This window comes from Bidens hawaiensis, unplaced genomic scaffold, assembly GCF_021521415.1.
Source record: "Bidens hawaiensis isolate Kalapana, Puna unplaced genomic scaffold, B.hawaiensis_p1.1 tig00008077_1, whole genome shotgun sequence".
Taxonomy (NCBI): domain Eukaryota; kingdom Viridiplantae; phylum Streptophyta; class Magnoliopsida; order Asterales; family Asteraceae; genus Bidens; species Bidens hawaiensis.
This window is the reverse complement of record NW_027491570.1, coordinates 99,566-243,744: the sequence shown is the minus strand read 5'-3', so window position 1 is coordinate 243,744 and position 144,179 is coordinate 99,566. Positions and strand designations below refer to the sequence as shown.

General features: G+C 36.8%; 5 protein-coding genes, 1 long non-coding RNA gene and 2 pseudogenes across 7 annotated transcripts; 4 read left to right on the top strand and 4 right to left on the bottom strand.

Annotated features, from left to right (window-relative positions):
• The first annotated feature begins 51,609 nt into the window (after nt 1-51,609).
• On the top strand, nt 51,610-56,160 carry LOC143636875 (transcriptional corepressor SEUSS-like). Its single transcript, XM_077104361.1, has 9 exons — nt 51,610-52,648; nt 52,722-52,841; nt 53,023-53,071; nt 53,860-54,074; nt 54,151-54,219; nt 54,308-54,405; nt 54,521-54,614; nt 55,472-55,541; nt 55,629-56,160. Exons 1-9 carry the CDS (start codon nt 51,734-51,736, stop codon nt 56,129-56,131), a joined length of 2,133 nt encoding a protein of 710 aa, XP_076960476.1. The 5' UTR covers nt 51,610-51,733; the 3' UTR covers nt 56,132-56,160.
• A 5,208-nt stretch (nt 56,161-61,368) lies between these two features.
• LOC143636874 (uncharacterized) lies at nt 61,369-69,834 on the bottom strand (annotated as a pseudogene). The gene is made up of 4 exons (XR_013154329.1): nt 69,715-69,834; nt 63,901-64,238; nt 61,677-63,132; nt 61,369-61,568 (listed from the first exon to the last, which is right to left on the bottom strand). The product of XR_013154329.1 is annotated as an uncharacterized LOC143636874 (transcript).
• Nucleotides 69,835-84,691: 14,857 nt separating this feature from the next.
• On the top strand, nt 84,692-96,253 carry LOC143636873 (serine carboxypeptidase-like 13). The gene is made up of 14 exons (XM_077104359.1): nt 84,692-85,031; nt 85,129-85,274; nt 85,378-85,454; nt 93,131-93,253; nt 93,321-93,423; nt 93,512-93,549; nt 93,650-93,748; nt 93,825-93,917; nt 93,998-94,123; nt 94,249-94,320; nt 95,545-95,663; nt 95,753-95,866; nt 95,937-95,982; nt 96,057-96,253. The coding sequence occupies exons 1-14, from the start codon at nt 84,895-84,897 to the stop codon at nt 96,138-96,140; spliced, it is 1,377 nt and encodes a 458-aa protein (XP_076960474.1). The 5' UTR covers nt 84,692-84,894; the 3' UTR covers nt 96,141-96,253.
• An 806-nt stretch (nt 96,254-97,059) lies between these two features.
• LOC143636860 (GDSL esterase/lipase At4g10955-like) lies at nt 97,060-98,608 on the bottom strand. Its single transcript, XM_077104344.1, has 2 exons — nt 98,472-98,608; nt 97,060-98,029 (listed from the first exon to the last, which is right to left on the bottom strand). The coding sequence occupies exons 1-2, from the start codon at nt 98,606-98,608 to the stop codon at nt 97,060-97,062; spliced, it is 1,107 nt and encodes a 368-aa protein (XP_076960459.1).
• Nucleotides 98,609-108,373: 9,765 nt separating this feature from the next.
• On the top strand, nt 108,374-109,230 carry LOC143636865 (uncharacterized). Its single transcript, XR_013154327.1, has 3 exons — nt 108,374-108,596; nt 108,781-109,049; nt 109,135-109,230. It is a non-coding gene; the product is annotated as an uncharacterized LOC143636865 (long non-coding RNA).
• A 2,010-nt stretch (nt 109,231-111,240) lies between these two features.
• LOC143636872 (uncharacterized) lies at nt 111,241-113,322 on the bottom strand. Its single transcript, XM_077104358.1, has 2 exons — nt 112,605-113,322; nt 111,241-111,594 (listed from the first exon to the last, which is right to left on the bottom strand). Exons 1-2 carry the CDS (start codon nt 113,217-113,219, stop codon nt 111,463-111,465), a joined length of 747 nt encoding a protein of 248 aa, XP_076960473.1. The 5' UTR covers nt 113,220-113,322; the 3' UTR covers nt 111,241-111,462.
• Nucleotides 113,323-119,064: 5,742 nt separating this feature from the next.
• LOC143636859 (serine/threonine-protein kinase AGC1-7 pseudogene) lies at nt 119,065-119,910 on the bottom strand (annotated as a pseudogene).
• An 18,293-nt stretch (nt 119,911-138,203) lies between these two features.
• On the top strand, nt 138,204-139,339 carry LOC143636858 (protein FAR1-RELATED SEQUENCE 5-like). Its single transcript, XM_077104342.1, has 3 exons — nt 138,204-138,721; nt 138,818-139,013; nt 139,166-139,339. Exons 1-3 carry the CDS (start codon nt 138,204-138,206, stop codon nt 139,337-139,339), a joined length of 888 nt encoding a protein of 295 aa, XP_076960457.1.
• Nucleotides 139,340-144,179: the final 4,840 nt, after the last annotated feature.

Sequence of the window (144,179 nt, the reverse complement as noted above, 5' to 3'; positions counted from 1 at the left end):
GATACTGAACTACTGACATCATGTACCAACAGACTCCCCCTTGGCAGTAGCTTCATATCTCTATCTTCAATCACGTGTCTTGTAATCTCAAAAATCTTGTATCTTCCATCTTCAAGCATGAACGCCTTCTCGCACACAAACTGAAACTACTCTTTGATATTTCTTTGCTTCTTCTTTCCAAGCAGGAATGTAAAATATCCTTTTCTCGTTCAGCACCTGCAGATCAGCTTGAGACAAATTCACTAAGTGCATTGGATCATACACTCTTATCAGCTCTTGTTCATCTTCATCCTCCATCACTGCTTCAGCTGTTTCACTATCAACGTACCACCATTTCAGATCTTTGAGCACATCCTTGGGCATTTGTTTCATCGGCACTTCTTTTAGACACCAGATTGGCTTATACTTCATTATCATCCAAGGCTTGCCATCAGCTCTCATACCTCTGTCTTTATCTTCAACTAGCTTTCCCTTCTGCGGCTTTAATAACTCGAACTTTTTCTCTTTTATGCTTTCTTTCCAAACTATCTTCCCAATAATCCTAGCCATATTATCGTCACTCCTGTTTATCAACCCCAACCTGGCTAAGTCCTTCACTTCACATTCAGGCAACGTATTCAACGATCTCAACAACTTCTTGAAATACTGAACCCCATCATACCGTTTAATCACAAAAAGCCTCAACTGCTCATCATATAACCAGCATATAATCCCCTTTTTCGATTCAGCATAACCCTTGATGTTGTAACTTTTCTTGAACATAGTAGGGACCGCCGGTTTCTTAGTCTTTACGAACCACTGAGCGTAGCCTTCTTTCCATCTTGGCTGCTCCTCCCATTCTGTCTCATCACATCCCGTATCTTGACCCAGATCTGACTTTTCAACTGCCGGAATTTCATGTTCAACATTCTCCTCCACAATCTCTCCTTCTTCAGCTTCATCGTCAATCACGATCTCAGCCCCTATCTTCTCAATCTCTTCCATTGGTAACACATCATCATCACACATAACGTCATCATCTAACACCTCCTCAGCATCCACAACCACCACATCATCACCCCCTGAACCGCCAGCTGCACTCGTTGCTCCCCCTGAGATGTGGAAGTCCCAAGAGCTTGTTCAGTTCTTGGCAACTCACCACCTGCACCTTTCGATGCATTGGGATCATCGTCTCGATCGTTGCTCTTTTTTGTCCTCAGCTCGTCTCCCCCTGAAATGCCAAGAACTGTTTCAAGGCATCAAATATTTTACCATGCTCGATCAGGAGGGACGACTGAATTTGATTCTCCGCAACGAGGCGCTGAATAGCATGATTCTGAATAAGATTTACTCTTGATTGTTCTGCCACGACCCTTTCAAGCGCTGCTATTCTTTCCGAGTCGGATAAGGTTGCATCGAAATCAAACCTCATATGTGATATGTCTTGAGCATACGGAGGAGGGATTCCCAATGTAACCGGCACCTCAGAAACAGGTGGAAACGTAACCGCAGGTGGTATCGTAACTGACAACCCTGCAGTGGCGACAACCGTCGACTCAACAAACCTTGCTACGACCTCCGATGGAGTAAGAGATGGAGGTGGCAAGGACACAATCTCCGGAGCCGAGAGCTGGAATGTAGTGGGTGGTATGCCAAACGAAGATGAGGTAGTCACCACGGGAACATCCGTGGCGCTTGGCCCTGTAACTGGCAATGATGTAGGGACTATAGTCATACCAGACAGTGCGGATGGAGAGAAACGAACCACCCTTGAGCTCTCACCAGCTCCCGAACCTGCACCTGCCCTTTCCCTTCTCGCTCTACGGACCAACCGATGTAAATCTTCCTCAAAATCTGAATCATTGTCATCAGTGTCTCTCTTTCTCTTCCCATGAATCCTTTCTTGTGTAACTAAAATCCGTCTAGCTTCAGCCATATCATCATCTGAGGAATCAGAATCAGCCTCCGTCGTAGTTGTCATAGCCACATCCACACTAGTAACCCGTGCAATCGAGACTTGTACATCTTCCTCGGGATCAACACGCTCCATATCAAAAAATCCTTGACCGCCAAACGCAGCTTCAAGGTCTACATTTTCCTCCGGTGCCACAACAGGAGCAGCAGGTAAAGTTTATTGTACCTCAGGTGGTGGTTGAGGTGCTCCAGCCTGTTGTGGTGCCGAATCCCGAAACTCATCCCCACGAGCTGCAACATACGCGGGATTGATCAAGTACCCAAACAATGGAGTATGTCGAGGACGGAGCTCAGGCTTACTTCTTGCACTTGATGATCTACACTGAGCGAAGATTCTCTTGCTTACACTCTCCACATATCTAATCGGGCGGCGCTGAGGTAACGTGGGAGCAACATGATTCAAGATCATTTGAAGGAATCTTGGATACATCAAGAACCTCTCACGCGCCACCGCTCGTCTTTGACGGTCTATCTCGTAGAACACCATCTGACTAAAGCTATAACGCTTATTGTAAGTCAGTGCTGTCATCGCCGACTGCATCGTTGCACCCATTCCATCTGTACCAGCCTTTCTCCCCGACATACACACGATCATCACGTGCATGAGAAAGCGCCATTGGTCCAGCAAGAACCCCTTGCGTCTCTGAGTATCCCCCAAAGGACCAGAATAGCCCATTCTCAGAAAAGCACCATCTCTGAATAGAGCCACAAAGTCGGTAGGGTCATTTCTCGTTTCATCCCCAAACTGCAAAGCCACCCTGATCTGCTCAGACGAGAACTGCACTACCTGATTGTTAACCGTTGCACGCATAACTGGGGGCTCGACTCGACAATCATATTCAACTGTCTGCCAGAAATCTTCGATGTTTGGCAAAGAGATAGGCAGTGTTGTAGTAATAGCGTGGAAGATACGCGAGTGGATAAGAAACGTGATGATTTCGCGGAAATCATCAACACCACTCGCATCTGGGTCCAAAGCTATGTACATGTTATGCCCCGGGAAAAACTGCCGATTGTTATCTCCTCCTTCGTCACCACCAGCACCACCGGCTCCCGCTACAGCCGCCATATCTGCAACATAAATGGTCTAAGTTAGAAAAACGTCGAAGCAAATCACAACTTTGCCTATTACCATGAGCGAAGTTATGATTTATACTTAGGGGTGGGGCGAAGTTGGAAACAACTTCGCCTTAACTTTAACTTTGCCTGATAACAGTTAATTAGAAATAAGTTAAGGGCTAGGCGAAGTTGATGATAACTTCGCCTCTTATTCTGTTAAACAATTAAATCAACAGGCGAAGTTAAGCGTTAGGCGAAGTTAAGGATAACTTCGCCTAAGCTGCAACTTCGCCTGAATCTGAAGCAGCAACAGTTTAGAGACAAATCGAGGTGAGATTTGGAGAATTTGATGATTGTGGACTCATAAACACATGATTTTATGGATATCAAAACAATCAAGATGATTACGACCACGTAAAAACTAGTTTGAAAATCGGGTGTTGCGGGTTTGAATGAACGGGGTCCTAAGACGGACCAAAACGACCTCTAAATAAATGATCAACGCGAATTATACGTTACCCCGACTCTACACACCTTTAACGTGGATTGAAATTGAGAGAAAATAACAAAAATTGATTCACAGTTAACTTCGCTTGATGGTTAAAAAGCTAACTTCGCTGGTTTATGAAAATAATGAAGAGTTTGACCAAAAATATATTTATATAGGGTCAAAGTTATACAGGCGAAGTTAGGGTTAACTTCGCCTATCCCATAACTTCGCCTGTTTAAACAACTTCCCCTATCCTATAAGTTCGCCTGTTTAAACAACTTCGCCTATATTAAACTTTACAAAACAAACCCTCATACTTTGAACATTTTGCAATTAACTTTTAAAACTTCCTTTAAAGAGTAAAATGTTACGATCAACTACCAAGTAACCAGGTATAAAATCATAAAACGACATAAGTAGAATAAATTTTAGAAATAAAGTACATGGGATCAAATTTCAGTCTTGACGGGGGACCAACATGTTTTAGAAAAGATCCGAACAGGAATCATACTAATTAAGTGACTGTCACATAGATCCATGTTCAGCTGTATTATGACATAAAGAGACAGGTTGTAAGTAGGTAAATAACTTAGTATGGTTTTCATCGCTTCTGTGATACGGGTTAGGTTCAATTAAGCTCAAAACATAAATGGGCAGCACATCAGAGATTGTGATGCCTCCTATCTATTCTCAAAGCTTATTTGGCTTTCCCCAAGTCACCCCGAGTTGACCTCGACCCGTAGTGTCTGATTAAATAGTAAGTACTCTTCGATATTTAGACTCTTCTTCCCGTTCTCTTTCTTGCCTCATGATTGATAAGTATTACATTATAAGCTTTAGAAGGCTTAAATAATTTTTTTTTTAAATAATAAGATTTACACAGCTTCAAGTAAACTACTGCAAGTCCCGAATCTGGATCACTGCAGTTTCTTGACACACCATCTTCTCGGGAATCAGAACACTCACGGGCTCGTGTATGACTGGGCAATCGCTTTTCTGCCTATCATTCGGAAAGATATATATGGAGACATGCACAACTCTTAAGGAGTTTCCACGTAAGATCGAGGAGATTTAGTTAGTATCACTTCTACTTTTACGCACCATAAAAAGCTACCATGACATACAATGACTGTTATAAAGTCTTTTAGGCCTAATAACTTCACTAGTTAAGCACACAGAATCAGTTTGTCCATCACTTTCCAAGGTTGGATCAATTTTCTTTTAAACATTGTATATTCACTTCTTACGAAGTAGTAGACTTGAAAAATTATTTCATCTCCCCAATTAAAAAAATTTAACTTCTATCGCCCCGATCAAGTCGAAGTCTTCAGGTAAACGGCTATCCTGAAGATCCAATGGATCAGCTGGACCGACCACATACGAGTATGTGTCCTTCTAACTAAGTATGAACGACTAATTTTCAGCGAAAGAATAAAAACACATCATAAACCGCCCCGGTCACTTTCAGTCATCTGGTTAATGGCTATCCTCATACTCTACAGGTAGAAATGAGGACCAAACATATCCGAAGATATGTCCTTCAAACTGAAGCAACCGACATAATTCTAAGCGATAGTGACGTTTTTTTTTTTTTTTGTAAGTAAAAACGAAAAACACGGTTACTCGGGATTGATCATCCCATTTAGCTCAACAAGGTTTTGAAAACGAGTTTTGTCAAACGTTTTAGTAAACAAATCAGCGAAATTAGCTAACGAATCAACCTTTTCGAGCACTATCAATTTCTTCTCAGCACAATCCCGTATAAAATGATGACGGATGTCAATGTGTTTAGTTTTGCTATGCTTTACGGGATTGTTAGTTACTGAGATAGCAGCAGTGTTATCTCTGCAAATAGGATTATGAGTGAAATTCAGACCGTAATCGCGCAATTGCTGTTGTATCCAAAGAACCTGGGAGCAGCAGTTCGATGCTGCCATGTATTCTGCTTCACAGGTAGAAATGGCGACTGAGGTCTGCTTCTTGCACTGCCATGACACTAATCTGTCTCCAAGAAACTGACATCCACCTGTTGTCGACTTCCAATTCTGATTGCATCCTCCATAATCAGAGTCCGTGTAGGCGACTAACTCCCAGTCTCCCCCTTTCGTGTACCACAACCCTAGCTTAGGCTTGCCTTTGAGATAACGCAATATCCTCTTCACACCTTTCATGTGAGATTCCTTTGGGTTTGCCTGAAAACGAGCACAAAGACAAACTGCAAACATAATATCAGGTCTAGATGCAGTTAAATACATTAAAGAACCTATTATTGCCCGATATTGGGTGGGGTCCACGTCTGCATCACTGTCTGAATCAGCACCCAATTTATGGTTGACGCAAACTGGAGTATCAAATGGAGTGTTGTCCTCCATCTTGAAGCGTTTGAGAACGTCTTGGACATATTTAGTCTGATGAATGAACATCCCATCTTTCTTCTGGTCAACCTGCAATCCTAAAAAGAAAGTTAGTTCACCCATAGCACTCATTTCAAACCTATTTTTCATGACGGCTTCAAACTCCTAACACATGGCGACTTTTGACGCAGCAAAGATGATGTCGTCCACGTAGACTTGAACCAGAAGAAGGTCTCTTCCTTTTCTCTTCATGAACAGTGTGCTATCGATCTTTCCCCTTTCAAACTCATTCTCAAGCAAGTAATCGGATAGAGTTGCATACCAGGCACGAGGGGCCTGATGTAGCCCATATAGCGCTTTACTTAGCTTGTACACGTGATCAGGAAAGTCTGGGTCAGGAAAACCCGGAGGCTGCTCAACGTACACAACCTCATCGACTTTACCGTTAAGAAATGCACTTTTCACGTCTAATTGGAACACCTTCATTTCCTTGTTTGCAGCAAATGCCAAAAACAGTCGAATCGCTTCCAATCTTGCCACGGGCGCAAACACTTCATTGTAGTCGATCCCCTCTTGCTGATTAAAACCTTTTACAACCAGCCTTGCCTTATTCCTTATGATTATTCCTTTCTCATCTCTCTTACATTTGAAAACCCATTTGGTGCTAATCGCATGCACATTCTTCGGTTTTGCAACCAAATTCCATACCTCCATCTTCTTGAACTGGGCTAACTCTTCTTGCATGGCTTCGACCCACGAGCTGTCCTTGAGAGCCATTTGATAGTTCTTTGGTTCAATCTGGCTGATGAAGCAGGTGTACAAGCATTCGTTAATGATGCCTATATCTTTAATGCTTGTGTAAACACAAGTGTGCTCATTCAAGCTTCGTCTTGTTTGTACACCGTCGGACAGATCACCTATCACGTTCTCCAAAGGGTGATTTTTGTGAACACTCGTAGTCGGAACCGAACTGACTAGCAGATTGTCTTCCAGGTTCGAAGATAGTTCATCAATGGGTGATTGTTGTTGAGAGTGAAAATGATTGAAGAATTCCTCTTCTGTAGAGGCAGCAGGGGTATCAACAGCATTTGACGAGGAAGGTTGACATTCATCGTACTGCGGCCGTTGCACAACACTTTCTTCCTCATCATAAAGAATCTTCGTAGCTATTCTCTCATCAACTTCTGCACAATCCAAGTAAGGCAAATTAAAAGATTTAAAAATCTTATCATAGTCGAAAGCCCCAGCGGGTCCCGTGCTTGGTTTTGGTGATTTGTAACTTGTGATGTCAGTGTTACACACCACCTCAACCTTGCTGGTCGATATATTAAAGACTCGTCTGTTGGGTGTCCCAACAACATATCCGACTAAAATACCTTCGTCGGCTATCTCACCAAATTTTGAGTTTGTCTTTAATATCGAACACGGGGACCCGAATGGTTCGAGACCATTCAAGTTAGGCTTTCTACCATGCATAAGTTCATAACATGTTTTATTCAATCTTTTAACAGTTAAAACTCGATTAAGGATATAACAGGCTGTTGCAACAGCTTCAGCCCAGAACACCACAGGAAGTTTAGAATCAGTCAGCATGGTTCTAGCTCCTTCAATTAGCGTTCTGTTCTTCCTCTCAGCCACCCCATTTTGTTGCGGAGTATACGGAGCGCTGTACTGTTGGTCTATCCTTTTCTGTAAGCAGAATATCTCCATCTGATAGTTTTTGAACTCTGTCCCATTGTCACTCCTGATGTATTTAACCTTTCTCCCCATTATATTCTCAACCTTGGTAATCAAGTTAATTACCAACTGAACCGTTTCATCCTTTGTCTTCAGGAAATATACCCAAGAATATCGAGAGAAATCATCAGTTATCACCAAGCAGTATGATGTTCCACCTAGGCTTTTTACATTCACGGGACCGAAGAGATCCATGTGAAGTAGGTCTAGGGTACTGACTATTGAATTAACCTTCTTGGTGTGATGAGATTTCTTGTGTTGCTTTCCCTTCTTGCACGATAGACATTGGTCTTCAAAGTTGAAATTTTTCAAGGGAACACCTAGCACCAGCCCATTCTTGACAATGTAGTTCATTTTTCGAAGATGTATATGCCCCATTCTTTGATGCCATAACTTGGACTCCGATTCAGTTGCTTTTGACAGAAGACATGATTCTTCTGTTTCCATCTCAGTCGACCTCATGTCCATAACATATGTATTCTTTTCCCTTGGAGCCTTCATTACTATCCATGCCTCTGGTATCTTGAAACCAGGATACAGTACAATCGCTTCATTTTTGGTTAAGTGCACTGTGTAATCTTTGTCACAGATCTGAGACACACTCAGCAAATTATGCTTCAGCTCTTCAACGAAATTCACCTTTTCTAGCTTCATTTTACCATTTGTTACCGTCCCATTCCAGTAATTCTACCACCACTCTCTCCAGCAAAACTTACTCTACCTCCCTGAACAGGTTTCCATTCGTGTAACAAATTCTTGTTACCCGTCATGTGCCGGGAACAGCCGCTATCCACAACCCATAGATTGTTTGCAGCCCTGTTCAACTGTTCCTGCACGATTAAAGTAAAGGATTAAAATCTGGGGACCCAAGACCTATTGGTCTTGGGTCGATTAAATCTGTTAAAAGGCATCCCGTACTTTGGCTGTCCAAAGTTAGTATTAGAATGATTTCTGTAAGTCCTAAAAGGATACCTTCTTGTAGATTGACTATGAGGTCATCCAAACCTTCGTGAATTAAATGAATTATAACTAATGATTTGGTTGTTAACAGGGAAAAACTGAGATCGATTTCTTTGAAAACCTGGATTAGTCCAATATCTGAACTTTGATGAGTTTGCATTCTTACCATTATAGTAATTACTGTTAGCTCTATTCTCAGTTTTCGAAGGCCTCATACCTCTGAATCTCTGATTCAGAGGGCAATCAGCAATCAGGTGTACTATTTGATTGCATCTGAAACAACTCTTGTGTTCAACTTTCGTCTTAACAGTTGTTTTAGATGTTGAGGTTGCATTACTGCCCGTTTGTCTAACATATGGTGGGACATACGGTTTAGTGGAGAATTCTTTTCAGTTGGTTTATGTTCCTCTCCACTTTTTAGTAACACTGCCTCTTCTTTTGTCTCACTAGACTCGGATGTCTTGTCCGAATTTGATGAGACAGAACTAGGAACAGAAATCTTAACATTCGAAACAGGCTTACTCGTTTCGCTTTTACTAACTTCTGGATCTTTAATCATAACTTTAACAGAAACTGTGTGACCAATTTCAACATCAACAGATTTCTGATTACTAGGATCATAAGTATGGTTATGATTATAAGGTGGTGGAACTTCAGAATATCCAATTCCTCCCCTTTTAATTGGGGAACGTTGATCACTTACGAGGTGATCAAGTATTGCGGAGGAATTTCTAAATTGCTCAAGCTTTCTGTTTAGTTCCACCACTTTCACCTGGTAATCAGCTATTTGTTTATCCCTTTCAGCAATTAGTTTGGTTTTCTCTTCTAACACTTCATAGCTAAGATCAATTACTTGTATTTTTTCAGCTAGATTGGCTTTAAGACTTCTAATATCTTTCTCACTAGCTTTTATTTTTACCGTGTAACTGTTTTCTCTAGTTTTAGTGTAATAATTTCTTTTACTGTTTTAAATTGAGCATCCAAACTAACAAACTGATCAGTTATTGTTTTCAATTGTTCAGACAGATTTTCACATTTCATACAAGGGAGTTTAGAACTTACCTCAGAGAGCTGATCATTCACCTCTGCCATATAAGCTTGATCTTCTCTTGCCTCTCTGTTTTTTCCTTCAGTTTCGATGTTAACCAAGTTGGCCTGTTCGAACACTTCCTCAACTTGCAGATTCCAATTGTATTCCCCGTTCTGTCTGGATATCATCGCCCTATTCTCGTTACTTCCCCCATTCGGTTGTGTTGGCCTGTTCTGACTACGTTCTACTCATTCATTTGTGCATTCTTTAGCAAAGTGTCCATGCTGTTGACAGTTATAACACCGAACCTTTGACTTATCAAACCCTGGTCTTTCGCCAACAAACTTTCTACCAGTTTTCTTCATAAACCTTTTGACTCTTCTTACTATCATCGCCATCTGCCACTGCATATCCATCTCCTCCAGATCATCAGCATCGATCTGATCATAGTCTTTGTCTAAAGTTGCAGGGTCAACGATTTTACCTTTAATGTAATTTTCGTAAGAAGCAATGAAAGATGCATAGAGAGCAAACTGTTGTTCAGCAGATTTAACACTCATGGGCATCTGAGAGTAGTTGTTGTTCGGAACACTTGAGGAAAAACTACCCTTTGTTGCTTGAGGTTTAGAAGCATTTGTTCCACCAGCTACGAAACACACATCACCATCCATGTTGAGAGTTACATGACCATCATGAGTTGAGTTAGAGCTCGAGTCTCCATTTGAGTAGTAAGCAGATGATTCTGACTTTGGACTTGAACTTGAATTAACTTTCGCACCATACATTCCCGGATCCTGAACCTGATCAGTTGGTGTCTCTTTTCGAACCATGTTAAGTTCAAAAGTTCGTAGTTTATTGACTGCTGTTTCCGAGTCAATGTTGGCAAACTCTTTATCTTCTCTCATCAAGACAGTGTACATTTCCCATTTCGGTGGGAGAGCATCAAGAAGTTTTTCTACGATCTCCTCTTCTTTGTAAACAATGGAATAATTGCTGAGTTCGGTCATCAGGTGATAATATCTTGTGATGATATCATCAAGTGACTCATTCTTCAAATGTTTGAACACCGAGAATTGGGTTTTGAGTAGCTTATTCTTGGATGCACGTATCCCCACATTACCTTCATATCGGTTTTCAAGCGCTTCCCATAGCTCTCTGGCGGTTTTATATTTCCTGAAGGTGTGAAGAATCTCTTGTGGAAGAGCCATTGTTATCGCAGCATGAGCTTTGCTTTCAGCCTCATACATCTTCTTTTCTTCCTCTTCCATCTTATTGTATTTCTTAATTTGTTCACGACCCTCATACAAAGCCGTTGGTGGAATGTATCCATCTTGAATGCACACCCACATCTTAGCATCTTGATATTTAACATATTGTTCAAACCGATCCTTCCAAGCCACGAAATCGGTACCCTTTAGCATTTTTGGGGCCTTAGTTGCAGAGCCGGCCTCAACTTCCATTTTCACCAGTTCCGTAATGTTTATCGAAGTCATCGTTGAAAAAAATACGAACAAACACTCAAAGAAACCCAAAATTAATTAATTTTTTTATTCTGAACAATACTGTAGGCGAAGTTAATGATAACTTCGCTTAAGTCTTAACTTCGCTGGATTACACAACTTCGCTGAAATTCTTAACTTCGCTTCTTCTCAACTTCGCCTGATTAGGCGAAGTTGTAGATAACTTCGCTTAAGTTAAACGAACTTGTGAGGTAGGCGAAGTTGTTAATAACTTCGCTTAAACTTATATCTTCGCCTAAACCCTACAAACAGTGGCGGCAACTTTGCCTGATGAACACAACGATTTTGCAGGTTTGATTTAGACGTATTGCGAGGTATGTGAAGGTGTAATGGGATGTTTTTGATGGTGGGAGAAGGGTAGGACACGAAAACTCGGTATATTAACGTAAACTCGTCCCGCGAATAGTCGAACGGAACGATTTCTACACCCGTGTGATAATCCCGAACCACACAATCACGAGCAAATGCTCTGATACCAATTGTAGGTTCCCAGCCGAATCTACACGGAAATATCTCGATCTACGTAGGTGCGGAATCCCTACGTAAGACGATATGAGCGTAGAATCGATATACGTTAAACACAAGCAAACACACGTTACAATACTCAAAAAACACGTTGTATTGCAACTAATAACACGTGATATACAATCACCGATTACACGTACTCAAAACTTGATTTTCAAATAACCCGTAGGCTAACCTATATATCATACGACAACTTCGCCTAACATGTTTAGGCGAAGTTGTCACTAACTTCGCTTGTTCCACGAGTTCGCCTATATCAGGCGAACTTGTGAGACAAGTTCGCTTAAACGTCAATACAAATCCAAATAAAATGATTACAGACACTAGATACTGAACTACTGACATCATGTACCAACACAACCGACACCTTAAGTGGTCAAACGCAACCACATTAACCGTTGCAATCCTTTTTTAGACTGAATTAACGGTGGTTCGTGGCAAAAATCGGAAATTTCTGATTATTGTGTTATGTTCTTTTAAATGGTTAATTGGGTGAAAAATCCATGGAACCTCCTACTATCCATTTCTCAACTTGTTTTAAATTAATGTTTTGTTGGAGCTTAATCATACGTGGTGGTTCACAAGATGCTCCAACTACTCATACTTTTATCTCTTTAATTCGTTATTTAGTTGGTACAGTTAAAATCCCGTGTGACACTCATGGGCCGTCCAACTCTTTTTCTTTGATAATTCGTTATTTAGTTGATACAGTTAAAATGCCATGACGCTCATGGACCGTCCAACTCTTTTGTTTTGATAACTCGTTATTTAGTTGGTACAGCTAAAATGCCATGGAACGCTCATGGGTCTTCCAACTCAATAACTTTTATTCGTTAATTCGTTGTGCCATTTAAACTGCCATGGAAAGCTCATGGGAAGCCAACACACAAAATATGTTTTGTTAGTTTATTGTAAAGTTAACTTAATCAAATAAATTTTAACTTTTAAACAAATCTCATCTCTTCATCTAGTTATCTCACATTGATCGCATTATTTACTTCACCTCATAAATATTTACATAACTCACCTTTTGCCTTACTATCATTTACCTTTGCTCCTCATAGAATTTTTTCACTAAGAAACCATCGTCGTCGTCAACGTCATTCTAGTTCTCATGACCATCGTTTGGCTGCTAGGATCACCAAAGAATTTGATGCTGCTATGCCTACTATCATGACTCAGATCCAAAGCCTCAACTCGAATGGTTCTGTTATATCTGCTGCTCCAAGAAACATTTACTTTAAGAACTTTTTGAGTACTAAACCTACCTGGTTTCATGGTGAGGAAAATGCCACTAAACTCCTTCAATGGGTCAAGAAAATGGAGAGCGTATTCATCCATTGCGAATGTACGGACGCCAAACGGTCTAAGTTCGCCTCGAGCGTTTTTGAAGATCGAGTTATCACTTGGTGGAATGCTTTCAAAGCTAACCGATGAACTGAGTTGGTTGTGGTCGTGACTTGGGAAGAACTCAAGGAGGCCATGAAGAAAGAATGTTTTCCTAAACACGAACTGCAAAGGCTTGAGGCTGAGTTTTGGGAGCTCAAGCAAATTGGTGGAGGTAACTCTACCTATTCCAACCGTTTTCGTGAACTTAGCCGCATTGTACCTCATATTGTAACCCCCGAGACTCGTGGCATCCGAAAATACATTCATGGTTTACCGATGATTTTCCATGATGCGGTGGTGAGTCGTGACCCTTTAACCATTGGTGAGGCTATGGACCTAATTGCTTCCCTCACCGACGATCATGTTAGGGATAAAACCTTGTCCTGAAAGGATTCCAAGCCAACCCCCAACAAGACCAAACCCAACTCATCCACTGATGCTAAAGCTGAACCCAGACTTGCTTTCAACAACAACAATCACCGCTACAACAACAACAACAACAACAAGCGTAAAGTGAATCACCAAAACTATATCGTTAACCAACCCAATCACCAACCTCCACCTAAGCAAAATGCCCCGAACAAAAAAGCCTACACCGGACCTCACCCGCTATGTGCTAAACATAACCATCATCACCCTGCTCAATCCCCATGCCGACTGTGCACCAAATGCAATCGTTACGGTCGCCTTGCGAACGTTTGTCGTGCACCGCCTGGTTTGCAAGCCATTCAACAACGGTCTGCGCCACCTGCCACTACCCCACATGCTCAACCCGGTATTCCTACTACTTGTTCTTGCTATCATTGTGGAGACCCTAACCATCTCTGCAACGTATGCCCATTACTTTCACATGCTCATCAACCCCATGTGATGTGCGAAAATATATATATATATATAAAACACAAGTCGCAACTAAGCTTTAAAAACCAAACAATCTATCCTAGTTCACACAAACGGCAAGTGTACCGATCACGTATAGCACAGATAAGGAAAGTCCGGATATCGAACTCGAAGACACGTGAAAACGTTTTTAATTACTAAACTCTAACTAAGACTCACCAAAATAATATTTAATTGATTTATTTTAGAATGTAATTTTAACTACTTAACTTACTGAATGAAAACTTTTAACAAAACTTTAAAAACTTTGACTGCAGTGATAAAAACGTCTACCTAGGAATGAATCATGTTGATAGAAATAACAAGACAACGGATTGAAAATATTCACGACACTGGTTATAAAAGATGACACAACTAAAACTTGTTTAAGAAAGTCAAATTACCTCTCAGTCTCTCTAACAAACTTTAACTTATTTTAGTTGATTTTAAAGAATAAACCGGAAAAACAATTATTAACGTGTTCAAATGTCGACTCACCTCTCGGTCTCACCGACACGCTATCCTAATGGAAACGAATACTACGCAACCAAGGATAGAGGAACAATTTAACTTAACCCAAATTAAACCAACTAATTGCACATAAACACTCAAACTTGACAAGACAAAAACCCGCTCTCGCGCGATCTTAATTCTAACAAGTAAAAGCAACGAGACAATATTACTTCTTATCACCTCTCGGTCTCAAAGAAGGTGTATTTTAACTGATTTTTTAGATGATTATATTACCCACTTATCCCTACGGTTGTACATCCCGCAAATAAACCCAAAACACCAAGTAAAGAGTTTAACAAGCAATCAATTAATCAAAACCAATTCAATTAACTAATGCGAGAGGATTATAAGTAATAACAAATAAAACACAGCCATCACACACAATCTAATTTATGGTTTAGTTAAACTTTACATCAATAATTTAAGTCTTGAACAATAACAATCCATTAAACAAGTCAAAATCACTCAACAATCATCTATCCTAGGTAGAACAAGAAAGATTAGCTACTCATTACTTTTGGACAGCCATTAACATTCAAGTAAAACATCATAAACATCATCATAAAGATAATCAAACTCATTCAAGATCCAAACAATATAAATAACAAGACAAACATTCAATCAATTGCGAAACAATTCAAAACAAAAGATCAAATCAATAAAGTTAGGGTTCTTGAAAGATAAATAAAGTTTATGAATGTTTTACTAAGTATTATGGCAGAGATTTATGATTGTTTGAAGCCCCTAGCTACTGCCCAAGATCACCTCTTCCTTCTCCAGCCGCCACAGCACCTCAGCCGCCTTGCTTCTTCCCTTTTTTCCTTCTTCTTTGGCTAGCGGCTGCAGTTCCGATCGGACTTAGGGTTTAGGTTAGGGTTCTTTTAATTTTCGGGATTATTAGCTGATTAATGGCTGGAAACTCCTTCAATTAACTTAATATAACATTATATAAGGCTTTTAAGATGTGGGCTTGGGTCGGGCCTTGACTTATAAGTTTGAAAGTTGCACAATTAAGCCCCTAAACTCTTCCAATTTAACTCTTTTTTCACCAAACTTCATAACCTACAAGAAAACAATCATCTTTGTAATATCAAGCATAAACAAACCATAAAACTTAATAATTAAACTAAAAAGTAATTAAAACATGATAAAAATGATACGGAAAGTTAGTGTGTTTCACTACACATCAAACATCCCCACACTTAAACCTTTTTCGTCCCTGAAAAAGTCTAATGCAGTTGGATCAGAATCGGAAAATCAAAGTTAAATCAAACATATAGGTTATATTTTAAAGCTCAGAAAAACTCAAAAACCGCGATCATCGATATTGTTGCCCACCTAAACCCATGCCTTAATCTTTACCGGGACAAATAAGATCCGACAATAATATTACTTTGTGGTTTACACAATTAAGACCCGCTTATTTTCTGCTTTTACCGGACCAGACCACCCCAACTTGACTTAAACCTCAAAGTTAGCAGAATTAAAACTTTGTTGCTCAATATTTATGAATAGCTAAGACGATCAAGGGTATTGTTTATCCACCTAAGCTTAAGCATCAAAGTCTACCAAGCAGCCATTAGATACGATTAAGGTTCAATTATTTATAGCTAGTGCTCCCCACAACATGACATACCCCCGTTATCAAGCAATACCCCAAATCCATAACCATAGGTGAGTATGCAAAATTTTATCTGTAGAGCTTACATGTAGCGTGTCCCTTGTGGTCCGTTTCTTAATGGTAATGAGACGCGAGCAAGGGGACCCCACATGACTAACAGCGTGGATGATCAAGTCTGTTGTGTATTTGTACTTTCCTACTTTTTGTGATCATGTTTATAGACTTATACGGATTTGCTCTTTGGCTTTATTTTAAATATACACAACCCCACTTAGGAATTGTGAATACCCAGATGAATAGATTGCATACAGACCCATGGTCTCCGGACCCGAAGCATCCCATCAATACAGGATTTAAGGTTATAAAACCATACGCCGATGAGGTGTAAAACACTAAACTAGCATTTTAAGATTTATATCACAGGCTACACGGCATACTCTAACGTTAAACCTACCCAAGCATCATATGATAACGTATTCAAAAATTTTTTTTAAAAAAAACTCATGATATTTCCAATTTTTCATACCAAAATTTGAGGCTTGAGTATGGCCCGACCTTTCATTGCTTATTTTCCACGGACAAAACGCTTTACCCACAAAAGATTTCCGTTTAACCGTTTTATCAAATTTGCTCTTTCATTTTCAAGGCTGAGCCTACCGACACATCCCAAGTTAAGTGCGTTTTCTTTATTTATCTCATATTATTAGTAGTTTGAAAAACCGATTTCCGATAAATATCATCATCTCCCACTTTAATGCAAAAGAAACTAAAAACAAGAGACATTTTTATTTTTTTTTTTAATTTTTTTTTTATTTTTTTTTTATTTTTTTTTTAACAAGTCAACGTACGAAAACGAAAAACAAGTGAAAACTTTTTATTTTTTAATTTTTTTTTTATTTTTTTATTTTTTTTTCTACAACTAAGTAAAATAAATTTCCATCCCCACACTTAGAACGAAATCGTCCTCGATGAGAACAAGGAAAAGAAAATAAAATACAAATAAAACGTAAAGCATAAAATTAAAACTTTAAAGAACAGAAATTAAAATAGAGAACGGGTTACTCCCCTGGTTTAGATGCAAATTCTTCATCATCTGTGTATGACTCAAACGAACGACCGTATAGCATTTCATTCGCGGCCGCAACCTCGGGTGAACCAGTTTCAAAACGCCATCAGAGCTACCATGCGCATAATAATACCTGTAACAACTCAAACTCGCTCGCATGTAGCAGCTTACAAAACAGAAAACAAAAATATAAGAAATAAACATATTTTTGTGTTTTTGAATTTTTTAATTTTTTTGACTTTTTATTAAATATTTATTTTTTTGTATTTTTATGTTTTTATAATTTTTAAATAACAAAAATAAAAAAAAAAACAAAACTCTAAATCTCGGGCTGCCTCCAGAGAGCGCTTAGTTTAACGGGTCCTCAGCCTGACCCCAAATCTCAATTTCAATCAGGTGGCTTCTCCTTTATCCGTTTCCCACTCGACCCGTTTCATTTCATTTGTCTACTAGTAGTCAAGAAAAACTTACCAGAAAAATTTAAAGAGATTTTGAAAAACTGAAACGGGTCGGACCACCAAGACTTATACTTGCCCGGACCAAACTTTATACGAGTCGTGTAATGAAGGAGGATGTCATCTTTGCTGTGTGTCAACTTTTTATTTTGTTTCGTATGTCGTATCCTCACTTTCAAGTTCGTTTGATCTAAGTATACATGTTCCCTTTCTGTGATGTCTCCCTGAAAATTAATCTTCCTATTCCTTCAATGTCACCTCCCGGGTCAAATTGCGTATCATCTACTTCCATAGAGGTATCCTCCACAAGCTCTTCATGACAACCCTCGATATCCAAGATAACTACATTCACCTTCTTGACCTCCGTCAAAGTAGATGCAATGATAGCCGACAGCTTCCTCTCTTCATCTGAAAACGCATACTCAAGGCGGGCGGGCGAATCCTTAATCTCAAAGGAAGAATGAGGAATCTCGACTGAAGGTCGGTCCATCGAATCGTCTCGTACGATCTTAGCAGACACGCCAGATTCAGGGGTATGCGACTCGGTGTCATCATTTAAGGACTGATTGGTTACGGCAACCACCTCAATCTCTGGAATCTCCCTATCGAGAATCTGGGTGTCGGAGGCAGATCCCCACAGATTTCGCTGAGAAACTCCCCAACATGCTCCATGATGGTATCAATGAAGTATAAGGAGTCATCAGCAGACTTGGGGTGTTTCAATGACTGTCGAACGTCAAAGGTGACGTTCTCATCCCCAACTCTTAAGATTAATTTACCCTGGCAGACATCGATCAATGCCTGTGCAATGGCAAGGAATGGTCGGCCTAAGATGAGTGGGACACTATCGTCATCGTTCATGTCCAGGATGACAAAGTCCACCGGGAAGATGAACTTGTCGACACGAACAAGCATGTTCTCGACCACCCCTCGGGGGTATTTCACAGAACGATCAGCAAGCTGGATACTCATACGGGTAGGCCTCGGTTCGCCTAGACCCAACATGCGATATACGGAATAAGGCATGAGATTAATACTGGCACCAAGATCTGCCAGCGCATGGACGGCCGTATTATCACTCAAGATGCAGGGAATTGTGAAACTCCCAGGATCGGACATCTTTTCTGGTAACTTTCTCTGCAAGACTGCAGAGCAACCAGCACTCAGGGGAATGGAGGAGACTTCGGCTAGCTTCTCTTTGTTCGAAAGAATATCCTTAAGGAACTTTGCATATTTGGGCATTTGCGTGAGTGCCTCAAGGAATGGGACATTAAGATGAAGTTGCTTCAGAAGATCAAGAAATTTGGAGTTCTGCTCCTCGTCTCTATCCCTACAGACTCTCCCGGGATACGGGAGTCTAGGTTTGTAGACTCTCGGTGGTGTGCTGGGTAGTGGCTGGTTCTCGGCCTGTGCTGTACTTCCTGGGCTGTGCTTCTGATGCACCCTGGCCGGTGGAGACTCCAACTGAATCTCCTCGTCTACCTGCTCCTCTACATCTACCGTAGGTTCGTTAACGACTCCTCTCGTCGCCTCTTGAATCACGGGCTCGCTACGTGCCCCCGCACCGCTCCTTGTCGTCACAGCCTTCGCAAACGCCTTCGGATTTTGTTCAGTGTTACTTGGAAGTGTACCTGGCGACCTCTCATTTAGACGACTTGCTATCTCTCCCATCTGGCGCTCAAGATTTTGAATTGACGCTCCTTGATTTCTCATGAATGACTCGTGCTCCCGGAATTTCTCTTGAGTTTCTTTGTGACGGGAGTCCTCTCGAGTCATATACTGCGACAACATCTGTGTCTGCTGTGCCATCATCTCCTCTAACGTGGGCTTCTTCTCCCCACTACTCGTTCCCTCACTGGAATCCTGGAATAGGCTTTGACGTTGCTGGAAGCCGGACTGATTTCCGTTCCTCCAGTTGGAATTTTGGTTACCTCTCCACCCCGAATTATAAGAATTGAAAGAATGTTGATTTCGGTTTGGATTATTAACGAAGTCGACTGCCTCCTCCTGGAAACCTACGAGGCACTGAACAGTATCATGTCCCCCTATACAGATCTCGCATAACTTACTTTTCACCTACAAGTCCTTCACGATCTTTGCTAACGCTTCAATTTGTGCCGCAAGTGCGGTGCTCATGTCGACCGAATGCATGCCGCGTGATAGGGAATCAACGGTTTTGGTACTCTTAACTGGTGGTCGCTGGTATCCACTCATGGCTAAACCGTTAAACAAGGCAATGCACTCATCCGTATCTTTCGTTGTCAGTAGATTACCTCCTGCAGCTGTGTCGAGCATACTCTGAGTCGCGTACGTCACTCCGTTGTAGAACTTCTCAACAACCGCCCAGTCTTGTAGGCCGTGGTTCGGACATAAAGCAAGTAGATTTTTGAACCTTTCCCACGCCTCGTAGAAGCTCTCGGTGTCCTCCATCTGGAAAGAATGAATTTGGTTACGCAAACGAGCGGCCTTAGCCGGAGGATCGTATTTTTCAAGAAATTGGGTCTGCATGGCAGCCCAAGTCGCAATGGATCCCTGTGGAAGGGACTCAAGCCACAGACTCGTATGATCAACGAGTGAGAACGGAAAAATTCGGAGTTTTATGGCGTCTTCGGATACGCCGGCAAGATGAAACGTGTCGCAGATACGTGCAATACGAGTGAGATGAGAATGCGGGTTCTCATGGAGTAACCCGTGAAATTGAGAAGAATGAGCAATCGTGTTCAAAACATTAGATGGAATCTGCCAAGTCGTTTGAACTCCTATAGCTGGTGGAGCAATGTTGGATCTCGTGCCAGCATCGACCGGACGGGCCCGGTCTGCAACTGTCCTCCTCGGTGGTGGATTCGCGTCGCCTATAATCCTATCCCTAATGACGGGTTCAGAAAAAGTAGGAGAAGAGAACGTATTACCGACGGATGTAGATGAACTAGAAACTATAATTAGCTAAACTATTTTAAACTAACAAACAAAACAAGTATTAAACAAGGCGAGTCCTAAATCGAGTCGTTCTTAATACGCCTCAAACCGTGTCCCTGGCAACGGCGCCAAAAACTTGATGTGCGAAAATATATATATATATATATATATATATATAACACAAGTCGCAACTAAGCTTTAAAAACCAAACAATCTATCCTAGTTCACACAAACGGCAAGTGTACCGATCGCGTATAGCACAGATAAGGAAAGTCCGGATATCGAATTCGAAGACACGTGAAAACGTTTTTAATTACTAAACTCTAACTAAGACTCACCAAAATAATATTTAATTGATTTATTTTAGAATGTAATTTTAACTACTTAACTTACTGAATGAAAACTTTTAACAAAACTTTAAAAACTTTGACTGCAGTGATAAAAACGTCTACCTAGGAATGAATCATGTTGATAGAAATAACAAGACAACGGATTGAAAATATTCACAACACCGGTTATAAAAGATGACACAACTAAAACTTGTTTAAGAAAGTCAAATTACCTCTCAGTCTCTCTAACAAACTTTAACTTATTTTAGTTGATTTTAAAGAATAAACCGGAAAAACAATTATTAACGTGTTCAAATGTCGACTCACCTCTCGATCTCACCGACACACTATCCTAATGGAAACGAATACTACGCAACCAGGATAGAGGAACAATTTAACTTAACCCAAATTAAACCAACTAATTGCACATAAACACTCAAACTTGACAAGACAAAAACCCGCTCTCGCGCGATCTTAATTCTAACAAGTAAAAGCAACGAGACAATATTACTTCTTATCACCTCTCGGTCTCAAAGAAGGTGTATTTTAACTGATTTTAGATGATTATATTACCCCCTTATCCCTACGGTTGTACACCCCGCAAATAAACCCAAAACACCAAGTAAAGAGTTTAACAAGCAATCAATTAATCAAAACCAATTCAATTAACTAATGCAAGAGGATTATAAGTAATAACAAATAAAACACAGCCATCACACACAATCTAATTTATGGTTTAGTTAAACTTTACATCAATAATTTAAGTCTTGAACAATAACAATCCATTAAACAAGTCAAAATCACTCAACAATCATCTATCCTAGGTAGAACAAGAAAGATTAGCTACTCATTACTTTTGGACAGCCATTAACATTCAAGTAAAACATCATAAACATCATCATAAACATAATCAAACTCATTCAAGATCCAAACCATATCAATAACAAGACAAACAATCAATCAATTGCAAAACAATTCAAAACAAAAGATCAAATCAATAAAGTTAGGGTTCTTGAAAGATAAATAAAGTTTATGAATGTTTTACTAAGTATTATGGCTAAGATTTGTGATTGTTTGAAGCCCCTAGCTACTGCCCAAGATCACCTCTTCCTTCTCCAGCCGCCACAGCACCTCAGCCGCCTTGCTTCTTCCCTTTTTTCCTTCTTCTTTGGCCGGCGGCTGCAGTTCCGATCGGACTTAGGGTTTAGGTTAGGGTTCTTTTAATTTTCGGGATTATTAGCTGATTAATGGCTGGAAACTCCTTCAATTAACTTAATATAACATTATATAAGGCTTTTAAGATGTGGGCTTGGGTCGGGCTTTGACTTATAAGTTTGAAAGTTGCACAATTAAGCCCCTAAACTCTTCCAATTTAACTCTTTTTTCACCAAACTTCATAACCTACAAGAAAACAATCATCTTTGTAATATCAAGCATAAACAAACCATAAAACTTAATAATTAAACTAAAAAGTAATTAAAACATGATAAAAATGATACGGAAAGTAAGTGTGTTTCACTACACATCACCATGTGATGTCTACACCATACTATGTCCCCCATGCACCCCAAGCCCAAGTATACCCTGCACCTTACTATAATTCTCAAGCCTATCAAGTGCAAACCTATCAACCCCAAGTTCCCCTAGGTTATGCACCGCAAGACTATACTCCCTAAGTGCCTCAACTCATGGCTCCTTCATCTGCATCAACCCTAGCCCCTGCTATTAAAGCCCCTCCATGGAATCAAGTTGCTCAAACCCCTCAAGCTTCTAATCCCAGTGTTTTTATGATGAATGTGAATTAAGCTCAAAGCTCTAGCGATGTGGTGAATGGTACGTTTCTCATTGATAATCATTTTGCATTGGTGTTATTTTATACGGGTGCCGATAAGAGTTTTATTTCTTTGGATTTTACGTATATTATGGATAAGCCTCGAGATAAGTTATCTAATCTTTTTTTCGTAGATGTAGCTGATGGGAATTCTATTATTATTAATTCGGTAATTAAGGATTGTGTCATAACTCTTAATAAAGTCAAGTTCCGTATCGATCTCATTCCTCTGCAAATGGGTAGTTTTGACGTTATTGTTGGCATGGATTGGCTCACTCTAAATCGTGCTGAAGTTGTATGCTTCGAGAAATTTCTTCTTATACCTTCAAAAATGGTCGCGTCCTTAATGTTTTCGGTGATACGCCTATATCTAAGCTTAACCTCATGTCGTGTTTTCAAGCTCAACGTTATATGCGTAACAAGTATGTTGCGTTCGTAGCTCTAGTGATGGAGAAAGAGCATAAAGAAGAGAAAATATTTTATATCCCAATTGTGCATAATTTTCCTGACGTTTTTCCCGATGACGTCTATGGACTTCCTCCTATTCGCCAAGTTGAATTCCATAAGTATCTTGTACTTGGAGCTAACCCCATTGCTAAAGCACCCTACCGTCTTGCACCATCCGAAATGCAAGAACTTTCGAGCCAACTACAAGAACTCTCTGACAAGGGTTTTATTTGCTCGAGTTCTTCCCCATGGGGCGCACCTGTTTTGTTTTCAATAAGAAATATGATTCGTTCCGCATGTGCATCGATTACCGTGAACTCAAAAAACTTACCATCAAGAACCTTTATCCGCTTCCTCGAATCGATGATCTTTTTGATCAAATTCAAGGATCCACATGCTTCTCGAAGATCGATCTCCGATTGGGTTATCATCAACTTCGCATTAATGAAGATGACATCCCCTAGACCGCTTTCTGTACTCGATATGGGCATTACGAATTTCGTGTTATACCTTTTGGGCTAACCAATGCACCCACATTTTTCATGAATCTGTGTGTGTAAACCCTACTTGGATAAGTTTGTAATTGTTTTCATCGATGATATCTTGATTTATTAGAAATCCGAGAACGCTCACAAAGAGCACCTTCATGCCATTTTTGACCTCCTTCAGAAGGAACAATTGTACGCCAAGTTTTCTAAGTGCGAGTTTTGGCTTAAAGAAGTTCAGTTCTTGGGCCATATTGTCAACGAAAAAGGTATCCATGTCGATCCTGCAAAGATTGGAGCCATCAAGAATTGGAAACCACCGACTTCTCCCACCGAAGTCCGATCTTTTTCTTGGTTTGGCGGGATATTACCGTCGTTTCATTCGAAAGTTTTCAAAGATTGCATTGCCCCTCACTGCTTTGACACATAAGGGCAAATCCTATGTGTGGGGATCAACGAAAGAAGAAGCCTTTCAAACCCTTAAGGACATGCTTTGCAACGCTCCTGTTCTTGCTCTTCCCGAAGGCAATGAAGATTTCATCGTTTTCTGTTACGCTTCTAACCAAGGTCTCGGTTGTGTCCTCATGCAACGAGGCAAAGTTATTGCATACGATTCGAGACAACTCAAGGTACACGAGAAAAATCATACGATGCATGATCTCTAGCTTGTTGCTGTCGTATTTTCCTTGTAAATTTGGAGACACTATCTCTATGGTACGAAATGTGTGGTGTTTACCGATCATAAGAGTCTCCAACATATCTTCGATCAAAAGGAACTCAATATGAGACAACGTCAATGGGACAAGTTGCTTAGCAATTACGAATGCGAGATTCGTTATCATCTCGGAAAAGCGAACGTCGTGGTTGACGCTATCAGTCATAAGAAGCAAGTAAAATCTGTTCTTCTTACTTGCGTTCTCATCCAAAATGATCTTGAAAAGCATATTCTCGATGCCCAACACGAGTCTGTCAAAGTCACGATATTCCATACATTCCGATGTGGATAAGAAGTACGATGATCTTCGCTCCATCTATAGGTGGCCCGAAATGAAGAAAGACATTGCTCTTTATGTCTCCAAATGTCTCATGTGCTCTAAAGTAAAAGACGAACATCATCGACCCTTTGGTTTACTCGAGCAACCTCCCGTTCCCGAGTGGAAATGGGAAGGTATTGCTATGTACTTTATTACAAAGCTCCCTTCGACCCGTAAACAACATGATAGTATTTGGGTGATCATCGATCGTTTGAATAAATCTGCTCATTTCATTTCCATCAAAGAAACGTATTGTAACATTTGTCATTTTTCATTTTAACTTGCATTTGTATTTGTATCAAAAACCTGACCCGTTTTGATCTTTCGGATTCATCGTTATTAATAAAATGTTGGATTTTATGTTCATTTATGTTTCACAAATGTCAGGTCAATAAAACATCCTTTTCTATACGTTAAAACACCACTTTACGATGAAAAATGACTTAAAACAAACTTAAAGGACTAATTGTGTCAAACACCTCTTGTTAGTTTGACCATTTTTAACCAACGAAATGCAAGTTACCTCTAATGTCTAAACCATACTTTTCCCACTATAAAAACAAGTCTCATTCATCCATTTTAGTTGCTCCTTCTTCTCCAAATTCTCTCAATCTAAGATCCAAGTATTCTTTCTTCAAGTTCTTAATAGTTTGACTTCTCAAGGTCAAGCTAATACTAATATTTATTTCTAACTAATTCTTGTTACTTAAAGCTTTAGGTTGCAACATATATATAATATACACCCCTTGTTTCCTTCGGCTTTCACTTCTCCGGTCACGGTCGGTTGAAGTGTTGTGCTACAAGGCAAGGCTACATGGAGGACAATTATAGTCCTTGATATATACTTAACTTTTGCTTTAGTTTATGCTTTAATTTTGTTTATGCCCATAAATATTGTTTAGTCCTTAATTTTAGTTTCTAAATCATTTTTAATAAGTTATATGGTATTGGGTATGTGGCAACCATCCTCGGTTTTATTCCGACTCAAGGACCGAAACAAGATCGAACTAAATCGAGTTCACTCGCTTAAGACACACTAGTGTGTTTTGAGCCACCGAATCTCATATTTTCTCTAAAACTATTTTATAAACTAATTTTAAATTGTTTTCTAAAAATACTTGGTATGTTGAATCTAACTTGATCTTATAACAAGTTTAGACCGACAAAACCAAACACTCTCTTAACGGGCATCGAGTTTCTTCTTAATAGAACTACACACTTGGCTAAACTTCTTTTGATTTCATTGAGTTATCTCAAAACATTTTGGAACCTCGGCTTCGAGCTTGACAAATTATCAAGACTCGAACTGACAAATCTGAACACTCGTAAAGTCTCGTTTAGGTCTCTATTTAACTTTGCAATATTACAATTACACTCAAATATTTACTTAACAAAGGTTAAGTAAAAACTAATAAATAGAATACCGAGACCCGATTTCGAGTAAATTTACTTTTCAAAAATAATTACTTTAATTCCTTATGTGTTTACATTTTAACCTTCAAACTTTAATTATTTATGTTACTTGTCAAGTTATTTTACTTTAGAAGCTTCCAAAACCATCTACTAACTCAAGACCCTTTTTAATCTAGGTCTTGCCCTTTGAGCCTACCATTCCCCCGTTTTATCGCAAACTATCCTTCAAGTTACTTATTTCACATGAGTACATTTCATTCCCCGTTTATACTTTGGGGGTAACATGCATACTTATCCAAAACAAGAACGATTTATAATACTCTATATTCAAACCACAAACTTTAGGGTGTATGTTACTTAGAATACTTGCTCTATTGTGTGTTATATATTTCATATGTTTTACGTGCACGGGTGTTTATTTTATTTTGTTGTGGAATGCAATTAGTATGATCATACGCACCCCTGACTGCTTAGCCTTGTGCAAGTAGCATAGCGTATCATTTTTCGAGTATGTCGGTTGTTACTAATTAGAAAGGATCCTCGTTTACATATGTTTTATATACCACGATCGATGCTTTTATTTACAGTCTCGTATACGTTTGTGGATTTCGCTCATATTATATATACTCAAAACTATGAAATTGCTCACCAACATACGTGTTTGCAAATATTATTTTATGTATTGTTACAGGTTTGATTATTACTTGACTTGGAGTTTGAAGACGCCATTCTATTTGATACCGCTAGGTTATTAGAAGAATAAACAATATTTATTTCTTGTATTTGGTGTTTAATTGTATGAACGAAATGTTCTACTTTTGTGATTGAATGAAATTAATTAGTTGATTAAATGTTGTCACATTAATAGTGTCTTGTGTTCAGGGGCAATCTGTTGCACCCCGGCATGTTCCGCCGTCTTTGGTCAGGGTGTGACAGATTTGTATCAGAGCCAAGACTATAGGATAGGCGGTTAGATGTAACGGCCTAGTATAGTTTTGCTTTAGGTTCCTTATACGTGATGCTTATACGTGTTACCCTACTTGATTGTTCATTACACTTATATATTTATTTCCTTATTTGTTTCATTTAATCTCCAAAAATATACACATGCGCACACTCTCATAGTATTCCAAGGTATCCTTACCTTAAACGCAAAAACATTAGTTTTTATATTGTGTTTTATGGATCACAAACTTAATATGGATCCCGTTATTTAAGATCCCTTAAAGGTTGCATTTATATCGGGTTTGTAGCCATCATAGTGGGCGAAACACTCTGAAACGATCATTTGACAAAAAGATTCCAAGAATCGAATGTGATTTACTTACCTGGGATGGTTGAATTGTAGTGTTCGTCTTCTAGGCCAACGAACCGTGTTATACATGTCAATACTTTAAGTTGTCGAATGCAAGAGTTCCGGTTGCCTCCTTATATTTTGGTGTTGGAAACATAAAAGCCACGGTGATACGTGGACAAGTGTTTTTAATATCCCGTTGTATCTCCGTTTTTATTTTATGTCATCGAGATTTGAGTCAACAGCATGAAAGACACGGTGATACATGCACATGTTCGACTCCATCTATTATTTGATACAAGTTTTATTGGTCAGGATGTCAAATCATGGTGGTTCATGTACCACTTTCCCGACTATTTATAAATTTCAATATCTCAAAACCTTCAAATTATCGAATGTCAAAAGTTTGAAACTTATATATATACATACATTTTATCTTTTGATTCAAGTATAAAATAGTTTTTTACTAACATTCTCAATCTCATAACTCTAGGACTCACAATCATAACAACCCCATGTTTAAATAATTTCCCTCATACTTATATCAATTACCCAAACTTATATCATTTCTCTTTTATTATTTTAGAATGCCTGTATTTCGTCGCCAAACTCGCAAGCCGAGCTCCGGTCGTCGGATGGCCACTATGGTTGCTAAAGAAATCGCCACTGTGATTCCCGGACTTATAACTCAAATTCAAGCCACCCAACCCACCATTACTCAAACCACACCTAACCTCGCACCTTTTGCCTTGAAAAATTTCACCGGTGCCATTATCTTATTACAATGGTTCGAAAAAATGGAAAGCGTCTTTACTCGTTGTGAATGCCCCGAAACCCAAGAAAACCACATACGCCTCAAGCATGTTCGAGGGAACTACCCGCACTTGGTGGAATGGTGTAATGTTCTCCAATGGGGTGGAAGTAGCTATGGCCTACTCATGGACCAAGCTCAAGGAAGTCATGATGAATAAATTTTTCCCAAAACATGAAATCCAAAAACTCGAATCCGAATTTTGGGAACTAAAGCAAGAGAGTGGTGACAAGTCCGCCTACTCCCACCGCTTTCATGAGCTTAGTCTTTTGGTTCCTCACTTGGTCACTCCCCTCGAACGGGCGATTGACAAGTATGTCGGTGGTCTGCCTATGCAATACGAGACTCGGTTATGAGTAGTAAACCGCAAACACTCCATGATGCAATTACCTTAGCCGGTGCTCTTTCTGAAAACCATGTCAAAGTCGATACCATCACCATCAAAAGCTCCAAGAAACCCAATGACAAGAGTACACCTGAACCATCAACCCTCACCAAATTTGACCTGCAACCAAAATCCATAAACTACTATAACTCATCCCACCACGCCAAAAAGAAAAGCAAACCCAACTATCGAAACTATGTCGTCACCCACCCATCACAACCTCAAACACAATCCTAAGCACCCCAAAACCGAAAACCGTATTCTGACTCTCACCCTTTGTGTAACACTTGCCAACACCATCATCCCTCTTACTCCACTTACCGTCAATGCACTAAGTGTAACCGCTATGGTCACACTAGCAACATGTGTTGAGGAGCCTCTCGTGGACAACCCGCTCCACCAAGATTTGCTCCAACTAACCAAAATCAACCTGCACCGTTTGCTTAAAACCCTCCTCCCTAACCTAGGTCTTGTTTCAATTGTGGAGACCCGAATCATTTCCGCAATGCTTGTCCTCGACTTGCCTTTGTTAACCAAGCTCAAGTCATGCCCACACCCTACTACCAAACCCAAGCCTACCAAGTTCAAACCTATCAACCTAAAATCCCGCAACTCTTGGCTCCTCCCGCTCAACCGATCCAAGTCATGCAAGCCCTTCCTCCTCCGCCACACCCGCAAGCAATGCAAGCTCTCCCTCCTCCTCCAACTCAACAAGTCAACCGCGGCAACCAAGGGCGCGCCTTTATGATGAATGCCAAACAAGCTCAAGTTGCGAATGATGTGGTGAACGGTACATTTTTAGTAAATGAGCATTTAGCTTCAATTTTATTTGATACCGGAGCTGATAGGAGTTTTTGCTTCTTTTAAATTTAAATCTATTCCTGTTGTACCTCGCACTAAACTTTCTCGCCCTTTTTCTGTCAAAGTCGCCAATGGTAGCCCCATCACCATCGATTCGGTCATTCGAAATTGTATTCTTACCCTTTGCAAGCGCGAATTCTCCATTGATCTCATCCCGATGCAAATGGGAAGCTTCAACATCATAGTAGGCATGGATTGGTTAGCTTTACACCGTGCCGAAGTTGTTTGTTATGACAAATTCATTCAAATTCCGCTCGTCAATGGAAAAACCCTCAAAGTTATTGGCAAAACGATTCCCAAGAAACTCAACCTCAGGTATTTCTCTCGATCTCGTACATACTTGAGCCAAAAGTATGTTCCATTCCTAACCCAAGCGGTGGTGAAAAATGTGGCATTCGTCAATTTCGGGTCACTTATGTATTTGTTTTATTATGTAAACCGACCCGTTTTGTAAACCGAAACCTTCGATATAATCAAAATGATGGATTTTATGTTACATTATTTTTTATACTTGTCGGGTCTCAAAAACACCCTTTTCAGTCCTTAAAATAGCCTTAAAACGCTTAAAAACAACTCCAGTGGCCAAAACTGCCAATTTTGAAAGTTCAGGTTTTTCCCTTTGTGACCTTAGCGCCACACTAAGATCAAGGGTAGAGACCTTAGCGCCTCGCTAAGGGTGGTCTGCACATAACTCGTTTTTTTGTTATTTTTATGCAAACATGTTACTTAAACCAACCCATTTTCATGCAAGACTCTTTATGTTTGACCCTTTCAACTTACCCTATATATACATGACCAATTCATTCATTTTAAACCTGCTCATGCTCCAAAATCTCTCTCAAATTCAAAGATCTCAAGGTTGTTATTTAGTGTTCTTGAAGGTTTGACTTCCAAAAGTCAAACTAAGTTAAATCTTTCATTCTAATTAGCTTATGTAGTCTTATTAATACTTGAATATGGTGGTACAACATATATATAATATACACCCCTTGTTACCTTTGGTAGTTACTTCCTCGATTCCGGTCAGTGGAGTTTCGGACCTCGTAAGGCAAGACTTCATGGAGGACTTCGTGTCCTTGATATATACATACATACATATATATATACATATATATATAGGGTTGGTATCATTTAAGAACTCTAAAAATGTTAAGAACTCTAAGGAACTCCAAACAACCAAATATTTTTTAATTTTATTTTATATATTAACATTATTTAAGAGTAGTTTTATCATATTTTATATAAAAAAATTATTACATATATTAATCACAAGTTTACATATGTGTAAAAGTTAGGTACTAAAAAATTTACATATGTGTAAAATAAAACATAGATATGTAGAAAAAAACTATAAAGTTGTAATCGTAAATATAGATATACAAAATGATCAAACTACACTCAAATAACATTAACATATAAAGAATTTAATAAAAAAAAGTTAGTTTTTAATGGTTCGTTCAAGTTCTTAAATAATTTAACAGTTCTGTAATGATACTCAATATATATATACTTATATAACTTGTTTATACATACTAACCATGCTTAACTTCTGCTCATTTTAGTTTGTTTGTCACATTTACAAGTTCCATGGTTATGGCTTCTAAGAATCTATGCTTCGGTTTAGCCGTAAATAGCTCTAGACCTTAAACCGAACTTTTGTTTAAAGACTTTGCTATTAAATTTTGGTTGTAAAACTTAAGTATTTTCATTTGTACATTATTATACAAATCCTTTGATATTTGGGCATGTGGAAACCATCTATGAACTTGTTGTGAGATGGAAATCGAACCAACCCGATTTTACTCGCTTAAGACACACAAGTGTGTTTTTAGCTATCAAGACTTGTATATTTCTTTAAAAATAGTTTACAAACTGCTTTCAATTATTTTCTTAAGTACTTGGAAATGTTGGATCCAACTTGACCTCATAACAAATTTTGGACCGACAAAACCAAATACTCGCTTAACGTGCGTTGTTAGTTCTAAAACAATAGAACTACATACTTGGTTAAGTCTTATTAAGTTTTATTGAGTTGTCTCATAACATTCATTATTTTGGAAAATTGACTTTGGGTTTGACCAATTATCAAGACCCGAACCGACAACCCGAACACTCGTTAAAAACCCGTTTTAGTATCTTTATTCCAATGGACTTGCATTCTTGCATTTTACCCACCTTATTACTTAACATAGGTTGAGTAAATATTAAGGTTAGATACTTTAACCCGGTTTCGAGCAAACTTACATTTTAAAGGGTTATTGTTTATAAATTCTTAAATAGTTACATTTTAAACCTTGAACTTTAATTGTTTACACTTCTCAATATTTACTTTATTAAAAGACTTTCAAGACAACCTTTCTAAATCCAAGACTTTCTTTTATATAAGCTTTGTACGTTAAACTCGTCGTTCCGGCAAATCTTAAAATTATCATCTTTCAAGTTTATTACTTAAACGTGAGTACTTTCATACCCCATTTTCCATCTTTCGTTTTGGGGTGACATTTCATACTTATTCAACTAAATGCTTTATACTTGAATCTTAACCCACAAATGTTATTGTATACTTTACATAAATAATTTCTCGATTTGGAGTTCTATGATTATATGCCTATGTGTTTATCGCTTTTGGTTGGTGGAACTATAAAATCCTAGTCTGTTTGGCAACTCCTTATAGCAAGGTGTCGTTAACGTAATGCAATTAATGATAACTATAAAAACATAGACTATTTGGCATCCCCTTATAGCTAGGTGTCGCTAATGTGTTAGCGATATCTATTTATCCAATTTATTGCTTTTATTTATCGTTTCGTATACAAGTTTTGTGGCTTTTTTACTATACACTTATTTACTCAAACTTATGAATTGCTCACCAACCTTTGTGTTGATAAACTTTATTTTATAAAATGTTACAGGTTTGCATCTAGGTTGACTCGAGCTTGTGAAGAAAACGTCATCAAGACCTTTAGGATATTTAGAAAAAATGAATAATAGTTGACTTGCTATATTTTGTTATATTTGACTTATGAATATTGTTATGTGACATTTGATGTTGTGAAATGAAATGAGTTTGTTAAATATTGTCGCTTTAAATAGTTTCATGCGCTTATGGGCAATCCGTCGCATCCCGGAATATTCCGCCGCCTTTGGTTGGGTATGACAAAAGATCCCAAAGAAAAGAAAATTCAAGATGTTCCCATTGTTTGTGAATTTCCCGGCGTTTTTTCCCGAATACGTCTCTGGTCTCCCACCCATTCGTCCTATTGAATTTCGAATAAACCTTGTGCCCGGCGCGACTCCCGTAGCCAAGGCTCCTTATTGCTTAGCTCCTTCGAAATTGCAAGAGTTATCGAACCAACTTCAAGAACTCTCCGATACGGGCTTTATCCGTCCAAGCTCTTCCCCTTGGGGCGCTCACGTCCTCTTCGTGAAAAAGAAAGATGGATCATTTCGAATGCGTATTGATTACCGTGAACTCAATAAACTCACCATTAAAAATCGTTACCCTTTGCCTCGAATCGACGGCCCCTTCGACCAACTCCAAGGCACAACTTGCGTTTCCAAAATCGATCTTCGATCGGGTTATCATCAATTGCGTGTTCATGAAGACGAGATTCCAAAAACCACTTTTCGTACTCGGTATGGACATTACGAGTTCTTGGTTATGCCTTTTGGATTAACCAATTCACCTGCGGTATTCATGGACCTTATGAACCGTGTTTGCAAACCATTCTTGGACAAATTCATAATTGTCTTTATCGATGACATCCTTATCTTCTCCAAGACCCAAGCCGAACATGAGCATCATTTACGTTCCATTCTCGACCTCTTAAGAAAAGAACAACTTTATGCCAAGTTCTCAAAATGTGAATTTTGGTTAAAAGAAATTCAATTTTCGGGTCACGTCGTTAACGATAAAGGTATTCATGTTGATCCCGCCAAAATCGAGGCCGTAAAAGATTGGAAAACTCCATCCACACCCATGGAAATCCGATCTTTCCTTGGTTTGGCCGGGTATTATCGGCGATTCATTCTAAACTTCTCCAAAATCAAGTTACCCCTCACCGCACTAACTCATAAAGGAAAACCTTATGAATGGGGAACGAAACAGGAAGAAGCTTTCCAAACTCTAAAGCATATGCTTTGCAATACTCCCGATTTAACCCTTCCTTATGGAAACGACGACTTTGTGGTATTTTGCGATGCATACAAACAAGGTCTCGGTTGCGTTCTCATGCAACGAGGTCAAGTTATCGCATATGCCTCAAGGCAACTTAAGGTTCACGAGAAGAATTACACGACTCACGATCTCAAACTTGGTGTCGTCGTTTTCGCTCTCAAAATCTGGAGACATTATCTTTATGGCGCCAAATGTGTTGTATTCACCAATCATAAAAGTCTTCAACACATCTTTGACCGAAAAGATCTCAACATGAGACAACGTCGATGGGCCAAATTACTTAGTGATTACGATTGCTAAATTCGCTGCCACCCCGGTAAAGCGAATGTTATAGACGATGCCCTTAGTCGTAAATTTAATGTCAAATCTGTTCTGCTTCATAGCATCACCATCCAAACCGATATCCAAGACCGCATCTATCAAGCCCAATGCACCTCCATTGATTAAGGCAATATGTATTATGAAATGTCATGTGGAGCCGAACTTCAACTCGAAACCAAACTCGATGGTTTGCTTTATTTTCTCAATCGTTTGTGGGTTCCCGATCGTAATGAACTTCGTACTTTCATTCTCAACGAAGCTCATATGTCGTGATATTCCATACATCCCGGTGTGGATAAAATGTACTTCGATCTTCGATCTATTTATTGGTGGCCGGGTATGAAAAAGGACGTAGCACTTTATGTCTCAAAATGTCTTACTTGCTCAAAGGTTAAAGCCGAATATCAAAAACCTTTTGGTTTACTTGAGCAAACTCCTATCCCCGTTTGGAAATGGGAAGACATTGCTATGGACTTTATCACCAAATTACGCACTACTCAAAAGCAAAATGATAGTATTTGGGTAATCATCGATCGATTAACCAAATCGGCTCACTTCATCCCGATCCGCGAGAAGTACTCTGTTGAACAACTCGCTCAAATCTATGTTCGTGAAATTGTATACCGCCATGGTATTCCGTTGACCATTATTTCCGATCGTGATGCTCGTTTCACCTCCCATTTTTGGAAATCGCTTCAAGAAGCTTTGGTCACTCGCCTTGATCTTAGCACCGCTTATCATCCTCAAACCGATGGCCAATCCGAGCGTACAATCCAAACCCTTGAGGATATGCTTCGATCTTGTGTTCTTAATTTTGGTGGGAATTGGGATTCTCATCTCCCGCTTATCGAATTCTCATACAACAGTAGCTATCATTCTAGCATTGATATGGATCCTTTCCAAGCTCTTTATGGTCGTAAGTGTCGTTCTCCGATTTGTTGGAACGAGATTGGTTAAACCCAAATCACCGGTCCTGATATGGTCCAAGACACTACCGAACGTATCGATCAAATCCGCAAAAATCTCCTCGCTGCTAGAAGTCTCCAAAAGAGCTATGCCGACAAACGGCAAAAGCCTCTCGAATTCAATGTTGGTGAACTTTTCCTTCTCAAAGTATCCACTTGGAAGGGGGTAGTCCATTTTGGAAATAAAGGAAAACTAGCCACTCGTTTCGTAGGCCCATTCAAAATCCTCGAAAGGATTGGAAAAGTGGCTTATAAGCTAGATTTACCGCAAGAACTTACCGACGTTCATCCAACCTTTCATGTCTCTAACCTCAAAAAGTGCTTAGCCGAAAGTTATCTCCATATACCTCTCGACGAAGTGTGTATCGATGAAACCTTAAAAATGATCGAAAAACCCATTGAAATCGTGGACCGCAATGAGAAACGAACCAAACGTAGCCGTATCCGTTTAGTTAACGTCCATTGGGAATCATGGCGTGGCGCTGAATTTACTTGGGAACGAGAAGACGAGATGAAGGAAAAGTTCCTGCATTTGTTTATTACGGATTCATCTTAATTTCGGGATGAAATTTTCTAAAGTAGGGAAAACTGTAACATTTGATTTTTTTCGGTTTAACTTGCATTTGTTTTTGTATCAAAAACCCGACCCGTTTGGTCTTTCGGATTCGTCGTTATTAATAAAATGTTGGAATTTATGTTCATTTATGTTTCACAAATGTCGGGTCAAGAAAATATCATTTTCGGTACGTTAAAACACCTCTTTATGATGAAAAATGACTTAAAACAAACTTAAAGGACTAATTGTGTCAAACACCTCTTGTTAGTTTGACCATTTTTAACCAATGAAATGAAAGTTACCTCTTATGTGTAAACCATACTTTTCCCACTATAAAACACGCCTCATGCATCCATTTTGGTTGCTCCTTCTTCTCCAAATTCTCTCAATCTAAGATCCAAGTATTCTTTCTTCAAGTTCTTAATAGTTTGACTTCTCAAGGTCAAGCTAATACTAATATTTATTTCTAACTAATTCTTGTTACTTGAAGCTTGAGGTTGCAACATATATATAATATACAACCCCTGTTTCCTTCGGCTTTCACTTCTCCGGTCATGGTCGGTTGAAGTGTTGTGCTACAAGGAAAGGCTACATGGAGGACAATTATAGTCCTTGATATATACTTAACTTATGCTTTAGTTTATGCTTTAATTTTGTTTATGCTCATAAATATTGTTTAGTCCTTACTTACTTTTAGTTTCTAAATCATTTTTAATAGTTCAATGGTATTGGGTATGTGGCCACCATTTTCGGTTTCATCCCGAGACAAGAGCCGAAACCAAAACCGAACTTTTGTTTAAATACTTTATTGTTAACATATTGTATGAAAGATTTGAGTAATATTATTTTTAAGTTTATTTTAATGAGTTCTATGGTATTGGATATCTAGCCACCATTTTCGGTTTCATTCCGAGTCAAGAGCCGAACCAAAACCGAGCTCTTGTTTAAATACTTTATATTTAAAATGATTTATTAATATGTTACAAGTATGAATTGTGTATTATAATTTCAAAGTTCATTTTAATAAGTTCTATGAGATTGGGTATGAGGCAACCATCCTTGGTTTTATTCAGAGTCAAGGACCGAACTAAGCCCGAACTAAACCGAGTTCACTCGCTTAAGACACACGAGTGTGTTTTGAGCCACCGAATCTCATATTTTCTCTACAACTATTTTATAAACTAATTTTAAATTGTTTTCTCAAAACACTTGGTATGTTGAATCTAACTTGATCTTATAACAAGTTTGGACCGACAAAACCAAACACTCGCTTAACGGACGTCGAGGTTCTTCTTAATAGAACTACACACTTGGCTAGGCTTCTTTTGATTTCATTGAGTTATCTCATAACATTTTGGAACCTCGGCTTCGAGATTGACAAATTATCAAGACTCAAACCGACAAATCCGAACACTCGTAAAGTCTCGTTTTGGTATCTATTTAACTTTTCAATATTACAATTACACCCAAATATTTACTTAACAAAGGTTAAGCAAAAACTAATAAATAGAATACCGAGACCCTACTTCGAGTAAATTTACTTTTCAAAAATCATTACTTTAATTCCTTATGTGTTTACATTTTAACCTTCAAACTTTAATTATTTATGTTACTTGTCAAGTTATTTTACTTTAGAAGCTTCCAAAACCATCTACTAACTCAAGACCCTTTTTAATCTAGGTCTTGCCCGTTGAACCTACCATTCCCCCGTTTTATTGCAAACTATCCTTCAAGTTACTTATTTCACATGAGTACATTTCATCCCCCGTTTTCACTTTTATACTTTGGGGGTAACATGCATACTTATCCAAAATAAGAACGATTTATAATACTCTATATTCAAACCACAAACTTTAGGGTGTATGATACTTAGAATACTTGCTCTATTGTGTGTTATATGTTTCATATGCTTTACGTGCACGTGTGTTTATTTTATGTTGTTGTCGAACGCAATAAGTATGAGCATACGCACCCCTAACTACTTAGCCTTGTGCAAGTAGCATAGGGCATCAGTATCCGAGTATGCCGGTTGTTATCGATTAGAAAGGATCCTCATTTACATATATTTTATATACCACGATCGATGCTTTTATTTATAGTCTCGTATTAGTTTGTGGATTTCGCCCATATTATATATACTCAAAACAATGAAATTGCTCACCAACATACGTGTTGACAAATATTATTATATGCATTGTTACTGGTTTGATTATTACTTGACTTGGGGTTTGAAGACACCATTCTATTTGATACCGCTAGGTTATTAGAAGAATGAACAATATTTATTTCTTGTATTTGGTGTTTAATTGTATGAACAAGATGTGCTACTTTTGTGATTGAATAAAATTAATGAGTTGATTAAATATTGTCACTTTAATAGTGTCTTGTGTTCATGGGCAATTCGTTGCACCCCAGCATATTCCATCGCCTTTGGTTGGGGTGTGATACGTATTAAGTTGATTAGTGGCGCGAATTTATGTGGAGAAGATTGTTTGTCATCATGGAACTCCGCTAACCATTATTTCTGATAGAGATGGTCGTTTAACTTCTCAGTTTTGGAAATCTCTTCAATCTACTTTGGGAACTCGTTTGGATCTCAGTACTGCCTATCATCCGCATCCGATGTTCGGTCCGAGAGTACGATTCAAACTCTAGAAGACATGCTCCGCTCTTATGTCCTCGACTTTGGGGGCAATTGGGATACTCATTTACCACTCATCGAGTTCTCGTATAACAACCACTACAACAAAAAGGGCTTTTTTGGACCTTTTGTGTGGGACGCTTGTAAAATAGGGTCCTAAAATCTATTTAATAGGACAAATGAACATTTGGGGTCCTTTTACAATATACGCTACAGAACCGGTATCCTAACAAGTTATTTAATAGGATGGAGGATTCTTTGGGGTCGTATTATCATATAACTTAATAAGACACTTAAAATGTAAATCCTAATAAAGTAATCTATAAGACATGTAGTTGTTGGTGTCCCATTATGTGGTAATTTAATAGGACACTTGATCACTGGAGGTCTTATTATAACATAAGTTAATATGACACTTTGTAGTTAAGTCATAAATGTTCGGTGTTATAGGAACCTTTCTAGTCGAAGTCATATAAGAACATAACTTAATAGGAAATTTTACACTATGGTCTTATAACTTTAACCTTTATAAGATGCTTAATTATTGTGGTGTTATTATAATACACCGTAATAGGACATTTGATATTTGAGTCATAAAACATCTGTTTAATAGGACGCTTATTCGCTAGAGTTTTATTATAACATAACTTAACAGGACACTTGACACTTGAGTCTTATAACTTTAACCTTTATAGGACGCTTAATCATTGTGGTGTTATTACAATACACCGTAATAGGACACTTAATATTGGAGTCATAAAACATCTGTTTTATAGGATGCTTATTCGCTAGAGTTTTAATATAACATAACTTAATGTGACACTTGACACTTGGGTCTTATAACTTTAACCTTTACATGACGTTTAACAATTTTTGTGTTATTGTAATACACCGAATTGGACACACTACTACAAAAATAAGTATTTGTTATAGATTTTTTGCTACGGACATAATCGGTAGCAAATTTTTCTACGAATTATGATTTAGCTACGAATACAATTTGCTACGCTTTAGGTATGGATATTTCGTCACAATTAAAATCCGTAGCGAAATATGTAGCAAAACCGAGAACATATATACCTAATAAAAACTTATAAGAAAATTTGTAGCAAAATATGTATCTAGGGACACATTGTTACAATTTTGCTACGAATATTCTGTTGCAAAAAGAAAAAAATCATAGCAAAATCCATAAAAAAAAAACTTAAGAAAACAAGTATCTTAAAAATAACTCCATAATGATGGTAGCAAAACTCATAGCAAATATGAGAAAATAAGTATTATATAAACGACTTCAAAAAATTGGTAGCAAAATCCATTGCAAGCTTAAGAAAATATGTATTACGAAAATAACTTTATAAAGTTAGATGTAAAATTCATAGCAGCCTTGAGAAAACACGCATCATTTAAATAATTTCAAAAAATTGGTAGCAATATCCGTAGAAAAATTAGAAAATAAATATTTTAAACCTCATAAAATAAACATTAGTGCAGATACTATTGATACCTACTGAAATCGCGTAGGTTTGCCGCCGCAATGTTCGGTGTTTTGTCCCTTTGTTTTAAATTTTATTATTTTATTTTTTGTGGCTTACTCATTTATGTTTATGATTTAATGTTGTTAATGCAAACTCTGTTATTTCAAACATTAATATATACCTTTCACTTAATTAGGATTAATTTTGTGTTGTAAGGCCCCGTTACCGGTGCCCTACTTGGATGTTGGATTTACTCATAAACACAGTTCTTACAAATCAGAGTTTATTAAAACTTTTTGCGGAAATGTTAATTTCAATAACTCGTTACAACACATTCAATCTTCTCTTTAAAACTATAACATAAAACATCACATTTAAAACATCATTTCTTCCATCTTCAGATGCCAGCCGTTCAATCCATGCCATGTGCCATCCTCATGCTAGCTCCTCAGTCTACTCACATGCGTGCATACTAAAAGTCAGCTACGCTGAGTGAGTTCTAGTTAATCAAGCAACTTACCATACACCATGCAATTATATATGTGCCCGAAGACACATAGTCCACTGTCTGACCTATTCACCTTACCTTTTAACCACTTAACTGTCCCCTACGTCTTAGCCACTTGTTTTACGGGAGTACATAGAAGCTTGCTCTCCCACGCACTCACGTTATGCCACTTAATAACGAAGGCACGTATAGGCTTACCCTACCACGCACTCATGTTATGCCACTTTAATAACGGAGGCACGTATAGGCTTACCCTATCACGTACTAACGTCATGCCACTAACACCCTTACTAGATCCTTGCCACTTCTATCACACTTTAATCTACTTGTCTACAACACACTTCCTATCAGTTTATCATTTACATAATAAGCAAGTCACATCATAACATTCACACACTTATAATCCCTTGGAGATCATTTCCTTTGCCGACACGTGCAATATCCGAAGATCGTTCACGCATCGTCAAACATTCATCTGTAACCTCTACCCGAGGACTAACTCATACATCATTTATAGCATACACTCACCACTTAAGGTAAGTGTATTCACACTTCACATCGAGTATGCACACAGCCCCGAAAACATAACAAAGAAATGGGGCTAGAAACTCACCTGAATGCGGTTACGTTCATCGTTTATGGTTATCCCCTTCTTGAGTTGTGCGCAACTAACTGTATAATAATTACACATATCAATTAACTATTACTACTCATATCATGTTTCTAGTTTAATTATTACCCTCAACGAACGGGAGGTCCGGGGGCAACGCCCCTGAAAGCGAGGTTCTAGGGGCGGCAGCCCCTGGCTTAACACATTTTCCATTAGGATTTTAAATTATTATTTTATTCTCCCACTCTTTTGCTTTAACGAATTAAGCCTGATTCGTTAACTAATTTGTTATCTTTCGTGATCTGATTCGTTAGCTGATTCATTAGTCTGGTTCGTTATCTTAACATAGTGAATGGTGAGTAACGAACTAACTGATTCGTTATCTTATCATGGTCTGGTTCGTCATCTGGTTCGTTATCTCATCATAGCGAATTGGGTAAGTAACGAATCACTTGATTCGTTGTCTTAACATAACGAACTGGGTGAGTAACGAATCACTTAACGAATTGCTTAATGAACTGCTTCTAGTTTGTTATCTCTTTATTATGAATGGGCATAACGCATTGTTTGCTAATTCATTATGTCTCCGCTAACGAACTAGGGTTAGGTCATAAACATTCCCTGACAACTTATTCCTCGTGCGTCGCCTTTCCGGCGCCGCCGTTCTGGAAAAACGGGCGGTGGCCGGGAAAGCATATTTACCCCATTTTACACTGTTTTTCATCCCGTTCGATCCAGATCCCAGCTAGGGTGACCCCTAAGCTCGTCTTTTGACCAGTTTATACCCGATTCCATCCGGATCTCGTGACTTTGACGGTTAAGGGTGTCGGATCGTCGTTTCGTGACTAAATATAGCGGGTTTGGGTCCATACAAAATCACACTATCACTAACTCGGGTCAATGCTCGGTTTCCACCTTGGTTCGGCTAAGGGAAAAGGAGAAAATGAAGAGAGAGCTTAAGTGTGTGTTTTGGGTGGTGTATGAAATATGTGAAATGAATGAATTAAGGAAGGAATATGGTTTATATATTATGGACCATGGGCATAGGCCCATGGTCTTTTCCCCTTTCCTAATTACCCAAGTCTACTACCCAATACAAGCCCATCTCATAACCTCTAGTATTATTGTTATCGATCCACTAACTCAATTGTTTCACCCGACATAATATAATATATTAAATATTATTCTAAAAATTTCGGGATGTTACATGTGTGCCGGTTATTGCACAAACATTCACATAGCGGTAATTCAGGAATTACTGAATCACGCGAATCTAACTCTGAACGTTGGTGAAATATGAAAATAATATCTCGAGCATATGTTTATAAATTTATCTATGTGAATTACATTCCAAGTGATTATGTATTTAGTTCATAGCTTGTTTCATGAAATTGCAATCCATTGTGTGTAAGTTGTACGTGTTCGGATTTTATTAAATTATTTCTAACAAAAATATCAACGAGGCTTTATTTTATTTGTTTGGGTTAGTATTTTATTCATAATGTTACGTTATGACCAGACTTGGTGTTAAAATTGCTCATTTGAGTCAAAACTCGTTTAATAAAGGATTATTCTTGTAAATGTTAATTAAAATAACATTAAAACAAAACCCCAACCCTAATTCCCCCTCCCACCATCGAGACTCCTGCCTCCATCCCTCTTTCACGATCATAAACCATCAACAAACCATAAGCATCTTTAATTCAACCTCAATTCTCATCAGTCCTAACACTAGATGGTAAGTTTTATGCATTAATTTTATATTTATGATTAGTTATTGTAAAACCCTAGATGTTAAATCTTTGTATTATTGATGATTAAAATGTTAATTGATGTATTAGAACCCTTTAAAAAAACATGTGTCAAAGCTGATGCGAGGAGTCGAGTTCTATTCTGTTTTCCCGACATCATAACTATTTTATGACAAGTTCAATGGGTTTTTTCCACTTCTGCAAGTTCTCATTTTGAGTTAAGATGTTAACCCAACTGGTCTTGCGTGATTTGGATTAGTATTGTGGCTTAATCAAATCAACACTTTTTGTTGCGCAATCTGCTGAACTGTTTGTATCTATCTGTAGTGATTGAATTATTTTTGTTTTTGTATGTAAGATAAAATTATAATAAAAATAGTTTGAGAAACCTAGTCCATTTATGTTACTGTGTTAAAATATTCATAATTTATTTCAATGATTTGATCAGGTAATAAAATACACCTTTGCATGCGAAAATCTGTCTTGTGAATTCTGAACCTGCTCATATGTTTTGTGATAAGATGTTTGTTTATTTGCCAATACATGATGTATGAAACATGTTAGAACTACTTTTCGCTTGTGACATTAATATAATCACCAACCAGTCTTCGGGTCAAACTTGTTGTATTGCGAGTCATTACATTTACTTTTTGGTTGTTTATAAACTTATTGAATTGACGGGTTTCTTTGAATATGTTGTATGCCTTTTTTGATATAACAGTTTGGATTTACCCGTTTCGCTATTACTTTCTTGACGGCTTTTAATATTGGTTCGTTATATAGGATATGACAGCTTACATAATATGTTTTTAAGTTTGTCTAGGTCACAAACATAAATATTTGATTTCTCATCATCAAGTTCAATATATCAGTAAAATGACAAACTGTTCTTTTGTTTTAATGTGCTTTTTAGGTGCACTTTCTACGAGTCGCTCCAACTTCACGAGGTTCGTTTTTTTGTTTTTCGATTTAAAGGTACTACTAATTATAAATGTTGTTGTTTAGTATTTTTTTACAGTTTTCGGATATATATATATATATATGTTGATTTTTTGGATTATTATATATAATATAATGTACTTGTTAAACTTGTGATACGAATAATTTTAATAACATGGAACTTAATGCTTATACATGGATGGTTTATTTGTAGGTAGTCCGTGAGGATTGAGGACGCATGATGAATGGGGATTTTATGGTGCTTGTTTCTTTTATTGCTTTTAATTTCTTTGTTGAATGTTATAAGAGTTTATGGTGGATGATAAACTTATTTATGTTTAGCGTTTTTTGTTATGAATAAACTTATTTAATATAATGAATTTTTATTTCTTTCAATAGTTGATGTTATACACAATAACTATTAGGATTATATATGTTGATGGTCTTTTTATTGTTTAATAAAAACTATTATTTAGATGTCCATAACCGTATCGTAAAATTGTGTGTGTGCATGTTTAAAAAGGGGTTGTATAATATGATTTGTTAGGACTTCGAATTTTTGTCCTATTAAACGTTAGAACATTGTAAAAGTGTCATAATATTTTTAGGACGCTATTTAAGTTGTTCATCGACATATTATGCGACCATAAAATTTAGTTTCATAATCTTGTTTGGGATCCCCTTTTCTTGGTAGTATAATGTTCCATCATAAGGGTCCTATAAATTAATTTTTAAGGATGCTTGTATGTGTATCAAAAGTTTACAATTAGGTAAGCACGTGTCAGAACATTGTTAAAGTGTCATAATATGTTTTTATTGAGACGTTTTTTGGGTTGTTAATGGATATATTATGCGACCATAAAAATGTTTCATAATCTTATTTGGGATATCAGGACGCTTTTTGAGTTCCGAGACATATTACGACCCATTTACATGAATCTCTTTTCTCGTTGGTCCTATTAAATGAAAGGTCCTATAAAATAGCATTTTAGGACGCTTTTGTGCGTACTAAATAGCCCTTTTTGTTGTAGTGAACATTTTTCATTCTAGCTTTGGTATGGCGCCTTTTCAAGCCCTCTATGGTCGTAAATGTCGTTCTCCGATTTGTTGGAACGGAGTCGGAGAATCTCAAATCACCGGTCTTAAATTAATGCAAGAAACGACCGATCATATTGCTCAAATTCATCAAAATCTTCTCTCTGCTCGTATCCGCCAAAAGAGTTATGCGGATAAGATAAAGAAACCCCTTGAATTCAATATTGGTGATCGAGTTCTGGTCAAATCATCCCCGTGGAAGGGAGTTTCTAGATTCGGAAACAAAGGAAAGCTAGCTCCGCGATATTTTAGTCCTTTTGAAATTCTCGATAGAGTTGGTCATGTTGCTTATAGACTCAAACTCCCTCTCTCAAATGTTCACCCGGTGTTTCATGTATCGAATTCAAGAAATGTCTTGCCGAGGGTAATTTCCACATACCTCTCAATGAAGTTCGTATTGATGAGACCATGCATTTTGTTGAAAAACCCGTTGAAATCATGGACCACAAGGACAAAGTAACCAAATGAAACCTCATACCCTTGGTTAAAGTTCATTGGAATTCTAAACAAGGCGCAAAGTTTACTTGGGAGCGTGAAGACCAGATGAAATTAGAAGTCTCCTTTCTTTAATAATAATAATTATTATAATAGTAATAAATGTTGGTTATATCTGTTTTGTTAGTTATCTCCCAATTGTGGCCTAGTAGTAGAGGAGAGACTTAGGTTCTCTAGTGGAGACTCAAGTTCTATAACAATTCGAATTTTTCCTTTATTGTTATGTTAGCCATTACCCGACCCGTTTCTATGTTCGGGTAATTTAATCAATAAAACATCGCATTTATTGAGTCATATATATTATTGTTAATTACATTTATAAAATTTCCAATATAACTTTGAATTATATACAAAATACACCCTAAAACTTAGTTTTTAACCCTATTGTATCCACACATGAAGTTCAGGGACTAATTTGTAAATTAAATTAGCTAATATATCATATTCTGGATCCAAACCCGTCCAAACCGGTATCCATGTTCCTAACCCATAACCCGTTTGTTTTCTTGTACCTTAATCAACGAAGTATAATATAAATTGATTCACCAAATCGTTTGCATTGCCTAAAACGAACTATACCGACACGTAAATTAGAGTATAGGATCAGAATTTAACTTGGTTGTTTAAAATACATCCGTGTCTTATACTATCTTGCATTATACCATCTAGAATCGATTATAATTCAATTATTCAATTAAACTGGTGGGCACCTTCTCTGTGACCTCGCGAACTAAACCCTAGAAGCAATTGAATTATAACCTGTTAGTAGTGATTCTATTTCGAGTTTAGACCGGCCATTGTTCAATCAATTAAACCATCCATTCATCATCGTTTAAGGTTATTGAATTATGATTTTGATTCGTTGTTAATCCATTTACATTAACCTTCTAACAATTCGGCCACACGTCAAACGATTTGGCCGATTGTAATTTCTAGGGCTCATATTGATTTGAGGATGATCTGGTTGTGTATTTAAGTTTTTGTTTATAGGTTCTAAACGAGTTAGACACCAGCCCAGTTGGCTGGTGCATATGGTGTTAAGTCAGGGGATGGCTGGAGGCGCGAGTCCGAGTCTCCAGTCCGTTTTTCTTTGGGAAATCATTTTTTATTTATTTTATTTATGTTTTAATTAACAAAACTTAATATAATTAATATAAAAAGGGTAATTAAACACATTTTGAGAATTTGGCACTTCTATATTGCCGTTTTTCATTCTTTTTGTTAAACATGTGTGTGTGTGTTTAAGTTGTAGAGATAAATCAAGTTATTATGAGAAATGTGAGAAGTCAATCCAGCCGATCAGAATTTTTCTTTTGTTTTTTCTTTTTAATTAAATATAGGGGTATGATGGTAAATTTCATAACAAGTTTATATGAAAACTGTTAAACTTGTTTTGGAAATTTTATATTTGGTATATATTAAAGTTTTAAATATTAAATAATATGGATTTTAAATATTAAATAAGTTTAATTCTAAGGTTTGTACATTGTCGTTTCTATTTTAAATATTAAAGTTTTAATATCTAATTATTATTAAATATTAAAGTTTTAATATCTAATTATTAAAAAGTTATGAATCATTTTTTTATGTTTGAATTATTTTTTTTATTTGATTTTAATTGTTAATTAATTTTTTATTGAAAAGCTGCAAATCAATGTTTTTTATACATTTTATTAATTTTAATCAATCTCTAATGTGTTTTTAAATACGTGTTATGTGTAGGTGTATATTAATTATGTGTAGGTGAAAATAAAATGTACTAACAATTTGTGTAGACGAATATAAATTGTGTGTAGGCCAATGTTAGTTCTGTGTTGGTAAAAATAAATGTAACTAACAATCTGTGTAGGCGAATATGAGTTGTGTGTATGTCAATGTTAGTTACGTGTTGATAAAAATAAATGTAACTAACAGTCCGTGTAGGTAAAAATAAGTTGCGTGTCGGTTAGAATAAAAACAAGTAACAAATTGTATAAGTTATGTGTAAACGACTATGTTACTTGTGTAGGTTATTTTTTATCATTAACCTACATATACGTGTTTTAAATAATAAATTTAGGAAAGAAAAATACTATGGATTTTAAATATTAAATAATATATATAATAAATTTTGAAACACTACATAAAAAAATTAATAATAATTAGATGTTCATCATTCTAAATAATGGCCATAAATTACATTGATTATGTATGTTTCAAAACTTAAAAACAAATAAATCTAACTTGACGTGTTATTCTAATTTTAGATTAACATTAAATAATTCTATAATCAATTACCAAAAGGTACCAAAATGCACTTTTCTTACTAAAATCATTTAAATAAAAGTATTATTAATTACAAGTATGTCATTTTAATTAATAACCATAGACCAAACACAATCAAAGGTCAAGATTTATTTCTCGTAATAATTTGATTTCTCTCCTGAACCATCCCCATATATATATATATAGTTATAAATATATTTATGTATATACATGTATATATATGTATATAATATGTTTATAAATAAAGGTTTTAACAAATAAAATTTATAATAAATGCATTAGATGTGTTAAAATAAATATTTAAAACAAACGCTATTATATAACTTATCAAATTATGATTTTTGTTGTATAAGTTTTATATTTATAAGTATATATTTTAAATTATATTATATATAATCTTAAATCTTAGTAACTAAAAGTAGTTTTTATAAATAATAATAAATTAAATAATAAGTGATTTTACAAACACACTCGATCATCATCAAATCCCGAATCTCCATTAAGTATAGAATCCGTCTTTAATCTATATTTATTTCCCGCTATCATTCTTAACTAGGGGTTTTCGGTGATAATTCTCGACGAGCGTGACGTTTCCTTTTCTCGTATCAAATCATTTACTTATATTGTATGTTTGATAAGTTGAGTAACTCATTCCCCTTTTTACTTATTTTCAATGCCTTTGGGGACACATGCGTATCATATCATATTTACATATTATTTAGTATTCACATTTAGGAAACTGTTAATCTTGTGTGCAGATAAATTAAATGTCTAATTTACTACATATCTAATTGTTTATTTGATCGCATTCGGAGAGGTCCGTCATAATTACATTATTAGTATGATCATACGACTGTCGTAGTAGCCAAAATCCACTTCGCAAGACAATGGTTTTACGGACACTCATTATTTGCTCAATGGCTTTATTGTTTATCTCACAAAGAACAGTTTCACATTTTTATATTATATTATATTTAAATTACTGATGTTTTACTCACTCAACCTTGTGTTGTCAAATCCTACTTTATTTTATATGCATATGCAGGTTTTCGTTTGAATTGATTGCCAAGATGAAGAACTTAGTGATTATTTAAGTTTGAAGTATCAAGACTTATTTTAAATTTTGAATTTGAAATTATTTTGCTTTTATTTTAATGATTATGTACTTTGGTTGTTTGGAATATTTGGATTATTTAATTTAAATAAATAGATATTGTCATATTTAATATTGCATGATATTACCTTGTGAACTGTGAACAATCAGTTCGCGGCCCAATATGTCCGCCTTTGGTTGGGGTGTGACAAGTTCATCACCACTTATGTCATTTTGGGTGGATATTGACAATGAAGAATTTGAACTAAGCCTTGCGAGGTTGTCAATTCGGATTCCGATCCCATTCGAGTTTTCATCCCACTGTGTGTTTCGACAGAGAGTTCTGCTCTTGTGTCGGCACAACGACTGTTAAGTGACAGCCGGCAGTATGGTTTCTCGGGGGATGCCCTAGCCAAACTCTGTAGCCAGCTTGAGCCTAGTTAAAACAACATAGTCTGGTCAGAATTAGCAACGGACTCTCCAAATTAAAAAGTGCGATGGTCTAAACACAAAAAAGAAAGTCGTCGTTTTAAATAAAAATCTAAGTGGTTACAATTCGTATAGTAATGTTAACTATATAAATTAAGTTTTTAAGTTAAGTTATTTCAATTTCTTTGTGATTTTTGATAAAAGAGTGATTCGATTTCCTTTGTAAGTTAAGTTTTATTTTTCGGTATCAATTCATCACTTAATTTACAACATTTTTATATATACATGCATATCGGAAACAAAAAAGTCAAAACTTGATTCACGTACGAGAAAGAGGGCAATTTTATATAATAGTAACCAAGTTTCAAAGGTGTTTCAATCAGATCACTCAACTTTAAAAATCGTTCCATTTAGGCCACTCAACTTTCATATTTTAATAAATTAAATAACATGTTTTTTTAGCGTTTTTATTTTTTGTTTCACAAAGGAAATCTTTTTATCTTTTTTTTTATGTTGACGTTGAGTGGCGATGTGGATTTTATTTTTTATTTTTGAATTTTAATATAATTAATGTTTTTTAATTTTTTAAAAATATAACTATATATATTGCAAATTCCGACCCCCACATCTTATCCTCCATTTCTTTCTTAACGCACAAAAAAATCGGTGAGACTCGATTGAAGATTTGGTGACCCGATTTAAAAAAAATATGCATGAGTGATCTAATTTAAATACTTTTGAAAATTGGTTACTATTTTATAAGATATTCTCCCATGTAAAATAATAACATTGTTAAGAGATTGGAAAAAAATAAATAAAATAAAAAATAATCCAATTTGTATACGACAAGTGAACACAACTACCGCTACTTAAAAGGGAGTAATTAATTAAAAAAACAAAAACTATATTTTGACGATAAACATAAAACTATCTGTTAACAAATATTTATTTGGTGTCGGTGAGTAGTGGTGGATGGTAAGAAAGAAACGTGGTGTTTTATTTAGTCTTGGCAGCACTGGATGATAGTGAGTGACTAGGCGAGTAGGTAACGCTCATTAGTCAGATTCTTGAACTGAACGAGTTTTATTTCAGTGCACTGTTGTGTTTTTAGGCGAGTGTTCACGAACGTTGTTTTTATAAATATGAGTATCATGATATGATAAATTCAACCGGCAGCAGCTCATTTGAAAAATTCGAAAAAACAAAGATATATGTTTGTTAAATAAATAAATAGTAGTAGAATGCAAGGCAATGATTTAGGGGGTGTTTGTTTTTTCTTCAAACATCTTCAAGGGAGCTAATGTCTGCAGGCGCGCAGACATTACCCTTGAAGACTGTTTGTTTTTTTTCTTAAAACAGATCTGAAGTTATCTTCTTTCATCTTAAAAGAAAAGCAAGGAAATCTTGCTTAAAACATCTTCACAAAAAAACCCTACTCTTCTCCCTTTGCAGCCACCCTCTCATCCACTGCTCCTACCACCGTCCGCCAACACCACCACCCACCGTACGCCGCCACCACCACCACCCCCGTACCCCGCCGCCACCGTCCACCACCATCCACCGCCACCACCACCGTCCACCACCCACCATCCATCACCACCACCGTCCACCACCCACCATCCATCACCACCACCGTCCGCCACCACCACCACCATCCATCACCGCCACCACCACCATCCATCACCCACCACCACCACCATCCATCACCGCCACCACCACCACCATCCATCACCGCCACCACCACCGTCCACCACCCACCATCCATCACCACCACCGTCCACCACCCACCATCCATCACCACCACCGTCCGCCACCACCACCACCATCCATCACCACCACCGTCCACCACCCACCATCCATCACCACCACCATCCATCACCACCACCACCATCCATCACCGCCACCACCACCATCCATCACCCACCACCACCACCATCCATCACCACCACCGTCCACCACCAACCAAAACCATCCATCACCACCACCCATTGTCCACCACCACCATCCACCGCCACTACCCACCGTCCGCCGCCACTACCACCATCCACCACCACCACCTTCCACCACCCACCAAAACCAAATCGGCATGGCAAGCAAAGACTAAAAACTAGATGTAACTTGAATAAATGACTTCTATCTTGTGAGATAAGTTTGACAGTTATGCAGACAGTATCAGCTTATAAAAACAAACAGTCTTATATTTTCAGCTTGCAGATCTTCAGACCACATCTTCAGTTGCAGACATGAAAACAGATGAAATCAGCTTGCAGACAGTTTATGTCTGCAAAAACAAACAGCACCTTATTGTCATTCCTTGTGATTCAATGGAACATTCCCAAAATAGAGAGGTACCAAAGAAGAAGAAAAAAAGAAACGAGTGCGACTTCATTTGACACGGGCATAAACAAAAGCAAGTAAATAAATAAATAAATAATAAAATTAAATCCTACTTTGACGTCCGGTGGCAGAGAAACACTAAAGTAACAGCAACCGACACATCAGTCTCTCTAACAAGGAACAAAACTCAAACTCATTTGATTATTAGCATCATCATCATCACTTGTTCACACTTCACACACACCGTTTGTTCGTAATACACACTCACACTCTCGCAAGCATATTTATTATTATTGAAGCTGTATGTAACTATTTGATTTCTTATTCCGGTGGTGAGTCAGCTTTCTTTCTGTTTTTATTAAACACTTGAAACCCTAGGTGTTTCTTTATTAAACACTCCTTTTACCTGTTGAATGATGGATCAATCAACTGTCTGTGTTTTCTACTTGCATTTGCCTTATTTAATATCATCAGTATACCTTTTGACTCAAATCCATAGCTAGTTTAAAGTTTTAAATCGGTTTTTGTGATCATACTGGTTTCGTTACTTGATGCCAAAGGTTTCCGTTTCTGTTGAAATGCAGCCAGGGTTCTTATCTGGATTGATCGAGTGATACATCTTATGTGACCAGTTGTTTTGGTGAATGTATGGATTCATTACTTGTAGGTTGGTTTTTAATCTAAACAAGTGATTTGACGGTTTGTTCTGTGTAAAGATGGTACCCCCCGGGCCACCGACTCCAGTTCCATCTTCATTGTTGAGGTCAAACTCAGGTTTAATGGGTGGTCAAGGCTCTCAACGTGGTCAATTTAATGGCACTAACATGATTGGAAACGTTTCTTCGCTTCTTCATCAGTCTTATAATAATGGTGGACTAACTTCAGGGATCTCTAGCCTCGGGAGCTCTCAAAGAGGTGTAATGGATGCTGAACACGAGTCTGATCCTTTATCTGTCATAAGAAATGGGATGGATTGTAACGTTTCATCCGGTTTGGTGATTTCAAATGCATCGGGTCATATGTTGGGACAGCAATTTGCATCATCATCAGGAAACAACCAAATCTTGTCAGACAATCAATCAGCACAACAGCTGGAATCTCAAAACTTCCAACAGAGTCAGCAATCCCGTCATCATCATCAGCAGCAGCAGCATCAAAATATTCAAGGTGGTGTTGGGCAGGTTAAGTTGGAATCACCAATGACGAACTATCAGCATGGTCAAAGTCAAACTAGTCAACAGTTGCAAGCTTTGAGAAATCTTGCACCTGTGAAAATGGAACTGCAACCTTCTCAGTCCATGAGTAACTTGCCATCAGTAAAGTTGGAGCCACAACACTCTGACCAGTCAATATTGATGCAGCAACAGCAGCAACAATTTCTTAATGCCTCTAGACAGTCTCCACAAGCAGCAGCTGCTGCACAAATTAACCTTTTGCATCAACAGAGATTATTACAGTTACATCAGCAACAACAGCTTATGAAAAATATACCTCAACAAAGGCCTCCAATGCAACCACAGATTCAACAGCAAAATTTGGCATTAAGATCTCCAGCAAAGCCTGTGTATGAACCAGGAACATGCGCGAGACGACTAACACATTATATGTATCAGCAACAACATAGACCTGAAGTAAGAGTTTCACAATATGTCTTGTAGTAGAATAAGATAAGTTTTTAAATTTTTATGTATTGTTCACTTGTAGAACAATAGCATTGAGTTTTGGAGGAAATTTGTGGCCGAGTACTTTGCCCCTAATGCGAAGAAGAAATGGTGCGTTTCTTTGTATGGAAGTGGACGCCATACAACAGGAGTTTTTCCTCAGGTCCGTTAGTGATAATTTGAAGTTATATACTAGAAATTTCTCTATTTTCTTTGTCATTGTGGGTTTAATATATCAACTAGAGTAGATGGTAATATATTTCTTCAAATATCAAGTTTGAAGATAAGTTCAAGTGGTTTCATGCTCTTATGAATGCCAAACATGTCTGTTTATGCTCATGCAGGACGTATGGCACTGTGAAATATGCAATAAGAAGCCAGGCCGTGGATTTGGCAAGTTTTCTGCTGTTTACATCTCATTTCTTTACTTGCTATACTTTTTAAAATTATGTTAGCCCCCCCCCTCCCCTTTTCCCCCAAGTACTTTTTTCTAGATATGGAATATAGGAGTTCATGTGAAATTATAATTGGTTATACAAAATTACAAATATTTCTTCTAGTAATAGTGATATATCTATTGGTTAAAACTGAACCTTTTCAATCGAGTTTAAATCTGATTAAAAGGTTGTTGATTTCCTATTTGGTCATTTTTCATCTCCTTTATGTTCTAGTATTTAAGGTAGCAACATGTACAATAAGGAACCAAATTAATGATCATTTTTTGTTTCAGTTAGTTTTTGATCTGAGTCAGCTGTTTAACTGCACGTATTGACCCTTGATATATCACTTAGCTGTTACTTTAAATCAAAGAGTAGATTCTTGTTAGGATTTTTCATTGAGGCCAGATTATAATCCCCGTTGTTAATATTATACTTCTATACGCTGTATACTCGATTAGTTTTAACACAACCATCTAAGGAGTAAGGTCAATTGACTCTAGAGGTAGCAGTTCAACTCAATTACATCTAATTGGGTTGATGCGGCTAATGCATAATCCCTAATGGTTAAACGGGTAAAATCAAAATGTTGAGTTAAAAAATGGAACGGGTCGAAATCACGGGGAATGTATTGTCAATGCATACAGTCTACGTCTTTATTCACCAAATTATATTACGTGTTTAGCCCATGTCTAGTTATTATGCTGCTTTTGTTATATCTAACACATGAAGATTCACTTTCAGAGGCCAATGTTGAAGTTCTACCCAGGCTTTTCAAAATAAAGTATGAAAGTGGCACTCTGGAGGAACTTCTATATGTTGATATGCCCCGAGAATATCAGAATTCAAGTGGGCAAATTGTTTTGGACTATGCAAAAGCCATACAGGAGAGTGTTTTTGAGCAACTGCGTGTTGTCCGTGATGGTCAACTAAGGATAGTTTTTACTCCAGAGTTGAAGGTTAGATGTTCACTCTTGCTTTAAGATCTACAAGCGCTCGGGTTATGTACTTATGAATGCTTTTCAACATATGCAGATTTACTCTTGGGAATTTTGTGCTCGCCACCACGAGGAGCTTATTCCTAGGAGATTATTAATACCACAGGTTTATTATAAAATATTTGCAGTGTGTAATTGTTGACCAAAAAGATTCACATTTGACCATGACTCTGACCTGTTGACCTTTTTTGCAGATTAGTCAGCTTGGTAGTGCAGCTCAAAAGTACCAAGCTTCAACCAATAACACGTCCTCCAATCAATCAGCACCAGATTTGCAGAGCAATTGCAATATGTATAACCTCAACTTAATTATCTAAACACATATTCATCCCCTCTAATATTGTTACTGTTACAAGATAGATCTTATTTCTATTGCATGGTCTACAAGTTTTGGTTCTATCTTTCAGGTTTGTTGCTTCAGCTCGTCAGCTGGCAAAAGCATTGGAAGTCTCGTTGGTTAATGATTTGGGATATACAAAAAGATATGTAAGATGTCTTCAGGTAATATTCTTTATTCTTTATTTAAGGTCAAATTTGTAAGATAAATGGTCAAACACGCACTCCATGTTCTATTTTGATGAGCCATGTATTACTTTCTGTCTATCTGGATAGTGTCTCGCATTGCCATTAAGCCTGGCTATGGCTGTATATGAATCGAATGTTCAACGAACAATTCGGCAGGAAGTTTGTTTACGTTGAACAAGGGTCTCTTTCGTTCATTTATGTTTCTGAACGTTCGGTAATGTGTTGGTTCATTTATGTCCATTAATGTTCGTTTTGCTTACATTCTTTTGTTTATTTTCATTCATTAAAGGCTTTTCATATTTTATATATCTTTCTTAATTATCCAAAGTTAAGAACCTTTTATGTTTGTTTTCTCTCATTTGTGTTTGTTTATGTTCATTGAAGTTAGTTTGTGACTTTATGTTCTCTTAAGGTCATTTAGAATGTTAAGTAATGAATGCAAGTGAACACGGACAGATTCATTTCTTTACTGAACACGAACATGAAATTTCGTTTGGTTATATGTTCATGAACCGTCTGTTTGTCCTATAAAAGCTTATTGAACGAACACGAATATGGCCTCGCTCAATTCAGTCACTGTCTAGCAAAACGGACAGGTGGGGTCAGGTCAAAGCACGTTCATGTCAGTGAGTTCGGGTCAACTTGGGGTCATTCTGCATTAACCCATTTAGGCCCATCTTAGGTTAAGAGGTTTTACAAGGACCCACTCTGACCCGTTCTGCCGTTGTCTAACTTAAGTTAACCCATATTTTGATGGATGTGTCATGATCTGATGATCACCACCTCTAATTGTCGTAAGTATCAACAGTGTACATGTTTGGCTATCTGTGCAGATATCAGAAGTGGTTAATAGTATGAAAGATCTGATTGATTACAGCCGAGAAGCCAAAATCGGACCAATGGGTAAGAAGATTATTTATGGCATCTTTTTTATATATTCTAATTTCTAAGTCCCCTAGTAAGTTGTTAAATCTATGTTTGTCTTTACAGAAAGCTTAGCCAAATTCCCACGGAGGACGTCTACAACAGCATCTGGATATCATAGTCAACCACAACATGACCAACAACATCAGCAACAAAATTCCAATGGGGGAGTGCCACCTGTAAATAACTCTAACCCGGTACCTATGACTTGTTCAAATGGAACCATTTCTGGTTTACTACACCAAAACTCCATCAACTCAAGACACCTGTCACACCAACAAAATTCCAAAAACGACCCTCAAACATCACAAAATGGTGCAAATATGCCCCAAGATCCAAGCAAGGATTCAGTTCAGAAAATACTACATGAGATGATGATGTCATCATCTTCTTCTTCCCAACTTGGTAATGGTGACACGAATAATAATAATAATAATAATAATAATTCAGGGTTTGTGAGAAATGGAATTCGAGGTAATAATTCTAACATGATGAGTCAGCAGGATAACGGGTACCAACTGGTTAACGGGTTTAATAATCCCCCATTTGACCGGAAAGCTTCCCCATAAGCTGGATATGAATATGAATGATGGATGCATATGACATCGGTTCCACTTTGAGGAAGGGTAGGGAAGGTAATAGGATAGGAAAGGCGTTTCCCTTCCCGACCTCTAGATTTTGTTTGTCGGGTTGTGGTCTGTTTATATTGCTTTTTTTCCAATGCTAATTCATATGATCAGATCAACCGTCAGTAAAAGTATGTCAAATGTTACACAATGTAGTGATTTGTCACTGGAGTTAGCACGCCCTTTAAACTGTCTATAACGATGTTGGACCAACTTTTACTGCCATAGCCACATCATAAGAGCATCATGGTAGAGATGTTCAAAACGGTTTGGGACTAGGAACCGGTACCGGTTCCTAACCGGTTCCTATATTCAAAAACCCAATTTAAACCGGTTCCAGGCTCGAACCGGTTAGGGAACCGAACCGGTTCTCCCATCCTCGGACCCCTAACCTATCTAACCGGTTCCTAAATATGTTCCTGTACTGTAACCGGTTACAGTGTAAAAAAAAAAAAAAAATTTCGTTTTTCGTTTGCGATTTGGATTCTAAACTACGATTCGTATTTGTATAACATGAAAAATAAAAAAACAATTAACATAAAATTCATTTTATTTACTTTAAGAAGTTCAAAAAAAAAAAGGTTACATGTTTTAAAATCTTCAAAAACAAACTAACAAAACATTAAACTTATAAATATAAAGTTGTGACATATTATTTCTAGAAAAGCCTTTTTGTTCGTCGTAATTATTGAGCGGCGACTTCTTCCTCGGAATTACTTGTAGAAATGTCTTCTTGTTCGTCGTGCTCTCGAACATCAAGTGGTGTTTCATCTTCGAGAGTGGTTACGTGTTGAATACGATCGATTGAGTCCAAGTGATCCTTTAAGCAAATGCACATCTCCACCGACTCCGAATTTAGTCTTGTTCTTCTCACCGATATCATCCTGCCACTAAGAGAAAAAGCGGATTCCGAAGCTACCGTAGAAGCTTGGACGGTTAGTAAATCACGGGCCATGGTGGCAAGAATCAGAAACTCGGTTTCCTTTACCTTCCACCAAGCCAAAACATCAAAAGTGTCATATTCCTCTTCGGATAAACCGGTAGAGTAATCATTTGCACTATACCTTCCTAGTTCGCTTGAAGGGGTGTTACCCCTTTGTTTTTTAGCCGTTACGTTGCGAACGGTGTTCATAAGGCTAATCATGGGATCTCGTACTCTAGTAGCACTTGAACTTGATGAAGACCCCCCCCCCCCGGCATAGGCATGTGTATGTTTGACCCATATTTATTTAAATAAAAGTCATACATAAATTTAAAATTCAAGTTAAAATAATTTTTTGCCTCTGTTGAAAAGTTTGGGTCAATTTCATGCATATCTAAGGCTGAAAAAATTTCGTCTATCACACATTTAACTCCCGTAACATTTAACATTGGGTTTAAAGCGGCGTCGCAAGTAAAAACCGGTGGCAATTCAAGAAAGTATTTTTTTAATTTAAACTTCATTGGTAATATGATGTTTGAAAACATTGGACTTTTATTTTCAAATTCTTTAAGATTGTTAACCATTAAAAATAACTCCGAAAGAACCAAGGGACTTGTCGGATAATACGTTCCCGATAGTTTCGTAGTTGATGTTTTAAAAACTTCAAGAAAAGTCGATAAGTCATTGATAATTTCCCATTTCTCATTTGAAAAGGGGATTGCCAAATCATTCTCGGCAAGACTAGAATGAAACATTTGTAAAGTTTCTCTTTGTTCCAAAGCACTTTGAAACATTATGCAAGTGGAATTCCATCGATGAGGTACATCCCAATTAGCTCCTAAAGCTTTTCTTCCCGTATCTTTACAAAATTTTCTATAATCCATTTGTCTTTTTTTACTTTTCTTAAAAACTTCATGTATCATTAGTCTAAAATCGTTTATAACCGATGTAACCTCATCCGAAGCAAGTCCGTCTTGCACGATTAAATTAATGATATGTGCAACACACCTTGAGTGAAAAAATACACCATTGCAAATCGGCGTATATTTTAATTTTAATTTATCAGCCGCCGATGTATTATTCGACGCGTTATCAAATGCCATTGAAAATATTTTATTTTCTAGTTTATAAGTTTTTATAACATAATCTAAAATTTCAAACAAATTATCTCCCGTATGAGGATACTCAAAGAGTTCGAAAGCAATGGTGCGTTTCATCATTTCCCACGATAACGGGTCTACCCAATGAGCGGTGACACAAAGATAAGATTCGGGTAGACCATGTGGAGCCGACCAAACATCACTAGTTAAGTTTATTCCCGTATTTATATTTTCAAAATATGCAATTAGTACCTCTTTGGCCTTCTTCCACAATTTTAAACAATAACGTTTAAGAGTATGACGACTTACGTGAGTGTATTGTGGTTGAAGCGTATCTCGAATCATGGCGGTTAAGCGAGGGTTGTCGAAGTGGCTAAACGGCAAAGCTTCTTGAATCACAAACTTCGCCATACGATCTTGAACTCGATCAATTTGGTATGTAAATATTCCGCCTTCACTATCCATTTGCGTTTGTTGCGAATCGACGTTCTTTTTCAACGCCTTGCAATACGGTTTTTCGATGTGTTTCTTCAAATTTGAATTCGAAAGTGGGTTTAAATAAACCCCACAAAACTTGCACCGAGCCTTCAATGAATGGTCACTCAATTCAACCAAATCCCAATTGCACCAAATCTCTTGATTACGATTATGAGGTACAATACGAACGAAACTTGGTTCGGCGTTGGAACCTTGACCAACCGATGATTGTGAGGCAGCCATAACAACAAATATGAATATAGAAGAAGAGAAAACAAGAGATTAGAGAACTCAAAACGTTGTAATAGCGTTTTTTTGTATTTTTTTGCGTTCGGGTTTGCGTTTTGAGTGTTGTGATGAACCCATGACACCAAATACCTATTTATACTAGTAGTGGGGTGCTTGGGGGAGCCAAAAAACGGCTATTTTTGACCCCAACGGTCAAAAAACGGCCAAAAAAACGATTTCCAACGGTTATACTCGATCCAACGGCTAGAACCGGTTCCTAACCGGTTCCGGATGGAACCGGTTCCGGTTCGGTTCCGGTTCCTACCCGCCCCCACTCAGAAATGCAAGAACCGGTCACGGATCATCGGGTTGAATCAGATAGGGTCCGGTTCCTACAAAAATCGGGTAGGAACCGGTTCGGGTCCGGTTCGGTTCCACCGGTTCGGTTCCAGGAACCGGTTTATTTGATCATCTCTACATCATGGGACGGTTTTTCATATTCTTGAGAAGAAACAATTTTGGAAAATCACCAAAACAGTAAGAAATCAAAATAAGCATCACAAACTCTGATATCCATGGGCTTCATGAAAAACAAGCGTGTTAAAAAGTGCGCGGATGAAGCGTCTGTGATGAAACGTCTGTGATGTCAGAGATTCTATGATGGCCAGAGCTATAAACAAACGGAAAGCGTCTAAAAAAATATGGAAGCGTTTAAAATTTTACTGAAATGTCTTGTGTTGAAACGTCTGATTATGTACGGAAACGTCTACAAAAAAAGTTTAAAAATAATAAGGAAACATCTAAATACCTATGAGAAACACGCTCAAACGTTTTCTATGATCCCTAGACTTTTCAGGGAAAACTATTTAGGACTAGACGTTTTCCCGAAGACGCTTATGTAAGCTTTTCCTTTGAAGCCATGTGTTAGCAAATAGGTGGTTAGTTTGTGGGTTAGGCTACCAAAGAAATCCCCTACATCGACGTTTCACCAATGTGTCATCTTCAGAAGCCCTTGTTTTTCGTAAAGCCACTAGGTATTTGATGCTTCCCATGTTTATTTTTGTTTTTGTTGACGGGTCAATGATTATTTTAGCTATTTACCCTACCTTTTTCTTATAATGACAAATCAAATTTGACTCTACTACTAAATTATTACACCTATTTTACAACAGTACTTAAACGATCATCCAATTGAAAGACAAATCCTTATCCAAAACCATTTTTGTTCAATAAGATACAAACGTGGATAATTTGACTCATTCCATACTATAAATAATCACAGGAAATATCCTTTGATAACGCAGATTCTTATTTCTCAATGACATTCGACGATCAATACAATTGGTTGAATCGTGTGAAATCATTCTATAGTTCACTGTGATCTTTTTATAAAGGAAATAAACATCGATTCTTAAATAATCCACAAAATTTCTGTTTCTGTTGTAACAAAAGATTCTCTTTTTATGTGAAAAATGCTTGTACCAATAATTACAATTTTACGCATGGACAGTTTCTCAATATCTTGTTCTTGGTACCACTAAGCTAAAGACCCTTTAATTCTTGAGACACCTGCATGACACTCTTGCTTAAGAAACTACTCTATTTGCATATCTCACACATTCTCTATCATCTAAAAACCTCCTCCTCCCTCTCTCTAAAATACCCGGTTTACGTCCTCAAATCCTTCATAATGCATAATATGTGGTTAACTAGGGTAGATTATGAACCGTTCTAAAAAATACTTGGTTTTATCCATTATTTAAAAAAAAAAACTCCACCTTTTATGTTTTCCATCTTGTCACCTATTTCCCCTGCCTCATTTTCTGTCGACTTTCATCTAAAAACCTCCCATTCTCGAAGCTCTTATAGGTAACTAATTTGAGCTTAAACTAGGTTTTGAAATTTGACCTTTGACACGAGATCTCTTCATCTTTGTTTTTCTATCAAGAGCAAAGGTGAGCACAAGGTCGCCGACCGGAAAACTATAGTCTATAGAAACATATGATGCTATTTATCTTCAATCTTTTCTTTCACTCTAGCCAATCTATATAGGTAATTTGAAGGGTCAAACTTTGAAAACGCTTCTTCAACGAGTATTCAGATTAAGGGAAGCTACATCCGGTTGGAGGGTCAATGGACCTGTAGTTCCGCTGTGCATTCTGACAAAGCAGACTTCCAAACATCAAATCAAAACTGAACTACAAGTTCCTGACCCAATCTAAGAGAGACCAACAAAAACTGGTTTGCAACCACGAGAGCATCATTCTTAATAAAACTTCACCAAAAGTTTTCTAGCAAAATTGCTAGCTACGACGACAAAAAGACGTTGGTATGCAAGCTACGACGACAATAACACATTGGTATGCCCTTCAAACTATATTCTTTTCAAGACCAATATGAAGAGCATATGTATGGGTTAGAAACCATCAAAACAAAAATTGTACTAAAAACAAAAACATGGCATAATCTGCAAGCATCACATCACAGACCCTAATTCAAGTTAACTTATTTAACAAGTCAAAAGCAATTCACAACACAATGCAAATCAAGCTATAGCCATAGCTACAAAAACATCCAAAGTCTAAAAGTGAAAACAAACTACAACCTTCTTCAACACCTGCAACTAAGACTTTACATGTCTTTCCACATATGCCTGCACAAAACACACACACACACACACACACACAAAAAAAAGATGCTAAAAAATTATAACACATGAAAATGTAATAACAAAATAAATAATACAAAAACGAATACCTACCTCCACAAGTTTAGTAATTTTGGGTTTAGAATTTGCGAGATACTGGTCAATTTTCGGTTGTGTGTTAGGGATTTGACTTCCAGGAATGGAGCTTGTAACCTTTTCAACCACTTTCTTGACAACTGTTTTATGATCATCTCTACTCATTTTACCTTCCTTCCATTTAGGCTTCAAAATGTCCTTAACAAACTCAGCAAGACCAACTTTAAAATGTCGTGTCGCCTTTTCATCATTTCCAGAATCACCCTCATCTATTTTATCATGTGTAGCAGCATCATCAGCATTTGTAATATTATTTTCTTCTTTCTTGTTATTATTAGCAACCATTTTGTCAAATGGTTCCACCGCTTCCTTATTCATAGCATCAATGGGTTAACTAATTTTGACCTCCAAATTTTGTTCCTCTTTTGCCCTAGTAACATCTTCTTGATTATATGCAGTATTTGGAAGAGATTTAAGGTAATCTATGGCACTGGTGAGGTTTGACTCGGAATACATCTGTGAAACTTGTCCTTTGTGAGACGTTTCAGGAACCACGTTTGGTTGAGGAGCCGGTTGACTAGTCAAACTAGCTTCTTTGTTCTGATTTTCCACACGCACATAACCCTGCTCGTTTAACGGGTTTGATGAAAGCATGTGACTTTGTTGGTTGACATCTTCTGAGATCATATTGTTTAAATCATACTCGTTGACCGGATTTTCAGTCAACCCTTGACCGTCCCACTTCCTAACCTTTTTATCATCAGTCTTAACCGCATCAAACTCGTCCCATGTTGGGCCAGCCCATTTCTTGTCATCCCTCGAATCCCATGTATCATTATTTTTATTATCAAAACGATTATTGTTATTATTATTATTGGTATCGTCATATGTTCCATTAAAACCGCCTGATTCCACATCATCCCAAACAGAACTATTCCATGGTTTCTTCTTCTCCATCTCACCACAATTTGACGCCGCATTTAGCTCATCATGCGGGCCACGTGCCCTATGTGGGCTATGTTGACTACGTGGGCCTTGTGGACTATGGGGGCCGCGATCATTATAAGATGTACGGTTTCTGTTACCTGAATTATGATTATCATCATAACTGCGTACCGAATCAGAAACATCATGTGAGAACCTACAGTCATTGCGGTTGCAATTACCGGCAGCAAAATACTTGCACGAAATTCGAGTGTTTCGGTTATCATTGTATCTTGAATCACCTTTGTGATCTGGTCTACGGGTACTTTCGGTTATATTATTATTCCCTCCACCTCGTGAATCAAAGTCTTTAGAATCGTTTCTCATGCTGGGATATGCAGCATTTTTTTCATGTCTCGGGCCGCGGGCATTTTCCCTGCTGCTTCGGCTCATACGGTCACGACTCCTGCTCCTACTTCTATTTGGGCTCCGGGTTCGGTCCCGCTCACGGGTCATTCGCATGTCACCGCCTACTCCTTTATCGGGGGATCTACATCAGCAGCAAAGATGAGAACTTGATGGCATACAATGCATAATAATTGGATTATCAAAAAAATCAATGCAGGTGGCAAAATGGAGAACTTTTAGTTTTAGGTGGTTTAGGAGACTGAAAACCGTTAATAAGTGGCTTCTGAAACATGTTTACTAAAAAAAGTTCAAGTTTGTTATTTCAACCAGCCGGACTTCGAAAAATATTCATTTTATTTAACATATAATTTGTTTTTTCTTTAATAATTCATGCTCGTTAATTTAAAAATAAAACTAAATTCACACTATTGATAAGTTTGTTTTTTGGCTGACATTCTAATATACATTTTATAGAAAACCAAGTTACACTCAAGATGAAGTATGAGGTATTTTTTAAGATTTACGAGAGTAAAAAAGTACAAAATTGGTTGGTGACCTTTCCGTCCTTTTTTTACGTGCATAGACTTTTATGACAAAGTTATACCAAAACCGAAATTTTTTTCATGAAAAATGAGAAAATATGGTGGTTTTTTATGATACTAACTTTTCTCTAGATTAGTATTATAATAATTAATGTATTAAACCTAGTTATAAAAAAATGAATATTACAATGACAAAAGTCACAAAATACATTTTGTATGCATTGACTTTAGGCGACTTTCACCCCATTTGAGATAAAACACAATTCAAATTGAGCCAATAATAAATAAACAGGTCGACATTGCTACCTCTACGCACAACAATAAAACAATTAACACGTGTAATAATAACTGACGTGAAAAACACAAACCTGCATGGTGCGTCATAGCTGACATCTGATGAGCGGGTGCTATATTGTTTTTCCCAACCATCATGAGTCGGATGTGAATACATCCGACTTCGGTCTCTGCTGATGTCATCATACTTGGGGCCGTCTCTAGACGGGCTTCTAGAGTAGTTACCACGCATCATGTCATCATGGGCTTCTGATTTTGACCAATTTTGTGATCTTCCAGGAGATATATTTGACGCCCTTTTTTCTTCCTTATCATTCCAATAAGTTTCGGGCCTTCTACGTCTACCACTCATTGTGTCGCCTTTGATGAAGATTATATTGTTTTTTACTTCTCAACCAAAATGAAGTATCAGCTGAAAAACAAAAGATATCAATAAACTTAAAAAAAATAGGACACTTTACACATGAAAGTCATAGTCTATATATAGATAAATAATTGAAAATTGGACCGGTAGACCCGATTATAAAGGCGGTTCAGAATACAATGATCATCAAAATACTAGAATACCAACGGTGAACAAACATGGGTCAAGTTGAGTTGTTTTGTATATACATGACATCATCATAATTCATATTTAGCATTCTCAACCCATTGGCAACTTTTTGTTGACCCATTATTACCCACAAACAGTGAACAAACATGGGTCAAATGTGTTGGTTTTGATTGTGAATATGCCAATTTTATCAGGCACAGCTAATAACATACATCAAAAGATAAGTATCAGGTAGTTCTGTTTCTGTTTGTTATGCTTTATGCATTCCCTAAAAGATAACATGCAGTGCTCAATAAAAACTGATTTGACTGCACCTTCAACTACGGGTAGCCATTTAACTTAAATATTTCAGAACGTTTCGTTCCAATTAGCTTGTTGACTGCATTAACCTTATATTGCAATCACCGAGTAGCACATACAGAATTCATGTCCAAAAAGATAAATAGACTCAAGACTGACATTGTTACTCGCATTTTATATGGAGTTCTTGATCGCCTCTCCATAATTAACTTTATAACCAAGTGTTAATCAAGAAATCATAAAACTAAGAGCTACTCCATCACACAAGCATCTATGTTCGATGTCCAAGAGCACTCCTAGAGTAAGAATGCCTAAATCAATGGTTTACTTATGTTTAACCCCATAGACATAATCATCCGTATAACTTGTAAGGCAACATCACAGCTAATCCAAACAAACTTTCTGGTCTACTAATAAACAGAAGTTGGTGCCCCTGATCAGACCTAATGCAGCTGACTAGCAGCTGATCTCGGCCGCTGCCTCTTGAAATACCTCCTGATATTTGTCAACAAGGGGTTGCAACAGGTTTGGGATACAAGGAACAGCTTCCGATTCAACAGCCAAATTTTAAAAACTGACTATTTTTGAGGACCAGATGATCCCATGCAATTTATACTTTTGCCCATTTAACTTAAATATTTCATAACGTTTCGTTCCAATTAGCTTGAACGATATTTAGTGAAGCTAAGCATTAAATTCACAATACCAAATCAGTTTCACCAATGAAAAACAGGTAAAAGTCTTGGTTAATTTCGAGTTCATGGATGTGTATCGTGGTATCCTAAGTATCCTTACACATCTGATTACATCAAATAATATCCCCGTTCCCAAATTGTTCACCGAAGGGTGTCACGAATTGAATTATCAATTGCATTTCTCGGACCAGTAACCAGTGTATCCGACATGAAAATATGAGTAGGCGTGCAAACTTATCCCAGCAAAGTCGTTAAGGTGCCCACTTTACATCGATGACCGGGCCCATACTTAACAGACTAAATTCCAAGACGACTCATTACCAGATCGTGTGTTGCTGAACTTCGATCTTAACATTAGCTTTGAGTTCCTCTTTAAGGCCATTTAAGAAGTCCCATAAGAGGCAACGCTCCAACCAATTAGAAACCCGAGAAGAATGTTTGGCCAATTCTTGACGTATTCCTGTACCGCGCTCGTCCTCTGGTACGTTATAACAATACTTCCGCTTTAAGAATCCACCCTCTTGGATCTCCATAACTGGGATTCCAAGAGGTTTCCCCTTCGTCGTGCTTGCTTGATCCCGCACTCGACTTATCCTTTGACACGGCATGCAATTTAAGAGCTGCAATGTCATCCTTACGAGATTCCATAGATTTAGGGCTGGCAGCGATTGAACAACCACAGGATCGGTACTCGATCCACTCCCGTCGGTATTATTCCAGATCGATGATGACATCGTTTCCCAGCAATGGAACCAGAGATAGATTCTAGGCATCAAAGGAAATTGAAACTAACTAAAAATCCCGATTCAAGATGGGTTAAAACTCCAATTAAAATTGTCTGATAATAAAAGAGAACTGGAATAAAGTGCAGTTATAAAAGAGAAAAACTGCTTCTCTTCCACTATCTTTAACCTCCCAGCAGTGAACCGCCTTGAGCTAAAGGGTTTAGGCTGGAGCCGAATAACATTTGAATCTGCTCAAGAGATGCAACCGGGTCGACCCTCTTTCATTTACAAATATAGACTTTGAGCGAGTATGTATCAATGTATTTGTAGGCTAAAGAATTAAGGCTACCCTAATATCAAAACTTGGGGTAAAAGAAAGACGCCTAAAATAGGCATGCTGAAACTTTCGCAGGTTGCCAAAAAACAAACGATCTGGCTTGGAAAATATTAGGGATGGCTGCCCTTTCTTTAATCAGCCGCCATACTTAATACAACACTAAATAGGCATATCCTAAGATCTCCATGTGAAATAAAGCCTACTTCAAGTAACAACAAAGATAATTTGCATTTCATAGCAACTTCTTTTGAATCATTCAGCGTTAACTTCAGAACACTTAATTTAGTTTGACCAAACGCGAACTAAGATACAAAGCTACACATATTTTCAAAGAATGATGCAATCTTCTTGATAACAGTTCTATGTTGAATTGATGACTTGTGGTGTATTAAGGTGCGATGTTGATGACTGATGTGTAGTTTCATTATTACATTTGGATTAAACACCAATATTTGGACAGGTGAACGAAAGAACATTGGCTTTTGGTTGCCCACTAGTTTGGTACATGACCGCAAAAGATGATGGCATGCCTTTGAAGACAATATCATGTGGCCCACGAAACATGCAGCCATCTACACATGTAAAAGGTAATGTATCAAAACATATCCTATGAAGAGGGTCTCAAATCATCCATTATCCTATAAAGTATCTAATGTCTAAGGGGAGTGTTTTTCTTATTTCCTTCTAATACAACATATGAGCTGTTTTAAAAGTGTTTGGGATTGCTTGTCCAAACTGATTATACATTTATTAGTGAGCAAATTATAGTGGTTTTGAATAAGCAACTCTCATTTTCTTATTCCAACCCGTGTATTTCAAAAGCAATGAGCAGATTAAAATAAAGCAAAGTGAATGCGACGAGCTACTTCACCGACTTTCCAAAGTGAATGCGTTTTTTTTATAACCCAAGTCCAGAATTTTGATTTCTTTTACTTATTTTGATTTATCACTTAACAAATTTTTAATAAAATTTCCTAAAGAATTGGATTTACTTAATAAATTCCAATCTCTGTATAATCATAGATAATTCTTTGGTTTCCATAAATCACACAAGACCGAAGACAAGGTAAGTGAAGCATTGTTTTTAATCTATATTTCTGAATTAATAAACATGGTATCTGCTCATGTTTTTTACAGTTTAATTTTACAGTGACCTCTTTTATGATTTAGACTTTAAAAATAAACTTAAAAGTGGAGTTTAACAAGAAAAATGATTAAAGTCAGACGAAAAGACCATTTTAAAACTTTTGGTACTAATTAGATGATATTAAATGTTATATAATAGCTTTCATTAATTTTATTTAAAAAATAAGATTATTTTTCAACAACAACAACAATCATACCCAGTATTTCCCACAAATAGCCTAAAGCTATCAGTAGGGTCTGGGGAGGGTGGGATGTAGACAAACCTTACCTCTATCCCTAAGGATAGAGAGGTTGCTTCCGGTGAGACCCCCAACTCGAAGGTAAATATACTTTTGTGGGAAATGTATTTTTATTTTTCATATACATAATATATTTTTATTTTATTTTATCAAGGCACGTTTTTTTCACAAGCCCTCGCTTTTTTTTCGCGCGTTTGATTATTAGGAAACTAACTAATTAGGTCTTAAATACCAGAAAAACACAGTATTGACAACAAGAAACTGTATCAAAATTAGGGCAAATTGTGCATCACATCCAAATAAAGGAAACTGAATCAAAATTAGGGTTTCTCGTATGCCAAACAATCACAAAACAAACTGACAGTAAATCATTTCAATAATTAAATAGCACAAACCCGTATCAACCCTAGAATTCAAATTAACACAGTAAAAACACTTTAAATCGACAAAACAAGCATAACTGTAAAGATTAAAACAGTTATGAGAAAACTCTTATTTCCTTCTAATACAAATATGAGTTGTTTTAAGAGCGTTTGGGATTGCTTGTCCAAACTGATTAACTATTTATTTGTCAGCAAATGAAAACGTTAAATAAGCAACTTGTCATTTAATAATTTCAAACCGCGTATTTCAAAAGCAATAAGTAGATTCATATAACGCAAATTAACCATAGCTATTAAAAGTTGTCGCCAGGACCCCCTGGGCGTCTTTTTTGGGTGATGCATTACTTCACCGGCTTTCCAAAGTGAAGGCGTTTTTTATAAGCCAAATCCGGAATTTTGATTTCTTTTACTTATACAATACAATAACTGCATGAGAAACTAAATATTGTCATTCATCTATTGCAAAACAAAACTCATAAACATGCGCATCTCAAACATACAAATTAACCGGCTTCATACGCTCCAAATCTCTAAAAAAAATTTTCAAAACACGCACAAATGAAAAACTGACACAACGCAGACCAACAAAAAGACCAAAACTAAAGGTACAAAGAGCATATGAAAAACACAAGAAATCTACACTTTAAAAGACAGATTTATCAATTTATCAGTTGACTAAATTTTAATTTCTTAAAAAAATTGGATTTTCTTAATTAATTTCAATCTCTCTGAATAATCATCGATAATTCCTTGGTTTCTATAAATCACACAAGACTGATGAACAAGTTTAGTGAAGCATTTTATTTTATTATCTTTCTTCTATTTCTTGATTAATCCGCATATGGTTACTGCTTAAGCTTTGTATAGTTTAATTTGCTTTACAGACCTCTTTTATAATTTGAAGTTTAAAATTTAAAAATAAATTTTATAAGGTAGAGTTTAACAAGAAAAATGATAAAACTTTTCGTACTAATTAGATAATATTAAACGTGATATAATAGCTTTCCTTTATTTTATTTTTTTTAAATAGTATTATTTTTCTTATACATAATATATTCTCATTCTGTTTTTTTTTCTCGCACTTTTTGCGCGCCGAGCACATTTGATTAACTATAAAATCAACTTATTAGGTCTTAAAATACCATAAAAAAACAATTTTTACAACAAGAAACAGAATCAAAATTAGGGCAAATTGTGCAGCACATCCAAATTACAGGGACTGAATCAAAATTAGGGCAAATTATGCATCACATCCAAAATAAAAAAAAAAGAATCAAAATTAGGGCAAATTATGCATCACAACCAAATAAAAAAATGAATCAAAATTAGGGTTTCACATTGCAGTTCATCATTTCAATAATCAAATTGCACAAACTCGTATCAACTCTAGAATTCAAATGAACACTTTGAATCGACAAAACAAGCACAAATGTAAAGATTACAGCAAGCACAGTTATAGAACTGAAACCCTAAGTTTTGGTTAGTTAATTGGAGATTGAAGAAAGCTTACGTGTGAACAACTGTAAGCCCTTGAAACCTGCTGCGGTCGGTCGATGTGTGCAGATTTTTTTTTCTTTTTAACTTGAATTGTTTAAATATTATTACTTTTTTACGATATTATTACGTAGAATAGGTTATATTTGTTGGGCTTGGAAAAAAGCCCGTGACCTTTTCGTAACTGGTTTTTTTTTATTTGTTTGTTTATTTAAAGAGAAAATGATTGTTTTCGTCCCTGTGGTTGCTGGGCGGAGTCATACTGAGTCCTTGAAAAAAATTTTGAACTGATTGAATCCCCGTGGTACCAAAAATGACCCAAACGAGTCCTTTCATTATCTTTCTGTTAACAACATTGTTAAAATGAGGGGTAGTGTAGTCTTTTCAACCTACAACCCAAAATTAATACATATTTAAAATGAAAAAAAAGATCCATTTTACATCAGATGACATTCACCATCTAAAATGAATCCCGGCGACCCTTCGATTTCCAGCGACATATCTAGTAAAGGCATAACCGGTCATGAAAGTTTAAAACTGGTAATCCTCGTTCCTTCAATCGGTGGTCACTTTTTAACCAGAACAAAACTGGCGTTGGTGGTGGTTGTCGGTCCAGATCTGGACCGGAAATCCAACCGCCGTATGGTGGCGACAGCGAACGGACTTCTGTGAAAGCAAACCGAGTATGGTGGCAACCTACGTAGCGGCGGCGGCTAGGGTTCCGCCTTGCTCGCCGGATCAGAAGACGGTTTTTAGGAAAGAAGCAGCAACGACGATGACTGAGCTAGGGTTCCGCCCATAAACAGGTTTCGAGGAGTAACTTCGTTTCTCAGGTGGTGTATGGTGAGGTTCCATGTTCAGATGACGGGAGAGGAGGTGACGGAACCCTAACTTCTTTGAGTTTATCAATTTTTCCCTCGTATTTTCATTGATGGAGATGGAAGATGAGTTGGTAGTGGCTTGTAGGTGGTGGTGATGGTACTAGTAATGGGACTATGGTTGATGGTGAGGGAAGATGAGCTGATCATGGACTCAAACTTATTATTTTAATTATTTTTGTAATTTAAATATCTATTATTTTTGTGTTATATGTTGAAAGGACTACATTACCCCTCATTTTAACTGTGACATTCGTCAAATTTAAGTCTTGAGTGGTACTCGTTTTGTAAACTTTTATTATGTAAGCCCGACTTAACATCCAAAAACCTTATTTAATCATTATATAATATCATTTTAGACCTCGACCTTAAATAAATCGATGTTGGTCATAATATAGTGTTGTTAAAAAAAAAAAACTTAAGGGGTTCAAACTGAGTTTTGTAAAGTTATTAGAAGCTTGGAAACATTTAAACTCGTTTTAAACCATTATTAGAACTTGAGGGGCCAAAAGGTAACATTTATACACTACATATAAATAGTTAAATACCCTAACCCTAACTTATCTCACCCAGCCACCACCCTCTTTCCCTCTTGGCGATTTCCGGCGACCGGTGAGGAATTCCGGCCGCCGCCGCAGCTACCTTTGTCGGCCAACACCACCACCGAACACCACCTCCCATTGTACCACCACCTCCGGTAACCCTCACACCCAAAACCTCCTTTTTCCCCTCTTCGGTTTCGTTTTCCGGCGGCCCCATAACCTTCTCGAAATTCCGGCGAGTCCCTTTCTCCGGCAGCCCCATTCCCCCTCCTGGTCATTTATCCGGCGACCGGAAAACCGCAGCCCTCCCTCTCTCTCTCTGTCGCAGCTCTCTCTCTTTCTCTGTTTTCTCACTCCGTCTCTCTCTATCTCTCTCTCCTTGGCTCTCTCTTCGTCCTCTCTATCTCTCGGTCTCTCTCTCTCTATGGCGACATCGAGGGGTCTCCGACGACCCTGCTCGGCTCCGACAATCTTCCCTCGGCCGAACATCATTTATAGGTAATGAGATAGTTTTAATTGTCTTTGTGTATAATTCATAACCGGTAAACGAGTCCGAGCCCGGTTCCGCCTTAAACCAACCTTGGGAGTGTTTGGAATCAATATTATTTATTATTATTTAATCTCATAACTTTTAATAAAGTTTATTATTATTATTATTATTATCATTAACTCTTTATAAAAAAAAAGGTATATCACTATAAATTCTAATTATTAGTACTATAAATGTTCAATTTATTAGTAGATCTTTAATATAGTGAACTCGTTTAGAAACCGAATCAAAATTTAGTATGAAATTATTATTACTATTAGTAATATTACTATTAGTGTCATTATTCTTATAAATATTAAAGTTGTTAATATTATTATTAAAGATCACATTATTATTAATTATTAAAATTATATTTTATCATTTATTATTAGCAATAATATTATTATATTTTTTTTTGTGAACTCGTTTAGAACTCGAACCAACATCGAGTATGATATCATTATTACTATCAATATTATTTACTATTATTACCTTTTTTTATCAACAACATTATAATTAATACAAAGATTTATATTCTATAACTATTAATATTAGTATTATTAATAATTATTATTGTTATAATTATTATACTATATTAGTATTATTAAAATAATTATTGTTATTATTATTATTATCTTATATATCTATATATATATGTATATATATATAACATATCTTTTTAGAATTATTATTATCATTACTATCCTATCATTAATAATATTATTATAAACTTTATTACTTATTCATTGTTTTATGAAACCGAACTAGCCCGTCTTGTTTCTATTTTGATATTGGTTTAGTTATTTAAAAGCCCAATAAAATGATAATATTTTATTTTAAATTATCAATTAAGTACGGGTCCCTAATCATTAACAAATTAACCGGTAATCCGATTTACAACCGAACCTCATCGTTCATTGTTTCCAATATAGTTTCATCATTGTTTCAAGTTCATTAATATACTACATTATTTATTTTTAGCTAAGGTGTTTATCGTTTCAAGTTGGATTCGTTCGTTTTGTTCACAAGCTTTCCATATGTCCATCATTAATTAGTTCTCAATTCATCAATCGAGGTGAGTACTTTCATACCCCTTTTTTTCATCTTTCTTTTTGAGGTGACATTTCATACTTATCAAACTAAATGCTTTAAATACTTAAATCTTTAAACCCACAAACGTGATTGTATACTTTACTTGAAAAATTGCTTGATTTGGTGTCCTATGCTTACATGCTTATGTGTTTATCGCTTTTGGATGGTGGAACTATAAATCCTATACCATTTGGCAACCCCTCATGGCAAGGTGTCGTTAACGTAATGCAATTAACGATAACTATAAAATCCTAGAATAGCTAGGTGGTGCTAATGTGTTTAGCAATTGTCATAAAATCCTAGAATAGCTAGGTGGTGCTAATGTGTTTAGCAATTGTCATAAAATCCTAGATAGCTAGGTGGTGCTAATGTGTTTAGCAATTGTCAATTTATCCAACTCTAGTGCTTTCATTCATTGTTTTGTATACAAGTGTTGTGACTTCTTATTACTATATATTTGTATGCTCAAACTTATGAATTGCTCACCAACCTTTGTGTTGACAAACTTTATTTTATGAAATGTTACAGGTTTGACTTTTGTTGACTCGAGGACTTGACGAAAAAACGTTACCAAGACCATTAGGGTATTAGTAAAACGAACAATAAATGTTACTTGTATTCAATTTGTTTGTGTGGACGGAATGTGTTGTTTATTGATTTGTTGAAATAAAATGAGTTAATTAAATATTGTCACTCTAATTAGTGCCTTGTGTATTTGTCCAATCACGTTGCACCCCCGGCATGTTCCGCCGCCTTTGGTCGGGGTGTCACATTAACAGTGTTGTTAACAAAAAGATAACGGAAGGACTCGTTTGGGTCACTTTTGGTACCACAGGGATTCAAACAGTTCAAAAAAATTTTCGGGGACTCAGTGTGACTCCGCCCTGAAACCACAAGGACGAAAACAGTCATTTTCTCTATTATATATATATATATATATATATATATATATTAAAAGACATATATTAGTTATCTCACATATTCTTTTGTTTATTTGTTTGTTTATTATATATATAATTTACTATTAATAAAAGAAACCAATTATTGTCTTACATGTATGTAAAACATTTCGATTTTCAAAATAGTTAGTTATAATTAAATTCATTTTCAACTTTGATTTTAATGCTATTTTATGTCTCCCCGTTTACATATTGTTTTTAACTCATTTTTATGTTTGATTTGCATTATCTTATTCTATAATTTGTATTTGACATATTTTATTTTTAAATTATTATGTTTCTTAAATGACGAATAACCATAATGATGCACTTATTTATATTTACATTTCAATACAAGTTTGTGCGATACTGATCATGGTCAATATAATATATATATATATAATATATATATATATATTCTTCACAACAACTTAAGTTTGCATATATAGATATTTATTTCTATATAACTTCTACATATACATTTTATTAAAAACAGACCAATCATAATGTGCGTACAAACTTTAGTAACATTATGTTTCATCAATGTCCCATCACGACACACAGGTTAACGTGTATCAACGCTCCTGCCGCAACACGCAAGTCGTGTACTAGTTTAGGTTAGAATGGATTTGTTGGTAGGTTGTTTCGCAACATGTTATCAATATGACTGACTTTCAGATTTGGGTAATATAATCATAAGGTAAGCATCGTTTTTTGTTTTTATTATTTCAAACATAATCCATTTTGTAGTTCATACAACTTTGGGTTATATTGAGATTTAATATTTATTGTTCATGTCTTAATCCTCTTAAACATAATCCATATTGTAAGTCATACAATTTTCAGTTACATTGAGGTTTATTATTCACTATTCTTTACCTCATTCTCTCATGCATAAACCATGTTGTAATTTATACAATTTTAGGTTGTGTTATAGATTTTTGATCAATTATTCATTATTCTTCTTCTTTATCCACATATTTAAGGAATAGATCATAATATTTTAAAGTATTAAAACAAGAATATAAGCATAATAAAATATAATCATCGATTTACAATGAAAACAATTATGATTCATGGTTTAAATGTTGATTAAACAACGAATGAATATTGTTGTAAGAACAAGTGATTATATATTTTTTTATCGACCTTATAGATAAATTTAATATGTTTCGGAATTGCATGCATATCATATATCATATTTTTATTCAATGGCATAATAACATCTACATAACGACTTTCGTGATTCATCTTACTACTCTATTAAATCACTTCACATTTCTCACAAGACATCATATTAGGGCCTCCATATTAGATGCCGCCTAGATGTCATGTCAACCATTTCCTATTATACTACTGTGTCTAATTAAGAGGAGATATTTTTTCGAAATTTGAAATTGAAATCTTACCCTAGATACTTATCAATAATCTTACTCTCAACGCTTTCTATGTTATCTAGGATTTGAAAATCCCCCTCCAAAGATCTATACATGCGTTCTCTCACCTCTTCACACTAATCAATTCAAATTTCAAGCACATTTCTTCGTGATTCAAGGCTCTTCTCAACATCACTATATTCAACGTCTTCAATCTTCGGTCGTCTTCATGACCGTCGCCGGTAACACGCTAATCAGTTCCACTACCTATGCAACCGATTTCTGGTTAAAATAACGCCACGACGATAGTGATGGTTGTCAAATTCCGATCGATAAGGTCAGCTTTTGTGACAATCGTCAATTTCAGGTTAATTCCGTTAACTCAACTCCGTCAATTCAAACTTAAAGATCACTGAATCTATAACGCACACCTCATTACATTTAAACTAGGGTTTAAATGACGCTTGACACTTACTACATGTGTAGTCTTTCGGGATTTGCACCGAAACGCAAACGAGTTGACGCAAACGATTGGTGAATAAACGAAAAACGCCAAAACAATAATTATGTGATAATTATGTGTTCGACTTATGTGTTATGTGATAAAATTGTTATAAACGTTAACTCAATGTGCTAGAACTAGTTAATTAAGCTAGAAAAATAACATTTGAAAGTGGAGGGACCTAGATGTAACATGATTGTTATTAAATAATATTAAGCTAAAACCCTAGCCTCTCTTTCTCTCTCAAAACCGATCGGCCAGCCCCCCTTCTCCCTTGTTCTTGGCTGCCGTCAATCACACACACACATACATACAAGAATCGTTCAAGTTTATTGGAGATTAAGGTGCTAGGAAGGTATAAACATCTATCCTATGCATCCTCTATGCTTAATCTTGATTTTGAATGGGTTAATTATAAACCCTAGGTCCGATTTTTCATATGTATATGTGTTCATAGGTTTTATTTTGATTTGATGACTAGAATTGATATTGTTACATGTTAATTGTTGTGTCTTTGATTTTGAGATCAAATAAAACCCTAACCATGTATGAATGGTGTAATTGATATGCATGGATAGTGGTTATGGGGTCTAGAATGTTATATGAATGAATTGTGGTCTATAGATGGTTAATATGTTGAGTTTTGTTGCAAACAGTTTCTGGACAGATTGTGTTGTTGATGTTCAATTGACTGTATCGGGGTATAAATGTGAAAATTGGTTGAGATTATTGATACTACAGTAAACTAGGTTGAGTCTAGTTTCTAAAGAATATAAATTTTCAATTTTTGGACGTGTAAAAGTTAACCTTTATGATTTTACAAAAACGTTGTGCAAAGCTGAGTTGTTAGACCTGCTGTTAGGTTGTTTTGTAAATATTATATCTCATGAACTACGAGACCAATTGGGTTGGTTCCACTTCTGGAAGTTGACTTGTTGAGTTAGGAACCTAACCCAAGTGGTCTTGCATTTGTTGGATTTTTAGTTTAACGGGAATTTCAAATAACATTCTGTTGCGCATGAATTTGACTGTTATGAGTTTGCTGTAATGTTTTGATCATCATGAGAAATCTATGTGGAATAAAAATAAAATAAAATATGTTCAGGAAACCTAACACATGCATGCTTTTGTGATGATTTTTGGTAAATTAATTGAGATGCTATGATCGGTGGAATAGTACAATCTTTCAAGTAGAATTTCTGTCTCGGTGAAACTAGCTGCTGAATTTTGTAAAAATGCATGAAACATGATAATTGCTAGTTAATTGTTATGTTTTGACCAAATTGCCCCTGCGGGGAATACTTGCTAAATAGTTGTCGTGTTTTGACCAAATTGCCCTTACGGGGAGTAATTGCTAGTGATGCACATTATTAATACATCACACGTAAATAATTGCTCACACATGCAACGTATCACAGATGTACTTGTTAAAGTCACACACGATTCACAAACGAAACACGAAATATATTGTGTGCATAGGTATTATGTGCCGAGTCTAGAGACTCGATAATATTTCCGACACTTAGAAAAATCTCTTTGTTGTTTTAGAACGCTAGAGAGAGTTTTTCTGTGACACGCATCCCTTGGTGATTTATTTTGGGAAATACTTCGCAAGCAGTGAGTTCACTTACCCCTTTTAAACTGTTTTCAAACACTTTTCACTTGGGGAGATAACGTACTCCGAAAACGCATTTAAGATTTTGTTAATATAGATTATATATCACTTGTAAAGACTAAGTGGCAAACGCAATAACTAAAGTCCTTCATTCACATCGAACCGTTTAATATTGGATAATAGCGAGTCATTGTTGAGTAGTACTACTGGGTTTGACAAACCCCACCCAACGCTAAACTCGACTGGAGGTCGAGTGGGTGTAATCTTGGCTAAACACATACCATGGTCGGGATAGACCTGGTGACAAGGCAAATGATAAACAGTCAGCTTCGGTGTCGAACACTTAGTAATACTTGTTTTATAGGCTAGCTACCTATAGATATATAATTGACATAACACTATCTGGTAACGCAAAACGCTGAAACGCAAAACGCTGAACGCAAACGCTAAACGCTTTATTTTATATAAACTTGTGAACTCACCAACCCCGTGTTGACACTTTTAATATGTTATTCTCAGGTAGCCGAGGCGGGCGCGCGGTATAGGATCATGCATTGCTTGAAACGCTTTTGTTATGCAAACTATTTTTTTAAAAACTGTTATCATTTGGTTTAAGTCGTCCTGCGTGACGCAACATTTATTTCATGGTTTTTACGCTTCCGCATTTAATTACTCGTAAACGTTTTCGTGGTTTGAAAACTTTGTTTTATGGTTTGATTATAACTAATGAATCCGATCCTGTTAGTTCACACCCTCTGATGGTAAAACTCTGTTAGTGAATTTTGAGGGTGTGACAGCTTTTCAACACTTATATGTTCCTTCTAGTGCCGCATCGTTCGTTCTCTTTGACGCTTCTAGGGATTGCCGTATAATCATATATACTTTGACATGCATAATTATCGTTGTCAAGCTTTAAAAGGTATGTGTTGATTGTAATTCCTAATACATTATCATACAAATTCTAAATTAATTAGTTATATGAAACTTGATTTTCAATATTCGGTATTTATGTCGAGAGATTTATATATTGGCTGTCCAAATTGATTCTCCAGCTTATTATTGCTTACAAATTTTATATGCTTTACAGATTTTATGTGTATATTTTTGGGTTAATCTGATTTTTCAGCATAATATTACTTCAATATCAATCTGATTTGGGTCTAATTATGATAAAATTTAATGTTTTGTTGTTGTTTCTCATGCAACAAATTGCAGTCATAATGATATAATGATGGATATATTGGTAAGTAAACACATTTTGTTCATGTGAATTTTAATACTTTAGTCATGTGTGTTTATGCTGCTATGATATGATTATAATGATTTAGTGTACTTTAAAACTCTAAAAAGTAATGACAAGTTCACCATCTTTACATTGACTGTTACCATTTATTAACAATTTCTAATTCTAGGTTTTACTTAATAGGCAATCTACGAGAATTAAGCATATCTGTACTGAAAAACTTACTAGAGTTTTGTCACCAAAAATATAGATTGGAATCCACACAAATGTTCCTACACCTGATGTTGAACTAATCCCCAAGTTTGTTTTGATTAATTTTGTATTTATATGGTGGTACTTTAGTTTATTTTTTCATTTTGGTTGTTTTTGTATTCTGATTATTTTGGGTTTGATTGGTGTTTATATAAGAATATGTATTCAAATGGTTTTCATTTACATTAAAATTGTTGTCTTACCTTTGATTTTATATGATGTATTTTGTTTAGCTTAATTTGATTCTTTCATTGTTTTTAAGTTTTTTTTGTAATTTGGGATTAAATGATGTTGTATAGAGATATGGGTTGTTAAGGGGTTTTCTTTTAGTTTAGTTTATGCTTAAATACTACTACAATGCACTTCATTTATATTTCTAGTGACACGTGGGATGACTTTTATCAACTAATATGTTATGCATTTGTACAAAATTTATTTTGGTCAAGCAATTTTAGCAAAGTTAAATTTTGTTAAAGGAGGAAACAAAAATTTATGTAAGTGTTTGTATTTAATTTCTAACAATATCACTTACTGCAAAATGTTAAATTGAAGATTATAAACTATTGATAAACATCAATATACGCTAAAATCAATTTATTTCTTTGTTTGCTTTCTCCTTAAGACACTACAAACACTTTTTATTTGTTTTTAGTTTATCATTTTTAATTTGTTGGTAATCATTGATCAACTACTCAACATTCTACTCAAATTACCGAAAGGGAAGTAAAATTCATGAATTTTGAATGTTTGGTACATATATTCAAGATCACCAAAATAATATTATAGTCAAACTAGTTGAACGGAAGATTACCATATTCATAATTATGAAACTTTAATCCATTGTAACTGTTTAGAAATTTGAAAGCAGAAATATACATGAGGCCCCGAGATTCCCGAGGTCCATAACTAGGAATAAGATTTATAGCAATTGCTTCCAACTTGTCGTTTTTTAAGTCATGATATATATTTTTAGGGATATCAATCTTTTTGGATACATATTTAGTTAATTAATAAATTTTGTGTGTAATGAATGTTGTGCAGTGGCGTTATGGGGGATGAGTGGAAGCATAGGGCAGACGGGATTTAGAAGTATGGGTGCAGGTTTGGGTGTCTTAGGTGGTGGTATGGGTGGCTAGGTTGTAATATTTGTCAACTAGGTTAGATCTCGTGTTACACACGTGTGGATATATATATATATAAGGCCCCGGTCCTATTAGTGTATGATTTGTTGTCTGCGGCCGATCGAATAAGTTAGGGGTAGTTTAGTCTTTATGTTAGCGAATGTTTATTAAAACCCTGGAACCGGTCCAGGCGCGGGTTCGAGCCCCCTGGACCCGGTTTTTATGTTTTTATTTTTTTTATACTTTGAAAACATTTTCTTTTATATTAATATATGGTTATAACTTTTAATAAGCGTATAATTGATAAACCAAACCTCTAGTCTTGTTGCCTTCTCGTCATTGAACTTTAGTTTTCTCCATAAATTAATATCAATAGTTTAAATTCTAAATGACTCCAAAATTCTATTTTATTAACGTAAAGAAAGCGAACATAAATAGTAATAATAATAATATTATTAATAATAATAAAATTAATATCAATAGTTTTAATCCTAAATGACTCCAAAATTCGTTTAAACTGATTTGTAGCCGTTATGTCGTGTCATATTATTTCTTTTAAACTATTTCTACCCTCTAGTTATATTATTTACGAATTTATGAGAATTAAACTAATAATATTAGAAATTGTATTTAAACCCTATCAAATTCCATATCCGTCATACGCCTTGTTATTATTTCTTTAATCATAATTAATTATCATTAACAATTAGGAACTTTTGTTGACGTAACCCGATCGAGGAGCTTGCCGCCCTTATCTTAAGTTTTCTTTTATCGCCATCTCGTTCCCGTTAATCCACTCGTTAAGGTGAGTTTACATACCCCTTTTTTCCATCTTTTATATTTTGGGGGTAGCATGTACACCATATTCAAGTTTACTTATGTTTTATTCCCACATCTATTCAAAACACAATTCAATATATGGTTATGTGTGATTATTGCATGCTCTATGATAATGTTTTATGTGCTTAATTGTTTATTTTATGTTTGGTGGTTAGTATCTCATCCTCATCTATCCCCATCTATTATGATCATATATTTACCCAAGTACTTTGATTTCATATCAATAAGAACGGGTCCACGTCTATTTATTTGTTTACATTTTCATAAGAATTGTAATACTCATCATTTACATATGAATTGTGTTTTTTATCTATATATGTATCTCAACTAAAACTTATGTATTCTCACCAATATTCGTGTTGACAAACTCTATTTTTATACATGCTATAGATACAAGTAATTTACATTGATTAAGATTGAAGATATTAGTTTTACCCTTAGGATATATATTCAAACAATAAATATGATGTAATTATTTTGATTATTGAATTTGTGTACATGTTTAATGTTAATGAAGTTAAATAATTATTATCGCTTTAATTAGTGTCTTCTGAGCTACTGTCCAATCAATACGTTACGCCCCGGCATGTTCTGCTTTTGGTCGGGGTGTGACACCTACATTCATGATGCTCTTTTCTTGGTTGTTGAGGGGATATTATATAATAAGGGGAGGCGGACTGGTGCGTGAGGGGGACTCCATCACGCGTGATGGCCTCACGCACACCGCCGCCGGTCCCCCATCACGCGTGATGGGGGGTGCGTGATGGCTATCACGCAAGTGAGGGGGGAGCCGTTGGGAGGGGGGTTTAAATAAAAAAAATAAACCAATATAAAACCAAAACCAAAACATAACCAAATCCAACTCAAAACCAAATCCAACTCAAAACACTCTCAATCTTCCCCTTCATTCACAACAAAAAAATATGGAATTTCTGAAAGACTTGGTTCCCTTAGACACCGATAGCTCTTCGTCTTCGGACGATGACATTCTCGAATGGTTCCCGTTGTTATATAACGAACTTGAAGGCCTGATCCGTCCAAAGAAAAAAATGGTGGAGCGTGATCGTATACATGCCCACGAAGTGCTAATGAACGACTATTTTGTGGAGGAGCCGAAATACAACGACGAGACGTTTAGGGAACGCTTTCGTTTGCCGAAATCTTTATTTTTAAAGATTGTAGCCGATGTCGAAGCAAACGAAGAATGGTTTCAAGAATCTTACGACACGAGGGGCAAACGAAGTTTTACGACGCTTCAAAAATGCACATCCGCTATTCGTCAATTAGCGACAGGTAACCCACCCGACCAATTCGATGAATACTTATAAATGTCTGAGAAAACTTCACGTGAATGTCTACAATTCTTTTGTAACGCGATTATTAAATTGTATGGCAAAGAGTTTCTACGAAAACCAACAAGACACGACATTACACGTCTTTACGCCGTGCACGAGGCTAGATGGCATTTTCCAGGGATGCTCGGTAGCATCGATTGTACACATATCGAATGGAGGAATTGTCCACAGGAGTTGCGAGGGGCGTATGTTAGGGGTGATATCAAACGACCGACCATCTCACTTGAAGCGGTTGAGTCAAATGATTTATGGTTTTGGCATTCTTATTTTGGTGTTCCCGGCTCAAACAACGACATCACTGTTCTGTACACATCACCGTTGTTTCAGAGCGTAACAAATGGTACCGCACCTTTCTGTCCGTATTTTGTCAACGAGAGATATTACAGACATGGCTACTATCTTGTCGATGGTATCTACCCGCAATGGTATGTTTTTGTGAAAGCCTTTTCGTTTCCTGTCGAGGAAAATGAAAAAGCGTTCAAGAAGTTGCAAGAATCGGCAAGAAAAGATGTCGTGAGAGCTTTCGGTGTTTTAAGGGTAGATGGTGCATACTTAGTCGACCGGTCCGTGCAATGAAAAAAGCCACGATCTCTAGCTACGTGTATGCATGCATCATATTACACAATATGTTAATAAAAGAAGATGGAAATGTAATTTCTCCAGATTGGGTACCGAATCCTCCTACTCAAGTTCCCATTCCCGATGATGTGCAATTAGACTTGCGGGATGAAGATATTCACCATCGGTTGAGATGGGATCTAGTTGAGCTTATAGGTTCTTTAGGTTTGGAATTTCCGGATTCAGACGAGGAGTAGACGCTTATTGTAACTTTTATTTTTTAATTCTAATTTTTAAGTTGAATTATGTTCTAGTAAAACATTGTTTTTATTTTTTAAGTTCTAGTAAAATATTGTTTTTATTTTATATGTTGCAAAAAAAAAAAAAATTCCTATCACACTAAATTTCATCAGATGTGATGATGTGGGGTTGGTGATGTGACACATCACCATTGGGTGTGGTGTGTGAGGAAAATACTACCACCTCTCCCCTCCTAATAATGTAAGATGTTTATTAATTTTCTTTTTCATACATGTTTCTTTTTAAAAGTAAAACTTGGTTGTAGGTCAAAAGAGAACGCCATTAATATGTTTTTCATGATGTCATGTTTTTGCACCTTATTTGTTCTACATGCCTATAAGCTATTGTATTTGGATTGCAGCAAATGATTGAATAAAAATGAACAAGTTTTCTTGAATATGGGCTGGTTAGGCAACAATGTTGGTTTGAGTGTTTTTTTTATTCGGAGCAATATAAATAAGCATTGGTTAAGGCGACCTCCTCATCGGCCAACCAACGCCGATTACCTCTTTGATGCGGCTCCTCATCCGCGGATTCATCTTCATCCAAAGTTTGCACTTCGTGACGAAAAACACTTGCAAATTGATGTATAACCTCGTTATCGTCTAGAGCATTGACGGACATTTGAGACGGTTGAGATCCAAAAATTTGAAAAGCATTATGTGGATAATTTTGGGGAAAAAAGGTGGAATAAAAGGTTGGTTTTGATAGATTGGTTTTGGGACGGTTGATAATAACGTTGTTGTTGGGAAGGTTGTTGATAGTTTTCGGACGGTTGAAAAGGTTGTGGATAATAAGGTTGTTGTTGGGAAGGTTGGTTTGTGTCGGGTTCGTCTTGTAAGTGAAATCTCGTCGATTCGCCAAGATTTTGTCGAACCTTTGGTCGGGTTTGGGTTTTCTTTGAACCCGACCCACGTTTTTTAGAACCCTCTATTTGATATTTTAAAAATGGTGTGTATAGTAGAAGATTTTGAGTTGGATTTGTGTATGTTTTGAAGATATATTTATATAGGTAAAATATGGTTTTTTTATTTATTTCCCAAGTCCTCCTTATCCAAACGGTCATCCCCCAACGGCTAGATTCCTTGGTTTTCACCCCATCACACGCGTGATGGCCATCACGCAAAGCGCCTCCATCAAGCTTGATAAGGCAATGGCGGCGGTGTTGATAAACCCATCACGCGTGATGGGTGCTCCATCACGTGGTGCCCCGGGTCCTCTAAGGAAGTCATTAAAGGTAGAGAAACTTAAATGATGTATCTAAGAATCACATAAAAACATAAAGAAGTGAGACTAGATTGATTAACAGGTATGATACTTCTTTGAAAATAATCTGTGTGGAAGATGAATTTGCAAAACAAAGAAGGTAGCCCAAAAGGAATAGAGTGGCAGAGGGAGATATCCTACCAATACGGATCTCAAAATTTCATTTTAAAAACTTTTAGAGAAATGACAACTTTATCATGTAATTTTTTTCTTATTTAATTTGTAACTTATTTGAGTTTATAATACATCTTTATATCAGTTCGTTAGAATCAAATATCATTTTTTTTCAAGCCGTGTATCACACGAATTAATAAAACCTAGTTTATTTATAAATAAATATAAGGACCTAAAAAAGTAGCAAAAAACTGTATTTAATTTCTTTCTCTTACAAATTTGTAACTATTTTACTAGCATATACTAATTTATTATCATTCATTAAAGTATGAACTACAATAAGTCAAAACACCGACAACGCATTCAACAAATGAATAAACAACTTGTTTCTTTATTAACTTTTAATGTTTAATGGGACATGATGTGCTGGTTTTATGGCTAAAAACTTTGAACGCCATTATATAATATCATATTCAACATCTCACAAATCATTGCTTCTTAAGATATGATATTAAAGATATCACAAACCATAGTTTATTGTTTATTAAGATAGTTGGTTCCACTATCCATTTTGTTTATCAGTTTGTTAATTTAGCATCTTCACGTGGGATAGCTACCTAACACATATGTTCATATCTCTGTCACCCATATCGTTTCTGATCGGTTACTGAAACAATGTATTGGCTACTCATTTTCATCGTCATCATTTGTTTTCATGCTTCAACCTCAACCTTAACCTCAAACTCATCAGCAGGGAGAGTGGAGTATCTTCCAGGCTTCCAAGGGCCACTACCTTTTTATCTTGAAACCGGGTACTAGTTCATACAGTTATATTAATATGATTTAATTATATATATATAAAGTTAGTCAAAGCAAGTGTGTAGATATGAATACACTGTATATATGCAGTTATGTGGGTGTGGATGAGAATGAAGATGTACAACTTTTTTACTACTTCATTCGGTCCGAGTCAGATCCTGACCATGATCCCGTCATGCTTTGGCTTACCGGTGGCCCGGGTTGTTCTTCCATCTCCGGCCTGCTATATGAGAATGGTATTGTTTTGGTTATTAGTTTATTAAAGCTAGAACTCATCAGCTAGCGTATGCACGTGCCAGTTTTGTTGCTAGAATTCGTAAAACCGTTTGAACAATACAGGTCCAATAAAGTTTGAGGATACGCACTATAATGGAAGCTTGCCCACCTTGGTTTCGACACCCAACTCCTGGACTAAGGTTTCTCCTTTCTCTCTTCTTGTGGAATGTGAAGTTGTATTATAAAAGATAAAAGGATAGAAACTGATTAACAAACTCATATGTTATTATATAAGCTGATGATCAGTATATGCTAGACATAAAGTTTTTCTTTTAGGTTTATGAAGTCTCAAACTCCCAATGCGTTAGTGATAATTTCTGCAACTTGATCACCAAAGTAAGTACCTTATAAAATGATAAATGATTCGAATATGTTTGCTTATCCCCGTAGTATACCAGATTCTTTGTTAGAGCAATTGTTGACTTGTTAGAGCAATATATAGCATCAAATTTTTTTGGCATCCAACAACACTTGTAGGCATATATTCTGAATGATGAAGACAAAATAATATAACCTTTTGGTTTGTACAAAAAAAGTTTGCCATGTGATGGCCCCTAAACTCATGCTACATGAAAAGGTAAAAAGTTTTTATATTTTTCTAACGGCTATCCCCATTGAAGGATTAGGCCAACGTATGTCGGGTTTGGAGTATCGGGCTATCCTTAAGTACCGGTTAATGATCCCTATGTTCCCGACGGATGAACCTTGCCCAATTTGTCGCAAGGTCTGTTTGGATTCTTTTGGTGACCATGCGGTGCATTGCAAAGAATTGTCTGGCTTTAAATACAGACATGATCTGGTTAGGGATGTTCTGTGTGATGTTCTTAAACGGGCAGGGATTTCTGCTAAAAAGGAGGCCCCTGTTAACTTTCTCACAGATCCTATTGAAGGGAGGTCTACTTTACGACCAGCTGATATTCTTGTGTTCGGGTGGGCAGGGGGGAAACACGCCTGTGTGGATCTTACAGGAGTGTCTCCTCTTGTTGGGCTCAGGGACCGTGGGTTTGTTGTGGGTCAGGCTGCGTTGAAGGCTGAATCGGGCAAAGTTGTTAAACACGAGAAAGCTTGTTTAGATAATCAACATGTCTTTCTACCATTTGCCTTTGATACATTTGGTTTTCTGGCTCCAGAGGCTGTGAAATTTTTGAGTAGGGTTCAGCGCGTCGTACACGGAACCTCTTCAGCTTCTAGGTCTCAAAGCTTCGTTTTTAGCAGGATTGGCTTTGCTGTTCAAAAGGGGGTTGCGGCGCAGCTTGTTGCCCGTTTGCCTGCCACTTTATTGTAATCGTTTTATAGTAAATTATATAAAACTTCGATTATTTTATTTACCAAGATTCGTCCTTTGTATACAAAAGTCTTATTCCTATCCCATGGGATAAACGAGGAGTTAATGTTGGAAGTTTTAAATGAAAGTACGTGAATGAAGCCTTAATAAGGAAGTGGTGAAAGTTGTCCTATATCGGAGTAGAAACAAATAAAGAGTGGTATATAAGGTATAGTCTTTACCACTCATTTGAATATTTATAATATGTTTTATCAAAAGTCCTACCTGCGCGTAGGGGGGTTTAAATTTGGGTTAAACAGACTGGAAATCTTCGAACTCGTGCGCGTGCCTCCAAAAATCCGAAGCATCGTAAACTCACTAATAACCTTAAACAGTAAACTCCAAATTCCATGTAAACCTTTTCGGTTAAACCTTCGTTTAAGAAGGCATTGGTTGATGAATGTTGTAAAAATCTAATTTGATTTTTAAGGGGTATAGCCAAGTGAAACGTGAGAAATCGTCCACAAAAATAACATAATATTGGTATCCATATTTTGTTGAAATGGGCCCGGGACCCCATAGATCACAATGTATCAAATCCAAAACATGAGACGATATTTTATTACTCTCAACAAACAGTAATCGATGTGCCTTAGAATTGACACTAGGAGCACAAACCCGGTTCGGGCAACAAAAAAGTAACAAAAACATATCCAAATTTACTTAAAATAGAAATAGCATCAAACGGAGGCCTAAACGGCTAGGCCATTTATTAAAAGATGCTCAAAGATGAGGAGCAGCAAGAGCGTCAACAAACGACTTGTGATTTTGAGAGAGAACATAGAACCCGTTTTCACATGTATCTCTAGCGAGGACCGTCGCTATTTTTCGATCATGAATGTGAAAAAAATTATTAGAGAAAAAAACATCGACAGATGAATCATTGGTTAATCTAGTAATAGAGAGTAGATTTTTTGTAAGATTTGAGTTATGTAGTGGAATGTTATTATTTTGCGTTACCGATTCGGGTTATGGGTAAAGATTGCCTATTACCAAATGTGACATGTGATTCATCTAGACCATTAGTGGCTCGAAGCATGTGAGCGGTGGCCCTGGAGTCGGCTGTCCAGTCAAGGATGTTTCTACAATGTTGCATTGAGCATGGAAGGCTTGTGCCAGATTTGCATCTAGCGAAATGGCTATTTGTGCATAACTTGATAAATTAGGGCAAGCACTTGCATAATGCCCTTAGTTTGCACAGTTGACGATGTAGTGGACGTCTAGGATTTGAACGACCACGGTTAGCAGAAAAGGATCCCCATAAGCGGCCTCATGGGTTGGAATCACGAGATGATTTTAAGTGTGAGGGGAATTGACGGTTAGGCTAAGTTAAGAAGGCAAATTGAAGGATTTGTGGACCAGCTAGGGTTTGTAGAGAAATTTCGTGATTCTCAGGAAAGGTTGAAAACTTTTCAAACAAAGAACCAAGGCCATGGAGAAACGGGAGATGTCCCCATAACCAATGGTCGCAGAACCAATGGCGTTTGTCTTCATCGGTCAATAGATAACTGATGGGGCCAATTGGTCGCAGAGAGACTTGAATTTGTGACCAAAATCGAAGACGGGAGATGTCCCCTTCTGTAATTGCCAAAGAGAATCATAGAGTGTGTCCATCCGTTCAATCAATTGATGGTTGTAGGCATGTTCGAGAGCATGCCAGACTTGGTAAGTAGAGGTATGGTCGATGGCCTCTTCCATTTAATATAAGTTTAAATGGAAGACGAGAAGGACTTGTTGGTCAACCTCCTTCCAGGTGATAAAGGCTGGATTTGGGATGGTTTTATCATCAGCAGTGAGAGTTGACGGTGGTGTCGCGGGCCGTCCACATGATGAAAGAGGTTGAGGTATGATAGAACTGAGTAGACTTGATTCTTCTAGAGTAGGTAGTTCTTGGAAGAGAGTTTGATGGTGATTAGGTAGAAAGGGTGTGCAAGGGGATGGCGGCGGGATCAAAGGTTGAAGAACTGGCCAATGGGATGGAGAAGAAAAAAAAATAGTGGGTGTTAGCAAGGAACTTGGCTCGATACCATGAAAAGGTATACAAATAAGAAAATTCTCAAAATAACCAATTTGAGGAGAGAGAGAACTCTATATGACCCATTTTATTTGAATATTCCTTATACGCCCAGCAAAATCTGTCGGAGGCAACACATTTGTAATCAAACCGACATGTTTTAACAACCACTAATAAAATGTCACTTGTCAAAACTCTAACAACTCAATCCAAGTTTGCACAAAATATGTCGTCCAAGTTAGATTTTATTGTAAAATCTGTCACCCAAGTTAAATTTGGTAATAAAATATGCCGTCTTACTTGTTTGCACCCAAATTTGTAAGTTTTGTTTTAAAATTATATTGGTACAATTTATTTATATTTTGTTTTTCTTTTATAACTTTTAAAATATAAACTTTATTCAAAGCCGAGTTGGGTCAAGTTTTTATTGAACCTTTTGACATAAATTTAACCTAACTCGGTTTTGAGTAAAATTTATATTGGCACATAGATAAAATAAGTTTATCTCAAAGGTATATTCAAAGAATTTTAAAATCTTATATTTTTAAAGTTATTATATATGATTAATTATAATACTTCAATATTAAAAAACCAAATAGGTTATTTTTTTTTATTATTTTTCTTTGTGGGGGGGGGGGGGGGGGAAGTTGGTCGTCCACCTCTAAGCTAGGTTCAAAAGTTATCTAGGAATACGAACGAGGAACAAAAAGTGTGTAGGATGATGAACTTGGAACATGCACATGCTTCTGATTGGGTTTCAAAACTCGTCGGCATCGATGGATCTTGATCAAAACTTGTCACTGCTGACGAGTTTGGCATGAACTTCTTGAGAATATTCCAAAAATAATGGTCAAATGAAGAATCTCTCTTTAAATTAGTTATTTTAGGATTTTTTTCTAAAAAGTTTGTATACTTAATTTACCAAGATACATCCTCCTATACTAATAAAAGAAAATAATTCTGACACATGTTATTTTGAGGTTGATTCTCACTATCAAATTCCCTCCAAAATCACTTTCTATTGATGGAAAAGAAAAAAAAATCTTGGTTCTAAATATAGTATTAATCTCCATTGATTAAATTATTAATGCAATAAATTATATTTTAAACATAGTTAATATAAACAAATATTAATATAATAATTATGTGTCATAAATATTTTTTTAAGATTAAAATGCATATATAAAAGAGTTTATTTTTAAAAAGTACATTAACATTTAATTTTTTGAGACATCTTCATATTGAAGAAAGCTAAAATAAACTTTTTTTTATTTTTAGACAAATATTTAGTCTTAAAAATCATAAATAAATCTTCCATTTTTTATATTCATTATAAAACTATTGTGGTAGTTGAACAACAGTGTGTTTATAAGGACAACATCAAAGCTGTTTAAAAAGGAAAATCTGGTTTCTTTTTTGTCTATGACCGGGTATGAAACGTATAACATTTTTGTAATAGACTTTTGCTACATCTTTCACATCAAAAGACCTCATTGTTTTAAATGTTGTTTCCAGTGGCATTGCTTCATTATTGTATACCGATAGTAGAACAACTCATTCTTGATTTAAAATTCAAATTTTTTTGATGATATAAAACGACTATATTTGTAATACATTTTTTTACATAATATAAATACACTTAATTAAATTTTTTTATTTGTATTTAATTATTCATTGTAATTTATTTATTAATTTATCCCGTGTAATACACGAGTTTCTAAAGCTAGTTAATTATATACTATCCAACTAACAAGGAATCAATCCCACTAATCAAGTAACGATCTCTTTACAAAATAGTATTAAAAACTTTCCAGTCTTTTAGATTTGAATTCTGAAATTATAAGAACTTTTGACTAGTCTTTTAAATTTGTATTTTGAAATTATTATATATGGTATAGTAGTTTATAAACACATCAGACCGACAACCGAACTTCTAAATAAACTTGAGTCTACCTTTTTTAGATTTGAGTCCTCAGCTTTAGTTCAATTTCCGTTGGAGTAGAGTAAGGACTAGCATCTTCCATTAGTTCCATATGAAACTTTCTTAATACTTCTTATGCTTATTTCTTTTGCATAAGAGAAATCTTGTTGCTTCCTTATTCTAATTCAATCCCAAGGAAGTAATGAAGATTTCGTAAACCAATCATCTCAAATTCGGACTTCGTGGAGGAGTTCTTGAATTCAATGGTTAACCGCGAGCTATTTCCAGTGAAGACTAGATCATCAACTTATATGTAGGCAAATAGAAATTCTTCATTGTTTTCTATTAAATAAAGGGTGTGTTTGTAAAGAGATATTTGAAATCATGTTTAGTAAAATATTGGTCATTACGATTATATACATAATACAATGCATGTGGTTCTTGTTCCTCTTTCTTTTTGACACAAACATGGATTTCTTGATGTATATCTCCTCATGTAAATCACCATTTATAAATGTTGATTTAACGTTCACTTGAAAACTACCCATCCATTTTGCACACCTGAAGAGACAAATAGTTTCCAACCTTACTACACAACACTTCATTATAATCTATACCAATTTTTTTGCTTTTATCTTTTTACCACCAAAATGTTTTGAGTGTAAAAAAAAAAACTATACCAAATTTTTTGCTTTTATCTGTTTACCACCAATCTAGCTTTGTGCTTCTTAATCAGTTTACCACCGATCTTTCGTATGCTTCCAACTGTTCTTCTGCTTTATCCTTATTTGCTTCAACATTACATACTTTCATCCTGTTCGGTTTGCTTCCATTTGACTGCCCCGGTTCGTAGTAGTCTTCGTCATCCACAAACTTTATCTTCCTTTCTTTAACAACCTTATAGTACCATTCAAGGAATTCTAAATAATTTTTAGTTAAATGTTGTGCCCGAGTCGAATCCAAGATCATTTGTTATAATCGACCACAGTTACCTATTACAAACTCTCATGTATCCTCCATATGATTTCGTATCATGTATAAACTATATAATTCTATTTCATTACCATCATCCAACTTAGGTGGTGTAGATATCACAGTTAGAACTTTTGTCCTTGTACTCAAGTATAGCATCACAAATTTGTAAAAGATCTAAAAAGGCCACACATTCGTTAATATAGAATACTCTTGAAGGGTAATTAAACATACTTTTGTTTCTTAGCCTTTTCATCTTGTTCGGTTGCAATGTCAATTTGTTCAAAGTATGCTTGAAGGTACTCGGTTTCCTCTCCAAATCATGAGTCTCATTTTCTCTTGCATCATCTGCATTAACATTATCTGCTATTCTATCCTCTTAGTAACAGAAAACATATCCTTGATATTATATATCATCCCTTCCACATAGACGTTGTAGCCTTCTTGTTTTAACTATTCTAAACTCAGTACATTCCCATTCAATGATGGAACATAGAAAACACTTGGTATTGATTTGGTTGTCCCTTAATTAATGTCTACTTTCAACTTACCAATTCCTTCATAAAAAATATATTCTTTTTATTCATCCTAATCTCAATACCAAAAGTCCTTTAGAAGGATGTAAATGAATTACACTTGTCATATCCATATGTCATTCTAAGACTGCCCTTTCGCGCCTGTAATTAGGATTTCAGACTGTTGCCGGTTCATCCCTCTTTTTGATTTGCAATTCTTCACAATACTCCCTTACGTGACCGCATTTATTGCAATAGTAGCAAGGGGTCACAACTTCTTCATTTTTCCCTTCCTATATTCCTTCTCAATCCCGTTTCTTTGCATGCTTATGACGGTTATTGTTCGAGAATCCCTTCCAAAAGTGTTGATCCCGTCTGATCAGCTCCTTTTTTTAATCGGGAACTGGATTTGGGTCTGAAATAGTCCCTTCGTCCAGCCGATGTTTTTCCAAAGTTGAACAAGCCTTCCATATGTTATAATTATGTGCTTGAATATAAAGAATCATTATGTGGCTTTGAAACAACTTTTTTTATTTTTGGTGGTGGTGGGGGGGGGGGGGGGGGTTTGGAGATGAGGTTCAAAAGATTAAATCCACATGTAATATATTGCGGTTTGTTTATGTGTTAACAGGTTAACAGGAAATATGAACATAAAATGCATTAACTAAATGAAAACGATGTGATCTGCATGCTTTTCTTCATACAAAGCCTCACTAATGCATATATACCAACGGTGGGATAACGGAAACTGTCTCAACCGTGACACCGTCCTTAACTGTCTAACACCGGTTAGACTATAGATTAATTTACATGTCATGACACTCATGACATAATTACATGACTATTTTCACATGATAAATAAAAGCCAAATGTTTATATGATTAGTTTACGAAATCTAATAGTAGCGACATCGGATGTATATTGCTTTTCTTGGTGTCACTTTGGTCGGAACATTTGTCATAAACTTGTTTTCCTGATATGGTTTTGATTTGAGTGTGACAATATGGGGTGCGTGTCACTTGGATGCCAACATCCTATGGTTGATGGCCGGGAATATGATTGATATGCAGATTGCAAGCATAATTTTCCTAGATCTTCCTGTTGGTACTGGGTTTTCCTATGCAAGAACCGCACAGGCATCACATTCAACAGACATACAACTTTGTGATCAGGCCTATGAATTTATGAGAAAGGTAAATGAAATGATCATAGTATGATATTCAAATGTTTATGGATTATGATTTGGAATTGTTTTTGCAGTGGTTTGAAAGTCACCCGGAGTTTGTTTCTAATCCATTCTACATAGGAGGAGATTCTTATTCGGGAGTTCCGGTACCAATAATCACATCACTAATATCAGATGGTAACACTTTTCTCCATGTTGTATGTTGGTAGAATGGTCAATCATGTGCACTCCAATTTTCCATAACTTATTGGTTGCAAATGTGCAGGAAATGAAGTTGGCAATAAGCCTTACATTAATCTAAAGGTCCTAAGTCTTATCCTAGCTATGAAAACAAATAATTAATTAATCTCATTAGTACCATTGAATAATAGTGAAATAGTTTATTGTAAATTTTGGGCATTAGGGATATGTTCTTGGCAACCCGTTGACTTTTCCAGAAGAATCTAATTACCAAATTCGTTTTGCTAATGGCATGGGACTTATATCAGATGAACTATACAAGGTTTGAACTGCCCTATGATCTTGTATATTTCCTACATGTTTTAACATTTAAAGCTCGTCATTTTCAACGTCTATAGTCATTGTTCCGCACGTGCCGTGGAGAGTACCGATCAGAGTATATAAGCACAAGCAACGCAGGATGTCTTCAAAATATTGAGCTGTACCAAAAGGTTCGTTACTTACTTTACGTTGTCTCTTTAGTCCATCTCGATGAACAAAAGAAAATTTTAAAGTAATGAATATTTTCTAGTGCATAGATGGAATTGAACAACCCCATGTTTTGGAACCTTATTGTGGAGATCCTAGGGAGTTTCTTATCCTACCCACTCAAGAGCGGCTTAAGGAGCAACGGCCTCTTTCTAAATATGAGTGTCGTGTAAGTCTAATGTATTATTTTGTATTCCAACAAGGAAACATATATCTTGACTCTATGAAACAAACTCTGAACCAACTTGTAAGACAAGTGTAGCAGACTTTTAAGGATGTTCTTGAATCGTGCAGATGTATAGAACTCAGCTAGTTTACTATTGGATTAATGAAGCCAGTGTTAGAGAAGCTTTGCATATTCGGAAGGTTATTCTTTTATATATATATATATATATATATATATATATATATATATATATATATATATATATATATATATATATATATATATATAGGGGATGGTTCAAGAGGGAAATGATATTATTGCAAGAAATGTAATAAATGAATATGGATAACTAGTTTTGTTTTAAGTTTTAAATGCTTAAAGCTAAATAAAGAAACTATTAATTATTCTCTTTCTTCAATTAATATAACTAATAAACCATAATACTTATTTATTTAATTAATATAACTAAATAAATTATTATAATTAGAAAATATTAAGAACCCATTTATTTTTATAAGTTACTTTTTGTTTCTTGAATTTTTATCCTACACACGTATAATTAATTCATACATTAAAATTTCTTTCTATCCAAAACTAATTTCTTCCAACTCAATATATTAATATCCATCAACACATACTTACATTATGATGAATAATACAAAAAAAATAATTTTACATGTGTTTGCATTAGATATCAACAAAAAACAAATCTACTTGTTCTAAGAATAAGACAACATATAACCTACACACGAAAAACAGTTAACCTACACACAAAATTTATCATCAATAAAATACACACGCACACGAAAACATATAACCTACACACAAAAAACACCTACACACGAAAATATTAACTTTGTGTAGATTATCTACACTTGTTTAAAACAAGTGTAGGTTATATAACTTTGTGTAGGTTGTATATTTATTTAACTTTGTGTAGATTATACGTTTTTTTGCTCAAAAATAGTGTAGGTTGTATATTTATCGAACTTAAATACGTTGATATATGCTAATATATTGAGTGTAAATTATTTTTTTAATATAAAGAAATAGCATTATATGAATAAATTGTATCTATGTTAAATAAAATGAATAATGTGTAAATAAAAAATAAAACTAAATTAGTGTTTTTATCTTTTTAATTATTATAGTTAAATTAGTTAGATATATTAATTAGGGATATTTATTATGGTTATATTAGTTATATTAATTGGAGAGAGAGAGTGTGTGCATTTATTGTTGCATTAACATCTTTTTTATTTATTTTTAAATATTTAAAACCTAAAATAAAACTAGTAGCTCGTATTCATTTATCTCCTTTCTTGCAATAATTTGATTTCTTTCTTGAACTTAAACATATATATATATATATCTTTTTAGTTTATAGAATTATATCATTGCTCATACATGCTCCAACTACACAGGGAACCATAACAGAGTGGATAAGGTGCAGCTCAGATTTGAACTTCACAATAACGCTTAATGATGTTCGACCGTATCATCAAAAACTTAGCATGAAAGGTTACCGTTCTCTCGTCTACAGGTTCTCTTCATTTTACAAGAGATTTGATATGTTTGTGAAAGAATATATAATCAAATTAGTCGCTAACGAACTTTTGTAATTTATCACAGTGGTGATCATGATATGCTCATTCCTCACCACTCAACTCAAGCTTGGGTAAAAGACTTAAACTACTCTGTCATCGATCAGTGGCGATCATGGAAGCATAACGAGCAAATTGCTGGGTAATGTACAGATTAATGTGAGTGTAATCATCAAATTTGCCTATATTGGGTTATTTGTTTGTGTTGGCAGGTACACAGAGAGTTATTCGAATATGATGACGTTTGCAACCGTGAAGGCAAGGAATCTAAATGTTCAAATATTGACAGTAGAAAAAAGGTCGTTAACTAAAACGCTTTATTTATGTTACAGGGCGGTGGGCACACAGCCCCGGAGTACAAGCCTGAAGAATGTGTTGTCATGTTTAAGAGGTGGATATCTTACCAACCATTATAAACATCATTGCCTTCTATCATGTCAATATGATATGATAGTCAACCATGTATGCAGTTAATTTGTGTGGGTAATCTGTCGGGACCAAAGATACGCATTTGCCACTTATTATAAATTTCATGCACTTTGTGAAGAAAAATATAAGTGTTCATTCGTAAGAAAAAAAGTTATAGTGATAAAAAAAAGTTGTTTTTGATTAAAAATTTCGCCAACACATATTTGGCATTCAAAGAAGGGAAAACAGGTCCGGATGTCGACCCTTCCCCTGTCCCCCCATCACTCTACTTTGTATGTGTTTTCGTTTAAAGCTCGCCACAAGTGGGTTACACACTCTTCCCTATTTTCTTTAAATATATGGTAAGTTGTTAGTAATAATTAAATAAAACTAAATGTTGGAAAAAGTTCCAAATTTTTTTTATTACTAAGTTACTCCGGTGTTGCCAAAAATGTATTCACTCCTGCTGTGTCGGGACGAAGCCCCCATACAAGGTGTCTCGATATGCCTTGTCAGGCATCAGTCCATCTCATTGTTCATTACATTCCGCGTGTAATTCATGGATACCAAACACCACCTTAAGGTGTTGTGGAAAAGTCCGGGTACCATTCGTGTGAAGCTAAACCGTTATAACTCAAGTACTCAACAAGACGCATAAATCAAAATAATACATCCATTCATATACTTTCCTACATTTGCACACATAAAGTAGAACTTGCAATTCATAGCAACAAGCCACATAAGATAACATTAGAATTTGTAACAGCCACAAATGATACTCAAAGAATAGGGAACACAATTTTATTTCTTTTAAAATTTACACAAAACAGTAACAAAAATACCAACAATTCTCAAACTTTGACCAATACACAAAATACTCAAAACCAGCAATTTACATGAACAAGCTCAATCACGCATCGATGGCGGTCATCGACGGTTTGTCACGCTATGCAGTGACTTCAACTGCTTGCTAATAAGCTTGCTACTTTGCAAAGCCAGTTCAAGTTCCAAATCATCTGACCACCATTGTTCCAATCCATGTGCTTCCAAAAACTTCTGCTTCCCTTTTGACAACACAAAAAGTTTTGCCGCCAGGTGCCCATTGGCAGCTGATGGCGGCTTTACATTCTCCTTCTCATCACCACCACCACCACCGTCACCACCAGCAGGATCAGTATAATAACAGCATATGTAATCACTATTATTAACGTACAAATGAGGCACCCATTTGTTAAATGTTACTTGATTATCACCACCACCAGCATCCTCATTAGATGTAACAGCAGTATTGGAAGACACCATTGACTTAACTTTCTGCCAAGCAACAACCGCCTTTTCGCCCATATTTTTCAAACTCATAGCAAGTGAAACCGAGGGTGGGTTAAACAAATGAGTCTCAATAAAAAGCCCTTGTTTTGCTAACGATTTCCCTATTTGAAGCGCGAATCCAGCCCCTAAAGAATGACCAGCAACTGCAACATTATGACTTCCATACGCATCAGAAATCGATCTTAACGCCTCTAACACGCCATTAAACCTCACAGAACCTTTCAAACTTTCCCATGCCAAAAACCTTAGATCATCTGCTATATCGCGTCTAAGTGTGGGGCCTTTTAAAAGTGTCCCTCTTAATGCTAGAATCGCACGAGGTGCACAACTTGGTCTAATAAGGATGAAATCTGATAATGCTGCTGATCTATCCCATTCTAATATGGCACCATATATAGATCCATCTCTTTCATCAATTAGTGTTCTTGAAAGTTTATACTTAAAGGGTATGAACCATTTTGGAGCTAGTGCGGTTTCTTGAGATCGGTTTTCTTGTCGATCGAGTTCTAGTAAATAAACTGCTTGGATAAAGCAAGCAATAACAGTCCTCTTGTAGTTTCCATCTTTCCTAGAATTACAAAAAATTTTGATATGTTTAGCGAAAAAACAAACAACTAACAACAAATTCCATGTGTTAATCTCCTAATTTCAATAAAACCCCTAACAAAACTCTAAATGTGCAGATTTAGTTAATCGATTCAGTTTCATTTCAGTAGCCGAAACAAACAAATACCGAACCTTTCCATGTTTATGCAATCACACATTCCAGTTACCGACAGTTTAAATATTTAATCACCCCCCGATTTCAACGATTTCGCCCAAACAAAACCCTAAAATCTTACAGGTTCAATTAATCAATTCAAATTCATTTCAGTAACAGAAACAAACAAATAACAAATGATTCAATGTGTATGCAATCAAACACTCCAGTAATGTATTGGTTTAATCTATCAATTTCAACAAAATCACCCAATTACAATCAAACCCTAAACTAAAATTGAAATACTAACCAGCTGGAATTGATGAGATCACGCCAATTGGGGGCGGAGAGTTTACGCGGCCCGGATACATGAAAGGCGTAGGGATGATGAATGGTGTTGTTTGATTCATCTTCGGTTTCTCTCTCAACAAGTTTCTGATTCGACATTGTTGCAGATCACAAATGGAAAGTAAGAAAATAATACGTTTCTTTTAAGGTTAATGGTTTAGTGAAGGTTGCTAATGGCTTTTTAGGAGTGTCTGTGATAATTGATTTGAATATGAATATGAAGAAACGCATTATTTCCAACGGTCATATTTTATTTTTGACTATTTAAATTGGCATCAGGAGTTTTTTTATTGTTTTTCTTTTTTTTCTGAAACTGTCTAGTCTTCATTTAATTTAAACGGCACTTATTATTTTGTTTCTTTCGATTCCAAATTTTTAGCATTAAATTTTCTGAGTTGGAAAACAAAAGGGAAAATCATTAAAAAAATTACTTAGAGCATTCACATCCCATCCCCATACTTATGTGAGGGGATTGGTAAATTATAGGGTGGCGTTTTGAATGATTGTGAGTGTAAATTATAGGGTGGAGAGAGAAATGTAGTGATTTTTTGTAAATTTGGGGAAACATTTGGGGAACATTGTTTGCCCTTATTTATATTTTAATATTTGTTGGATTGGTTGTGAGTATAGGAGAGAGAAAACTGTAATGATAAAAGTATTATTTAATTAAACAAGAAAGATAAATGTAGTGTTTTGTTGTGTAATTATAGAGATGGGGATGAGAAACGGGATGCGAATGCTCTTAACCTTACAAAATGACTATTTCAATTACAGAAATACTCAAAACGCTGGTGAGGACCACATCCAAAATTTCTTGACCCAAGGGAAGCAGACAAGCAACGACGTAGGGTTGAGGTTTAGAACAGTCATCCGCGTTGTTTTCACAAAAACAATTATTGTTATTTTCGAATAGTCAAAACTAAAAAGAGGATGTAAAAAATTACTCTCTTTTTTCTTTGAATGACTGAATATATTAAAAATGAGACTAGCAACTAGCAAGTGACTAGACTCAAAAAACACCAAGATTACATCCGAATACAACATATTCACCTAAATACCTAGCAGAATTTAACATGTAAAATTACACCGTGACTCCCAATTAAAAACCAATCAATTTCCCCAATCTCATTTATATCTTAAACCACATTTAATAATAATAATAACAAATAAAAAGATACAACTATCTCTAAAACTATTGAACTCCTATCCATCCATTAAAAATGACCACAAACATCCCGAATTACATACGTAGTAACATTCTTTCTTTTCGGAAATTGCCTTCACAAAATGTACCGGAAAACCCTTTGATGTCAAAACCGGACAACCCTTTGGTTGGTTAACAAGACAACTTTGCCCTAGCCACATGTATTCTTTTATGCTTTCTAAACATTATGTAACCTTTTAAATATATTTTTTGTGTTTATTAAGCTAATTGTTATTATTTCATCATGAAACTTAAGTTTTGTGAAGTTTTAAGTTTTTATGTTTTCATGAAGTTTTATGGGTTCGGCTTCTAAATGGGACGAGGCCAAGTCAAATTTTCATAAGGGGTTTTTTAGATCACCATGGGGTGTTTCCTAAACACCCACCCACTAAGCCGCGGATCAGCCGATCCGCCGCATATTGCTTGGGTGTTTTGGGAACATGTGTTTTTTTTTGTCATTTTGCTGTCTTTTTTTGTTATTTTATTATGTTTTTGTCGGTTTTGAAAGGTGACAACGAAACAACAATTTTAAAGTTAAAAAACGTACAAAATAAATGGAACGAGATTTATATAATAATAATTAGTACATAACGACTTATGTTTGTTTTCTTTTTTTGTATGTCGGGTGTAACAGATTTTTGATAGGTTTTAAAGTAATAACGAATCAACAATTTTAAAATTGAAAACGAACAAAATAAGCATAACGCATAACCAGATTTATAAAATAATAGTAATTATTACATTACGAGTTCGGAAAAAAAAACCAAACGAGTTCGGGAATAAGTAACAACATACAAAAAACAAATCTAAAATGCGGCACCACCCGCGTCGTCATCGCTCCCCTCCTCATCGAAACGTGGCGTTGGTACCGTGTACTGGGCTCCATGCTACAGGGCAGACATATAACCAACCATCACGTATCTGTGACACGTGACGCTCTATTCTCCGTAGCCGGGAGTCAGTGGCCGGATCCAAACGCACGGCGCGATATGTACGTGGAACGTGCTGCGGGTGCTGATGCGGTGGCTGTTATGAACACGATAAGTTAACGTTAATAAGACGAATATACAAAAAAAAATTAAACGATAAAATATAACGTACCTGATCACCGTCCTCATCACCGTCAACCTAGGTGCCCTGAATATCCACCTCCGGCTCCTCGATTGGGGGAGGCTCAACAACTGGGACCTCTACGTATGGGCCAGTAATGGCGAAGTAGTCGCCGAAACCGCGAGCTAGGTTGCAGTGTCTCCCCGTAAGCAGGCATCGCAAAAAAAAAAACAGGTCACGGAGGTTGCAGTGATCTGCCCCCGTGACGACCCTATACGGTTTGAGTGATAAGCCTGTGTAGGTTCCTGTACAAAAAAAACAATATAATATAATATAATATGTAATTCGGAACTTTCTTATTAATAAAAACTTATATTTATGAGTATTTAATTTTGTTTAATTCATTTTATATCCTCGTATTATTTAAACTCATCAAACAATACTGTTTAAATATGAATTACTTCAATAAAACCAGTAGCTTAAACTAGTTTGAGAATTTTTATTAATGAAAGTCCCAAACTCGGGTTTAAGCGGATGTAAATCCGCTCGATCTTGACATTAAACCAAGTTTGGTTCCAACACATCACAAACTTAAAATTTAAATAATATAAATTGAAACATAAATTAAAGATGTTAGGAAATATTTTTGTTGATTTGAAGAGTGACTAACTCGTTAAAACGAGAAGTTTGACGTTTACTCGGTTTTTACCCGGAACTTGGTTTAAAATGAAAAATATTTAAAAGTATTTTTTTAAAAGATTACTAATACAAAATCATAAACAAACAAAAGAAAAGAAAAAATAAAAGAAAAGACAACAAAAAGACAAAAAAACAATAAAATAATTAAAAAAGACAATAAAAAGATAAAAAAACACATTTTTCTAAAAGACTCCACCAATATGTGGCAGATCGCCCGATGTGTGGCGGATTGGGTGAGTGTTTTTAATCTTGGGGTGGTGTCTCTAGTAGGACCCCCTTTTCATAAACATCTTTGTAGTCATGGGCTCACAGGATCCATCAGGTCAAGACCTACAACTTGCTCAGGCTATTGTTGAGACAACCTAGTGTGTTATTTTGTGGTTCTCGAAATTCTTTGAGTTATATGGTCTTGTGACCTATATTATTTAGAGTTTAATCAGAGATAGCTCTAACACCGTATAAGATTATGAAAATATTGATTTCATTCCATTCAACATGGGATTACAATATATAGAGATAAACTGAGTCCGTGTATGTCACACCCCGATCAAATGCGGATTATACGTTGGGGCGGACGTATGATTGCACATAGCTTATAACACTATTTAAAGTTGTATTATTTATTCGTGTCACATTACGATTCAAACAAGCACATCAATAAATTTGAACATAACTATACAATTATTCTTATATTAATAGTCTAGGTCCATAGCGGTTTTAAATGTCACCGTCTCTTGAATGCTTCGGCAATTAAAACCTGTAGCATCTACGAAAATAAATTTGACAACAATAGTGTTGGTGAGCAAACATAAGATTTATAATATGTAATATGAGAAAATTATAGTTTACAAGTCAATGGATGTATAATACCAACATAATGAAAATGTAACAAGTAATTGTGCCCATTATTAATAATGGAAAAGTGTGTCCGTTATTGGGAACTGAAAAGTGTATGCATTATTGAGAATGAACCAAGTGTGCATTCACTATTGAAATGAACATGTATGAGTATGAGCATCCACCGTAAACAAACCGTAAACAAGTAGCACGGAATCATAATCATAATGTAAGCATTAAAACAAGCAAAGACATATTCGTGAATTGTGTTGTAAAAGTTGTGGCAATCATGAGTTGTATAATACGTATACATGCCACACCCTAAAAACGTTAGAAGTAAAAAAGGGGTTATGTTTACTCACTCGAAAAGTAGCGCGTAAAGATGACGAGTAAGCGAGCTAAACGAGTGAATCGGACGAGTTTGGTCAATATTAATGTGTTCAGTTTGTTTTTTTCAAAACGAGCCGATCGTTATAAATGAGCAAGAAAGTGTTTAAGCGAGTAGTTCGGTTTTGTCAGACACGAACCCGATTTGAGTCGGGTTTGTTTCCAACAAGTTTAAAATGTCAAAATTATTTTGGTAATAAAGAAAAATCAGTTTTTAGTTGTAACATCCCAAGTTTACATGAATAATATTAAGATATTATTTACAATTAAGTTTGGTTGATAAATAATATAAAATATTATTTATGTTGTCAGAATTATTTATTCAGAATAAATAATTAATTAATAAGCCGGATAAGGAAAGGGAACGGTAGGCCTTAGAGAATTAGATATGGTGGAATTATGGACTTAAGATGTAGATGGGTCAAAGGTTCATGGGCTTAAGAAGTATAAATACCCTTAAACCCTAAATCTTTTCCATCTCCATCATTCTACTCCTTAGCCTACACATAAAAAACACACACTTAAGTCAAACACTCTCTACACCATTCTAATCAACGATCCAAGAGCAACCGAATGTAAGAAATCATCATCTCAGCAGAATGCAGAACCAACATTTTAGAACCTGACACCGCAACCCGGGATGCCGAATGAGCCGTTTGGATCAAGATCTATCTTTTATCGGGTGTTTAATCAATCAAAAACGAGCTTAATGGCCACCTTAGCTTAGATCTGGAAACCCAGAAGCTACCTGGCTCATAAACAATCAAAATCCAGCCAACCGTTGTGGTTAACGGCGGCTGACGGTACCGGAATCGCTGAAAAAACCTAAAACGCGTTAAAGATGAGCTGACATGCACATATTTCCGGTGAATATGTGCCTAGCATATAAGTATGAGCGTATATGTATATACGCGCGTATATGCACAAGTGTACACATGCGGCGCATATGTCACTTGACATATACGGCGTATATGTAATGTAAGCATATACGGAGGTTTGAACTTCAGTTTTTCGATGAGGTTTTTGGTAAAGACTTATTAATGAAAATAATTTTTTTCCAATCTGATTTGTCAGCTTAACTCCAGCCAGGGGCTCTACCCCTTGGACCCCTGTGCCCCTAGAACCTTGCTGCTAGAGGCGTTTCCTCCGGACCGCCGTACGTTGAGGGTTTTATTAACATAGAAATTTGATATGGGTAGGGCTAGTTAATTGATACTTGTAATTGTTATACAGTTAACTGCCCCTAGTTAAGGAAATGAGTTACCACTAACTCTGAAAGGAATCGGACACATGTGAGTTTATAGTCTCATTTCTTTGTTATGTTTTCATGGCCGTGTGCATACTCCTATGTGTTTAGTTAATACACTTACCTTAAGTGGTAAGTGTATGCTGTATGAATGTTTACGAACGATATTTGAATGATAAGAGTATGTGCTTAGATGTATATGAATATATATATATATATATATATATATATATATATATATAACTAAAAGTATGTATGGTATGTATAGTTGTATGGTTGTATGCTTAAAGGGTTGCAGACCCTAATAATATCTGCGAATGCTAAAAGGTTGCAGACCCTAATAATATCTGCGAGGGTTAAAGGGTTGCAGACTCTAATAATATCTGAGAAGGTTACAGGGCTACAGAGCCTAACAATATATGCGAAGGTTACAGCATTGCAGACCCTAATAATATCTGCGAAGGTTATAGGGCGAAATGCTCTTTAAAACGTATATATAGTTATGTATGTAACGTACAAGCTAAAAGAATGAAAGTATGAAATAAAGAATGAAAGTATATATGTATGTATGTATGTATGCATGTATGTATGTATGTATGAAAGAAAGGTAAACATGTTAAGTATGTAATATGTATCTTCGGATACGTATATATGTAAGTATATGAATGTATTGCATGTTGTCTGATTAACTAGAACTCACTCAGCGTAGCTGACTTTTAGTATGCACGTAGGTAAGTAGAATGAGACAGTTGGCTTGAGGAGCACACATGGTTGAAGAATAAAGAAGCTGACATATGAAGATTTGAAGTTATATGTTTTATTATGTTTGAGCTTTAAAGACATGTTTAAGTTTTTATGTATGAATGTTTGATGTCTTAAGTATTCCGCGAAAGTTATTCACTCTGATATTTAGAATTGTGTTTATGAGTAAATCCAACGTCAATGTATGGCACCAGGACCGGGGCGTTACATTAGTTATGTTTATGAAGAGTCCAAACTCGGACATAAACCAAATTAACGAATTGAGGATGAGACTGATACACCACCACTTTTGACAATCGAATTTGACAGCATGGTTATGATCAAAATATGATAATGCACAATAATTGACAATTAATTACCCAAGGATGGAATAACGAGTATGAGACTTGAGGATGATTAATTTTAGAAGGTCAAAGATGGCTAGAACACCAAATTGCATAGCAAGTTGCAATTGAGAGTAAATAAGTGTGGCAAAGTGTTTGCAGAAGTTAGAGCATGTATTTATAGGCAAAACTCGTTATACTTGACCGAATTAATTGGTCAAGCAAAGTATTTAGCCAAGTCTTATGCTAAATAATGAGGGAATTGAATGCTTTGACCAATAATTGGAGAAAGATTGATGTTTTGCAATAGTGAAATGGTCTAGATACACAAAGAAACGTCCCACCTAGTCATAAGGCATGGAATTTGGCAGAAGAAATCAACTAAGAAGAAGACTAGCCGATTATCTAGAATAATTTCACGTATCCGGGCATCCATCGTGTGTCGCGAAAGGCTGAAGCCTCAGGCTTCGCGACGTGTGACCCAAATGAGGCTCGACAAATCCCTAGAATTGTCGCTTGTCACGAAGACAGGGAGATGGGTCCTTCACGACGCACAACAAATAGAAAAGACGGGAATTTTGGGTTTTGACACCTTTTACTCTTAGACTTTGATCAAATACAATTTGAGTATAAAATACATGAATTAGAACTTATGATCGAGTTCGTAACCTCATAAATACAAAGCATCACCATGACATGAAATTAAATATTTTTATTAATTAACGAAGATCCAAATTATTATATTATATACTAGGTTAGGAGCCTGTGTGCAACACGGGTTAGAATAAACAAATTTATTTAACGACGGCACAATGTAAGACACAAATAATATGTTAAATTGTTTATATAAATATGTAGTTTACTGTAGTTTCTTATATAAGCTCGCATAGTATCTTTAATGAGTAAAATAAAGAAAAATATAAAAGAAAATAATAAAACTTGTCAGACAAATAGTAATTTATAATTAATATTATTAATAAATATATATTATTGAATTATTTTGTTGTAAGCACATTTTACATATATCTTTTATGAAAATATTAAAAACTCTAGAGAACAACCTGACCAAGTTTAACCCGTTTCGCATCAGACTAAATAACTTTATTGTTGCATTTACGGATGCTACAAGAGATTTAAATCTTAAAAAAGATCTGCAAAAGTTACAAATCCACTATATTAAAGCAAAGCTTAGGGTTGTTCACGGTTTTGTTTTTAGGTTATGTCATGATCCAAATCGTTAGCAAAAGTTTTATCTTATTTAAAACTACAACCGAAACGTTAAAACTTAAAACGAAACCAAATCGAACGTCATGTTTAGTTTTACGGTTTTGCCTTGTTGGGACTTAACACAAGTTATCCTAGAGTAACCCTAAGTTAAATTGTGATGGTAGCAAGAATTAGAATGAGTCAAGTAAGAAGTTAAATATTATATATCAAGTGTGCGGCTGGATGATAATTCAAAAATCATTTAGTTGTTTAGCAGCAAAATTAATATGCTTATTGAATGGAATATAACATCCACATAAAAATATATCCATTATGAAGTTGCACATAATCAAAAAATACTATTAAAATAAATCTAAACTTAAATAAAAAATAATAAACACAAATACACGTTACAAAAGCTTAACTTTAGAGTTGATTAAAAAAACACAGATCTATGCAATACATATACTTGGTAGCAACTTAAAATCATTCTATATTATGACAATTTTAACTCGTTTACTTTTGAATGGATTAATTCGAGTTACATTTAATCGAATTATTAGAAAAAAAAAATGTTTTGCGTTAGATACTTATGCCTTTTTAAATAAAGGGTTAGACAAATCTTCTATGAAAATTACATTAAAAATTAAAATTCAGAGAACCCGACCACAAAATGTGTTATAAAAAAGTCAAAATCTCCAAAGAGGTTTATTCAATGAGTATAAAAATTTTAAGACCAATTTTATATTGTCAACTTTAGTATACTATATCTAGATTACAGCACACGTTATTTTAATAAGTTTCAAAATTGTTGGGTCGAGCTGACTTTCAATCACTTTTTTCTAGTTATTTCATTTATAAATGAATAGTGCATCAAATTTTTTTTATACAAACAAAATTCAACATATTTGACATATTAGAGATAAAAGCGGTGTTTTTGAAACTGAGCCGGATTGACCGGACCAACAGGGCAAAAAACCGAAAAATAAAAAACTGATCGGTAATTCGCGAACCCGAAAGACCTACTTCGAAGCGGTAAAATCCAACCCTGATAAAATTAAATATTTTTAAAACTAAGCAACCACACACAATAATTAATGCACTTGCTAATGACAAGTTTGATGACAAATTTATAGTAGTATGTTTCCTTATTGATTTCTTTCTTAAGCAATGTAAGATGAGAATAATATAGTTTCCTTTTATTCTTAAGGTACCAAGTGACAAATGATGGTCAAATTAGATATCAAGTGACACAATCACATTTTTATTTATTATAATAGTAGATTATAATTAAGTTCCTTAACATAGACACATAATCACTGTTCATTGCTTTTTGTGTTTTGGATTGTTGTACCTTCCGCTTTGATGTTGGTATGATCTGATTATTATAATTCTTAGTTTTACACCTGTTCACTACTTTACTTGATTTGGGAGCTGAATGCTTCATCGGTCTCTCTCTCTCTCTCTCTCTCTCTCTCTCTCTTTCCGTTTTCTTTGTTTCTCCGGAAACGCAACAGCTAAAAAAATTAGGGTTCTATGAGCATTTGCATAGTAGTTTCAAAAGGGTATTTGGGGTAATTGACTTTCACTCTCTGGAAGAGGTTAAAAACGATTTGAATGTTTCTTTGGGTTACGTGACAGTGAAAATGATGATGCTGGCCTGCTATTTTGGCTTGGCAACTTCGGTTGCAGCCATGACAGCGCTGAGCACCGTGGCCGGTGGTGGAGTCGTGGTGTGACAGTGATGCTTAACGCACACATAACCATTGTTCGTTATATATGTGCTTTGGATTGTTGTACCTTCTGCTTTGATGTTCATATGATCTGATTATCATATTTCTTGGTGCTGGGGGTAGTGGTTGAGCTTCTGTTGCCGGCTTCCTTTTGGAAACCCTAGGCGGCGGCAGTGGCCCTTTAGTGTTCCCGATGTCAATTACAGGGACTTGCCGGTGGTGGTCCGGTTTAACGGCGGGATTCGGTGGCCCCTTCCTTATGTCGTTCCGCTTAAACTTCCAATTTACACTATGATGACACTCCGCTATTAGGCACGGCAACCTATGTTGCAGCCATGGCGGAGAACTGAGTGTTGAATAATAATAATAATAATAATAATTACACTTGATTATTACTGAAACAACGAGTTTTTTGTAACTGATTTCGGTAAACCTTCGGTATAGGCTTTGATGATTGTTCGCTATTTGGCGTCGCAGACAGTGTTGTGCTACTTTCGTGGCGGAAGTATGACGGTGATGTTGTGCTACTTTCGTGGCGATTTCGTCTGTTATGGCTTTCGTCTATTGCCAGGCCTAGGCGATCGAGATGGCGGAGACCAACGACTTTTGGTTCCAATCCATCAAACCAAATGAATGAAAGGTTACAAGATCCTGTTTGCTTTCATATTTTTTTATCTAAAGGGATTGTTGACTTATTTTGAATAGTTCTTGAATATGATTTGCTGGAGTTTTTTGTACTGATTTGAAAATTTTATACTTTGCATGAAAGTTGGTTCAAGTTTTTAACTACAATTTTATTAAATTTGTATAATATTGGTTTGCAGGTCACAGAGAGAAATCAAGAAAAGAAGCTCCACGCCTGGCTCCAACTCATACATTTCAAAGGTATATTCTCCTTGGCTAAACCCTTATATTTACGCATTGCTTAAGTCCACAATTCAAACATCCTCAATTTGGTTTTTATTGTTTTTGTTTACATTCTATATTTACAGGACAAAGATTCTTGGGATATGAAAACGACTGGAAAAAAACAAAGAAACGAGGAGGAAACATGTTTTCTAAATATAAGAAAACGATAAAGCAGTGCTAGAAGGTAATATCCATTGCTCACTTTCTTTACCCATTTTTTAGTTACTAATTTCACGTATATTGGCTAATCTTTATCTTTTGAATCTTAGGTTGCTAAATAAATCGAGCACCAACCTTAATAATGAAGCCTACCAATTGAAATTCAAGGATTACAAACATGCTCAAAAGCTTTGCACTAAGGTTAATATTAATGTCTACTTACAAGTGACAAATGGTAATTGAAACTCTGTGTATATGAAGGCATTGTACCATCGGGCTCAAGCGTACATTGTCAATTTGGTTTGGATTATCGGTTGTTTTACTCTTCGAACTCGAACTCTGTTTGTTTGTTATGTAAGCACAATTGTTGTATATCTCAATAGTTTCAGTTTATTGAGTGCTTTACTTGCAAATAGTAAGGGTAAGCTTGCTGCATATCTTTATGTTTGCAAAGTGAATGCCTTTTCAATTGCTTAATTTAACTAATGGCGAATATTGGGTTTTTTGGTTTCTTGGCATGCTAATGCTGCGAATGTGAAACGTCATACAACTGTGACGACTTGATGGTTCATTAGGAAGGATGCAAGGATTGGTATATACATATATTGCTTGACTGAATGCATATCTTCAATGTTTTTTAGACTTCTTGGCACGTATCTGCATCTACACAACGCCATTCGTGCCATGTACATCTTTTAGATGGTTTCACGACCCCCCACGTTTAGATGGTTTCACAACCCCCCGCAACGCGGGGGGGGGGGGGGGGGGGTCGAAATACTAGTTATATCAAAATTTCAAAAAGGATTGGGTTTCGGGTTCAAAAATTTACGAATGTCACGGTATGCTTGATATTAAAACCTAAATACTATAGGTTCCAATATACACGGATCCACTATCATGTCCAATCCAAACTCCCTTTCCAAGAACCTAGAGAAATAAACACATTATATTTGTCGTAAAAAAAATAACCCACGATTACATTTAGGTGTCCTACAAAAATACACTTGTTTAAGTCATTGTTAAGAGCCGTACTCATACATTTGCTTGATTTCTTCACAGCCTCATATCCTCAAATAAGACATTATATGACTTTAGAAAAGGTTTTACAATCGTCTTTTTTTACAACTTTATAATCTTCTTCTATCCATGGCAAAATCAATCTCTATTTGCCTCGAATATCTATTTTTCTTAACCAAATTATCATCGATCTACTCTGTGATTGATTGTTAGTTTAAATTCAAGTTTGCCTGTAAGAATTATTATTGGGGTATTTATTCACGTCTTCTTTCTATGATGAGTGAGTACTGAGTAGTCCAATTCATTATACGACACCATAAATACTTCAAGAATGATTAAACAAAGTAATGAGGTTATTTCAAAACATGATACATGATATGTTCGTAAATGTATATTTACCTAAGATTTTGTGATTAGTGAGGTGTCCCACATTGTGCCGTCAGTCGTGATTAAAAAAAGGCAAGAAGCCAGAATCATCGTTTCTTTTTCTTTCTAGAATGACTCAAGAAAAGGAAGGACATAAAGCTAAATTGACAAAAGAAAGGACCTAAAGCAATGACACTACTCTAATGACACTATTCAATCAAAGCATTTTAAATTTGCAATGCTACAAGTTTGATAAATTGATCCAACTATTCTTTTGAATTCAAATAATGAAAGTGATTTGATAAATGAAAAAAAGCAAGAAATAAGTTCTTAGCTAAAGAGATCCAGGTTCGAAACCTTCATCAAGTAAGCATGGATAGCCATCTCCGTTCAAGGAAAAAAAAACCTCTTAGGTAGGTATTTTTATTGATTACCGATTACATCGAAATATTATTTGGTTCAAATAATGATGAATTGATGATAAAAATTAGATCATATAACTTCAATGCAACCGAAGGATGACTATATTATTATTATACGTTTCTCTCAAAAACTCTTGTACCAACCAAAATACAAAAAAGGATACTGCACAGAAGCTCCAGTCAATGTACAGATCTACACCGGACAGGCATGCTGTCATAATACAGCTATAACGTTATGAACACTAGATATCATGGCTAGAAGCCTAGAATGCTACATGTATTTATGTTAGGCTATATATATGTGTATCGAGTCAAGTCAACCCAACACGTTTAAACTGTGCCAAAAACCATTCATTTTGACTTTTTAACACATTTTGAGCCATCAGCTAACCCTATGATGTTTCATGATCCAAAACTCTTGCTTGTACCACAAGAATAGGGTCTTTTGATTTACTAAATAACAATAGCTTATGAGTAACTATTACAGAATCACATAACAAGTCGATATCACACATTATAGGAATTTTACAACAGTCACCAGGCCACTTAAAGTGAAGCTTTATATTACAGACCACCAAACAAACGTTTTATAGTAAACTCAAATGTCTTTTGTGTATTTCCCAATATTTACGTTCATCTTAAAGCCATCACGGGCCATGGTGTGATCCCAGCAGCAGGCAGTGATGGCCTAATGATGGGAACTCGCTTCACTACTGAGAATGCTTCATTGAGCCGGGCAGCCCGGCTCATAACCTGAGATACCTTCTGTACAAGAATACATAAAACATATGTTGACACATATATAAACTACAAGTAATAGATGATATAAACGCGAGTAGTTAACATAATACGATAAAATATCTTTCATACATGTAATAGGTGTATATAAACACACGTCGTTGTCATAATAAGGTAAAATATGTTTCATATATGTGATAGATGTATATATACATACCTAAGTACTTTACGAGACATCAAAGTGTTTAACTTTTGAAACGAGAAGCGTAACCCACCAACCGATAATTGTATTTTTGCGTTTGAGGAAGGTTTTTTAATTAGATGTAAAATATGTGTATACATGCTACACATACATAATATACATATATGGTCATAATAATGAATATGCATGTATACGCCATATATACACTACATGTGTGTGTTAAAGTGGTGGCAAAATAGGCGGGTCGTATGAACTAACGACCCTAACGACTCAAAAAAGTAGTTTTCCAAAACGGGTCAAGACAGATTTGGTTGAACCCGCCAAACTTTTTTGCCTACTTTATAAATTGATTAATGGATACTTAATGTGACATAAATGACTACAAAAACTATACCATTGAAAAGATAACCCATTTCAAATAAAGCTAACTTCAAGTTAATAAACACTTAAATGCATTTTTGTATCAGCTATTTTGGCCCAACCGACAAGTTCAAACTTTCGCCAAGCATTAAACTTTACCCTTTATCCCATTTGATATAACATACATCACAAAGCAAGCTTCTCCAAGTACATCTACGTACGATTTTGTTCACTTATCGATATACGCATTCTAATGAGTTGCAAAGTAAATATTATTTACACAAAGCAAAGACCAAAACCGCTTCAGCTAATCTTAATAGGTACTGTCACGGTGCCTCACGAGTCATGATTAACTATAATACGATTCTGCTAACCTTATAGATATTTTATCAACCAACTTTATAAAGCTCATCAATCCAAAACATACTAGAACTTGCAATAAGAATAACAAAAACAAAGGAAAACATAAACTGACCTTATCGTCTACGGCGACCTTGAGCTGCAAAGCCCTAGTCTTCTGCTTCATCTTATACAACCTCCGGCCCAAAATCACAACCCCCATCATCGCAGCCGCCACCGAAAACGTCCACACAGGACTCGCCTTAAACAAACAGTACTTCAACAAATCCACCGGAAGCTTCCACCACACCGCCACCACACTACTCTTCTCAATCTCATCACCACCACCACCAGCAGCAGCTTTCACATCACCAACCCCTAAACCTTCAATCACTTCACCCGAATCCACCGACTCCTCACCAATTTCCTGAGGTTTAAGTTCAATTTCAGCCTCATCACAACCCACTTCACTTGAAGCAACAAACTCGGACTCATCAGTGCTGGAAGCCTCGCTAACCGGTTTGGTAATCGAATAACTGGTATCACAAACAGGATCAATCCAGCTAGGGTTATCCGATTCAACCGAGAGTTGATCGGTGACGTCATCAAGGTGATATTTGTGGGAATCGAGGGAAAAGTAATCGGACTTGATGATGCCTTCGGAGTCTCGTTCGATTCCGTCCAAATAGGCGGTGGTTTGGACGGGATTAGAGTCGTCTAGCACCTCCCAATCGTGTAATTCGATGTCCATGGTGATGTATTTGAAACCCTAATTTCAAAGATTGGGGGAAAATGGAATGAGTGGTAACCCGAGAAACACAACGGCGGTTGGTTGGTTGGTTGGGATGGGATACTAATATTTTTTATTTTTTTTTGAATGTTCAAGCTTTCCTCCTACTATTTACGTTATACCGCCCCGCCAATGCCAGGGATACTAATATATATGAGATGATATCCTGACAGACAAGCTAAACGATAGATTGCCCACTCATGTCATCTTTTTTCTTTTTCTATTTTTTAAATATATCATTCTTTTCTTTTATTACTACGTAGAATATTTATAACTTTATTTTTAAATGTAACAAACTTACAATCATAAACTAGTGGGTAACCTTGTTTAGTGAATAAGATAGTATTAAGTTTTAAAAATGTTTTAATACAACATATAAGTTTAAAAAGTAAGAGTGAGATTTAATACAAATAAAATTAATCTATTAAACATATAAATAATTAAAGTAATTATAGTTTTGAACTATAAGTAATTATTTTATAAAAAATATTATAGTGTAATAATAATTACTCTATTTCAAAAGTTTTAGAGTAATAATAATTATTCTAGTTATTTTTACAATTCTCATAATAAAAATTATTTGTATTTGATCTAAACCTTAGAACGTATTCAAATCAAGTCATTAAATTTCGTATTTTATTTAAAATAATAGATTTTAATAAGGAAATCCATAAATATTTTTTTGTGTTGATGTGGAACGGTGAGATGGATTTTATTTTTCATTGTTAATATTTTAGCTAATGAATATTTTTGTTCATTTTTTTAATATATTTCAAATCCTGATCTCCACATCTTCTCCTACATTGCTTACTTGATATACAAAAGTTCTGATGAAGCTCAATTTAAATATTTAGTGACCCGATTTAAAATAAAATTATATGAGTTATCTAATATAATTTGTTAGAGTAGGTGAAGTTATTCTTTCATTATAATATGACTGTTTTTAGGAATGAAAATGAAACCTCTATTTACACTAGTGAAGTGACGAGTATCGAGTATTATTGGTTAAACGGTTATAATTTGATTATTAAAAGTCCAATTCGCTTTTATTGACTTTGTATCTTTGTTGATAGGTGTAAAGTAAGTCAATTAACATTGTGCTAGTTGTTTCAACTAGTTTGTTACAAAAAAATCAATAAAACGTGTCTATTTTGAATGTGAAACAGTTAATTGAGAATGTGAGTTACGTTTTGTTTTTGTGTTTTTCTTTTTCCAAAATATAAATCTTTGTTTAGTTGTAAAGTTGTATGTCTTAGATCATGTTTACGGGAACGACTTCCCCACCAAAAAAATGACAGCAACACACCCTCTATGTCACACTTCAACTTACGGCGGAAATGTCGGGACACAACTGATTGCACAATAGCTCACAAGACAATATTAATAATAATGACTATAACTAATTAATTTATTTTTTAAATTAAAGTACATCACAATACAAACAAAAGAAATAATACATCATACAAATTAGCTTTTTATTTAATAACCTAGAGTAAAACTATTTCTTCCCAACATCCAATTCCTCAACTAGCAAATCTGTAACACGCTTAAAAATAGAGTTTGATCAACTTAAAGTTGAGTGAGCAGTACACAAGTTTAGATGTATTATTAAACTGTAAAACAAACAGTTCGCATGTGAATATACACAATTACAACATTGATGATATATAACAATTACCAAATAAAATAGATGTGGACCATTTCGGTCTAGCACAAAGCCATCTTACCGGGGTATTGTACGCATAGTAGATGAGGATGAGGTGGCCCAATCGTCAAACAATAAAAAATAAACACATAACCATATACCATGTCATCCATAAATCCGTAAACACAAAGTATCGAATTGTGATTGGTGAGATATAAATGTAAATAAATAAATAACTTTGATATGTATGGTACACATGTTACCCCCCAAAAGTAAAATATAAAAAAAAGGGTGTGAATTACTCTTCTTTATTATTTATGCGAGGTAATAATACAATAATGATACATATCATATATACGCTTACAAACATTATAAATATCATATGTACCCAAGCAAATTTTGAAATATCATATATGTCCTTATAAAGTAACTAAAATATCATATATGCTTTTATAAAAAAGTTAAAGTATTATATACACCCCTATTCATTAACAATAATTTAATAAATGACCATTCTATCATTAGTTTTTCAAAAATTTTACTTCCATATATGCTTATTTTTAACAAATAGATCATTTTACCTCTTTCCATTACATAATGTGTTTATTCTATGTTATTATTTTAACTTTAATTGACTTTTTTCACATTTAATGACAACTAAATTGTCCATCGTCACTTCTTCAAAATTGCAATCCATTAAAAAATTTATCGCATCGAATGGTATGCATTATAAATCTTTTATAATATTTAATCAAACGAGAGTTAATATGGTCATTTTTTTTTAATTTTTTAATGAATTGAGTATATATGATATATTAATAACTTTGCAAGGGAATACATGATATTATTAGTTTTGCATGGGTATATATGATATTTTCAATATTTATAAGGGTATATATGAACTGCGCTATAAAATAATAATAAACGAGGAAATTAACGTGTTGACTGATCTGACACAAAAATGCCTACAAATTTGAGGTAATATACTAGAGTCAAAACAGAGAATAACGTCACTGGAATAACAACAAACGGATAAATAAAACTCAAGTTATGAAACAAACAAGTGTTAAGCGAGCTGATGCGGGTGAGAATTTGAACAATAAAAACGGGTTTGGGTTCCGGTCCGCTATATGTAAAACGTGAAAATAAACATAAAAGTCTTCTGTATCGAAAGCTAATTTTAACTATAAGATACGTTAATTGCAACACCCCCAAATTTTATCCTAACATAATCCCTAAAATGAATTTGATTAAATTGGACATAGTAATCCCTCAATCCTTTAAAACTGAATGAGGGATTTTGATCTTACGATGAATTAGAACAAATTTGATGTATAAACTTACCCAAAATTCAGACTAGAACTAGGAGAAATCGAGAAGATGAAGAACGTTGACTTTTGAAAGTCAATCAAAGAAGAACACGCTTGATAATGCTTAAATTCGTAAATGAGATGGAGAATTGATGACTGAGGAGCAGAGAATGAATGATAAGGGACGCTGGTTTATATAGGAATCAAATTATAGCTTCATGTTTATCAATAAATCTTCTAACTTGTTTAAAACTCAAACTTAAGTAGGATAAACACTAAATCCCGATCAATAACTTAAATTAGACGATAATATTTGTATATTATTGTATATTAATGACATAATATGCTTAGAAACATTATAGAACTTTTGTATTTGAACTATAACACGATTTGGATAGAGATTTGAGGATAAACTAGTCAAAAACGAGTTGAAACACAAACCAAACCGAAACTGATATGCTGCAAGCACTAGGCCGCGTCGTGGGGCCTCCTAGGACACCTTGGTCGCGTGACGTGGCTTGGTGTTTCCACTAGACTTTCAGTTTTGACAATTTTAGCCCCTATAGTTTCCCGAATACGTTTTTAGGCCCAAATACGTGTTTTTAGGAGATTCTAACATGTTTAAACATCAAAACAATATAAAATAAATTAAATAACACAAATTACTAATAAACACTCGATTCCATTAATAATAAGAATATGAATACGAGCCCGGGTTGGGTAGACAAGTACAAATATATAACCGAAATGACGGATGTCACACCCCATGGGTGCCTTGGAGGGTTTGGATGTGGGGGTACTCCCCACATAGCGTCGGTGGTGAAGGTTGTTTTTAATAAAAATATAATAATAAAGTAATATAGGGGTAATGATTGAAAGAGATCAAGAGAATTATCCACTACACATCTTTTGTGTATAACGCCCCTATAGGTGATGTGACGACACATGACAGACAACGTATTCATAACACGCTGTCCACCATATAGCCATATAACCAAGTGGTTGTGTGTCTTAGTCTTACTTAAGACCTGAGGTGAAAAAGATGGGAACAAATATTAGTTAAAATAAATAAATAAATAAAAATTTAAGATGGTGTGAAGCTGGTAAAACAATAGTTGGGAATTATCAACCAAGTTGGTTCCTTACTTCTTTTTCTACAAGTGGGAGGTTCGAGAACATCAACGATATTTAATTTGTCACCGGGTCTATAGGTTGTCTATGCATTTATGCTATATTTTTATATTACTATTAATCTTTTATTAATCTTTAAATATGTGATCATGTTTTATAAAAGTTTTAATTAGATGCAATTTACAAACTTAAGGGTACACTAAACAAAACAACTAGGAGTTTAGTAAAATGTTTACAAAGGAAAACAACCAAACCATATAACTCAAATAGTTAATAGTTTTGTATAGTAATATGTTTAAAAATTCGAACAAAACTAAATCTTAAGTTTCAATGAAATGAGTTTAAAAAACTAAAACATATCTTAAACGTATGGCGAAATACTCATATAAATATAAGATGATGAGACTTAGCAAAATAAATTTTAAGTTGGAAAAATTTCTAAAATGTATGTTTAGTAAAATAAAATTAAGGCTTTATCATTTTGACCATTTTTTTGTTCTAAATGTCCATATTGTTTATGGTCGGCTCATTCCTTATGTTGTCAGACAGCAGTGTTTTAGTAAAATTAAATTTGTATATCTGATTAATGTCATTCTTATTTTTGTTTCTAAATGTCCATATTGTTTATGGTCGGCTCATTCCTTATGTTGTCAGACAGCAGTGTTTTAGTAAAATTAAATTTGTATATCTGATTAATGTCATTCTTATTTTTGTTATTCTTTTTTTAACTTTTAAACATGCAGTTTTATAAATTCCGAATATATCATTGGAATGCAATTATTTTTGTATAAGTGTCAATATAAGTTTTACTAAAATCTGAGTTAAGTTAAATTTAAATCGAAAGGTTTGATATGAATTTGATCAAGTTCGGTTTTAAATAAAACTTATGTCAACGTGTCACTAAAAATAAACATATCGTAAAGATATATTCAAAATTTTATAAAACTATATATTTTAAAAGTTAGGAAAGAAAAAACAAAAAGAATATTAAGTGTCACTATGGCTTTGTTTTCGGTGGACGAATTTTTGGGCCCTGGTTTTTACAAATGGCCGCTTGTATTTTATAATCAGAGTTTTTATGGACATTTGAGAAGAAATTACATAAGGACCCCCAACTCACAAGTATCATATAAAACATCCTAAACTATAGTTTGTACTAAGTACATAAACGACTTCTAACTTTCGTATTTGATCACACAATTAAGAATATTTAAGGGTAACAACGTAAAAATAAAAAGAAGAAATATAAAGTAGGGCATATACATTGATTTAAACCAATCGACACGTGAGGTAGGTATTTAATTTGTACATCATATCTTTTAAGTGGTTTGGTTGCGGTGCGCACATATAATGTATATATGTGTGAACCCTTGGGTGGGCCAAAGTAAAATTGCACTAATTTTGACGTTATTTTACTAATCACGTGAAAATAACGTTAAAAGTGGCGGAAGGTTAATTAGGCATCATGTGGTGGCGTTGATAGCCGAAAGACAAGGGCACATGCACCAATCAGCCGGTGTCCCGATGATTGAGTGTTATGTGTCTTATGTCCAAGGCTTGATTCAAAACTACTATCGAGCCGGGGGTCTCACCGGAAGCAGCCTCTCTATCCCTATGGGATAGAGGTAAGGCTGTCTACATCTTACCCTCCTCAGACCCTACCATAGCATTGCTATTGGTGGGATATACTGAGTACGATGATGATGATGATGATGGTAAACTAAAAGTAGTCAAAATTAGCATAACAAGGATCAGTAGAGTTATTTTTATTTTCAGGCACTTTCTTTTCAGATGGTTGTGATCCTCCTGCAGCAGTATCTTTGCTTGCAAATTGGCTAAAATCAACCGGCTCCGGTACGTGAGGAGGATGAGCACTCCGAACAAGCGCCCAATTCATGCCTTCGAAAAACGGATGCTGCTTGATCTCCGTAGCACCTCTTCTATACGCAATTCGCTTATGTGGTTCCTTCACCAGAAGACCCTTCATCAAATCACGAGCCATATGGCTCACCTGTGGACTGTCAGGAAACCGTAGAGGCTGCCCGACTACGTTAAACAATGTAGCGCGGTTTCCTTGCCCTTTAAACGGTGTTGTCCCGTGCAATAACTCGTATAAAAACACACCAAACGTCCACCAATCTACTGCACTCCCATGGCCTTCACCACGTATGATTTCCGGGGCTAGGTACTCATGCGTGCCCACAAACGACATTGATCGAACATCAGTCGGCTCGGCCATTAACTCAGGAAGTTGCCCTCCTACAAGGAATCCAAAATCTGATTTTGTTTTCCTATTCTTTTTTGAAGGCAATATTCTTGGGAAAAAGTTGGATGTTTGGTTACTACTAGTATGAACTACATTGTCATCCTCCACCATACCACTACCACTGCCACTGCCACCGCTACCATTCACCACCATGTTGGCTCCATGTCCTGTGGATGACTTAACTAGAGTTGGGCTGACCGTACAGCGGAGCGAAAGGTCAAAATCGGAGAGCATGATATGACCTTCATCTCTAACTAGTACATTTTCTGGCTTTAGATCCCTGTACACAATCCCTAACATGTGTAGGTATTCAAGTGCCAACAATACTTGTGATGTAAAGAACCTGAAACAAAGAAAGAAAAGGATGTGGTACTGTTGAATCATGTTATAGTGATAATAGAAAGGAATATACTACAAACATCTTGTGGATAAAAAAATATTGTAAATTGTAATTAAGAGTTTAGCACATTGGAATTTTAGCATCATGGTTAGAGCATCCAAGACGGGCATTGCCCGTGGATGCTCATTTGCACCTTCTCTCTCCTCTCCTTCTCACATAAACAAGTGAGGTCCCCACAATTGATCAACGGACCTTCATCTTTCTCTCTGTGTTTGAAGAAACGTGGATCGACTCACTAGTAGACGATCTACTTTCCTCGGGTGTGATTATGCTATTTCACCGATGGTTTCTCTTGGATCTGGATTCTTCCACCTACAAAATGAACAGCACCGTAAACTTACCCCTCAGAAAGGGACAGAGGGGTCCTCTTTGGGGTAACCCTCCGGTGTGAGAATAAGTATTTGTGGGAGAAGATAATAATATGTGAGAGTAAGGAATTTGGAGTGTATTGCTTAATAGCTGAATACTCTGTTATTGTCTGTTTCAGTGTGTTATCTGATGATATTGGATGATCCTCTCCTTGTGGAGTTGATGTGGTATTTATAGTGCTAGGGTTTCCACTGATTGGGCTTAGACCTAATCAGGGCCTTGCTGGCCTCCTCCAATTACTTTGCGCCACGTGTCCTTGGGGACACCTGGTGCATTTTCATTGGTTATAATCACGTGGCAGCACATGGTTTATGCTGAGTTGTCCACCTTTCATTGGCAGCTGTCAACATCAGCATATTCTTATTCCTTAAAAAGATACCTTCTGGAAGGTTGTCTGACGTGCACAATCAAGGTTGCCCTAATCCTGATTTGGATAAGGACGAGGTTGATTATGTGCATGTGTGATATGCGCCAATCCTGAGGATGCGCGAGGTCTTCTCTTTATTCTCACGCGCAGATGTTTCATGCGCAGATGTGATATGCACGAGCATGTGATATGCGCCGCGCGCTGATGCGCCACGCGCATATGTGATATGCGTGAGCATATGTGATGCGTGAGCATATGTGATGCGTGAGCATATGTGATGCCTGGGCATATATGATGCGTGAGCATATGTGATGCCTGAGCATCTGTGGTGCCTGGGCATATGATGCCTGAGCATGTGATGCATGAGCATATATGATGCCTGAGCATCTGCGGTGCCTGGGCATATGATGCCTGAGCATGTGATGCATGAGCATATATGTGATATGCGCCATGCGCATAGGTTTTGGCTTTGTGCCTTCGTAATGTCTTGATTTCAAGCCTCTTGTCTATATCTTGTGGGTTGACCCGCCTTGCTCGGTGTTGAGGCGGGTACATACCTCTTCAAGCCCCCCAGTCTAATGTGTGTCTTGTCTCGCGCGAGCGAGGCAAGATAGATATTAGACTTAACAGTTTGTTCTTTTAGTAGGGGTTTGTCTTTTTCTTCTTATTATTCATCGTTGCGCGAAATTCTATCCTTTTGGTTGCAAACGAATCGTCCCTGTACGTGGTTGGTTGTTGCTGACGTGGGCCAGTGATGGAGACGTGTCAGACCTTTCGTGTGCTCGAGGTGCTACAGTTGCCTTTCGTGTCCCCTCACATGCTGTCAGGGACACGTGTCGCGCTCGCGTTGGTCCGTTCCTGCGAGTGGTGGCGCGTGAATTCTGGCAACAGCTGTAGAGTTTCTTTTCGTGTCCCCTCACACAGTGTCAGGGACACGTGTCGCCCTCGCGTTGGCTTACACCTGCGAGTGGGGGCGCGTGAAGTCCGATCAGCACCAATATTTCTCTCTCCTGGGCCTATAAAAGCCAGCCCTTAGAGTTTTTTTATCCTTCATCTTCTTGTTTATTATTCTGAGCTCTTTTCTTTCTTTCTTTCTATTCCGATTACGTGTCTTCAGAAGCATCGTTTGTCCGTTTTCATCGTTGTATGTCTGATAGCTCAGACAACACAATCTCCCCCATCCATTGCCGTGTTAAATCGTTAGTAATGTCTACATTGAAGAAGACCGGCAAGGGGAAGAAGGCTGCTGAGGCCTCATCGGAGGAGGTAGGGAGGACCAAGGCCGTGAAGAGGTGGAATGAAATCCCCTGCAAACTGAGGCAGGCCGATCTTGACAGCCTCATTGCCTCTCAGGGTTTTCTCCCTGTGTTTGGCTGCATGTTGCCTGGGGCCGGGCAAACGGCGGCGGACCCGCCTGCCGGCTATATATCCTTGTATTGCCATTTTTTCAGCCACTGCAACCTTCGTCTCCCGATGACAAGGTTTGTGGGTGTGCTGCTTAAGTTTTATGGGATTCATATATCCCAAGTCCATCCGTTTGGACTCGTGCGCATGACTCACTTTGAGTTCATGTGCAAATCTCAGCGCGAGGAGCCCACCCCTCGGCGCTTTCAGTTTTTTTACAAGCCCAAGATCCAAGACTCTTGGTTCTCTTTTATTCCTCGCAGTCAGAAGGTGAAGTGCTCCACTGTTTCATTCAAGAGCCTTCATGACTGGTCTGAGAGGTTTTTTTACATCAGGGCTGGTGTGATCCCCATCCGCATGACCATGCGCGCGATCTCTTCTGCGCCTGCGGATGTGGGTGTCTTCAAGAACCCAACTGGCGCCTGGGTTAAAAAGTTGACCGCCGAACCATCCCCCGCCAAGAAAATTTGTGAGGAGGCGCTGGTGGGGGTGGGTATGAGCAGGAGGTGGGCTGACAGCGCGACTGAGCCCGTGATCCAAGTTGACGGCTTGTGTAAGTTGATCTCATTGCATTACTTCTGCGCGAATACTTATCTTTTTGCTGATATCATTTGATTTGTTTTGTGCAGTCAGCAAGGAGTATGTCCACGCCGCCTATGATGAGCATATGGAGGGTGGCTCCGTCGCGCTGGGCGCTGGGGAGGTTGGCTTCCCCGATCTCTTTGATGACATGTTCATCCCTGTTGATCTGGGATTTGTCTTTGACAGCGATGCGCCTGGTAAGCCTTTGTACTTATGCATTTTCCTTTATAATACCAAATTTTGCTAACACTTCTGTTGCGTGTATTGTAGACGCGCTCGAAAACTACGAGCTGGAGCTCGCGGAAGAGGAGGAGGAGGAGGAGGCGCCCCAACTAAAGCGTAAAGCTAAGGGGAAAACTGGCGCAGGGGCCAGTAAGAGACAGAAGGTAGATGTTGCCCCTGTTGTTCAGGATCCTCCTACTCAGGCGGGGGGATTTGAGAAAACCCAGGAGTTTCCCTCCAAGTTTCCCTTGTCTTCCCTGCCTCAAAAAGTGGGCAGACCTCCTATCCACACGAGGTATGGTGTGACTACCTCCTCCCTTCGCGCGATGGAAAAGGGAAGTGGCGTTGCGCCTTCGACAGGTATACTTTGCTTATCCTTTGCTTATCCTTCATGGTTCTATGAGCGCGATTCTGATAGAATTACTAATGGATCTTTGCTCACTCAAATGTTTGTAGAGCCGGCGACAGCGCAACAAGATGCCGAGGCTGCGCCGGAGGTCGCTTCGAAGTCCCCTGTTTTACCCTCGAAAAAGGGTAGAATGGACTTCATGGCGATGTTTGCCTCGCGAACGGAGTTGCGCCAAGGTACGTATTGTGCTTGTATTTTCTGACTTTTTTCTTTTAGATCAAGTCATGAACCATTTCTTTTTGTTGATTTTTTCATAGGAGTCGTAGCTGGCGCACAAGCTGCTGGCGGCACTCCTGGCGCTGGTGCCAGCGCCGTTGGCTCTGCTCCTGCTCCTGCAAGCGCTGAATCTCCCCTTATCGGGATTACAAAGGAGCAGGATGCCGTTTTACGCGCCGACCTGGCGGCGTCGAGACCTCCCTCACCTCCTCCTGCGCACAGCCCTCCTCGCGAGACTGATTTTGGTTCTAGGTCGCAGGAGAAGAGGCCTGTTTCAGAGGAGGGTGAGGAGTTTGAAGGTGAAGGCCCCGACAGTGGGCGCGCCAGCCCTGTCGCGCCACGAGGTTTTGTGGCGGAGTCTTCTCGTGGGCCTGGCGCTGACTTTTCTGCTTCATCCCCGCAGGTATAGGTTCGTTTTTGCTCCGCTGTGCGGACTTCCATCTTAGTGTTTTGATGACTTAGATAATTTTTTTGTGTTTGCAGGAAGCCGATCACATTTACCGCCCGAGATGGAATATTACTGAGGACAGCTCATTTCAATCCATGGGTGTGTGTGAGGACTTCTGGGCTCATTCTGTGCCTCCAGCTGAAAGGAGGTTTCAGGAGGCCCGCGCTCGCGATGACTTGCTGAAAGACCATCTGTTTGCTGGGTCGGCTTTCTTTGCTGCTTCCCAAGAGCTACGCTATGATTACGTGAAGGTACGTGATGCTCTTGCGGAAGCCAAGCAAGAGGCTAAAGTATCTGCTTGGCATCTTTCTGATGCTCGAGAGAGAGCTGAGAAGCTCCAAGCAGAGCTCAGTGAGAACAGGGCAAGTGCCAACACCGCGTTTGTGAAGCGCGGGCATGAGCTCCAGGCTGCGCGGGAGAAGCTGCAGGCGGCCGAGGCGGACGCTGCCAAGTACGCGCGCCAAGTGCGCGACTTGGAGCTGGACGCGGAGGCGCGTGACCAAGCTCTTGTCCAGTCTATAACTGACAAATCATCACTGGAGAGTGAGGTTGCCCGCCTGAAGAAGGAGCTAGCGGTCCGCGCAGGCCGATAAAGATGAAGCCTTGGCGACGGCAGCGTCTAGCCAGGAAGCACTTGATGCTGCGCGGGCTGAGAAGGAAGAAACCTTGGCGGCAGCAGCGTCCGACAAAGAGGAGCTGAAACAGACTAAGGAAACTGTTGAGTTATTAAACTCTCAGATTCCTGCCCTCGAGACGTCTGTTGCTTCCCTCGCGCAGGATTGCCACTGGCTAATCTCACAGGGCATGACTCGTTGCGCTTACGCGATGAAATACTCAGACGAGTTCCAGGCCCTTGTGATGGATTGCAACGCTGCCGCGCGCTTGGTTGGTCAAGCTGAAGGGTTTACGGATGGCTATGAATATGGCATGTTGAAGAAGAACCCATCCGAGTACCCTTATCAGAGCGACGCTGCCTGCGCGGATATGGCCGCGATGGGGGAGAAGTATTTGAATACTCCCATTCCCATCCTTGCACAGGTATTTTAACCTTAACGAGATAACCTTGACTTATTTTCCAAGTCCTTTTATACTCATATTTTTCCTTATGATTTGCAGATATCCGCGCTTGCTGACCAGCCCGATCTCGCCGCGCTAAAGAAATTACTTGACGAGTGCGAAGGGGCTGGTGGCGGTGATGATGGCGCGGGGAATGCTGGCGTTGCTAGCGGCTCTGGCGTGGCCAAAGGATCCGCTCCTGACACTGTCGTGATAGAAGACTCCATTCAGGACGAAGAACTTGACTATGGTCAGTTTGGAGATGACGAGGAGCGGGCTGCGCCAGATGCTGAGGGCGATGATGAGGATTATGAAGAGGCTGACGTCGACGTGGAGACTTGAGAAGCCCTTCATTTTTTTTTATTTGTATTTTGTAGTTTGTATCTTTTCATCTTGTATACTTGTAAATTTCAATGCTTTGGAATGAAATTTTGTTTTTCCCTTCTTCGCATCTTGCGCATTCCCCATTCATCTCTTTATTTTGCTTGTTGAATATAAGATATGCTTGCACGTTGAAATAAGAACAAGGTTGTAAGGAAATTATTATACTTAATCCTTGTCATATTGTAAGTGATTTTGCCATATCTTGATTATGTTGACACGCGCCTTGGCGTTTTCATTATTCCTCTTTTGTACGACGTTATCGCGCATGGAATTATGATTTTTTAGCCTTTACGTGTCAATATGTGTTGCTCAGATATCCATTACAATTGCATGCGCGACCTCGACCTGAGACCTTAACAACTATGTTTTGGCATTTGCTTTGCCTTAGTTGTGCTTAGGTATTTTTATGGTCAGGCTGCGCAGTATGTAGGATGGATGTTGTGAGTGATTTGAGCTAAGGCTCACATTATTGGGCTAAGGCCATGTCGTTTTAGAGTTAAGACTCGTTAACGCGTTTGAGCTTGAAGCTCGCGCATGTATGTTTTACTTCGTTTTATTTCGTTTTGATGTCAATACAATGTTGTCATATTGCTCAAAATTAATAAAGGGAAGTGTGAAACATGTATGCAAAAGGTAATAGAATTGGGCTAAGGCCCTGACGTTTTAGAGTTAAGACTCGTTAACGCGTTTGAGCTTGAAGCTCGCGCATGTATGTTTTACTTCGTTTTATTTCATTTTGATGTCAATACAATGTTGTCATATTGCTCAAAATTAATAAAGGGAAGTGTGAAACATGTATGCAAAAGGTAATAGAATTGGGCTAAGGCCCTGACGTTTTAGAGTTAAGACTCGTTAACGCGTTTGAGCTTGAAGCTCGCGCATGTATGTTTTACTTCGTTTTATTTCATTTTGATGTCAATACAATGTTGTCATATTGCTCAAAATTAATAAAGGGAAGTGTGAAACATGTATGCAAAAGGTAATAGAATCCACATTAAGAAAAGATAGCGCGTATCATTATTCATAATGGCTTAAAAAGCCTTGATTACAAACTTTGACAATTTTTACATGAAACATTTTCTAAGCTGTGCCGCGTTCCATGCGCGCGGGATCTTCTTTCCATTCAGATCTTTTAAAGCGTATGCGCCTTTTCCCAATTCTTCCGATACTTGATAAGGTCCCTCCCAATTGGGGGACATTTTTCCCGGGGGTATCGCGCGGCTAGCTTCATTGTTTCGAAGGACAAAATCATTTTTCTTGAAGTGGCATTCTTTCACACGCTGGTTGTAATATTTTTCCAGTTTTTTCTTGTATTTGGCTTCACTGATGATAGCCGCCTCTCTGCGCCCTTCAAGTAAGTTGAGATCCAACCTTCTTTCGCGCTCGTTATCAATCTTGCTCATCATGAGCACTCTATGGGATGGGCATCCAATTTCTGCTGGAATCATTGCCTCCGTTCCATAGGTTAGGCTGAACGGGGATTCGCCATTGCTGGTTTTGCTTAATGTCCTGTGTGCCCACAGGACATTAGGTAGCTCTTCGACCCAAGAATGGGATTCTCCCTCCAACCTTTTCTTCAGCCCATTTAACAAGCTTTGATTCGCGCGCTCCACTTGGCCATTCCCATGAGGGTGGTATACCGAAGTGAAGATTTGGTTGATACGCAATTCCTTGAGCCAGTTGGATATCTTCCTGTCAGTGAATTGTTTGCCATTATCGCTCACAATTTCCATGGGCAAGCCAAAACGGCATATGATGTGGCTCCAGATAAACTGCTTCATCGCTTCGGCTGTTATTTTTGCTAGTGGCTTGGCTTCAACCCATTTTGTAAAATAGTCTACCGCCACTACCAAAAATTTTACTCGCCCTTGCGCTTGCGGTAGGGGACCCACAATATAGATTGCCCATTTGTGGAAAGGCCATGCGGAGGTCACCGGAATCAAGTTGTTCTTTGGCCGCATGGTGTTTGGCGCATAGCTCTGACATGCTTTGCACTTTTGGATCTCTTTTAACGCGTCTAAGTACATGCCTGGCCAATAGTAACCTGCGCTCATTGCCTTGGCAACCACCATGCGCGGGCCAGCATGTATTCCACAAATTCCTTCGTGTATCTCTCTGATCACATAGCTTGCTTCCTCAGCATCTAGGCATTTCATGAGCGGTCCAAGATAAGAGCGTCGATATAATGTACCATCAAGCAGTTCATAGTTCTGCTACTTGTGTCTTATCTTCCTCGCCTGTGCGCGATCGTCTGGTACTTTTCCCTCCTTCAAGAATTCCATTATTGGAGTTATCCATGATGAAGGGGTTGTATGAGTTACAAGGACAGACTTCGCTCCCACCGACGAGTTGCTCATTACTTCTACCCTGACATCTTTGCCAAAGTGATCGAAGCTGGTTGATGCCATCTTGCTCAGCGCGTCAGCAGATTTGTTTTCACTGCGCGGAATATGAATGATTCTGAAGCAGTCAAATTGCTCGATGAGCTTTTTCGCCTGCTCTAGATACAGAGGCATGGTGTTCTCCTTGGCATCATAAAGGCCATTGACCTGTGCTGCTACCAAGTATGAATCAACATGGGCCTCCAGCTTTTTAACTCCGAATTTTTGCGCGATGCGCAGGCCAGCCAGCAGGGCTTCATACTCAGCTTCATTGTTGGTGCTTTTGAAGTCCAACCTGATGGCGTAAGTATATTCCTGATTCTCTGGATCCAGCAGCTTGAGGCCTGTTCCGGACCCTTCGTTGTTTGAAGCTCCGTCGGTGAATAATCTCCACACATTTTCTTCATCATTGGCTCGCGGAGGGTCTACCTTGCGCTGAGCCTCCTCAATTTTTCCTTCGGGGACTTCTGCAATGAAATCAGCCAAGACTTGTCCCTTTATCGCTGGGCGGGGCTTATAGGCGATCGTGTGCTCACCTAATTCCAGCGCCCACTTTGTCAGCCTTCCCGAGAGCGCGGGGCGCCGTAAAACTTGCTGGATGTTGTAACCAGTCAGAACTTCAATGGGATGACCATTGAAATATCTATGAAGCTTGCGCGACGCGTGTGTTAGTGACAAAACTAACTTTTCCATGATGGAGTAGCGCGTCTCAGGATCTGTCAGCACCCGACTCACATAGTATATTGGCGTTTGGATTCCCTTGCGATCCACCAATAATACTGCGCCGATGGCGCGCTCTCCTGCTGATAGGTACACTGTCAAAGTTTCACCAGGAAGTGGAGCTGTGAGCGCGGGCAGATTTATCAAACATTCCTTTATCTCACTGAAAGCTTGCTCGGCCTCAGGAGTCCATTTGAATTGGCTTTTCTTTAAGCAATTCCTCAATGTGTTGACGAATGGGGTAGATTTGCTTGCATGGTTCGCTAGGAACCTGTTGATTGAAACCAATCTACCGTTCAGCTTCTGGACTTCTTTCATGGTGGATGGCGAGGGCATGTCAAGGATGGCCTCCACCTTCTCAGGGTTCACCTTGAAACCATCCTTGGTGACCATTACACCTAGAAATTTTCCCTCTAGTACGCCGAAAGTGCATTTGCTCGGATTGAGCTTCATGTTAACTTCCTTTAGGCGCCCAAGGGTTTCTTCGATGTCTTTGAGCATTTGCTTTTCCTCCCTGCTTTTGATCACCAAATCATCCACATAGACTTCGAGGTTTCTTCCAATCTGCTCGTTGAAAACGGCATCCATAAGTCTTTGGTAGGTGGCTCCCGCATTCTTCAAACCAAAGGGCATTTTTGTGTAATAAAAAACACCCTTGTCGGTTCTGAAGGCGGTCTTGTCCTCGTCTTGTGGTGCCATTTGAATCTGGTGATAGCCCTTGTAGGCATCCAGGAAACATTTGAGCTTGAATGGCGCCACGGAGTCCACCTTTGCGTCGATGTTTGGGAGGGGGTAACAATCTCTTGGGCACGCTTTGTTGAGGTCCTTGAAGTCAATGCACATCCTCCACGACCCGTTACATTTCTTTACCATCACAGGATTGGCTACCCATGTCTGGTATCGTATCGGGCGGATGATGTTTGCGCGCAATAGATCCTCAACCTGCTCATTCATGGCCTTCGCCTTCTCATCCCCCATGACTCTCTTCTTTTGAGCAATTGGCTCTACAGACTTGAAGGTGTTGAGAGAATGTTGCGCCAGGTCTCGCGGAACCCCAGTCATATCAGAGTGTTGCCACGCGAAGACCGACATATATGCTGTGAGCAATCTTTTCATTCTCAACCTCGTGTCGTCTGATATCGTAGCGCCAATTGTGATTTTTTGCTCCGGGAATTTTGGGTTGAGAATCCATTCCTCTGGCGCGTTGTCTGCCATTGGAAGTTTCATTCTCCCTTCCCGCGGAGTACTTGTCACTGCACACAGATGATCCCGGTATACAAAAGTTACACCTGTTGGTGTTGGGAACCCTAACGCGCCGTGCGCTGGCGACGGTATGGCGTTGAATTGGGCAATCGTTTCCCTACCCAAGATCATATTGTGGCATGAAGTGGTGGGCAAGACCAAGAAGTTGACAACTTCGGCTCGCTTGTGTTTTTCATCCCCCATGGTTAGTTCAAATTGTATTTGACCTAGGGGATGAATGATTTCATTCGAGACACCAGAGATCGGTGCATTCACAATCTCAAGCCTTGCTTGGTCTGCCGGATCCAGTTTCCTGAAACATTGCTCATACATGATGTCTGATTCGCTGCCAGTGTCCACCAGGACTTTTGACACTTCATAATGAGCAATGTGTGTAGTGATGACAAGAGGGCTACTGATGGAAGGGCCTCCCCTGATTCTTGGGAAGATGACTTGTTGCTCGCGCCAATCTCCTTGGATTTGCGCGCTTCTCTTTCTTGATATTTGCCCTTGCCTTCCTCCCTCAGCTACACAGATTCTTTTGTACTTTTTGCTGGCTGAGGCTCCTGATTGTTCATTTTCTGGTCTTGAGTTTTTAACCAGGTGAGCCAGCTTGCCTGATTTCACATCTTTTTCAATTGCATCCTTCAAGTGGTGGCATGCATCAGTGTTGTGTCCTGTGGACTTGTGAAACTCACAGTACTTGCCACTGTCTGATGGTCCCTTGTAGTGTAGTAGCTTGGGGCTTTTGAATTGGACATTCTCAGTGCTTAACACCTGTGAAGGCGTTTTAGTGAGGGGAGTCCATATTCTTGGCAGAGGTCTGTTAGGATCTCTGCCGCCTTCCCTCTTGTCACCCTCCCCGCGATTACGAACGTCTTTTTGGGGCTGGGGTGAGCTTGGTTGCGCCTGTTTTTCTGCGGAAGAAAAACTGGTTGATTGCAACCTGGACCATACAGAGTTCTGTTTGCCCCTTTTTTCGTTGCTGCGCGGTGACTCAGCTTGATGCGCTCTTTCTCTTGCCCTATCCTGGGCAATTTGTTTTTCATTTCTCGCGAAGACTCGCGATGCTTCCATTAGTTTTGCCCAAGTGGTTGGCATGCCATCTCTGCTTACGAGAGCTCGGCGGAGTTGATCACTGCGCGCGCCTTGTATAAAGGCCACGCGCAAGAGTTGCTCATTGATACCTCCGATTGCCAGAGACTCCTGATTGAAACGAGTTATGTAGTCTTCAATCGTTTCATCATTCCTGCGCACGCAGTGCATGATGTCATCAGGGTCGCGCGTGTGTCTGCGCTGCTGTACGAAGTGGGCTTGGAACTTTTCCAATAGTTCCTCGAACCCATCGATCTGCCCAGTCGGCAAGCTCTCTAACCAGACTCGCGCCGCGCCCGTGAGGCAGCGAGCAAACATGTGACACCATGTTGGCATCGTCCAGCTTTCTAGTTTTCCTGTGTTGTAAAACCCTTGTAAGAAATCGTCTGGATCTGTTGTGCCGTCATATTTGCCCAAACCACTTGGCATCTTGGTTTTGTGCTGAATGGGGGCCTTCGCGATGCGCTCAGTGAACTTTGAATGTTTCACCAAGATGGCTGGCCTGTATGGTGTGGTTACGTCCACTTGCCCTCTTACTGGTGGGCTGTATGGCGCGTGCAGATCCAGATTGGCTCTGGCTCCAGGCGCCATGTTCACATGCGCGCGGAGCTGTGAGCCTCCTGCATGAGTATCTCGCGTCTTCCTCATGCTGTGCACTTCTTCATCAATAAACTCAGTGTGTGCCGTGTGAACGGAATGACCATCTTCCGGCGCGCGCGCCCTTTTTGTTCCATGAACGTTTTGCTTGTCAAACGCTAGCCTTTGTGTTAAGTCGGCTGCCTTTTTGTGTTTGACCATCTCATTGTATTTGTCCATTAGACGTCGTTGCTCGTTTATGAGCCATTCTTTGGGGTCATTGGTTTCATCTTCTGGACCCATTGGTCCTTTTTGTTTCGCGCCGGCAAGATTTTGTAACGTGAGATCGTCTGGAGGAGTTTCAGTCTGGCCATGAGGAGTTGTGATGAAGGGACGGTTACTGGTGGCGCGCATAGAATCACGCGGCACCCTCAGAAACTGTTGTCCCTCATTAACATCCTCACGTTCAATATCCTCCAGAACTTGATCAACGTTACGAACGCCAGAAGCCATGGTGAAACTTTTGTTTTTTATAGAGATCTGATGAGATCTTGTTGCCGTTGTAACAGTGGATGGCGCCAATGAAGAAACGTGGATCGACTCACTAGTAGACGATCTACTTTCCTCGGGTGTGATTATGCTATTTCACCGATGGTTTCTCTTGGATCTGGATTCTTCCACCTACAAAATGAACAGCACCGTAAACTTACCCCTCAGAAAGGGACAGAGGGGTCCTCTTTGGGGTAACCCTCCGGTGTGAGAATAAGTATTTGTGGGAGAAGATAATAATATGTGAGAGTAAGGAATTTGGAGTGTATTGCTTAATAGCTGAATACTCTGTTATTGTCTGTTTCAGTGTGTTATCTGATGATATTGGATGATCCTCTCCTTGTGGAGTTGATGTGGTATTTATAGTGCTAGGGTTTCCACTGATTGGGCTTAGACCTAATCAGGGCCTTGCTGGCCTCCTCCAATTACTTTGCGCCACGTGTCCTTGGGGACACCTGGTGCATTTTCATTGGTTATAATCACGTGGCAGCACATGGTTTATGCTGAGTTGTCCACCTTTCATTGGCAGCTGTCAACATCAGCATATTCTTATTCCTTAAAAAGATACCTTCTGGAAGGTTGTCTGACGTGCACAATCAAGGTTGCCCTAATCCTGATTTGGATAAGGACGAGGTTGATTATGTGCATGTGTGATATGCGCCAATCCTGAGGATGCGCGAGGTCTTCTCTTTATTCTCACGCGCAGATGTTTCATGCGCAGATGTGATATGCACGAGCATGTGATATGCGCCGCGCGCATATGTGATATGCGTGAGCATATGTGATGCGTGAGCATATGTGATGCCTGGGCATATATGATGCGTGAGCATATGTGATGCCTGAGCATCTGTGGTGCCTGGGCATATGATGCCTGAGCATGTGATGCATGAGCATATATGATGCCTGAGCATCTGTGGTGCCTGGGCATATGATGCCTGAGCATGTGATGCATTAGCATATATGTGATATGCGCCATGCGCATAGGTTTTGGCTTTGTGCCTTCGTAATGTCTTGATTTCAAGCCTCTTGTCTATATCTTGTGGGTTGACCCGCCTTGCTCGGTGTTGAGGCGGGTACATACCTCTTCAGTGTTCTCTACACGAAACCCATTGTTGATGCTCTTAGGTTATGTCTCTATATGAAGGCATTTCTATTTCTCCCAAAGTTTCTTTAAACAGATATAATTAACCTAAACCTAAACCCTTATGGAAAACTTTCTAAGAGCATCTACAACGGGCACCACATGAATGGCTGTGAACTGATGTGACGTCAAGTTGGACAAAAACCTACACGGACTTCGTGGATTCCCGAGGCAAAACTCCTTGGGAAGCAAGGACCTTCAAAAACCATTTTGGTGAAGGGGTAGAGAGAAGGAAGAGAGCGGAAGGGATACGTGAACTTTCCCGACGTGGAGGGAGAGAAGGAAAGGGAGTGGTTTAGATGCTTCAATGAGCTTAACCCTAATTGACAATATATAACCGTAGGTACCTAGTTGCATCCTCGGTAAAATGCTTGTTGGGTTGCTTCTGCCGAAGCGTGTGGAGGTTACCTCCGCTGCAGAACTCCATAACCAGGCAATAGAATTTCTCGGTTTCAAAATAAGAATAAAGAGTAGGCAAAACGGGTGATCAAGAAGACCAAGAATCTCCCTTTCGGTCTGAGCTCGAAGGAGCTTGTTCCGACTGGCTAAAGAAGCTTTGTCCATCACTTTCATGGCGAAGTACGCGTTGGTCCCTTTGAGCTCGACTAACTACACGCTCCCGATATCTCCATACCCAAGCCTTTTCAACAATCTGAAATGGCTAAGCCCAATTTCACCATCTCTTGCTATCACCGAATTGATGGCTTCCCATCGGACATCTCCTCTTGTGTGGGGTCTGAAAACCGGGGCAACATTTGTTGTCGATGAGCTTTCGTTGCTATCATTATGAATATGATTATTCATATTATGATTCTGCATGAATGCATTTGATCATTGAGATAACAATATATTATAAAATTATTCAGAAAAACAATTAGATCCTGTTAAATATAGATCATCAAATGAAATATTTGGAAGAATTAAGTTACCATGGATGGGGTTGATCATGAACCGTATGTGACATATATGCATGTATAATGAATGTACTTGAATTTGACGTTAAACATGCAATTATAAACTTTGTGATGAAGATGGAGGTTGAATAAATTTTGACTCTATCAAATCTTCATATCGATCTTACCTCCAAACAAAATTTGATAATTAAAATGTGGCTGGAAATTAGTTATGGACTTTTAATTGGGGTCGGGGTTGTCCATACGTTTGTGTGTTTTATTAAATTGCCCTATTTTGACGCTACTCCACATTGTACATTTTAAAAAATAACTAGTGACCCATCAAGTTAGATCAATCTATTAGAAAATAATTATTAGAATATATCTATTGTATATTTTAATTAGGTTTTATTATTTGGTTTCCCGAATGCCTCTATTTGTGTATTTCCCGAATGCCTCTATTTGGGTTTCAGATGACATTTTCATTTTACAATCATTCTCTTCTTTATTAAATGAAATGTAAATAAGTTTTCCTTGTTTGAGTGAAATGTTTTTGTTATAATAAAAAAAATTTAAATACATTCTTTTGAAACAAAAAAAAGCCTTCGACTAAATGGTAGCTTTAATTAATTATGCTTCTATCTAATCTCATCGACATTCTAAACCTAGTAAGTTAAAGTTTTAAAACACATATCTATAAGGTAACCAAACAAGATCATAGAATGACAATGACTAATTCTTTTTCTTTGTCAGTTATATTCATTTGTCTATTCCGTTATTGTATACCAAACATGCCATAAGGATTAATAGTAATTCTTAGGTTTTCTAAAACACATTTTTAATATAAATATTTCACTATAATGGGATGGGTTAACAAGTAGTTATCCCTACCAAGATACACCACATCACATCGGTCTAAATTCCATGATCATAGTTTTTCGTTTTATTCTTGATTCAAAGGAATGGCAAGGATTTGATGTCCTTAAATACTTTATCGACGAGGTATGATTGGATTGAAAAAGCTTCTCATTCTGATCTCCCCAAATACACCAAATTGATGTCAAGAAGATACTGTGTCTTAGCTTCACCATTTTTATCAATCTTTTAAACCACATGGGAATGGTTCAAAAGGTTGTTCGGTGAGGATCACCCCACGTTAGCTTTGCTAAGTCACATTTAATGGGTAACATAGTCAATCAACTCAAGGTAAGAAGGTAAACCATGAAAAGTGGGAATGTAATGGTAATTCCTCCCAATAACATGGCCTTTTATGTCGGTAATTGATTCAAATATAGTCTTTAGCCAAGTAATTTCCAACTGTTCTACTTGTTCTTTGTTGATGGTCCATTGTATGATTCCATATGGTTTCATAGGGATTTGGTAGAGAATTCGTTAAGTTGGTTAATTGCCATATATATATATATATATATAGGGAATGTATAAGAAGAATCTATTTTAGTTGAGAAAACCCTGGAAACTCAAATGAGTGGTTGTGGTGTTGTCATGTGTTCACTGGATATATTTAATTGTTTTTTAAGTAGAAGGGTATTTTAGTCTTTTTGTGTTCCATGCTTTAATAGTTTCATCTTGTCAAATCCCCGATTTGAGGTCCTTTCATATATCTTAACATCATCAGAAAATTTCAATTTGATTCCTTCCAGGTTACCGGTTTTCAAATATGTCTCCCAAAGCAAAGCGATTCTTAGATTTTTCAGCCTTTTCTCCTTCAAAGAAACAACATCAACTAACAACATTCGATTCTTTAGATATTCATCATTCCAGTGTTGACCCCCTCGTGTGCGTTGATTTTTTTCCTGTTGTTCATCAAGTGAATCCAACACCTGGCGTACCTGTAGCTGTTGACGTTGTTTCAGTTGTTCATCAAGTTAATCCAACACCTGGCGTACCTGTAGCTGTTGACGTTGCTCCAGTTGTTCATCAAGTTAATCCGGTCACCGTAGTCAACCATCTCGATGTTTATCAAGTTTATGATGAAGTTACAACTTCGGTTATATCTGGTTCTCCAATTCCTGATCCTCAAGAAATTTGTTTTTGTTTTTTATGTGATGATTATCACTCTTATCCAAGTTTGATGGGTGGTGAGGAATGCTTATTCTGGCAATGTGTTTTAGTCAGTCATAGTATCTTATAACCTTTTTGGTCATTACACTCCTGATATAAAGATTTTATGGGTGAGGAATGCTTGTTTGTTTTAGTCTTTTGTATTTTGTAGTTTTAATCTGGTGCTCGTTTCTAGTTCATTGTTGTTTTTCTTTTTATTTTTCTGTATTCCCCTATCTGTTGTCATGTTGTATGACATTTATATTATGATAGCTTGATAACTTATGTTTTTATTAAGTATGTTTTGACTTGCCTTCAAATGATAACATATGTCTTCTACATGATAACATATGTTTTAGCACGCTTGTTAACATATGACTTTTTTGTATATTGTTTTATGTGTTTTCTCGTTATGGTAGATTGTATCTATTTTTGGAGATTTAATTATTTGGTAATTGTGGTTTAATGTAAAACCAGGTTTCCAAATAATAAAACAGACCAAACTTTGAGTCGAGTTACATCATTAAACTTAATTAAAACGTTAAACTATTCTTCTACATAATTAAACAAACGTACATAAAACATTCAACCTACACTAAACAAACGGTAAACCTAAAATAAAAATACAACATAATTAAACACTAAACAGCCTATTTTCTCCTCCAATTGTAGTAGTCCCATGACTCGTCAGAATCACTAACATAGTAAAAAGGGGTCGGGTTCAGACTTGTAACCATCTGGTTCTGGTTTTAGAGGTGGAGGAGAGTGGATTGCTGGTTCTTATTCCGCCCCGGGGTCTGTTTCGTACCCTTCCGCCCAAGCAGGTACTATTTGTGTGGGTCGAAGAGTAGGAGGAGGTGGAGGTGGAGGGTGGTCGTCTTCATGTGGGTTCCCGTGTACTTGTGGCTGATTGTTAACCCCACCATTCGGTTCAACTTGCACGATTCCAGTTTCTACTTGCTGGTTAGCCGAGTCAACCACATTGTTAGTAGAGTTTAGTGCAAAAAACCTTTTGTTTTCAATAACATCCTCTAGAGGTGTACTTGGGGCGGGATACATTTTTTGTATATGTTTTTGTGTTGTGGTAGAGTAATAGGTATTACTTGAAATCTGAATGGGATGATGGTGTGAGTTTGGTTGATGACACATATTATTTATTTCTACAAACACTTTGATTGAAGTCCGCCTTTGTGCCCCACCCCATTTATTTTAATTTATTTTATTGTAGTTAGAAGATCTTTTTTATTTTTTCTTGTATTTTCTTGTCTTTTCATACTTCCCCCTATATTATGTTTACTTTTTCTTCTATAAACACAATTTTAAGACTCACCTTTAATGTTATCCACCTTCCTTCACCCACTCTTCCTTTATTGTGATGGATGTTCCAGCCGGCTACAATGATGATATCATATTAACTACTCCAATAAGTCAAGTTTTTAGCATACCTTTTGATCAGTCTACTTCAAATACTTTCCTGAACCACTTAGTTAGTCCCACCAGTCAAGGTAGTATTTCATTAAGTCATATTAATGTTTTAAGTCTAGTTTGTAGTACGCTAATCCAGGGACCTCTAATCCATTTGTTTTATAAATGTTTTTTTAACGGTTCCATTTGTTTTAATGCTTTTATTCCCATGCTTTTATAACTTAAAATCCTTTATTTTTTGAAGCATTATTTTTTCATATGTCTACTATATTTAAATGATTTTTTTATTTTTTTTAGATAATGTCTTTAGCAACCAAACATCCTTAGGCCAAACTGATGTGGTATCTCATGTTTACATAGAACCAACAATTCTTTAAGAAGAGGATGCCTATTATGTTTATTATTCTCCTAATGGTTCGAAGTTTTGGCATACAAAGATTGATAACAATTTAAAACCTGTTGAACGCACTATTTTTAAATCATGGGAAGATGTTGTTACTATGTATTATAAGTACGCTGAAGAATCTGGTTTTTCGGTACGCAAAGGCCAGACTAAGAAATGGAAAGGGGTCGTTACACACAAGTATTTGAGGTGTAATAAGTACGGTACCCCCCAAAGCAAACGTTCCTTTGATTCCTTGTCTGGACCGTCAATGTATGTCAGGCAGAAGACATTTACCGTAACTGATTGCAAGGCTCACGTAGGTGTTTCATTTTGTCGTGAAACATGTAACTTTATTTTGTCTAAGTTTGTAGAAGATCACAATCATTGTCTTGTTGACACTTTTAACCGTGACTTGACTAAGATATCTAGAAAGCTTTCATTCTCAACCAAAAAATTTATCCACCAGATGAGCTTAAATAGAGTTGGTCCTACTGTTGCTCATCGTTTACTTGTCTCAATAAAGGGTGGTCATCATAACGTTAGAGGTACACCTATTGATTTCAAGAACTTTTATAATGGAATGAGGATTTTCATAGGTGATAGGGATTCACAGTTAGTTATTGACTGGTTGAAAGATTGTTATGAGTGTTGCCCCGAATTCTTTTTTGATTTTACAGTTGGAAATGGCAAGTTAAGATCTATCTTTTGGGCTGATGAGATATCCAAATTGAATTATAAAGCTTTTGGTCACATTTTGGCTTTTGATGCCACCTATCAGACTAACAGGTTAGTCATTTGATTTCACGTTTTTTTTTCACTTATCTTATGTACCTTTATCTTTAAAACATATGTTTTAAGTGTTTTTTCACTTTACTTTTCCAGGTACAAAATGATATTTGTTCCTTTTACTGGCGTAGATCACCATAAAAAATGTGTTACTTTTGGAGCTGCCTTGATCAGTAGTGAGACTATCGACTCTTACAAATGGTTGATTCAGTCATTTCTTAATTGTCATGGCCAACAACCCAAGCTAGTTTTAAGTGATCAGGATCCTTCTATGCGGCAAGCACTAGTCCAGGTATTTTCTGAGTCACGTCATAGGCTTTGCATGTGGCACATAATGAAGAAATTTCCGGCCAAGGTTATTATCTTTTAAATTTGACTGTTGACTTTTTTTGTTGATACCTGTGTTTTGTTTTTTTGATATGTTTTTGTTTCTTTTTACATTAGGTATCTGGTGATGTTATTGAGAATACTAATGTTAGTTCTAGAATACATCGTTTGGTTTGGAATATGTTTATCACCCCTGATACATTTGAGTCCAGATGGCACTATCTTATTCAGAAGTTTGGTTTACAAGACAACGAGTGGCTGAATGATATGTTTGAGATCCGTGATCGTTGAGTTCCTGCTTATTTTCGGGAGATCCCTTTTTGTTGTTTGATGAAGACTACATCTCGTTGTGAAAGCTCTAATGCAACATTTAAAGTCAACTCAACTAGCGCTAACACTCTTGTCCAATGCTATGTATGGAGTCTAGACTAGACAGTCAACGTTACTCTCAAAGAAGTTGTGAGTACAAGACTTCATCTGTTTCATTTAAAAGTACTACTGGTGAAGAAATAGAGAGACATGCATTTGAGTTGTAAAACCATCTTTAATGACGTTAGAAAGGAGATAATGAAAAGGGAGTATTGTTGTTATGTTACACATACTGAATCCGTTGATGCTCATGTTTTATATTCCGTGACTCACTTGGACAAAAGGAAGGACATAACCAACGTTTTTCTGGTACGTTAAGGATCAAGTTTGGTCACTTTAACATAATTTTTTTTAACATATGTTATACGTTTACCTAAAAACATATGTTATAAGTGAATACGTTAACATATGTTATAATCATACATTTTATTTTTATCCTACAGGTTAACTTTGATCCTGCTGACAACTCGGCCTCTTGTTCTTGTATGGGATTCACTCGTATTGGTTTTTTATGGAGCCATGTGTTTTGTGTTTATAGAATTAAAAAGTTGACAAGATCCCCTTGAAGTATGTAAGTGATAGGTGGAAACTGGATGTTCTACCTAAAAGTGTTTTCTCAATTTCAAATCGTTTTAGTGTGGATTCCAATCCTTAAAGTGTTATACATTTTGAGGTTTTGGAGATGGTAAGTCAGTGTGTTGACATGTTGAGGGTTGACTCTGAAGGTCTAAACTCTTTTGTTATGAAGATAAAAGAAAGTCTTTGTTCTTAGAAAAAAGTTTCAGAAATTCGGATGCCGTAGATGACAACGAATCTGTTTTTGAAGAAATTATTGGGAATGTCAACGAATGTGATGATTTTATTGAGAATCCGGATGTTGTTCGCACAAAAGGATGTGGCAAGGTTCGTCGAGTGATGGGTGAGTCATGGTGGGGTTAATAAATAAATTTCATAGGAAGGCATGTTAGTTTTTGATTCTTATTTTGTTATAATCTTTTAGCATGCTCTTTCCTAATTACTACCTAAGGATCATGTATGACATTTGCAAGTTTGTTTAATGGTTATCCCGTTTTGTTTTTTTTTTGTTTTTTGCAACTTCCTTTTTTGTTACTTTTTCTTTTTTAATAAAATTTATTAAAAAAGGAAGGACATAACCAACGTTTGGGACTTAACAACCATTTGACCTTTGGACTTACATTTACCACCATATTTATTAACACATCAAATCTTCATCTAACCTCCCTCACCTTTTTTCATTATATAAAGGATAAGGAGATAGTTGAACTATTGTTTTCTACATCCCTTTTTCCAATTTTTATCATGTCTGCACCTCGACGTAGATTAGTTCCTCTTTCTAAGATTAAAATAGAGTCATCTTCCAGAATGCACTATAAACCTGTGGTCAAAAGAGAGAACCTACCTTCCTACAAAATTCACCCAAATTTCGTTGAACCTAAAGTTGAAGATTTTAAGTACAAAACCCCGAAGGTTGAGAGGCCTAAAGTTGAGCAAAGTTGCATAAGAAATTCAAGTCCATGCGGTCAACATCATGATGACGAATGGATGTTTTACTATAATTTTGACAATCCCCTCCCTAGTATCACTACTCTTTTTTCCATACCCAACTCCGTCTTTTGACTTCTGTCACTGTTGCAAACGTTTATACTTTGTTCGTTAGTTTTGTGACCCCCTTAGTTTAGATGGTCACTTTCTAAAATTATGTACTCTATGTTATGTTGTTTAAGGGATGTTTTAGTTTTATTTATGTTAAATGTATCTGGGAACGGGATCCCATTTATCTACTACCCTTAAATGTATTAGGTGGTTTTTAAGTGTTTTCCCAACGTATGTGTACTATGGTTAGATTTGGTTAGATTTTATTTTCTTTTTTTAAATGTACTAGTTCACGTGACAGCTGTGAAGGACCCATAATGTTGTTGACTTTGTGTTTGGTTGCTACTTATTTTTACTATATTGGGATTTGTGTCAAGGACCCATAATGCAAATCAGTTAATTGTCCTATAACTTTACCCTCCTACCATATTCTCTTGCATTTATTTTCTTTTATTACTTTAACATTTTTTATCTCCACCCACTGAGTTGTTGTTAAATACCCATCCAACACTCACAAAGTCATTTCATACGGCTGCCTTGAAAAACCACATTCATAAAATCAGTCTCATCAGTATGTATGTCTGCTACTGCCATAAGGTTGCCACCTTACGTACGTCTTGGACCGATTTGAATCCTGGACGCTGTTTTTATTCATGTCCTCATATGGTATACAATTCTGTTAAATATACTATATTTTTGTAATTTTCATTTTCCTTTTTTGTTTTTTTAAAATGCAGGAGAACAAGTGTGGTTATTTTGTTTGACTAGATCAGCCTATGTGTGACCATTCTAAGCAAATCATTCCTGGGTTGTTGAAATCAAAAATCAAGCTTGAAGATGATGTTAAAGTTTTGCGACGTCAAATACGCGGTAGGGACATTCTTATTGTCGTGTTAACTTTTTTTTTGGTTGGTTTTGGTTCTCTTATTTTTTATTTAGTTTTAGTTTGGTTGGGACCCTAGTTTGGTTTGGTTACTTAGACAGCTTACTTTATCAAAAAGGTAAATTTTCTGGTGGAACGTGTATCGTACATGCTTTTAGTTGTCATTCCTAGTTGTCTTATCCTACTTAACTAGCTTTATCTTTCGTTGATATGTCTTATCCTACATAGCAGACCTCTTGCATAGTACATTCGTATATATTATGAGGTAAATGTGACCCTACCAAGAGTACCAGCTTGAAAATAATATGATCTAACTTATAAAAGTACAACATAGTACAATATGCTTTAAAAAAACATATTTTCTATTTTAACATCAGGTGTACTTTTTGTAGCATTTATATACGAAGACGAAGACATGTAGCAACATTTATAAAGCGTGTTTTCCTTTTTTTTGTTCGTTATTTTGGGTTTATATTTTTTTAACTATGTTTTCGAAATGCAAGCTATATGATTTTTTACTAATGGGCTGTTAGTAGTTGTTACAATAAATTAATCTTTAATTTCACTTAGCATAAAAACGGATCTCACATAAAATGACCTTTAAGTCTACAACTTTCTTCTAACTATATGCTTTTAACTATGTTTTCGAAATGTAAGCTATATGCTTTTTAGATTATATTTTTCCATTCACCACTCGACCATGCCATGTTAGGAGAAAGTGTTAACATATGTTTTGTAACAATAGTTCAATTTCGGTAACATGGATAACATATGTTAGGTTGTAAATGAAAACATATGTTAATTTGGTAACATATGTTTTATGGTATCTTAAAACATATGTTAACATTGATATCACACAATCCAATTGGTTACCATATGTTATGTAAACATGCTTCACATATTGTATATAACAAATCGTATGGTCATTGTCCCGAAATCGTATTGTCAAACTAGCCTACATGTTGGTCAAACTAACATTTTTTATTTTTTTTCGAATGTTCTCCAAATAGTCACGTGCTCAAGAAATTAAGTGTACTTCCCCCCTACCATTTATTGATTTTATAAATGGTCCCCCGACTTATACCTTTTTAACTGTTTGTTTACTATTCCACGTGTACAATAAACTACAATACAACTACGCAAGTGTCACATCTAGTACTTTTATACTATTCCACGTAAACAATAAATGGTCCCCCCGACTTATACCTTTGGAGCTGCCTTACCCATATATTATTTGAAAAGGCTTAACATATTTTAATGCTTTTTTCACAATCAAATAAAGGCTTTCGGTAATGATGACAACAACTAGGTTACAAATATTTTAACAACATACTAGAATTTTAACAACAACTAGGTTATAAATATTTTAATTCTTTTTTCACAATCAAATAAAGGCTTTTCACATCTCTTTTTGGCGTAACCTACGAGCCCATTTCTTCTTGATAAATAAACATACTAGAATTTCAACAACATTTTTTGTGTAACCTAAATCGTTTAGTCAACCTACCATACCTTTTGGCTAATCCTCACGTGTTCAACTAACGCAAGTCTTTTCCCCCATGTTTGACTGGTTTTATTTCATTTTCCACGTGTTAAAACCACTACAGTTGGCTACTTAAGATATTATCTTTTGTACCTTTATACTTTTGTACTGTAGGATACTTTTAAATATTATCTTCCTTGGAATTCCCTACAGGGAGCCACCTAATCTCTATTTCGAAAAACACTTTTTGTCCACAAACTAACATAATAATTTAAGGTCCCATAATTACTACCTGCCACCGTCATATTCTAAAACAAAAGTATAAGGGCCCACAACATACTTTTTGTCCATACCACAAAATAGAAGTCACATTCATAACTTCTTTGCCCCAACCACTACCCCCCACTTAAATCATGTTCAGACATCACAGTACCCTACTCCATACTAAATTAAAGTTTTACAAAACAAAAACTACAAGTTTAATCAAAAGCATACTGAATTCGTGGGATCTTTTCACTTACCTCCTACCTCCATTAGAACTTCTTTCTTTAGAGTGTTTAAGTCAGACAAAAAAATTTTTGATAATATTTTTTTCTTTAAACTTTTAAGCTGACTTTTTTTCTTCATGCCTTGCCTAGCAAACCCGGCTTCTAAGTTTTCTCCCTCCCCCATGAAAGTCTCCATATGCCTCATCAACACCACTCCACCTTCTGTCGTGTGGTTTGTGATTGCCCACTTCACCTGAATTCTTTCAACCTTACTCTCCTTTATCTGCTGACTCT

What these genes read in the sequence shown, in the direction of transcription:
- LOC143636875 (XM_077104361.1), top strand. Translation starts at nt 51,734, where the DNA reads ATGGTACCCCCCGGGCCACCGACTCCAGTTCCATCTTCATTGTTGAGG. An exon ending in GAAGCCAGGCCGTGGATTTG is followed by an intron (nt 53,072 to 53,859) that starts GCAAGTTTTCTG and finishes ATTCACTTTCAG; the next exon opens with AGGCCAATGTTGAAGTTCTA. An exon ending in TTGCAGAGCAATTGCAATAT is followed by an intron (nt 54,406 to 54,520) that starts GTATAACCTCAA and finishes TCTATCTTTCAG; the next exon opens with GTTTGTTGCTTCAGCTCGTC.
- LOC143636873 (XM_077104359.1), top strand. Translation starts at nt 84,895, where the DNA reads ATGTATTGGCTACTCATTTTCATCGTCATCATTTGTTTTCATGCTTCA. An exon ending in CACATCACTAATATCAGATG is followed by an intron (nt 93,424 to 93,511) that starts GTAACACTTTTC and finishes GCAAATGTGCAG; the next exon opens with GAAATGAAGTTGGCAATAAG. An exon ending in ATATTGAGCTGTACCAAAAG is followed by an intron (nt 93,918 to 93,997) that starts GTTCGTTACTTA and finishes AATATTTTCTAG; the next exon opens with TGCATAGATGGAATTGAACA.
- LOC143636860 (XM_077104344.1), bottom strand. Translation starts at nt 98,608, where the DNA reads ATGTCGAATCAGAAACTTGTTGAGAGAGAAACCGAAGATGAATCAAAC. An exon ending in GATCTCATCAATTCCAGCTG is followed by an intron (nt 98,030 to 98,471) that starts GTTAGTATTTCA and finishes TTGTAATTCTAG; the next exon opens with GAAAGATGGAAACTACAAGA.
- LOC143636872 (XM_077104358.1), bottom strand. Translation starts at nt 113,219, where the DNA reads ATGGACATCGAATTACACGATTGGGAGGTGCTAGACGACTCTAATCCC. An exon ending in AGGTCGCCGTAGACGATAAG is followed by an intron (nt 111,595 to 112,604) that starts GTCAGTTTATGT and finishes ATTCTTGTACAG; the next exon opens with AAGGTATCTCAGGTTATGAG.
- LOC143636858 (XM_077104342.1), top strand. Translation starts at nt 138,204, where the DNA reads ATGTATGTCAGGCAGAAGACATTTACCGTAACTGATTGCAAGGCTCAC. An exon ending in GCCACCTATCAGACTAACAG is followed by an intron (nt 138,722 to 138,817) that starts GTTAGTCATTTG and finishes TTACTTTTCCAG; the next exon opens with GTACAAAATGATATTTGTTC. An exon ending in TGCGGCAAGCACTAGTCCAG is followed by an intron (nt 139,014 to 139,165) that starts GTATTTTCTGAG and finishes TTTTTACATTAG; the next exon opens with GTATCTGGTGATGTTATTGA.